The sequence below is a fragment of the Thunnus thynnus genome, chromosome 14, assembly GCF_963924715.1.
Source record: "Thunnus thynnus chromosome 14, fThuThy2.1, whole genome shotgun sequence".
NCBI lineage: Eukaryota > Metazoa > Chordata > Actinopteri > Scombriformes > Scombridae > Thunnus > Thunnus thynnus.
In genome coordinates, this window is record NC_089530.1 from 29,086,084 (window position 1) to 29,230,262 (window position 144,179).

At 38.6% G+C, this 144,179-nt stretch overlaps 4 protein-coding genes across 5 annotated transcripts in view; 3 read left to right on the plus strand and 1 right to left on the minus strand.

The window, feature by feature from the left end:
• Positions 1-7,693, plus strand: part of LOC137197567 (high-affinity choline transporter 1-like) — a 10,576-nt gene extending 2,883 nt beyond the window's left edge. Inside the window, exons 2-8 of the mRNA XM_067611062.1 lie at positions 1,056-1,172; positions 1,523-1,678; positions 1,942-2,090; positions 3,735-3,878; positions 5,041-5,194; positions 6,807-7,024; positions 7,124-7,693. Of these exons, the coding sequence (XP_067467163.1) occupies positions 1,056-1,172; positions 1,523-1,678; positions 1,942-2,090; positions 3,735-3,878; positions 5,041-5,194; positions 6,807-7,024; positions 7,124-7,693 (1,508 nt within the window). The remainder of the gene's footprint in view (positions 1-1,055; positions 1,173-1,522; positions 1,679-1,941; positions 2,091-3,734; positions 3,879-5,040; positions 5,195-6,806; positions 7,025-7,123) is intronic.
• Positions 7,694-24,826: 17,133 nt separating this feature from the next.
• On the minus strand, positions 24,827-37,327 carry LOC137197439 (high-affinity choline transporter 1-like). Its single transcript, XM_067610843.1, has 8 exons — positions 36,975-37,327; positions 31,961-32,077; positions 30,778-30,933; positions 30,503-30,651; positions 28,967-29,110; positions 28,394-28,547; positions 27,827-28,044; positions 24,827-27,590 (listed from the first exon to the last, which is right to left on the minus strand). Exons 1-8 carry the CDS (start codon positions 37,156-37,158, stop codon positions 27,033-27,035), a joined length of 1,680 nt encoding a protein of 559 aa, XP_067466944.1. The 5' UTR covers positions 37,159-37,327; the 3' UTR covers positions 24,827-27,032.
• A 1,596-nt stretch (positions 37,328-38,923) lies between these two features.
• On the plus strand, positions 38,924-64,773 carry LOC137197440 (kinesin-like protein KIF20B). Of its 2 annotated transcripts, XM_067610846.1 has the most exons (27): positions 38,924-39,032; positions 42,465-42,573; positions 44,283-44,372; positions 44,628-44,750; positions 44,965-45,103; positions 45,609-45,813; positions 46,235-46,488; positions 47,432-47,543; positions 48,402-48,473; positions 49,365-49,511; positions 50,046-50,208; positions 50,426-50,575; positions 51,191-51,316; positions 51,647-51,786; positions 52,411-52,531; positions 53,129-53,321; positions 53,718-53,851; positions 55,027-55,503; positions 55,866-57,028; positions 58,255-58,393; positions 59,712-59,834; positions 59,979-60,039; positions 60,647-60,772; positions 61,971-62,101; positions 62,598-62,753; positions 62,978-63,115; positions 64,537-64,773. In XM_067610846.1, the coding sequence occupies exons 2-27, from the start codon at positions 42,466-42,468 to the stop codon at positions 64,756-64,758; spliced, it is 5,013 nt and encodes a 1,670-aa protein (XP_067466947.1). In that variant the 5' UTR covers positions 38,924-39,032; position 42,465; the 3' UTR covers positions 64,759-64,773. The 2 variants fall into 2 exon arrangements, with proteins under 2 accessions (XP_067466947.1, XP_067466946.1); XM_067610845.1 differs by lacking the exons at positions 38,924-39,032; positions 42,465-42,573; positions 44,283-44,372; ... (1 more) ...; positions 44,965-45,103; positions 45,609-45,813 and having other exon boundaries at positions 46,361-46,488; positions 52,411-52,528.
• Positions 64,774-64,912: 139 nt separating this feature from the next.
• Positions 64,913-94,841, plus strand: LOC137197568 (kinesin-like protein KIF20B). Its single transcript, XM_067611063.1, has 8 exons — positions 64,913-64,939; positions 64,996-65,046; positions 65,601-65,663; positions 65,820-66,029; positions 87,530-87,604; positions 89,112-89,229; positions 91,315-91,472; positions 92,900-94,841. The coding sequence occupies exons 1-8, from the start codon at positions 64,913-64,915 to the stop codon at positions 92,978-92,980; spliced, it is 783 nt and encodes a 260-aa protein (XP_067467164.1). The 3' UTR covers positions 92,981-94,841.
• The last annotated feature ends 49,338 nt before the right edge of the window (positions 94,842-144,179 follow it).

Here is a 144,179-nt window from a genome sequence, read left to right on the forward strand (position 1 = left end):
CATTTGTTCGGGGGCCAAAATTGGGGCAAAGTCTTATTTTGAGAGGCTAATTGCGGACTTCGTGTTTGATTTAGGTCAGGGCCAGTGTGTGATTTGTAGGTCTTGATGAGACGAATAATTGAGTTTTGGTTTGATCTCTCTACGACATTCCTACAGGCTATGGTGGCCATTTTAGTTACATAGGTGGTGCTAGAGAGCACATTTTGGCACTTTAGGGGTTCATTTTTACATTTCAACAAATTTTTCACCAGACCTGATGTGCGTGCCAAATTTAGTGAGTTTCTGACCATGTTTAGGGGGTCAAATTTAGGGTTGAAGTGGCGTAATAAGGAAGAAAGAAAGAAAAAAAGAAAGAAACAAACAAATAAACAAACAAACACACGAAAAACAATAGGGTCCTCTGCCTTTGGGTGTCCAATAGGGTCCTCGCCCAAAAGGCAGAGGACCACTGTAAAACAGTAGTCCTCTGCCTTTTGGGCTTGGTCCCTAATAATTGATGAAAATAGCATCTGATGTAGAAGAAATGAAATTCTCTGGCCAAGTCTCTGTTGTTTTGCAAGCAGAGTGTACACTTGAATGGAACATACAGAATACTTATCACTCACAGAGAATCCTCACACTTTAGACAGAGATACAAACAACCAACGCATTGTATAACAAGGCAATGATTCGCCTTAATCTCCCGGCCTGGAGACCCTGACCATAAACACAGATCCCTGCAAGCACACATTTTATCTTTACAGCTGGAGCCCAGTGAAATAAACCAGAAAACACAGAGACTAAAGGTGAGACAGACACAAAACAGAGACTAAACATCTCAGTACACAGCTTCAGTAATCACAGTAAATTTCAATCACAGTCAGTAGTTTTTCCTCCCAAACCATTTTAACAGAAATACTCTCCACAACTCAACAAGTCTGTGTTTGACTTCCTGCTTATTTGATGCAATTTTATAGGATTTCACTGCAGCATTATTTTCCAGGTTTGTCATCATATGTCACTGTCCAAATCAGTCTTGCTTTTCAACTTATCTAATATGTTTATTCATTCTGCAGCTACGTGTATTGGTGGAGGCTTCATTGTCGGCACAAGCGAGATGGTGTACACACCGTCTTTGGGACTAATCTGGGCCATCATCATGTTTTCTGCATATGCAGTGTCTTACATTTTTGGTAAGAGTTAAAGGAATTATAATATGACAATTTGCATTTGTTACAAAACAATTAAAAATGAGATAAACTTTTTGAGTCAATGCACCGATGCAATGCAACAATACAGCAAGAATAATCCACTTTCAACAGAATATATAGCTCATGCATCTAGGTTCAGATGAACATCGGGTGTTTAATAGTTTTTGATTAGCAAATAACATTTCATCTAATTGCATTATAAGGTCAAAATTTAGATTTTAACCATATCTTCATTGAGGGCAGTACAACCCTTGAATGTACTGTACATACTGAACCTTGTCCTGCCTGTTTTGCAAACACAGTACAAAAATGTTCATTTTTTCCTTCTCAAGGTGGCCTTGTATTCGCCAAGCCTATGAGAGACCGAAAATATGTGACCATGTTGGACCCTTTTCAGATCAAGTATGGAAACGCAGTCACAGCCGTTCAGTCCCTGGCTTCACTTATAGTCGATATTACCTGGGTTCCTTCAACACTGATGGGTTTAGGTAAACAGTGTGGCCTTTCACAAAGTTTTCAGTATACAAAACACAATGCAATACATGTATATATTACATATTGTAATGTTAATGGATATAGCATAAATCTATATTTACTTTATAGATATTTAAAGTTATTATATTTAAGTATTTCTTATCAGATTTACAGTTATTTTATATGTTCAATAAAATGAATGTATACAGGTTTGCAAAATTAACAATATTTAAACAATATTTGGTTGTAAGTTTCTCTTATATGATGTGTTTAATAGGTGCAACTATGAGTGTGATTTTGGATTTGCCCTATAATGTGTGCATCTGGATCTCTGCTGCTGTGGTCATCATCTACACACTGCTGGGGGGTCTCTACTCTGTGGCCTACACAGATATTATACAGCTCATCCTCATATTCATCAGCTTGGTGAGTTTGTTGTATTTTGTAGTTTTGTTAGTTTCGACAGCAGTTTTGTAAGAGGTATCTTTGATTTAGTTATTTCAATAACTGCTTTGAAGTAGTCTCAGCAGTAGTTTGTACACATAACATCTATCTCCTCTGTTGCTCATCCTGAGGGGTTTTTTGGATTGCATTTTTTCTTATCTGAGTCAATGGTCTTAGGATAGAAGATGTTGTATTGCTGTACAAATTGTAAAGCCCCCTGAGGCAAATTTGTGATTTGTGGTATTGGGCAATATCATTTTCTTGACTTGACTAGTTTACTTCTTTTTGTTAGTCCCTGACTCATACACATGCATGTTGTTGCACTCCTGCAAGTTGACATTTGTTGAAAAATGATTTTAACCCAGAAATCTATACATCAATATATCTATCTAATAAAGAAACATTAAATGGACAGATTGTTTTCATTGGACCCTCAGGTTTACAGACTTGAAACACAAGAACCTATGTGCAGTGGTGGAAAGTACTAAGTACATCTACTCAAGTACTGTGCTTAAGTACAACATTGAGGTACTTGTACTTTACTTGAGTATTTCCATGTGATGCTACTTTATACTTCCACTCCACTACATTTCAGAGGGAAATATTGTACTTTCTACTCCACTACATTTATTTGACAGCTTTAGTTACTTTTCAGATGAAAATTTGACACAATGGATAATATAACAAGCTTTTAAAATACAACACATTGTTAAAGATGAAACCAGTGGTTTCCAACCTTTTTGGCTTTTGACGTCTTACAAAAAGCAGTGTGTAGTCGGGGTCACATTTCACATGTCTATGAGTTGTTAACAGCTCCACCAAATAGTGATTTTTCCCTCTAAACTTCTCACATGCTTTCATTTCAATAAATGTTCAAATGATCCAATATTTCAGCAAAAATCAAAGATTAGAGAAAAAGTCCAAAAACTGAAAACAGATTTGTGTATCAGAACTTTGTTTTTTCTTCTTTCCTCTCCCATTAATCATCTCACGACCCCTCAGATTTATCTGCTGACCCTTTGGAGGGGCCCGACCCCTAGGTTGGGAACCACTGGACTAAACTAGCTAACTGTATATAAAGTAGTGTAAACTAGCTCCACCTCCAGCAGCTACAACAGTAACATGCTGCTCTAACACTGATGCTTCACTATTAATAATCTAATGATGTCATATATAATAATATATCAGTCAGAGGGACCAAACCACTACTTTTACTGCAATACTTTAACTACATCAAGCTCATAATACTTATGTACTTTTACTGCAATACTTTAACTACATCAAGATCATAATACTTATGTACTTTTACTGCAATACTTGAACTACATCAAGCTCATAATACTTATGTACTTTTACTGCAATACTTGAACTACATCAAGCTCATAATACTTATGTACTTTTACTAGGATATTTCATACAGGACTTTTACTTATAATGGAGTATTTTTACATTGCTGTATTAGTACTTTTACTTAAGTAGAGGATCTGAATACTTCTTCCATCATTGCCTGTGTGACTCTTACAGTGAATGAATTTTGTCATTTTGTTCATGGTTCCCAGAAAACAAACTTTCAACAACCAGATGATTTTTTTGTGTAAATGATTTACTTGCTTCTTGTCTCTGCAGTGGATCTGTGTCCCCTTTCTCCTGACGAACCGCTACTCATTAGACATCACTCAGACGGCCCTAAACAACACCCTACACGCTCCCTGGTTTGGTCAACTGGAAGCAAACATGGCCTGGAGGGCGATCGATTATTTCTTATTTTTGGTAAGTTTTTTTTTCCAAGTGCATTTTATTCTAGTCTGTAAATACAGAATTCACTTGTAAATTGACCCTTCCCTAACTTCTGACCCCCATAGTTGCTGTAGTTTAGTCTGTCAAGCTCTCTAATCTAGCGTGGGACATACTGTATTCAGTTTTTAATGATAACAGTAAGAGATTTACTACTCAAACAGTCATTTCTGGAACAATGACATATCCCTGGCAAAATGTCAGCATCCTTATCAGTTGATGATTTATGAAGAAGATGTGCTCTTGTATTTAATGGTATCTACTTAGCCACAGTATCACAGTACAGCAAAGTAAGAAAAAAAATGCTGAATCAGATTTGATATTTTGCACTAACATAAGCCTGTTTGGATGCTTACTATAGAAAAATGTACCTGGGAAATGAACACAGAGGTTAGATTTATGTTTTATTTTTTTGTATTATTTTCACATTCACAAGATAAAACAAACTGCGAGGACTTACGTAATGCCAACTCAGGTAATGAGCTTGGCTGTGGTTTCTGGAAAGTAAAATCCAATTAAAGTCAGGGCTGAGAACCCTCGTTCGGTTTAACTTTGTTTGGGACATGTTTTTGTCAGACAGCCAAAATAATTGTGCACGGACACTTGGTCTCCGTCTCTTTCTCTTTCATATGCATGTACGCACACACACAAAGAGACTTTTATCATGATTTTTTTTCTCTTTTTCTCTCTTTTACATTTCGTTTTACTTACCTACTTAACTATAGATTATCAGGTCGGGTATCCTCCCACATCCTGCTCTTTCACTCCTCATCATAATAGTGTACTTTTTTGCTCAAAACACACAAACCTGACATCTTGGCACTCTCTCAAGGGACAATTCAGCATCACCTTCATATTGGTAGAGACATGTCCCTATCATTCGTATCCTATGCCCAACATTATTTTGAACTGATGTAGTAGCATCCGTGATCGGCTCCCACACAGTGCTTATCTGACTCTGAACCAGACTGCCGTGCCTAGTCACAGTTGATACTGATGAAACTGATAAAAACAACTTAAATACTTTACAACAAAAAAAAACAAAGACGCATACAGGCAGTTATTCTGAACAGCTGATGTCTAAAAGTTTCAAATCCAACACAGAGCAGCTTTAAATTGAACTCACTTTATGTTGAAGGGAGGCGGGAACCTGGGATATCAGGCCTACCACCAGAGAACCTTGTCGGCTTCTTCCTCAGCCACCGCTCAGATCACATCTTTTGCAGCTGCTTTCTGTATGTTTGTATTTGGGACTCCATCTATACTGATCGGGGCAGTGGCAGCATCCACAGGTATTACACTTTCTCAGTGACTGATGTGAATATTGTAAAATACATACAAGAACAAGACTTGTAGTACAAGTGTATATGACACTTGTGATCACTAATGTATGTTCGTATCCACAAATAAATACTACCCAACATGATTAAATGTCAGTTCTACAAATAAATATGATGCAGTTTGAATAAAATTTAAATATTCACTGTTTTCTGTGCTTACTGATGTCTAAATTTTGGATCTGTCCATCAACTTGTATAATTCCTTCAAAATAATTGCAATTAATCTTTGGCAAGGAAAAAGCCACATGTAGAATTGTGATGACTAAACATGCTCTAGGTTTTATGTTGTTGCTTGATTTATACATGTTTTATGTATGTTTTATGAATAGTCTGTGTGCTTCAGTCTCTGCATGTTCTATGTTTTACAAATTTCCGCTAAATAACAATAAAGTTAAAGTTTAAGATATATTATGGCCTTCCGCAGCGAAAGGTGTTGAGAAATGTTTGACTTCACTTTAGGGCTGCAACTAAATTATTTTCATTTTCAATTATTGATTATTTTCTAGATTAATCAATTAGTTGTTTGGTCTATAAAAGGTCACAAAATGGTAAAAAAAATGTCAAATACTTTTCCAAAACCCGGGATGCAACCTAAGATGTTTTGTTTTGTCCCAACCAACAGTCCAAAGATATTCAGTTTACTGTCATAAAGTAAAGACAACAGAAAATATTCAGATTTAACAGGCTGGAACCAGAGAATTTTAGCATTTTTTCACTCAAAATAACCATTTATCAAAATAATTGGCGATGAGTTTTCTGTCGATCTACTAATCAATTAATCAACTAATCACTGCAGCTCTAGATAAACTGTTCCAAGGTCAGGGATGAATCTTGAAGCTCAGATGTGGTTTTAAATATTTTGGAACTAATTTAAAATCAATGAACCACAAAACTAATATTAGCTAAATAGAACAGCAACTCTTCTTCACAGTCACAGTGAAACATTTGTTAACTACCTTTTTATTATGCTGATATTATAATTACTTTTTATTTAATAAGAACAATAACTTTATTTATACAGCACCTTTAAAAACAGAGTTTAAGAAGTTTTGACAAACAAAATAAAAGCAGGATAGTAAAAAAGCAATAAAACAATAGAAAGTTAATGAGTAAGGTTAAAAAAAAAAAAGTGAGATAAAGTTAAAGATAAAAAGATAAAAGACATAAAAACCCAGCAGAGAGAAGATTAAAAAAAACAACAAAAGATAAAAAGACAATTAAAAAAAAACAGTATCACATAAAAGCAAGTCTATAAAAACGAGTTTTAAGAAGTGATTTAAAAGAAGTCACTGATTCTGTGAGCCTTATCTCCTCAGGCAGGTCGTTCCAAAGCTGAAGGGCCCTGATGGCAAAAGCTCAGTCACTTATAGATATAAGCCTCAACTTTAGAATGACCAGATCGTCGACCAGATTTATCAAGAAAATGATCCAGAGATTAATCAATAATGAAAATAATTGTTAGTTGCAGCCCTAGTGATAATAGTGTTTATAACTCAAACTGCCTGTGAGCATTTTTGTTTTAAAGGAACTAATTAGATTTTATGACCATCTGTCCATCCTCCAGACTGGAACCTGACTTCTTATGGTTCTCCATCTCCATATGAACGTGGAGAAGCAGCTCAAATCTTGCCCATCACCCTAGGACACCTCAGTCCGTCCTATATCTCTATCTTTGGTATCGGAGCCATCGCTGCTGCCGTTATGTCCTCAGCTGACTCTGCCTTGCTGTCTGCAGCCACTATCTTCACCTCCAACATCTACAAAAACATTCTGCGGCCACAGGTTTTGTACTAAAAAAAGACTCATCTTGAAGTATGAAAGAGAAAGTAACATAAACAGCATTAGTGACATGATTCTCCTTTCTACTCAACATTTATTCAGGCATCACAGAGAGAAATCCAGTGGGTGATACGTGGCTCTGTGGTGGTAGCCGGCTTGGTTGGTACGTCACTCACCAGCATGCAAAACAGCATCATATTGCTCTGGTTCCTTGGCACAGAGGTGGCCTACCTCTTAATCTTCCCTCAGCTCATCTGCGTCCTCTTCTTCAACATCTCCAACGGTTACGGGGTTGTTATGGGCTGGCTGATTGGGTTGGTGTTGAGACTGCTGAGTGGAGACCCATCACTGGGACTACCAGTAATCCTCCAATTCCCAGGATGCACTCTTGAGGACGGTGTTTATGTCCAGTACTCTCCAGTTAAGACCATCTCCATGCTGTCTGCCTTCACTGCCATCTTGTTTTTCTCCTACTTGGCTTCTCTGCTCTTCAACAAAGGCCTGCTTCCTGAGAAGTGGGATGTGTTCAAAGTGAAAGCCCAGTGTTCACCACAACCACCAACAGCTACACCAGCAGCAGACGGTGCCGAAAAGCACAATGAGGATGAGAATTTAAATGAAAATGAGCTTGATCGAGATGCCTCAGAGCCGATGATTAGCACCACATGTTAAGTGTTTTCTGTGCAGTGCTTATAATATTATTATCATTATTATCTGGCTGTTGTTCACCAAGAAATAGTTCCAGCACAAAACCGACAAGTTGTGTTTATATTTCAGTTTGTGTACAAATTAAATGAACTACGTACAGTTAATTTGTGATCTTTAGAGGTGTTGGTAGGTGTATTTTTTGCAGTTTCTTCCTGTTTCCAGTCTTTATACTATGCTAAGATAATCACCTTTGGCTTCATTTCCATAGTTAGCACACAAATATGAGATTGATATCAATGTCCTCATCTAGCTCTTGACAAGAAAGGGAATAAGCAAATTTCCCCAAAATATCAAATTATTCCTTGAGCTACTTCTTGCATAACAAAAGTAGTTCATGCTAAAGGTAAACACATTCACACATAAGTACACATAATATGACTCTGATAACATAAATGATTGTTTATTTGAATTGAAATCATATAATTTCTTGAATGCTTTATATATTAAGCAAGTTGCTTGAAACAATGTTTAGGTTACAACATTCAAAAAACAAATTGTACTTGCAAATGGAAGATCAGATGGAGAATGTATGATGTTGTCATGAGTCATTAAAGAATGAAATGTGGACAAATAAAGGTGTTTCTTTCTTTATTTTTGTATCTGAGTGGAAAGAGTATCAAAAGATGTTACTACAAAACCTGTCCCTGGAAAAGTGAGGTTTTTTTCTCTGATTTATTCATTTATTTATTTTTTATTAACTCACAAAAATACAAACAGAAAAACTGAAAATACAGAATTCTGGCAATTGATTAACAAACAAGTGAGTCCTACTGCCTCTACCAGCAGTTCAGACCAAACAGCAGCATGTTGTTAACAATAAAATACTAAAGTGAAGTTGACAGATATACTATCTCATTTACACGTTAAACACCTTATACACAGTCAAAAGCTTACTTTAATCGGAACTTGCACCTCGTTTTGGGGCATTTTAGGCCCATTCACATTAAAACCACGATACTATCAACTGTTGTAAATAACAAAAATATATGTATATTTATATAATAACCTTTGCAAAGTTTACATTGCACATAAACTGCTGCATGAACTTAAATAATGTTAGAACATATACAGCATTTGATAACAACATAAACAGTTTACTAAATACCGATATGTGCCAAAGTGTCTCGTACAGGAAGCCCTACTGTATCTTGCTCAGGTTAATATTTTTATTTTTCACCACTAGATGGACACCTAAGACTGCTAATTTCACACTGATGCTTCTTCAACACAGGTAAGTAATAAGATGTTACACTGTTAAATACATTGTATAATACGTTGCCGTTTAATGCCTGCTATCTGTTTGGTTTCAATCAATGTTACTGATATCACATTAAGTTAATGCTGATTAACCTACAGCCATTGTGATTTTACATTCAACATAATTGAATCCCAATAAGCATACCAGTAACTCCATCATGGTTTTATGTTACAAGAAACAACCCTAAGATGAAATGTTAGATAAGCATACAAGCCTTAGTTCAATCTATATCTACTTTACAAGAGAGGATGTAGGATGTAATGACAATCGTCTTCCCAGAGGTGGTGCAAGCTGCATGCTGGTGAATAAAGCCACACGTGTCTCAAGATCTGTGTGTTTATACACACGGCAGTCTGACACACAGGATTAAACTGCAGGGTGGAGCCGTTGACTAACCAGTTACCAGAACTTGGATTTCAATAAAGCTCAACCTGTCAAATTTCTGCAGAGAGAATGTCTAGACTTAACAGTAGGCTATTTTAATTAACTCAGTGACATGAGTTGTAGTGTCACTACATGACATTACGATTGCCTGGCAGTACTTTGATCAACCATCTATTGCCCAAATGTTATTCATATGTTATTAAATGTTATTACGGACACAACAACTGTTGCAACATATTTTTTTTTTTTGTCAGTGCCAACCTAAAGGTTTAGTCTGTCGCAAGGCTTAATCAGCCTCTCACTCCACAAGTAGTCATGGCCCTGCTCCTCTTGGCATGGTGTGCTATCAGTTTCTGTGGAAAGGTATGTGTAGTGTCTCAGTGATACCGTGATGTCTTTGGAGCTCCACTCCCATCCACAGTCAGTGATGGCCTGGTCTGTTACGCCATGCCGTGCAACTTGAGCCTTGCACCTCAGGACTGCGGTTTCTGCTGTGAGGTCAGGGACCAGATCAACCTCCTGCATGGTTGAATAGGTTCATGCTCGCTATCAGCCAGGGATGTGTGGGAAGCAGGTGAGACATCATAGTCTCCTTCTGTTGTTCATACTCGTTGCACACAGAGCATTGCTGCACAAAGTCTATGATTTCTCCTTGTTGGCATGTTGGGCCAAAAGTGGGTAGTAAGCCTGTAGCAAGCCCATCCTCCTACTTGGCTGTGGTGAATCTGTCTCAGCATTTCCAGTCGCAAAGGTTAAGGATTGATAACACACTGGCTTCTGAGGGACACAGTCTTGCGCACTTATTTTGTCTCTGGTGGTCCAGTACTCTCTGATGGCGATGGGGAGCTCCTCTATGCAGTCTGATCATCCCCCAAACATGACAGTCTTGAGGTCTGAAGGCACACATCCTCCTCTGTGTTTCTGTTTAACTTGCACAAGGTGTTGGCTGGTGAAGTTCAGGTAGTCTGTCTGCTGAAGCGTTGCAGCATCACATTGCTCCTGCTGCAGGCTGCAGACCATTTCATGTCTGTAAGGCGTGTCTTTTCTCTTGTATACCAGTGTAAGGGCCTCCTCTGGAGGCGCTTTGGTGCCCGGAGGAGGGGCTTTATGAAGATGGACACCAATGGGCGGTGATCTGTCTCTGCTGTTACGTCTCCCCTCCTGTACAGTAGTGCAGTAGTGGAATCACTAACAAGCAAATATGATGCTCATGCACTCCTTTTCAATCTGTGCATAGTTTTGTTCTGTGTGGGATAATGCAAGGGAAGCAAATGCGACCGGCTGCCCTTCCTGTAGCAAGCAGCAGCCGTCTGACTGGAGTCACTCTGTATGGTGACTGGCCTGATCATAATACCTTAAGACAGGCACCGCTGTGACCAGCATCTCGGTCTCCTTCATGGCCTTCATGCTTGGGCAGCCAGTGCCACTGCACATCTTTATCCAGCAGTTTTTTCAATGACCAGATTACTTATGCAGTCTGTGGATTGTATGACTGTGGTTAAGTGTCCATCTCTCTCGTACTGATTCAACGGTGCTTTGACGGCTGCCTTGAGGACCAGTGGCATGTTTCTGAGAGCGTGCTGAGCAGGGGCCACAGTGCTGTCCAGTTTGAAGTGACCATGCTCTATACTATGCAGCTCCTCGGGAATGGTGAAGCATATCAGGCCAAGTCTCTTGCATTCGAAACCTGAAAGCAAGGGCTCGGATTTTATAATTTCAAAACCAAGTTTGTGTGTCTTGCCTTTAATAACGCACTGTGTGCTGAACAGGTATCCCCGCACTGGAGTAAAGTTTCAGTTTGGTGAAACTTGGCTGGGCTGGTAACCCGGGTGCTAGCCTCATTTTGTCTTTGTTGCTCATCACGTTGCAGGTTGCTCCACAGTCGAGCTGGCATCTCTGGCGCCCCTTTTGCAGCTGCAGGTTGACAAACATCTTTTTCCCCTGTGTTTTCACTGTTCCTATGCTCATTGCTGTGTAAATCTGGCCATGATTGCAGTCATCATCATCTTGGTCCTCCAGAGATACATGGGGCATCCATGGCATTTAGCTGACGTGCATTTAGGCCTCTTTTCACTTTAGCGAAGTGATTGGCGGTGTCACGAGTGACAAAATTTTTCAAAAGCAGGGCACTGGTCTCACCCACATCTGTGTTGAACGCCACAGCACTTGCATTCGCCTCTGCCTCACGGTCGGTTTGCTAGTTGACTCAAATGGCCTGCTGGTGGGCCATGGTCACTGGCCACTTTCCCCACACCTAGGGCTGTCCAGCACCCTAGCTTTTGTTTCCCCTTCTTATTGTTTAAGATTTCTAAAGACATACCTTTCGAAGGTATTGTTCAAGCTCCTCCAGTATGGCCACCATGTCTTCCTGTTGGGCTTGAGTGAGAGCTAGGTTGTGCTAAATGTGACAACCTTAGTTTCCCATCAGGTTCCTGTGCTTTACTGCCTGCACATCTACTGCTTTCTCATGGAGTCCAGTCACCAACAAGTAATCCTCAAACTCTGCTTGAAAACTTGCCCAGTTGCTACTCAAGTCACCAGACATCTTCATCCGCTCCAAAAGCGGAATGGACGACGCCACCTCCTATTAGCCTCAATTTTTGTATCAATACAAATAAACATGCATCGTGTTAGCGACAGGCTACACTAAGCTCACTTTCGGGTCCTAGTCTATCTGACACGATGTTGCAGGTTGGTGAATAAAGGTGCTGGCCAGATTGTGTCTCAAGATCCACATATTCATTCATGCAGCACACTGATTCAGGCAGGAAAAACACACAGCTTGGACTCAATGACCAGTAACTGACAAACAGGATTTTACCGCAGGGGTGAACAGTTGACTAACCAGTTACAACAAGACAGTCTGTGACAGAAGCACTCACCTGAAGCCTTGGATTCAAATAGTGTTCTTGTTGCCTTAAGCAAGTATGAGCAAGCTAGCTTTAAAATCTGTGACAAGTTCTAATTCCAGCTTTATGTCAGTTTAGGGTGTGTTTTAATTACTTGGCAATCTACCTCAATGCATTGGAGAGAGAGAGAGAGAGAGAGAGAGAGAGCGCGAGGCCAGCAAACATTTCAACATTGAAAAAATAGTTGGGATAACAGGGTTTAAATATATAGCCAGAATGACAGTTGAACTGACGTCAGTCATAACGTCAGTGTTATCTCAACGTGCAGTCTTCAACTTTAAAAATCATTAAATTTCTATGTCCTGACATGTTAAATGAATAACTGCCTTGCAAGATTTCCACCAATGTTTATATTGACATCATGGCTAAGCACATTAGCACTCAATATTCAAGAATTCCTGCACACATCATCTGTTCAGATTAACTTTTTACTGTAAAATAATTACAATATAGTAATTATTATATATATATATATATATATATATATATATATATATTACATAGGTGACTATATATATGAAATACTTAAAAAGACCATCTCATAGAAAGTCCAACCGTCTGCACTCCTGGTGTGCTGGACTACTTCAATCTTGAATGCTGCATTATTCCTGCTCTTGTTGGCACCCTGGACTACTAACACACTACACAAAATAACTTACATTCTCTATTTTTTTACTGTTGAAATTGTAGTAGGCAGATTAACTTGTGTAACTTGTGTATCTCTTTTTCAACCACAACAACAAAAATATAATCAAGACATTTATGTTATTTGATAGCAGATAAAGGAAAGGAATGTTTATGACATGCCCTCAATGACTGCATTTTCACACATACAATGCATTGAGAGGAACTGGTTTTGGTAAAAATGGTACGTTTGACACACATGACACAAGTACAAACAGTTTAGTTAATTTTATTTGTGCAAAAACATCCATAGATTCTAACTCTCCATTCAGAAGGGCATCGGCCCCTCAACATACTGAGATTTGGCTGTGCTCAGAGAGGGTGCTCTAAAACAGTTATAACAAATAAATTAACAAATGAAATTATACATCTGAAGTTGAAACTATGACTCTCCTGACATTAACATTCCATAATAAATTTTTTATGACTGCATTAATATAATTGTACTGGGTTTTTAAGTTTGACGCATATAACACAATCCACTAAACTAATCGAAAAGAATCTGGACTGCCTGGAGCTACCACTACCTCCCTCTCCCTCCACCGCCTGCTCTTCCTGAAACATTCTTTAAGTGATCAGACATGGGACCGCTCTATGTCATAGGTTATGCTGTTAACTCTCCATCTTTTCACGGCACCTGTGGAGAGGCAAAACAAACAGTTCCTTGAGATCTGTTCATTCTTTCAACATTGGCCCTTTGCGCAGCAGCAATTTGACTTCTTAAACCCAGCCATCAGAAACATTAATACCACACCAAATGATATTACTTTAGAGTCATGGGTTACTGTGTTTGGTGCACCCTCTATATGAAAGTGGAAAGGTAAATAGTTGACTGGAATGCACTTTATGTTCTTCAAGAAACTAGACAGTTAATTGTGGTTTTAAACTTCCTCTTTAAACTATTTTTTATGGTCAAAACATGACAAACACTTGCCAAACATATAACATTCAAAAAAATTATAATGTTAAATCATTTTTCAACATCAAAATATGCAGAGTAAAATTAAGTGAAATCCTTTTTCCTAAACAAAATAAATATCCTAATAGTAAAATTAAGTGCTACAGTGTGATACAACACATGTAAGATGGCTCAGACTGCAAAGTTAGTTACATGTCCAGTAACACACGATACCGTAAGTGTAACCCATCATCTTGAATTGAGTCTTAACATGAGAGGAAGTAAGACCATTTCCACACTAAGCTGGCTAAATTCATTAACGTATCTTTTTCTCTCCATTTTGGCCCTCCGTCCAGACTAAAATAACATTTTCGAAAACAGAGCTTTGTAGAAATGGCCTCCAGAGTGTGTAAATGTGAAAACACAGGCTGGTTTCTACAAAGCTCTGTTTTCCCCGTATACACCACAACACCAAGCCAAGTGTTTTCACATTTACACACTCTGGAAAAGCTCCATTTTCAGGGGAGAAAATCAGTGTTTTAGTCTGGATGGAGGGCCAAAACAGACAGAAAAAGATGTGTTTATGAATTTAGCCAACATAGTGTGGACATGGTCTAAGAAACATCTCAGTATAGGGGCAAGACAAGCATCATCATGTGTTGTCTGATATTAATAACAATCTTAATACTTTGGTGGAATTGTGGGAAGTTTGATGGCTGATGGACAGGGTTTTAAATAAGTTAGATAGTAGGAAGGAGAAACTATGTGTTCTGTGTTTTCAGGAATCATGGCTGAAACCCAACTTGGATTTTTTTATGCATGGATATGTGGCAATTAGGCGAGACAGGAGACATATTAGACAAGGTAATCCCTGAAGGGTACTGGGTGTTGGAAATGGACTGGAGTTCATTTGGTGGTGGAAATGTGGGATGAATATAGAATTGAACTATTAGAATTTAAATGGCTTTTAGTCAATCAGCCTGTCAATCATTCAATTTCATTTAGACTTTAGTAGATTGAACAATTCGTTAAAATGAATGCAATACTTTATGTTTTCACAATAAAGATATACTAAAAAGCTATTAAAAAGGCACATAACTTACAAGCAAACATAAACAGAGTAAAATCTCAAAAAATATATCGACATAACAGAGAAAGGCGAGACAACAAAGATACAGGTGCCACATAAAGTTGCAAATTAAACAGCATGAGAAGTATTAGAAGTATATATATGTCCTGTTGAAGGCTGTTTCAGAGCTAAGGTTAGTCTTTAAGGGAGATTCCTCTGAGTAATTAGAATGGTAGTGTGTTTTTTTCCAGACAAACCAGAGTTTCAAAAGCACTGATTTCATTTTTTAAGGCTTTGGCAGAATATTAATGAGCAGCATGCTGTCAATTATTTTGACAGGATACTCCACTGATACTACATAGAGCTTTCTGGCTGGAAGAAACTAAGTAGTATATATTATATAATTAAGACTAATTAAAGCATGTATTTTTAATAATAGAATAGAACACATAATAGAATTTAACAATTGAATGGGCACAAAGCCTGTTCTGTAGGAATGAGTTGGATGCTTTGATCATAGTTTATAGATGAAGATCTCAAGCCTGCATGTTTAATGAAGCTACCCGTCACTGGTGGTCTTTGAATTAAACAGACATAATTACATCATTTCCAAATGGCAAGGCCCCTGGTCCAGATGGTTTTGTTATTGAACTGTATAGAAAATATTCTGGGAAGGTGGCTCCCTTTCCTTTGAGGATGTTCACCCATTCATTATTACTGAAAGACAGTAGGGGTGAGACTGAGTGTTTGTCTTTTTGTCCTATTGCATCACTGAACTCAGACACATTTTTACAAAGTTTTGCAAACAGGTAAATAAATATATTTCATCGAACAGCCATGCTGATTAAACTGGCCCCAATAGGTTTTCATTTTTAATGGCAGAAGACTAGAGAGCATAATGTACCATGGGTAAAGGAAGGGTTCTAAGGTGGCTGCCCTTTGCCTAGAAGCAGAGAGGGCATTTGATCAGGTGGAATGGGCCTATATGGCGAAGGTATTGAAGGACTTTGGGATTGGTAGCCAATTTTTCTCATGGATTACAACATTGTATGATCACCCATCTTCCTACATCCTCACAAACCAAGAAAGATCAGCACTGGTTTCATTACATCGCAGGACATGCCAGGGCTGTCCCATCAGCACGTTCCTCTTTGCAGTCATTATTGAGCCCCTCAACTTTAGTATTAGGGATCACCCTTCTATTGAACCCGTCCAATTGGGGAATGTGGATCATCCCATTATATCACATCTACCCATAGACTGTATAAAAAACCAAAACCGTTTTTTGTACCAGGCTGTAAAAATGTTTATTTCTGCTGTAAAGTTGGGCATTTTAACATAGGGGTTTATGGGGATTGACTCGCTTTTGGAGCCTCAAGTGGCCATTCAAGGAACTGCAGTTTTTGGCACTTCCGCATTGGCTTCATTTTTCAGCCCCTGAGGTTGCCACTTGCATCTGCCTTTCGAAATGACAGATAAACTGAAGTATCTTGGAGTAGTTCTGCCAAAAGACCTGAAACTATTTTTTAAGATGAACATCCTTGAAAAAGTGGAAAAACTGAGGGGGGGCTCTTTCTATGGTGGGCCATATAAATGCCATCAAAATGGTCTCTCTGCTGAGATTCTTGTTCCTCTTTCAAAATCTACACATTTTTTGACAGGGTCTTTTTTCAAATCATTAGACTAAATAGTTATGCCTTTTATCTGGGGCTTTAAAGCTCACAGGATATCAAAAACTCATTTACGTAAACAGAGAGAGATAGGTGGAAGGGGACGACTGTACTTCCTGCATTATTACCAGGCAGCGAATGCAAGGGCCCTTGTTTATTGGCAGGAATGCTACAGAATGGAGGTATCCACCGAGGCTGCCCCCTGGGTTGCCATTGAAAAGAGTGATGTTAAAAACAGCACTCCCCCAGCAATCCTTTTCTCAGAACCCAGATCCCCTGCAAATACTAAGGTGGATAACTTAATCATTTTGAATTGTTTGAAAATATGGCAGCAAATTAAGTCATTTAGCATTTACATATTGTTTCTATCAGTGGCCCTCTACCACCAGTCAGAAAAGGAGTTGAAAGATTCAGCAGATTGTTGGCACTGAACACATGGCTCTCAACTGCATGTACTGTCCATTCACTGCACTTAATTGAAAATTTCAACTTTTTCTGGCACCACAGACATCTTTTTAAGGCAGATGGACTTTTCCTTAACAAGTCAACTTATTTTACTTCCTGCATCACCCATCTGTTCCCTCTGCCAAGGACAAGAGACAAGAGGAATTAAAACAAGAAGAAGACATAACAAAACACAGCAGAAACCTTGAAAGAGAGCCACCTCAGCCTCCGTCTGAAGAGAGCTTTCAACATGACATCAGAGTCGAGAGGAGGAGTCTCCACCCCCCTCACCAACTTCCACCTTTGAGGATTCACCCCTTTCACCCCCCAAAACCCCATCCAGGTCACTCTCCTCTCCAATCACCCTTTCCCCATCTTCCCCCTTCTTGGAGTTCACTGAGCAGATGAAAGAGCTGGTCACTGCAGGGACCAAACTTACACCCCACCTTACTTCCATTTCCTCTTCCCTAAACCCCCCTCGGCGTCCACTTCTACCGATGGCTTTAAGTCCTCGACCAGTCTCAGTCACAGTTATGCCCCCCTCCCTACGATGGCTATCATCCTCTCTTTCCCCAGCCTGAGAAAAGCACAGCACATCCAGTTATTTGTGTACAAAATACAGCAAGTTATAACTGATATGTGCTGGGTCCAGGCTGCAAGGCTATTGGCACTCATGTCTCTTCCCAGGAAAAGCCAGGGTCCAGTGTGCTGGTAGCTTGCCCAATTCCTGTCTTGATACGTAACAAGAAAAGAATGGTGGATCTGCTAAGAAACAGGAAGCACTCAACCAGTTCTGCAAATTTATCAAATATAGCATCCATTCCTCATCAGCTACAGCTTGTCCCTAAAAACTGGTTAGATAATATTTTTAACACATTAAATTTAGCTTTATTAAATGTCAGGTCTTTGTCAGGAAAAACATTTTTAATCAATGAGTTTATCATCAAGCACAACCCTGATATTATGTTGTATGAAACCTGGTTAGACCAAGATAACAGTGCAGCTGTTCTTATCAAGTCAACCCCTCCCAACTTCAGTTTTATGAATGAAGCTAGAGTGCATTTGTTTAATGATTCCTTCCAATGCAAGCAGATGTCTTATGGAAACTTTGATGTGGCTCTTCAGTTGAATTCCTCCTCTACAGCTGTATTTCTAAATATCTACAGGCCACCTAAATACTGTGCTACCTTTTTTGATGACTTTGCTGAACTGCTGTCTTTTATCTGTATTGACTTTGACTGTGTAGTTATTGTTGGTGAGTTTAACATCGATGTTGACACCCCCCAGGACAGAGGGACTAAAGAACTGTGTTATGTTCTTGATAACTATGGACTGACTCAGCATGTGACAGAGCCCACACACAACAAGGGGCACACTCTGGACTTAATCATCTCTAAGGGTCTGAACATTTCTATGGTTGTGGTGACTGATGTTGCTCTCTCTGATCATTCATGTGTTTTCTTTGAGAGTGCTATCTCCATACATGTTCAAACAGAGGTAATCACAAAACAGTATATCACTGACAACACCAGTGAAATATTTATTCAGGCTTTCTCTTCCACACCCGCCCTTTCTTGGGTCTCAGCCAATGAGCTTGTAGATAATGTCAGTTCTAAAATTACAAATGTTATTGATGCCATTGCACCCACTAAAGTGAAGGTTGTCTCTGGTAAGAAAAGATCTCCATAGACAAATGCCACGATGGTCAGAATGGAAAAAAGAGAGTGTTGAAAAGCTGAATGCAGTTGGTGAAAAATAAATCTCCAGGTTCATTATGACAACTATAAAAAGAGACTTCACATTTATAATTTGGAACTGAGAAATGCGAGGCGGTCCTTCTTCTCTGAGATCATTGCCAAAAACAATAATAATGCACGTGCCTTTTTTGCTACTGTTGACAGGCTAACAAACCCTCCTGTGTCAGTAGCCCCTGAATTTCTATCCACTAAGGCCTGCAATGAATTTGCCTCCTTCTTCACTGACAAAATTCAGAATATTAGACAAGCAGTTTGAGTAGTATGACACAATTCCATCCGTTCAACCACAAAAACCTGGAGGACATTATACCTTTATTATATAACCTTTATTATAACCTTTATTATATGTTATATAATACCATTATATGACATCTGAAATCCTCTTGCTGCCTTGATATTCTGCCTACAGGCTTTTTCAAAATTGTTTCAAACTACATGTCCTCAGCTCTTCACACATCTCTTCTCTCAGGTGTCTTCCCACAGGCCACTCTTAAAAAAGAGCAACTATAGGCCCATATCAAACCTCCCATTTTTAAGTAAGGTCATTGAAAAAGCTGTTTTTCAACAGCTGAACAACTTTGTGGCACTAAACAACCGTTTGATGTCTTCCAGTCGACCACACCACAGCACTGAGACTGCTCTTGTTCAGGTCTTCAATGACATACACTTAAATGCTGACAGTGGCAGAATTACAGTATTAGTATTATTGGATCTCAGTGCCGCATTTGATGGTTGACCACAAAACATTACTAGACAGACTAGAAAACTGGGTGGGACTTTCTGGCACAGTACTAAACTGGTTTGAATCCTACTAAAAGGACAGGGACCACTTTGTGTCTATAAGAGATTACACATCTGAGCGGACAAAAATGACATGTGGAGTTCCCCAAGGCTCCATTTTGGGGCCTCTTCTGTTCCACATCTACATGCTCCCACTAGCTCAGATTATGGAAAACAACAAAATATGTTACCACAGCTATGCAGATGACACACAAATTTACATAACCGTATCACCAGGGGACTAAGTCCAATACAAGCATTGAGTAAGTGCATTGAACAAATCAACAATTGGATGTGCCAGATTTTTCTTCAATTAAACAAAGACAAAACTGAAGTAATTGTTTTTGGAGCCAAGGAAGATCGATTAAAAGTCAGGGCCCAGCTTTAATCAATACTGTTAAAAACCACAAACCAAGCCAGAAATCTCAATGTAGTCATGGACTCAGACCTGAATTTCAACAGCCACATTAAGACGATTACAAAGTCAGCCTTCTATCACCTGAAGAATATATCAAGAATGAGAGGACTTATGTCTCAGCAGGATTTGGATAAACTTGTCCATGCATTTATCTTCAGTAGATTTGACTACTGTAACGCTGTCTTCACAGGTCTCCCTAAAAAATTGATTAGACAGCTGCAGCTGATTCAGAACGCTGCTGCTTGAGTCCTCACTAAGACCATGAGGGTGGATCATATAACTCCAGTTGTCAGATCTTTACACTGGCTTCTTGTCTGTCAAAGAATTGATTTTAAAATACTGCTGTTGGTTTATAAAGCACTGAATGGTTTAGGGCCAAAAAACATTTCTGATCTGCTGCTACGTTATGAACCATCTAGACCTCTCAGGTCATCTGGGACAGGTCTGCTTTCTGTCCCCAGAGTATAAACTAAACATGGAAAAGCAGCGTTCAGTTTTTATGCTCCACATATCTGGAACAAACTCCCAGAAAACCGCAGGTCTCCTGCAACTCTCAGTTCTTTTAAATCACAGCTGAAGACTTTTCTGTTTGCCGCTGCCTTTTATTAAACCAAATTTGAGGGTTAATATTTTTACACTGCACTGTAACTTTTATTCTCCTGTTTTATCTGTCTTATTCCTTTTTAACTTCTTTTTATTTCCAAATTCAACACTTTTTATTGTATTTAAATGTCTTTTTACTTGTGTTGCCTTTTTATTTCTTTCTTGATGCCTTTTAAACTCTATGACAAGCACTTTGAATTGCCTTCTTGTTGAAATGTGCTGTACAAATAAACTTGCCTTGCCTTACCTTGCCTAGCCTAAACAAAGAATGTGCTTTTGATATGGTTAAAGTCTCTCTGACCCAGAGCATAACATGTAGCTTCTTCAAATCCCATAGGAGAGACAGAGTTCAAAAGTAGTGCAAGAAGACAACCACACAGCTAGAAAGTCTTATCTTAAAAGAAACCGCACAAGGTAGGCGTAAGCAGCACATGGCCGCCATTTCATAATTTTAATTTAGATCTTTGTTTCTCTAAAAGTAAGAAAAGATCTATATTTAACAGCTCCAATTCAAGGTGATGTGCTGTCTTCATTATTCAAACACTAAATTGCACAGAATCTGTCCTACTATTTTCTCTCTATGTGATCAATGTAAATTTCTGGACATGCCCAAAACTGTTTCATTTTTGATGTGACATATTCAAGTGGTTCTCTGACAATTACGGCTGTGTGTTTGAACCTGATCCAGAGATTGCATAATTTGCCATTTTCTCTTTCCCTTCTAAACCACAGTGTCTTCGTGCAAAGCACTATTATGTGGGGAATGATAATCGTAAAGAAAGTAATTTTAAGGCTTTGGAAGTCAGATACTGTGCTTCAGTTTAAGACCTGGTTAACTGAGCTCACTGGTATATTTCTGGATCACCTTGCTCAGTACATTGCTGAATTTGACCAGCAATAAAATCCATAGTGTGCCATTCACCTCTCATTGAGTGCTCGTGCTAAGATGTGTTGTGCTAGTGATGCAGCAGTGTAATTCATTATTTTCTTTGAATACACCCTCTTTCTTTTTTGTCCTTTGTTTTAATTTGTTTTTTTGTTTTCTGACATGTGTCTCTGTTTCCTGTACTGAACTATGGAAAATCCAAATAAAAATATTATTCAAGAAAAAAATTACAAAATTACAAAACACTAGAATCATCTCTTCATGGCCGATATGGAAAAGAGACACAATTACAGCAACAAAAAACTGTTTCAATGTAGATGTCTTAAGACACACTTGAAAAAATAGCAAACTATCCTTTAATGTACGAGTGCACGGCACCAACCAGGGAGACATAAAAACCTGTTAGGCATCTTTCAGTGGTATGAACACACACTCAAAAAAATAACTCATTGGACAGAATTTCCATCCAATAAATATATGTAGCCCCAACTCAAACCAAGAACATCTATGCATTATAATGTATTTGAGTTTGTCCAACTTGCTTTTCTCCTGTTGGTCCAACTGGAACTAAAAACATCTATGTAATATACTTTAATCGAGTTAGTTCTACTCATTTGTGTCAAATAGAGTTTGAATAAAATAACTACATTAAAAGTAGTTAAAATGATTTGGATACAATATAATTAATTGGAAATAAAATTAGTGAAATTAACCCCTCACCCCTTAGGAAACACATGAGACTATACCTGTTGAGGTGCTTTTATTTAAAAGCAATAAAAACTGAACAGGATCATCAAAACACCATGGGGGGGGGGGGGGGGGCAATTACAGAATACTCCACTCCCACTAGCTCACTGTCCAACCAATACCACATCTCCAAATTTAGTGTGACACTGAAAGAGGGTGTGTTCTTTTAAGACTTAAGAAATGCTCAAAGTTGTTAATCCAAACAAAAAATTTACAATGCCACTGAATCATCTGAAAAAATATCATTGCCACAAAGCTGGCTGTGTAAACTTTCAAAGATAGGTGGTTTTTACTTGACAATGACAATTATCAACCATTCAGACCAGGTTTGGTTCAGTGCAGACTCTTGTTCAGTACAAACTTAGTTCAGTGCAGACTTGGTTCTGTGCAGATTCAGTTCAGTACAAACTCTTGGTTTTGGTTTTGTTTTCTGATTCAGCTGTCAGTAAAGAAAAGGTCTGTGTGTTTAGGGATATCACTGTGTTTCTCTGTGTCACAGCATGCAGGAGGCTGAAAATCCTACCACTCCCATTATGTTTGACCAATCAGACCTCTGCTCAGAAAATGCCGGTTTACTGAGGTCATGCATGTGCACAGGATTGTTTGTGTGGGGGGGTGTGGATCTGTGAGACTCTCTCGTAGATCACAGTATAGCAGCATTTTCTGAGAAGAGCTCAAACGTCTCTGATTGGTCAAACATAATGGGAGCGGTAGGATTTTCAGGTTGCTGCATACTGTGACACAGAGAAACACAATGATCTCCTCATACACACAGACCTTTTCCTTACTGAGAGCTGAATTGGAAAACAAAAGTTGCCTTCCCCAGCTTTAAGTTTGAGTAAAAGTACAAACTTGAAAATTTATAAAGGGATGGACCCAAAACATTATTTAATTGCAGTAATTTGAGTAGTAATTTGTTTCACCCCTGCATACACACCTACATGTGTACTTACTCCACTTTCCTGGAAGAGGGCAGGCCATCTGTCTTTGAAGTCTCCTATCACTGGCCTCTGCTCCACAATCTCCAAGCATCTGTGGGAGTAGGTCTTCTCCATTTTTGCTTTTATCACCACTTCATTGTCACACTTTTTCAGTTCTGACAATAAAGCGATTCTCTCAGTCTCCAAGCTTTCTGCAGTTTCACCTTTTGGGTGCAGAGGAATGTAATTAACTTCAGCTTTTCTTGTTTTTTTTTATGTTGACTGCAGCTTTGCCTTGGCCTTCTCGTTTGTGCTTCAAGGAGTTTACACGGATTTCAGGATGTCGAAGTCGTCCGAGTTTTGTTTGATAGTTTTGCACTTTATACTTAAGTGACTGCTGCCAATCCCAAAAGCATGTCTTGGTTCCCAGCTGTGCCAAAAAAGGATGGGCACTCCTCAAAGCTTCCGCAACCTCTTCACATTGATAGTCTTTTGGGTATTTTGTGTACTTCATAATTTCTTGAGCTAGGCTATCAAGGATGACTTCTTTCAGCTTTGGGCCAGGGGTGAAGTATGTTCCATTTCTCTCAAACTCTGCATTTTTTTTTTTTGCTGTAGTTCAAATTCAGCCTCGTAAGTGAACTTTGGGATGACAAAAACTCAAGGCCAGGAGGACAATCCCAAGAGCTGGACTTCTGGAGATGAATGTGGGGTTGATGTGCACAGGGTGTCATCACTGCAGGATGAGACTATGGATGAATTTTGGGTTTTGGGGCATTTGAGTTTTTACTGTATAGTCTGACTGATCTAACTGAGTGTTTGTACTGAGGACATGAGCTTTAAAATCTTTTAATGAATGCTGGTTTTGTTTCCTGTTTTTGTGTGTGTGTTGAATGTACTATAAACATTTGTTTCAAATGTATATCCTAGAAACACACATGGAACTAGTTCTCTACACGAGCACACATGACATTGGAATGTAGAGGCTCCTACTTCCTTTGGAGACTGCCGATTAGAATGATTTTTATAAAATGTGATTTAGTAGCTTACTCCATGTATGAAATGTACATGGACAATCTGTGTATGGACAAAGATATCTACAACTACCCCGCAGATTCCCATGGGCCTGCCTAAAATGTTGCAACAACAAGTACCTGGTAGCTAAGTCCAAACTGCACTCTTTACACGTCCACATACATTATCCTGTAAATTAAAAAGACAACTAGTCACATCACATTAAACAAATAATAATAGAAATAAGATGGTGTCATTAAGTACCATGTAGCCAAGTACTTACTATCACTAAGAGGTTGCCAAGAAGAGCTTTGTAACTGCAAAAAACTGCACAGCATGAGATAACTGCAAAAGATGAGATAGATATTTTAGAAATATGCATATGACCAATACTTGAAAGGTTTTGCCCTGCAGCAGCTACTCCCACATTTCACAACACCACAGCGGCCCATTTCAAAATCTAGAAACCTTCAGTTGCCCAACCAAAACTTTAATCACAACTCTGATTAATACAAGTGACTAATCATACAAATGATGACATATGAGATGTGGTTGAGTGTTACATTTCAACAATTGTGCTGTAACATCTATCGCCAGGTCAGATAAATGTTGGTTGGTAAATGTTTTATGGTCATTTCAAACTTGTAAAACTGGAACGTAAAAATGTTTTATCTGCATATTGACCTTTCAAAGCCCACCTGCAGGGCTTCACTTCAACGATCACTGCGCTACAGGATTATTTCATGTTTCACGTTTCAATTGCATTTAAACACTGGCTAATGTACACATAAAAACAGTAACATTATGAGTAACTATCACTTGTAAAGCAACTCTGAAGCTACATCTAAGATCAAATCATGAAAGCATGTCAGCCGAATTTTACTCTTTTATTCTGTTTATTTTTTAGGTAAATGTTAAATCATGTACATGAGGAATATTATTAACAATAATCATGGGGTTTGTCAATATTGAAATCAAAATTATTTAGATGAGTATGTTTTGACTTTGCAAACATGATGCATTTATTGAACATTTCTTGAAAATAAACTAAAAGTATTGAGGTCTCTTAAAATGAAGCACAGTTAACCGCTAAGCCTGCCTTAGCTTGCTTGCTAGCTAACAGGTGCTCGGATTAGCCGTTAGCTTTTAGCCAGACGTGGTCTGGTTCTAATTTAAAAATCCGACTTTCTTTACCGCTTACCTTTTCAAAACTCAACAAACAAGATAACGGCTGTATGGGACGAATTCAGAAGCATCTGTTAACTAGAGTTTGTATAACTGGTGTTGCAACACCGGCAAACCAGACACTGGGCTGATCACTACTGTGCCTCTCAGTGTCTGTCTCGTCTTCTGAACCCCGACACTGTGTGTGTGCGCTCACAACATTCACAACATTCAATCTGGTACACAATAGGAGCACATGAAAGCAATGTTATGTCTGTGCTTGCCCACCACTATAGTTAGTAACGTTAGCTGAAAACTCAAATGAGGCTTCTATAGCTACCACCGGCCAACTCTGACCTAAAAATAAACAAAGTGAAATTATTTCTCTACTGTATCACGAAAAGTGCACACATGTCCATCTATGTCATGCACATTATTTCACAGGAATCTATAAGGCCCACTGAATAAACAAAAAAGACTGAACACTTACCCAGAAATAAAACTTGCACCCGACATGCCACTCTTGCTGTATTAAGCAGAGGCCGGAAATGGTGGACGCTTACTGCTTGGCAAGGTCAGGGAGTGTGAACTCCCACGCATGTTTACGTAGTTCAACTTGTTCATTTTGGGTTGAAGAGTGGCACAGGGGACTCAATTAACTGATTTTACGTTACATTTGTTAAACATATTTGGGTTTTGTTGGATTTAATATATTTTGATTAGGCAAATAATATAGTAATGTGTCACCTCTAAGAGGAGCTTGAATCATTTTTTTGAGTGCAGTATCCACCTCTAATAATAGGCTACATTTATGTTTTAAATGAAGACATCTCCAAAGTGATGTACTTTGAGTTCTTTACTAGTACTTACTAGTCTATTATAATAAAAAACTTTATTTATATAGCAGTTGTCAAAACAGTTACAACACACTTTACAATAAAAACAGAATACCTCGACATCTACTAAAGGAGGGAATCTCTATGTATGTTTTGGAGGTGTTCAGAGTCCAATATACAATGACTGTAGTTACACATATAAACGGAGCAAATACTTCCACGGGCAGTTCAAAACCAGTTCAAAACCAGTTTGTCTCATATGTCTCGAGACTGTGGCGATAGTGAAGCAAACTACAGACAAAGCACAATTCTTTGGAGCAAACATAGCGTGTGTACTGCTGAGGACCCAAGGAAGTTTGATATAAACACTGTCACATCACAGCAGGACGGGGCTTCTGGGCTCTGACTTGATGAGTGGGACAAAGGCATGCACCTCGCTCAGTTGAACTGCCCAAGAGAGAAGAACGAGCATACACAGGAGCAAAAAACAGAGGCAGAGGCAGTAAAACTAGCCAATAGGAGTGCACACGTTTGATTGGCAGCAGAATCAACCAGTGGAAGGCTGTAAACTGCCTCTATGGTTCAACCTCACTTTAGTCTCACTGGTGAACTTTCTGTCTGGATTTAAACCATTTAATTTATTAATTACTATTGATACGTTTGTCAATTGATACATACATATGTGGTTCTCGAGATATAATAAGCAATTGGCCCGTTCCAAACAGGCACATTTTGAATGGGCACTGCACTAGTTATAAAAACACAAAGAGATTAAAGCTAAATAAAGTTCCATAAAATAATAAATGAATTAACCAAAAAGTGGATTTTTAAAAGTGATTTAAAAGAGGAAACAGAGTTTGTTTCAGAGACTACTAATCATTGGCTCCGAGGCCTCAGTCTGACTGTCGTTTTTATTCAAATATTCATTCTTGTTGTGTTCTGCGACGCCACCTATTGGTGTCGCTGGTTGTGATGAGCACTGGGCTTTCACTTTGAACACGTCCCACTTCTCAGGAAGCAGGCCTTTGTTGAAGAGCAGAGAAGCCAGGTAGGAGAAGAACAAGATGGCCGTGACGGCAGACAGCATGGAGATGGTCTTAACTGGAGAGTATTGGACATAAACACCGTCCTCAAGAGTGCATCCTGGGAATTGGAGGATTACTGGTAGTCCCAGTGATCTGTCTCCACTCAGCAGTCTCATCACCAAGCCAATCAGCCAGCCCATAACAGCCCCGTAACCATTGGAGATGTTGAAGAAGAGGACGCAGATGAGTTGGGGGAAGATTACGACGTAGGCCACTTCAGCACCAAGAAACCAGAACAATATGATGCTGTTGCTCATGTTGGTGAGTGACGTACCAACCAAGCCTGCGATGATCACAGCAGCGCGGATCACCCACTGAATCTCTCTGTCTGATGCCTGAAGAAGAAAATAGAGGAAGAAGAACAGGTAAACAACAAGTGACTGAGACTGTCTTGCCTCCAAATACATCTCTTACTGTCTTCTTTTCTTATTCGCTCATCTTCCTTCTTTGTTTCTCTGTCACTTTACTCAGTTTATACTCTCCTGTTTATACTCTCCTTTTCTGGAGTTAATGAACCGCAACGAGGCAGTGAAATCCTTCACAATAGCAAATAACAAGCACATCATTTCACCTGAGGTCTCAGTATTTTCTTGTATATGCCGGAGGAGAAGACAGAAGCTGCAGAAAGCAAAGCAGAGTCAGCTGACGACATTGCGGCGGCGGCCACACATCCGATACCAATAATGGAGATGTAGGGTGGAGTGAGGTGTTGCAGGGCGATGGGCAGGACTTGAGCTGCTTGTCCACGTTCATATGGAGATGGGGAACCATAGGAGGTCAGGTTCCAGTCTAAGGTAGGGATACATAAAGAGGGAAGGCTTAAAAATGGTCACATTATGTGTTGGAGGGATTTTAATGAGCAGAGGTGCCTTCTGTATATACTAAGGAGTGAATTAAACACAATATAAGAAGCAAAACAGGCCTAGTTGATCTTTTCACAAAAACCATCCATTGTTTATGTATTTTTGAGAGGAATATTTTCCTGAGGAGGTTGAAATATTAATTGATGTTTTAAAAGGCAGGTTCACAATTTTTAAGTCTATCTTAAAAAAAATAGTCAGGTGCCCAAATGAACATAGAGATGGGTTTTCTTGCCATAATCATTCCTCCTCCCATTTACCTTTGAAGTTGTCATTACCTGTGGATGAAACAGCGGCCCCAAGCAGTATAGGAGGTATCCCAAATACAAGTAAGACGAAAGCAGCAACCAAGCATGAGAGCTTGGCTGTGCCCAAGGAAGAAGCCGACAAGGTTCTCTGGTGAACGCATTGATATCCCAGACTTCCCAGACCCTTAAAAGTAAAACAATAGTTAATTAATTTAATCATTAGTGTGGCATCCCAACAGGGTAACATTTCTGCTTGCTATCATTGCTGATGCAACCATTCGGCAGAAAGGAGAAATGCCTTGAATTTACAACAAGAGGTGGATAGTTAAGTTCACCTTGAAATTTACATATTTTATTTATATATTTTATTTTTTATTTTATTTTATTTGCACACACATACGACTGCATAAAATCCAGATAATAAAAATTAAAAAGATGTGACAGGAGAGGTCAAGAAGCCACAGGCTACATACTGTTTCAGATAATAGCCTCTTCCTATAACATGTAAGCTAATATTTATGGTGTTTATCTTAATTCTGAGAACATTTATCAAGACTAAAGTTAAATGCATTTGACAAAGGCCATAGAGTTGTTTCACCTTACCAAGAATAAGAAATCATCAACCATTATCCAGGCCTTTTTAAGCTCTGGTGCACCAATCCAGGGAGCATGTAAAGTGTTGTTCATCACTGTCTGGCTGATGTCCATTGAGTAAGGGCTCATCAGGACAAAGGGTACACAAATCCACTGCAGGGACAAATAAAAATGACTTTTAAAGCTATCCAGTTTTAGACACCTTGTGTAAGAGCCAACACTCTATAAAACAGTTGCAGGCAATTCTGTAAAAATGTTAGGTTTTGAGTTAAATGAACCTCCCTAAAAGTGAAATTTTAATGTATGAATTGTAACTAACAAGTCCTCCAAAATAAACAACCAAATTTGTTTTTTGTCCCTGTGACTCCAGAATCTGGCACCTCTATCGGCAGTAATTAGCAGGACAACATCATTTGTTTGTGTTGGTGTGACAACGCTGTGGTTAAGGTCTGGTTAGGTTTAGGGAAAGATCATGCAGTCCCTTTACACCTTGCATAGAAATGCGCCTTGTATCCAGATTTTATCAAGATATGATTTAACCTGATTACATTTACACCTGGGATTAACATGTCTCCAGTGTCCAAACTGAGATCCAATTGAGATCCAATCGTTCTGTTCAACTCAACCAACCCAACGTCACATCCTCCTCTCGTTTGCATGGGTCCAAAAAAAAGAAAGGTAGCCTTAGCAATTATGTATTTCCGCACACGTAGTTGTATGTGGAGTGACAACGCAATTACATTTACGCTTGTGTTCAATATGGTCATAATGCGTCCCTGATCACCTCCGGAGGTGGTTTGGCCGATTGGATCACAATATGTCCTCAGTGTGTCTTGGGTGCATTTACACCTGTACTTTCATGTGGTTAAGCACTATCTGATCACCCAAAACACATTTTAATGCAAGGTGTAAAGGGGGCCATGGTTTGGGTTAAAATGATCAGCTTGTTAAGGTTAGAGAAACATGTGGTGTGGATTAAAGTTACTACTTCCTTAAAGTTAGGCCACCTTCATCATCATGGCAACAATAATAACCATGGGATTAAGGTTTAGGGGGTGATTGTAGTTACATTTTTTTTAAAAACTGCCCTGGATCGCGGTTGGAATTGGGAAACAAACAGCGGTCTCCTGTGGCAAAGTCCACTGTTTACTCTTTGCAAGTTTGGGTTAATCCATCCACCAAACCCGCCACCTGCGAATGAGGAAATTTGTAAGCTTATATAGACGTAATCTGAACTGCGCCACTTCTCTGGGTCATAATTACTACGGCCACTAGATGGCATGAAATAATCCATGAAGTCTTGTCTACAAATGCAACACAGGACATTTTTAGCCTGATAAAAATACACAATACACAAATAAGCTGTAACTTCGTTAGCTCTCACACATTCTTAAACAGTGTTATAAATCAATTCTACTCTTAAATAAATTAAAAGAAACCAGTTAACACCCCTACACCAATGAAAAATCATGAAAAAAACAGATAATGGTTAAAACTAATTGCTGACTCCTGCTATAAAAAAAACATAAAGTGCAACAAATTCACCAAGCTGATGAATATGAGGATGAGCTGTATAACATCTGTGTAGGCCACAGAATAGAGACCTCCCAGCAGTGTGTAGATGATGACCACAGCAGCAGAGATCCAGATGCACACTGTGTAGGGCAAATCCAGGACCACACTCATGGTTGCACCTGTCACAGACATTGTATTCATGAAATTTAATACAACCAATCTTTGTGTAAAAAGAAATATCGAGAGCACAAATTAGTTTTTTTTTTCTAATAGAATAAAAAATAGTGATCCAGTATCTGCTGTACCTAAACCAATTAGTATCGTAGGTATCCAGACCAGATCCATAATAAGTGAAAAAAGGCACAGTCCTGCTGCTAGTACTTTTCCATACTTCATATGGATAGGGTCCAACATCGTCACACAGTTTCTTTCTCTCAGCGGTTTAGCAAACACAAAGCCACCTAAAAAAAAAAAAAACACAGAGCACATCACAAATAGAAATAAATCAGCTGTGAGTGTGTGAGTGGCAAAATGAATAACTTAAAATTGAGGTATGCCTACAAGTTGAAACAAGGAAAAATTTCACAACACTCTGAGCTCTCATGAGTAATTTGTAAATCCAAAACAAAGTATGGAGACTAATGTACACAAGATTTTTGTTCTACTGTCATCCAGATGTATTAATGCTAAACCACTTACAAATGCTGCAATGGATTAATTAATCTACATTAAGGTTATCAATTCAATACCAATATAGAGTTGGTATCAGTAATTGCTATTTGTAACAAGTGGACAAATTGTCATTAAATGTGCAGATTAATAATTATATTTCATTTCTTTAAATATATATATTGTATTTTTCACTGAGCTCACAAAAAGATTTTTAGTAATCATATATTTTTTACTTTTTGCTATTCCACACACTAACATGTCTGTCTGGTGTAATAATTTATTACACCAATCATTTATTTGTCTCCTGCTTTACCTTTTACAGTTGATTGACATGTAAACTTTAAAAAGCATCTGTTGAATTTGAACTCAAAATACATATTGATTTTAACTGAATAAAAAGTTCCATAATTAATCTGGTGGCACACTTTAACCTCCATACAAACTTTTACTTTTTACTTTTTTCCTCCTACATCTGGGTTATATGCTAATATTTGTGTGGGTCAGATTATGTAGGGATAACAATTTGTAACTGTTTTCAAGAAACAAGGAAAAAAAAAAAGAAAGACAGAAATTAGTATTTCTCTTAAAACAAAATTGCTAATTGTATCAGGTAAATATGCAGCTTGGCCATCTCAAGGGAAGTGAATAGACTGGACATGTCATGTTAGTCATGTTATGAGATAACCTACCTAATCACAACTGCTGCTTAATATACATATATACACAATATATATTCTGACTTTCCAGGTCAGAGCTGTATTTCTTTTATTACTCATGCAGACATACAGTAGCCAAGATGTAATTTTAAACTCTTACAAAGGATAAAAGATGAGCTATATGACAATAACATCTGGAGCGTCCAGGTTAGTCCCATAGATGGCGTGTACATCATCTCAGTTATGCCGACAATGAAGCCTCCTCCGACCCACGTGGCTACAGGATAGAATAACAAACACACAAAGTAATTTAGTGAAGAAACAGAGTGCAACAGGTCGTACTCTGAAAACCACGCCCACCGGAGGGGAAAACAACCTCCGCCATAATATGCAACCAAGGGCTGAAATGCAAATAAAATGCATGTGGCTGGCTAAAAACATTAGATTTCAGCATGTCAAAGGATTATTTTTGCACCCTATGTCTACCAGAGAGGAAAAAATAGTTTAGCCCTGTAAGGCCAACTTTTAGCTATCCTAAAAAAAAAAATCTTTAAATGTTTTTTTTAAAGACCACATTTACATTGTCAATGGATCCCATTGTTTGTCCTTGCTATGCTATTGAATAGTAAATGTGTTTATAGGTCCGGCCATCTGGCAAACTTTCCGTCAAGCTCATCTTCTTGTTTTATTGGACCAGATTTGTCAAGAAAGAAGTAAGTAACATGCCTTAAATATTTTTTTTGTGATGATTACAATGTCTACAACATGTAGATACTACGTTATTGTGGAATACATTCATCAAACTTGATTTTGAGCTTGTTTTGTCTATGTTGTAATTCTACAACGCTGGGTTAGAGTGGTAGTCAAAATAGAATGTGCACCTCACACATTACATGGGTACACTGCACTTCTCACATGTTCATATACGGAAAAAAATACTAATAGAAATATAATGTCTTTCATGATTCACTACAACTAGGTTCTAAATGTGTTTTCTCTGTTAAAATTAAAAGTTTAGACAAAGATTGAACAAATGAATAAACTGCTTCTGGTTGCAGTATTTGAAACTCTATCTGTAGCAGAAACTGTATCTGTATTTTATCAGTTAAAAAACTAGATTTAACTGCTCCAGGGCTTTTTTCTGGGCTTTTTGTTTGCTTGCCCAAATAGTTGCCTGTTACATTCATTAGAAACGGGTTCTGACTGTTCTGAATGTTTTGGGGGATGTTTGTTGCATTGTTCAGGGACAGGTGTGAATAGTCCTGATGTGGGCATGTAAATGTTCCGGGGGGATGGAAGTACTCCTTTAGGTATAATTAGTAGAGAGCATAATAGGCTAGTCAGATAGTATTGTGTGAATTTAGTGTGTGTAAATGAATTAGAATTAATTTGCATTGATATTATTTAGCCTGGAAACACTTGGTCCACCACCCTATCTATTCCCTCAGGTTATCTCATACAATATAATACTTATATGTATCATTAATACATATATTTATTATTATTTGTTTTTACTTTTTCCATTTCTGAATGCAACCAGCAAAGACAGGTCTTCTATACAGTGTGCAGGATGTGATTGTTGCCATCCAAAATGGAGAGAGTGATTTTGAAATGGAATCAGATGACACTGATGCGAGTGGCGAAGAGGCAGATGAAGATGCCAGGGAAGTGGATGAAAAAAACCAACAACCCACTGACTTCCCAGCCAGTGATTATCATCGAGCCCCAACCAAACAAACACACCATGACAAAGAGAGGACGCTGCAGACACTGCAATAAAGGATAAACCAACACGCTATGTAGCAAGTGTGATGATCATCTTTACTTTTCAGAGGAAAAGAAGAGTCTTTGGGACTTTCATTGCAAATGAACATGGCTGAACAATGGGACAGGATGTAATTCAGTTTTGTAAATACAATTCTATTCTGTTTTTTAATTAATAAATCACTATTCATAAAAAATATTACTTTGTGTGATTATTATTCATGGTATATACTGTTATGGAGCTAAATAAGAAGTCAACCGTACAAATTAACCCTTAGTTGTTCTGTATATTTGTTCAGAGAATGTGAGTAAGAATACAGAAATTCTGCTCCCAGCTAGGCCCCACGTTGCAATATTACAATATTTCCCTTGAAAACACTTTAATTTCTGCATCAGAGGCCTCCTACAACAACATCTGAAAGGTGAAAAAAATTTTTGCTCATTTTTTTCTATATTTGGGCTTTACAGGGTTAGCAGCAAAACTCCAACATGATAAAACCTGACAGTCTGACTGACAGTGCGACTCTTCATATGTGATGTGAATGTAACAAACAAAGCAGTAGGATTAGATAGGAGTTTTTATGAACTGTTGAGTGTTGAGTGAATTGGGATAAGTAACGCAATGATGCATCAGTTAACCAGGCTGAGAAAACTATAACTGTTGTCCCAAAAAGAAGTAAAACTGCAACTGTAGTCCCAAAAAGAAGTAAAATTACAACTGTGGACCCAAAAAGAAGTAAAACTACAACTGTGGTCCCAAAAAGAAATAAAACTACAACTGTGGTCCCAAAAAGAAGTAAAACTACAACTGTGGTCCCAAAAAGAAATAAAACTACAACTGTAGTCCCAAAAAGAAGTAAAACTACAACTGTAGTCCCAAAAAGAAGTAAAATTACAACTGTGGACCCAAAAAGAAGTGAAACTACAACTGTGGATCCAAAAAGAATTAAAACTACAACTGTGGTCCCAAAAAGAAGGAAAATTACAACTGTGGATCCATGTAATGCTTATCAGTTCAATTTTACATATAAATGAAAGCTGCAAGCAGCGTTGAACAGGCCTTCGCACCCTTGCGCACGTCAGGGCGCGGTGCAGTCCGAGGGCTTCTGTCACAGGCATGTACATGTCTCCAGACCTGGGCTGACAGGTCTGACTTTACAGACATGTGAAGTTTGGTGCAGACTGGAGCATGTACAATAAAGGTATAATTTTTTTTTTTTTTTTTTATAATTTTTTATTTTTGGGAGGGTGAGACATGTCTGTCTTGCTCACACCTGTGGCATCAAAATTATGCAAGTTTTGGGCCCTTTCACAGTAATTTCAATAAATAAATTGAAAACTTGTGATGAGTTTGTATGTCCTTTTTTTTTTTAAAAAAGGAAAGACTTTTAACCCACATGACCTGGTCAAAGTTTGATTGAAATGTGTATTGTCAGGTGTGTAGAGACAATAAGTAACTGCAGCTGGACACAGAAAAATACTCATATATTTGAATGGAGAGTGTGAGCGAACCACTAGGTGTTTGGGCCCTAATAAAGGAAAAACTGCAGTACAGAGCTACAAATTTTAGTTTTGATTTTATTTTTCTGCAGCACTTTATCACTAAACTGTCACTCTCACTCAATGAGCTCCATTCAATGCCCACACCCATCCCACCCTCCTATTCTCTCTCTCTCCCTCTCAGTTGGAGAGGAGAATGTCACTCTTCTTGTGAAATATCCTCATAAATCCCATGACTTTGGCCAAATCCTACATTAAAAATCTAATTTTTTGTAGGAAATTTTGTCGCAAATCCATTGATACAAGTTTCAAACTGGTCAGACTTATAGTTTAGACATCTGAACCATTTGTTTGACACAAAGTCCACGCCTAGAGATGGCCTCCCCATTGGTTTACATTGTAAGGTGTGATGTGGCACTACAACTTTCAGGGCTAACAATATCTAAACTGTTCGAGTTATTACAAAGTTTTTAACATCTTTTGTTCAGCACAGTGTGATAAGTCATATATTCAAGTTTGAAGCCGATACCATTAACGCCCAAGGAGGAGATAGCGTTTCTTGGGGGTCCAAAATTGGCGCAAAGTCATACTTTGATGGGCATATTGCGGACTTCCTGTTGGATTTAGGTCAGGGTTGTCAGTGTATCATTTGTAGGTCTTGATGAGACGAATAATTGAGTTTTGGTTCGATCTCTACGACATTCCTCCAGGCCATGGCAGCCATATTAGATACATAGGTGCCGCTATAGAGCACATTTTGGCACTTTGGGGGATAATTTTTACATTTTATCAAATTTTTCACCAGACCTGATGTGCTTGCCAAATTTGATGAGTTTTTGACCATGTTTATGGGGTCAAATTAAGGGTTAAGTGGCGTAATAATAAAGAAAGAAGAAGGAGAAGAAAGAAAAAAAACACACAAAATACAATAGGGTCTTCGCCCCTTTGGGGGTCAGGCCCTAAAAATGAAGTTCAAGCAACCATCACGCTATTCTCACACAGACTTTACTTGGCAGCTCCACACCCTGAGTGTGACGTCACAGAAGTGACAAGGAGGCATCTGCACTCTATACAAAGTCAATAGAGAGTAATGAAATGTTTACCCCTCTGGGTTGGGCAGGACTTGATTACGTTTTGTCTGCAGTGGTTTGGATAACTGCAGGGTTGGATATTTCAATATCATCAGTTATTAACCTTCAGTTTGATCGCATCTTGACGATATGATCATACCATATTATCATTTTAGAAAGTTGTAAGTACAGTTGGTTATTGCAGGTTTTGTTTTACACATTCAAAGAGTATAGTATATAGTATATATAGTATATAGTGTCAGTCAAGCAATACTGTATGTATACTGTATGTTTAAGTAGTTCTTTTGACCAAAAAAAAAACAAAGTAAGTAGACATATATGAACAATTTAACCTACCTTGAACACTTTGAACTCTAATTACACATGCAGTGCAGATCATTAAAACCCTAACATTTTTTTTTCTGTTTTCAGCCCTTCATCTCAAAAAATGTAATTTTCAGAAATATTACAATAATAATATTATAGTTACAGATATATTTGACTATAAGTGTTCTATGTAATCAGAATTAGTGACACTGCTTTTAGAGTTGTTTACATCTCCTCCAGATGAACACAAATAATTATCAGGATTTTATCTTAATTGTGCAAGTAAACGTCTTGTCTTTGTTGGGTAGTTTCTTAACTTGTTTTCACATTTCTCATTCTTATTAACCATTAATTAATTTTGCATAGCCTCGTCACACACATTTATTCTTACATTTACAGACATTTCAGGATTCCACTGTGAAGAACCTCATTCTTTTAAAAAATTCTTTAAGATTTATTTCATTGCCTTAATAATCATGACTTAGTAATTCATAGTCAAACAGTTCTCCTCACCTGTCATCGTGAAAATCCCCACCACCCAGCTGATTTGCCGGTTTCCCAGCAAAGCCATCTCCATTTCAGTGGCAGCACTTTTCCTCTGTTCTCTTTTGGACTTGAAAGAAGCCCAGATGCCAGTTCCAAGAACCAGCAAGTAAAAAAGCACCATCACTATCACTCCTGGGATATTGACAGCCATTATGTACTGGTTGTTGTTCTGGCTTCCCCACTAGCTGATATCCAGTCGACCACTTGAATGACTGGCTGTGTATGGATATAAGAACAGCATCACAGAGGAAAAACTGGATGAACCAAATACCTCCTTCACTGTTAAAGATATTCTGTTGCCCTCTGGTGAAAGTTTTGTATTTCAGGTTTTAACCATGCCAAAAATTCCAGCAGTCATCTCGAAAGATGTTACACTACTTTTTTTTTTTGTTTTTATACTCCTGATTTGGTTAAGGAGCTTTTATCTACAGTACTTTGCTCCTGTTGTCTGTCGTCATAACTGCGTCTGCATTCAGAATAAACTGAAACCTTTTCAGTTTCTCCGATTAATTATTGAGTGTGTGTGTGTGACTGTGTTTTGTATCTGTTGGATGGTTGTGTGGTTTGTCAGTGCTTTTGGAGGGTGGATGGCTATCAATGTTGTTTGTTCTTGTGTTTTATCGTATTCTCATGTCACTTGTTGCTGAGTGCACTTTAATGTAAAGAACATTTAGTTTAACTGTAATGAATTTGCAATGTAAATAAAATCATCAGGGAAAGAATATATAATTTCAACTTATTTTTCATGCTTGGAATGACAAATTAACTTGACATTAAACTTAAGACCAATTAAAAATAACTTTTGATTTAACCTTGTGTACTATTTCAGTAAATTTTACCTGCTAGCTTCTATATATTTTGAATAGTTTTAAGTTATGTTAACTACACCAAAAGCTGAATGTTTCTGTGGTCATATTACGTAACTTATTAACTAACTAGCCTTATTAGCTTGTTAGCTTAGCCTGGAAGTTTCACCTGACTAGCAGCCGCACCTATCCAATCATCCACTAATTGTTACGTAGTTTAACAAATATCCATTTACTTTTTCTTTTTTTTATTTAATCAACTTCAGTTTCACATACAGATAACATAAATGGAGTAACATAACAGAAATATAGAACAAACAAATACACAACGCCAGGGATTACAGATTAATATGAAATGAAAATGGTGCAGTAAAAATAAAGATATAAAAATTAAATTTACACATTACAATTATATTAGTATATTAAATTTGGAGCACAAATTTATAGTTTTCACAGCTTTTCTATTGCATGAGGTAGACACTGTTTTAATGTAGTATTCTGTTTTTTTTTTAAATGTACAAAAAGAGGGTTTAACTTTTAACACCTTACATTTATGTATATAAAATGTGGCCAGCAATATGATAAGATTACAGAGAAAAAATTTGTTGTCCAATTCTCTCCCATAATTTGTAAAACCAAACAAAACATCCTTAAAACAAAGAGAAAAAAATTCTTTAACTTTGTTAACCAGTAAATATCTATTAGGAAGAGACCATATTTTTCCCCAACATAAATCCTGAACAAACGCATTCCAGGTCGTAATTACATATGGAACATTACATACTTCAACACAAATGCTTATCTGACAGTTATACTATGTATGTATGTATGTATGTATGTATGTATGTACGTATATATTTTGGTCGACTTTCATTTCATATCAAACTTCTTGTTTTGTCTCGCTGGTTTGGTTTAAATTTACACTGTGTCAATTTTTTGACGTCATGTTAGTTCTGTTCCACCCTCACGCTAAACTAAATCAGTTACCGTAAACACACCATTATCATCGAAACTATGGTGAATCATCGGATTTACCGACCATAAATTGGAACCAATGAATGCAGCACAGAAACGACGCGTGCGCAGAAGCTGCTTGAATCCGATTGGTCCGTTTCAAACTCAGACCGCGGCTGTGTTGTTGTGTTTAGCTTAACGTTAGTTAGTACACAAAAGAGTATTCTTCTGTTCCCGTAGCTAATGTCCCAAGTATAACTGTCAGGTAAGTATGTTTGTTCAGTACTGTCGCAGTTAGAGTGTCATCATTGGGTTATTTTCAGACAAGTAAACAGACATTTGTTAAACTATGTAACAATTATGAGTGGATAGGTGCGGCTGCTTGTCAGGTAAAACTTTCAGGCTAAGCTAACCAGCTAATAAGGCTACTTAGTAAGTTACGTAGTTTGACCACGAAACGTTCCGCTTTTGGTGCAGTGAACATAACTTCAGACTATTCAAAATATATAGAAGCTAGCGGGTAAAACAGTTTTTAGCGTTAGTAAAATGAGCAATGCCGAATTCACGGTGAGCCCCAACGGCTTCTAAGTGTTTGCTTTCACAATTTTTCAAGTCTGTCTTAAAACAGTAACGTTAGTCAGGACAGGTGCCCAAATCAACACTGAAACATGTTTTTCTTGCTGTAATCATTCCTCCTGTGACCAACAGGAGATCACTTTCATAATGCACCTGTAAGTGCCAAAATCCAGCCCCCCTTAAAATATATTTAAAAGCTAATATGAAGCTTCAGCCGTCCAAATGAAGAGATGTCAAATGAAGAGATATGTTTCAAGGTTACAGTCTTTTAGTGCCAAAGTCCCTCTTTTTATTACTGTACTTCAACCGCAGCTCAACATCTACTTGATATGACTGACTCAGACTGCTGAAGCCTCATATAAGCTTCACATCAACTTTTAAATGCATTTTTGCACAAAATAACTATGTGGAGTCAAGGAACAGAGGATGTATCAGGCCTATTGTACAGACTGTAAAGCCCCTTTAGGGGGTTTACATACTGGGCTATATAAATAAAATTAACTTGACTAGACTTGGCCACATTGTGGATATTGGGATCTTTTAATATCCAGTATGAACAGGGGGGATGATTACAATGAGGAGTGTGAGGAGTTACTTTGAGTGTTCATTTGGACACCTGACTGTCCATAAAAGTCTGTTGATACCCAGTGCAACACATAGTGCCAGATTTTTGGAGGAAGTTACAAAGACTGAGGACCTGTCCAGGGAGCTAAACCATATTGCAACATAGCTACACTAACCTTCTTAATTTTGCCTTTGGTGGAAGACACCCCAACTCAACTCAAATTTATTTATACAACATTTCACACACAACACAGTTAAACCAAAGTGCTTTACAGCACACATAAAAGAAGGAAACAAACACATCAGACGAGAAGAAAAAGAAACAAAATCAGAATGACGATCAATAAAAATGATGATAATGATAATAATAGTAAAGGCACATGCTCACACAGAGGCCATAGTGGCAACACAGACCTACAGAGACTTCAGGAGAAATACCTCAGCTGGTTAAGTTAGGCATCAGGGTGCAAAATTAACTTTTTTGTCCACCGGCCAAATGGCTAGTGAATGTTAAAATTTTACCACTCACTCAATAGAATACAATAGTTTTTTTGGCAGGTGAGTGAAGCAAATCTACCAGCTGCTTGCGTATATGACCAGCATTTGGCTGGTGTTAATTCTGTGCCTCAGGATTTTAAAATAAGTCCTGTAGCCAACAGGCAGCCAATGAAGGGAGGCAAGAAGATGAGTAATACGCCCCCTCTTGTTTGACCTTGTCTTGCTGCTGTATTTTGAACCAGTTGGAGATGGGACAAACAAGACTGAGTGATACCAAAATATAATGAGTTACAAAAATCAAGGCGGGAGGATATGAAGGCATGGAAGACTTTCTCCAGGTCAGACGTACGGAGGATTGATCTGAGTTTGGAGATGATGTGGAACTACACGAAGCTTAATTTTACTACCTGATTGATTTGTTTGTCAAACTTCTTTAATTCTGAATTGAATATGACTGCAGGATTTTTTTGCGTGTGATTTAAAAGATGGAGTTAAAGGGCCAAGATGAGGAGAAGTAATGTTGGTCAAATGCTGCGGTCTCATTGAGCTGGAGAAAGTTTGCAGCCATCCAGGATTTGATGTCTTCTAGGGGGAGGTAGATCTGTGTATCTATGTGAAAAGTGCCCTGAGATTACTTCTGTGGTGATTTGGCGCTCTACAAATAAATTGACTTGACTTGAAATGTTGTGTTTTTTAATAACGTGACCTAGTGGAAGCAAATAGATGGAGAAGAGGACTGGACCAAGTATGGAACCTTGAGGGGACATCACAGGAAGTGAGGGCAGAGGAACAAGATGAATTACTAATAGAGACACTGAAATATCTGGTTGACAAATGAGAAGTTTACCAATTTAAGGCAGAACCAGAGACCCCCACCCATTTATTTAACCTGTGAATGAGAATAGAATACTCTGCTTCTGCTGGTAGAGGACGGAGCAGTTACCTGAGTCAGCAGCTAGATGACCTCCTGGTCATTGGTTATTCTCAGTAATGCAGACTCATTACTGTGAAGAGCTCTGAAACCTGATTGAAATTTTTCAGAAATGAAGTTTTGAGCCAGATGGGACTGCAGTTGGTTTAAAAACTACTACTTTTAAAGGATTTTAGAGAGAAAGTGAAGTTTGGAGATTGGTCTGTAATTACTGAGGACTGAAGGATCTCCATTCTGTTTTTGTTTTTATTCATTTATTTATATAGTGTGGGATGGGACCAATGGTGCCAATAACTTCTTTGAAGAGTTTAGTTGCAATAATGTCAAGAGAGCAGGTGGAGGTCTTTATAGAAGACATAATATGATGAAGTTCTGGTAAAGTGACCTGCAGTGTTCTCAGAGGAGATGGAAAGACTATTTACAGGTGGACTAAAAATTAGCACCAGCCACCAGCCAAATGCTGGTAAAATATTTAAGTGTCTGGTAGATTTGCTTCACTCAGCAGCCAAAAAAAACAACCGTAATCTATTGAGTGGCTGGTAAAATTTGAACTTTCACTAGTCATTTGGCTGGTGGACAAAAAAAAGTTAATTTTGCACCCTGATGTGAAATACTTACTGTCTCTAAAGAAGTTTAGATGATTCTCACATTTAGATACAGAAGCTTTAAGCAGGGATTTAAAGTGGAGGAGGTGACAGAGTTTAACACATTAAAAACTACCCTGGGATTATGACTGGGATGATAAGATTTTGTCAGAATTTGAAATGAGATCTGCAATTTATCCCCCTTCCACCTCCGCTCTGCCCTTCTGCATACATGCTCTCCTGATATCTCTGGTATTACTGTCATAAAACCACAGTGAGTATCATTTTCAGTTGTGGAAAACAAGTTTAAAACCATTAAAAACAAAATGTACTTACCAGACCTTTTCCTAGGCGACCAAAATGTTACAGTTAACTTTATGGCTGCAGCAGCCGTAGTAAGAAATGACTGCCCTGTGATCAGATAGGTGAAAATCTTCTATCACAGGGTTGGAGATACGGAGACCTGAGGAGAGGCCTCACTTGGACAAAGTTGGTCCACTTGACCTTTGCTCACTTTGAAGCCGTCCTTACTTATATGTTGCAGGATGATGGAATCATGCCTGAACAGCGAAGCTGACAGACGGGAACAAGTAGAGGTCAACGATTTGAAGAGAGAGCTCTCGTCCGATTGCAGCACCCTACCAGACCCACAGGTAGGCCGAGTAATGACAGGGTGAATTATACAGTAGATACCACTATAATGACTGAATATCTAACAGAGAGAACGCTTTATTTAATCATTTATTGTGAAGTCATTTCACTTTTACCAAAGTTCACAGACAGCTGAGTTGAAGTGCAGCGCCTGTTCAAAATGTGTCTCTCTGGTGAGGTGTGAATGAGTTCATACACCGACAATATGACAGAAACTAACATTCTACTGTACACAGATGTTAGAAATATTAAGTACTCTAATAGTACATGAATGTTCTTTTCTCACCTCAAGTAGTGTAAAATAAGGGATTCATTAAAAAATAAAATAAAGTGGATGAATCATTTTGGGTCATATTAGGCTCCTAGATGGTTCTTATTTTCTCTTCCTTCAGTGTGGCTTTGAGTAGGTATGTTGAATGTCGACAGTTCAACCGCTGCTCACGCTGTGTTTGCTCAAAAGATTTGTGCTTAAACTGTAGTGGCGCCACAGTCTTGGAGCATATGAGACAAATTGGTTTTGAATTGCCCGTGGCAGTTTTTCTCTTCATTTTATGTGTGTACAGTCTACAGACATTGTTAGTTGGGCTCTGGGTGCTTCCAAAACATGGGTGACCTGCGATCAAAAATGTAGCTGAAAGTCTCCTGCGTAGTCACTTGATGCTGCTGCTGCTGCTGATCTGCTACACGTGCTGCAAACGCTACGCTTTCTGTCTTGACACTGAGTAAGAGCTGTCTACTTTTCTCTTTTTTGAGCATTTTTCCTCTGACTCGTGTCACGCCTCATCTCTGGTCTCTCTCTGTCATGCTGGAGCCCCTGCACAGAGCAGAGCGGCATGCTGATCGCTGGTTTATTCAAAGTTTATTAATATTAAACGCATCATGTGTCCAAATTGCACTAAATTCGACAAGGCACTCCTGTTGTTCCCCAGCAATGCTCCCGCCAAATGTGGAGTTGATCGGATGAACAGTTGATGAGATACGTGAAGGACATACAGACAGTTTCCTTCCTTTAGTAGACAGATATATGCAGCTGTGGCATCAATTATTAAATAATAATTTAAAGACATAACTGTCAAAAAGGAGACTGAATCATGATATATTTTAACATATTACCGAAGCCAGTTGTTCAAACATTGATGGTTTTTACCTCTCTAGCTTGTTTCAACAACCAGGAAACTACATATATTATAAGACCTGAGATACACAGCCTACCTCTACCTGAGCAGCGCTGTGCATCACTGAACAGCTGCGGCTCGCACACGTTTAATCATTAATATCATATAAAATATAATTTCATTGATATTTAGTTTAGAAAGATACAGATACAGGAAGTGTAAAAATATATATATTTTTTAATGTTTATGACGTTCTACAGATATAGACATTGGAACTATAGTGACAGGTGTAATGTTGCTGGTATGATGTCAGTATGACTATCAACAGATCATCTACACTGTCTAGTTTTACTGAGAACCACTCGCGTCGTGTGGAAAAACTAGGCGAGATGCTGAATGTCTAGATGACGCGGCTCACGCTGGCGGTGTGTCCCAGTTGTAAGCTTTTGATAGGAAAACTAGATAAAACCAGTGAAATCAGTTTGCGTGACAGACATGTCTATATGGTCGTATTTCTGAGTCATTACCGTGTTTTTGAGGTCACGAAAAGTCTTAAAAGTTGTAAAGTTGTGATTTAACCTTGATGTGTTGTGCAGCACTCCAGCACCGAGGAGAGAGAACACCTGCAGGTCTACCTCCGCATCCGACCTTTCACCTCAGCAGAGAGCGATAATGGCGAGTCACAGGTAAAGACAAGAGACGCAGAGAAGTATTTGGTTGAATTTTGACTGTGGCTGTATATTAATACACAGTAAAAATGACTCTGCTTCATCTACAGGGAGTAGATTAGAGAGTTGAATAATGTTTCAAAGTACTGACTAACTGGAATCTCTTGATAACTGCACTTCATTAAATTACATGTTAACAGAAACAGAATAATTCTACACTTTTTGTCTTGACCGTCTCTCTCTCTCTCTTTTTTTTTTTAATGTTTTTAACAGGACTGTGTTACCATCGAGCCTCCTGACACAGTTCTGCTGAAGCCTCCCAGTTTGTCCCTCTCAGCCAGGCTCAGCACCGATAAACCACTTCTACAGACTGGACAGCGCTTCCAGTTCTCTCGGGTCGGTGTTTCCTGGCAGATCAAACTGTATTAACTACAACTTACTGTAGTTTAATGAAGAACTACTTGCACAGGTTTTATTGTCACTTGTATATGATCCATTTCAGTCTCCTTCCATTTATTTTTGGTCCCAAAAAACAAGGTGACTGGTCAGAAAAGGTTAAGAAATAAGTCGTAGTGTTTAAGTTTCTACTCTTTGTTTTTTTTTCCAATAGGTGTACGGTCCCGACACAGCACAGAGAGAGCTGTTTGAAGGCACGGTAAAGGATTTGGTGAAAGATGTTCTGGAAGGAGGAAACTCTCTGGTTTTCACTTACGGAATCACCAACGCCGGGAAAACCTTCACATTCTTGGGTCTGTTTCACATTCTTGGGTCTGTTTCACATTCTTGGGTCTGTTTCACCGGGGGGTGACAGATCAGTGTAAACAGCCACACCTTGCAAGATTTTCAGATAATCAAGTTATGCAACCTTTGTGTTGCAGAGTTCAATTTGTTGATCATGAATGGTTAAAGTAAATATTGCATCATGCACCTTAGACGCAGCTGAGTTTCTGCCCTGTGTGTGTTCTCTACTTACATGAAGCATCTAGTAGGAATAATCCATACTTGTAGTTTTTTATTTTTTTAATTCTTGCAGAGGAATGATCACAATAGCCTGCTACACATATGACATTTTGCAACTGTTCTGTGCAACTGTAAACCTTATCAGGAGGAAAAACAGTCTCATATCAGTGCGATTACATGCACCAGTTTATAGACACACGCCTGAGGAACAAATAACCGTTTATATATATTTCTGTCTGAAAATGTAACGGTTATAGAAGAACCGTCCAACAAATATGTCTCTTGTCACTCCAGGTCCGGATGCTGATGCCGGTATCCTGCCCAGGTCTCTGGACGTAATCTTCAGCAGTATCGATGAAAAGGTTTTCACTGGGATGAGCATCAAACCTCACCGCTGCCAAGAGTTCACAAGACTCACCAGGGAGCAGCAGGCGGAGGAAGCTGCGTTCAAGAGAAACCTCTTCAGACAACTTAAAGAGGTACCGTTTTGTCACCAGAAGTTCAGACGAATGAGACTTAAAAAATAACAACATCAGCGTTTATTGATACATTTCAGAATTTTATTTTTCATATTAAGACTCTTAGAATAACAGCAGAGCAGCAACTGTACTGTAGACTATATATTTTTAAAGAATATGTGTGTCTTTGATGTATTTTTAATGTTTTTTCTTTGCATTATAGAGTGAGAGGAGCAATGCCAGCCTGTTGAACTCGACCAATAAGACGATCCTTGAAGGCAAGATATTGATTTATCTTTTTATCTGTTCTGGTTATTAGTTATTAATGCAGCTGCAAATCTTACAAAGAACCCAATTAGATAACATAATTCTGAATATACTATTTAATGTCATGGCATGAAGGGTATTTGAAGAATAAAGTTTCTACTGTTACTGCTTCTACTACAGCGAGTGCTACTACAGGGCGATGACTTTGGATGTTTTTGTCTCTGCTGCAGGCTCCTCTGTGCTCGGGACGACTGTAGCAGCAGCAGCAGCAGAAGAAGAAGGAATTAGCCTGGAGGTAGAAACAGACACTAAATTCTCTGTTTGGGTTTCTTTCTGTGAAATCTACAATGAGAACGTTCACGACCTCCTGGAGGTGGTGCCCAGCCGAGCCCTGAGGCGGACTCCTCTCCGCCTGTCACAGGACGTCAAAGGCAACACATTCGTCAAAGGTTTGTGGACACGTGAGAGAAGACTTGAGCTGGATTTATTTTAGTTTTAAGAAAATATTTGAATAGTGGCAAAATATTATAGGTACTGCAATGAATCTATTTCTATCAACTTTTACTTCTTTTTCTTTTTATCGATACCTCGGCCAATTACAGAAGCTGGGATGCAGAATTTCTTTTTTTTTTTAATAAGCAAATTTAAAATGTGCATGAACAAAGGTGGATGGATACGTACACACACAATGTATTTGGCCTTTTGCATAAATTGTCATGTGGGTCACATTTTTGTAAATGTTTTGAAATCAAACTGTTTCTGTTTTTATATTTCAGCGTATGTTCAATGTGAGAATTTATTGATCAGCTGTGTGCATTATAAATATTACAATACAAGTAGTGAAAATAAATACTGTACATGTGCAGAAGTGAAGAGTTTAGTTGTGCAACTTTGCAGCCTTCAATGCAGTAGAATCATGACTCATCAAGAGTTATACTGAAGTAATTTATTTCTTATACATGATTCATTTATGGTTAAAAGTTACATTTCTGTTCTATCTGTGACAAAAAGTTAAAGTTTAGCCTTTTGTTTCCATCCTGAAGTGTTTTTTTTTTTTTTTGTTCTGAAAGTCTGAATGTTTCCTGCTGGGGGAGCGAAGGTGGTTTAACATTATTGTAATTTCTCCAAGGATTTTATTTATAGATGCACGTCGCTAAACCTGCTTTTTTTTATCCTAATGAACCTTCTACATTTTCTGAAAAGCAATTCATTTGAGACATTTCCTGTGCAGCGTTGACCAATGAGCAGTCATGACTTAAGTTTACCTTCTGTAACAGCAGAAGAAGAACACGCCAAACATGATGGCAAAAAACAACAACAACATATAAAATAAAGAGTGCTTTATTCAGTCAGTTTACTTGAACATCCTGTTTATGTCTCATTTGTACTCAGATCTGCGTTGGGTTCAGGTGAACTGTGCTGAAGAAGCTTACAAGGTGATGAAGTTTGGCAAGAACAACCAGAGCTTTTCCTCCACCAGACTCAACCAGCTGTCCAGCAGGAGGTGAGGACGACAGCGACCTTTACAGTTTCAAACAGCAACTTAACATTGACAGTAAACATTAAATAAGTATAAATCCCCAGAGCACCGACCGGTCAGCCGATATCGTCCTATCAGAGTTATAATGTTATCATGTATATGTTAAAGTTATAGAGGCTACGTTTGATCCTTTTTCTTAATTCAAGTTAAATATATACATATATTATGTATAGTTATTTATAGTTATTAAATTCCCAGTGAAGTTTACTGTTTTATACATTTATACAACATTAAAGTTTACTGTTTGTCACAAGTGTTTGATAACCACATTTGAGGAATCACTGCAAAAAAAATGTGTGTTCATGTATATATGAGATTATCAGCCGATATATTGATATCAAAACTTTTTTTTCTCCCTAATATTGGCATCAGCACAGGCTCCAAAAATCCAGTATCTGTCAGGCTCTGGTATGGAGTAAAACTGTCAACCTTTTGTGCTCCGATAATCAGACTAATATGCCGTTTTGACTAATTTTACTTTGTATTTGAATTGTTTAACGTATTATAGTCTTTCTCTTTTTGGCCCCTTTTTCAAGCCTCTTCTACCCTCCCTAACGACATAATCTGTCCTCCCCCTTTTATTTTATTTTCTGGCACTTGCTTAAACATGCCGCGGGGCATTTTGTGTGGGAACAAAGGTTTCATTTACTCCTGGTTGCACACATTACTCACAAGTAGCCTAACATGTGAGTAACGCCTGAAAGAATAGTGCGAAACATATTGTAAACAGTGGTTGTCGTCGTTAAACACATCTGGTTTTTTCCACTCACACAATCTTAACATGTATCTTCCGTTTTCCTCCTTCTCTCTCTCTCTCTGCAGTCACAGTGTTTTCTCCATTCGCATTTTGAGGATTGAAGATGTGGGAACTCCGAGAGTCCACACAGTCAGCGAGTAGGTGAAAATCTGATTTGAATGAAACTTGAAATATGCTCGTGTAACGGGGGACTATATTAGCCTCACAGTTTATAATAAGACCTCCTGTTAAGTTTCTTTTATATTGCTGATAATAGTGACAGCCTACAGTCTCTACGCTGTGTTGGGATGATGATGATGATGGTGGACTAACAGCGAAGACACCCAGACGCTCCGATTCAATGATGTCTGTTTATTGCTTACAAGCACTTTGGGATCTGGGGGATACAAGCCCGGTCTGAATAAAACTATTTAATATAAATAAAATCAAAGGAAACTTACAACACTAATAAATGATTTCTGTGATGAAGCTTAATAACCGTTAAATAACAAGTTACAGGGCCGATGGAGAAACCTTGACCAGGATCAAAAACTCACTATATTACAGATTATTGATACAGATGAATCAGTTCACATAGATAATCACTCTGAATGTCAATATAATTATAATTAGTAATAAAGTCTCAGGTCAGTTATACTGGGGGATACAAGCCCGGTCTGACTTGTTTCCATGGTGATGGGCTTTATAGCTGCATCGTTACCGTGGATACTATGTAGCCAAGTATTAAATATAAGATAACAGCATAAAATAATGAAAATAACACAAATATGTACACCTTACAACTATTAAATAAAGATAAATTAATGACAAAATTATATTCTATATTAAAAAATGTTGCTATTAGACATAGTGACCATTTAAAGCACAACTAATGTATTAAATGTAACATGCAAGAGGCAGATGTTACACAGGAAATAGAACGTGGTTGTGAGTTTGTCTGGACAGTATGGTTGTGAAAGTGAACGTTACAGCATGTTTTAGAGTTTTTTTTATTCTGTATGTGGATAAAATGTGGTGTTTGTCTCCAGGCTGTGTCTGTGTGACCTGGCCGGCTCCGAGCGATGCGCCAAGACGCAGAATAAAGGAGAACGTCTAAAAGAAGCGGGAAACATCAACACCTCGCTGCTCATCCTGGGGAAATGCATCAACGCGCTACGACACAATCAGCAGGCCAAGTGAGATCATAACTTGTCTTCACGATCGATAGAAGTATAGAGAACGATGAATCAAAGGACAACATGAAAGAGTTGCTCAGTTTACATCAGACTCAGCAACTCTTTAGAACCTTTTCAGCCTTTTTTTTAGCGCTAGTTTTGGTTTACTTTATGGTTGTCTTACTGCTGTTTTCAGCAAAAAACATTAATAAACCCACTGTACACAACCTTCCCAGCTGGAAACACCAGACAGACAACATTTAGGGACTAGCTGGTGAAGAAAGTGGACCATCTAGCAGCTAAAGAGCCAGATATTTTTTCTCAGGAGTTGGTGGAGACCAAACCAGAGCTAAAAGCTTTTTGCTAACTCCAGAACAACTTTATATGTTAGTGACATGTGGTGACTTTCTGTTTGTCATCTTGTTTTTGCTGTCCTTCCTCCCCCTAGTGGCCAAAAATGGATTAATAATGCACCTTTAATCTTTTTAAAATAACTTCCACAGCACATATATCATAAAGTAAGCTAAGCCGTTTGTATGTCTGCTCCTTCCTCAGGCTGCTTCAGCACGTCCCCTTCAGGGAAAGCAAGCTGACCCACTACCTGCAGGGCTTCTTCTGTGGTCGAGGTAAAGCCTGTATGATCGTCAACGTCAACCAGTGTGCCTCCATGTACGACGAGACTCTCAACGTCCTCAAATTCTCTGCTGTGGCACAGAAGGTGCTTATCTTATATCAGCATGTGTTTCCTCTTTTTTTTATAATAAAGCTGCAGATCATGCCGACACACACACACACATTATGTGAATAACCAAACTGTCACATACACATCAGATTCAGGAACTAGCTAAAATTCGTCAATATGCTGACATCTTTTAGGAGGAAGCTGTGTTAATGGATATATTAGTAATTTTCTTGCTTCTCTTATCTGTTTCCAGGTCGTGGTTCTGCCCACCAGGACCCTTCCCATCATAGCCCAGAGGTCTGCCAGCGAGGTCTCCTTCATCAACGGCGGTGAGACGAAGACTCTTCGCGGCAGCAGGAGGAGCTCCCTGATTGGCTGGGAGAGTAGCCTGGAGGATGTACAGGTGGGATCGCTTTATGAGGTTATCTCTTAAAGTTTAATTGAAAAATCATTTAAATATTGAAACTAAGGGTGTAAAAATTCAATAAGATGCAGCGATATATCTTTTTGAGGAGGTTGGATGAATGAGTCTAATGAAAAACTGCTTCAATAAGCACATCGTCTTTCCATCCACTCCCTGTTTTTTTGCCTTGGGTTGATTTTTTTTTTTTTTTTTTTTTTTTGTGAGAAGGAATGACAGGCAGCAGTAATTAGCCAGATGCAATATGTTCCTCATTAGCTCCCACTGTGGTAATAATTCACATTAGTTTTTTCAGTGGGAACGTCTGTAATTATTCTGCAGAACAGAGCAGGAGAGTCTTATCTTTGAGTCCTGATCTGACGCAAGAGAAACTCTGCTGTGATAAGAACTTTATGACCCTCGTAGAAAAATGTGAGGATTTATGTGTATCAGATAATTTATATATATTTTATTATCACCACACACGACCGAGAGAGTAAAGTTAACAGTGCAGATTTTATATCTACTAAATATCTGTTATACAACTTTTTATTACAAAGTTGATATTTTTGATACTTTTACATGACAAATATACTTTTTTTTTTTTTTTTTGTCCAGGAGGATGAGGATGATGAGTATGAGGAAGGAAAGAGCGTGATGGAAGACACTATGGATCAAAGCGGTGGTGAAGAAGACGGCGATGAAAATGATGATAAAATTCTCATCAGTAAAAAGACGCACCAGGTCGGTTCCTTTAAGTGTTTTTAACAAACAAGTTGCCATTAATTGATCAACATATCAATAAGATCATCTTATTGTAATGTCAGAATAGAAAATGGAAAACAGAAATGATCAATAATAAAAATACGTGTAAGGACATTAGTGGAAATTAAAAATGCTCAAGTGGAAAAATAAACAACTTTCTGGAGAAAACTCTGTTTTTACCTAAGTTTATTTCAGTCTTTCTGACTTACTTTCATCAGACAGGAAGTCTGGAAGTAAGAAAGGTGTAAATGTATAAATTTGGAGGCCTTTTATTTATTTATGGTTCGATCGTGTGTTCACGTTCTGCAGAAGCAGACCACGCTGCTGAAACAGCTGCAGGTCCAGCTGAAGAAGGAGCGAGCGGAGAGCCTCCTCATGGAGGTGCGAGTCAGAGACGAAATCAGCAGAGAGTTCTCCGAGCTCTTCTCTGAAATGCAGAATGACTACAAGTGAGACTTTTGATGTGTTTTTTTTCCTTTTTTTTTTATACACGTATCCAGGAAACTATATCAAAGCCTGCATGTGGTTTTCACTACAGTTCGCTGCCTGGGGCCTAAGATTAGCTGTTGGGTTCTTGTTGTGGGAGCTTGTTTTTATTCGGGTGTCATTAAAGTCAATCTGATATAAATTTGTTTTCATCAGCACCATTTTTTGCCACTTAAATAATGTAATGAAATATTTTTACCCTTTCAGACTGTGTGAGTCAGTGTAAGAATGATACTCTCACAGGCCGTAGTTAATTATATATAATAACTTTTAGACTTTGAAAAGAAAGAAATGGACTTTAAGGAACAACAGATATCATCCATTTGTGATTGATCTTCGACTTTTTTTTTCTTACATGTCTTCAAAACAAAACATCTCCCAGACGGAGCTTTTAGAGAGTTGTCTTGCTGTGAAAAGAATATTTGCTGGTGTTAGATTGATGTAAATATGATGTAAATATTATAGTCAAACAAGCTGTGTGTGTGTGTGTGTGTGTGTGTGTGTGTGTGTGTGTGTGTGTGTGTCTGTGTGTCTGTGTGTCTGTGTGTCTGTGTGTGTGTGTGTGTGTCTGTGTGTGTTTGGTTTAGTGACCGCCTGGCGAGGGAGAGAGAGATCCTGGAGGAACAAGCTGAAAGGAGGCTGGAGATCTTCAAGAACCTTATTGACAAAATGGTCACCGATGGATCCAGTCCGGACGCACAAGCCGTGGTAATACAGCCTCTTTTACTGGGATCACACTAAATGTATTAAACCCCCAGTCTACCCAGTTACTTATTGTGTCGTTATATGTTAAAGGAATAGTTTGACATTTTGAGAAATACGTTTATTCGGTCCTAAATGTTAAATATTCATTGATGAGACTATGCTGAGGCTTTGACAGGAATCTTACTGCATGTTGTATATTTCAAACAACATTCTGGTTCTTCTGTTACACTCATAGTTCAAACAAACGCATCCTTTTTCTCAGTATCAGAGTTTCCTTAATTACTGAGTGTGACCTGGTTCTGACCTTCTCCCGCCTGCAGCTTTCCATTGAAATAATAATGATGCCTGTTGGAACGGCTTTATTTGCCGTGAGAGCAAAGGGACTGACAGTTGTTTGATATCTATATTCTCTATTAATTACCCAAGTAGAGATTTGTATGTCGCTACTGAAGCAGGTATGGGTTAAGTATCATGTTTCAAGATGCTCTTGACAGATGTGGTCTCAGAGCTCCGGGGCAACAGACTCGGATGTTCTGAATGCGGGGATGTGCTCGCTAATCTCCCAGACTAATTTCTCTGATGTTTTCTTCCTCGTGCAAGGGCAACTCTCTGGACTCCTACTCGTCTGACTTGGCCGGCATGAAGAAGGTCCCCGAGGCTGCTCGTAGCTGTCCGGGTTCAGGCCGAGCAGGACCTCAGGGAGACGGATGCGACGCCGTAGAGGAGCCGGAGGTTTCGGAACTGAATGAGCACCGGCGGAAAGTTCAAGAGCAACTGGCTCACAAATCCGCAGGTAAGAACACAGTGTTGTATCTTTGCAGATGTACCATCAGGGACTTTTAAAGGACAGGGTCACAATTTTTCAAGTCTGTCGTAAAACAACAGTCAGGTGCCCATATTTTTTTTCGTTTTGTGGGTTTCTTCTTCTTTTTTCTTTTTAGATATTGTGTATTTATTTATTTATTTAATACATGTTTGCACAGAAGGAGGACTGTGGATTGTGCATTATGAAGGGATCTTCTAATGGTCAGTATGAACAGGAGGAATGATTACAGCAAGAGAAACAGGTTTCACTGATCATCTGGGCTCCTGACTGTTGTTTTAAGACTGACTTGAGAAATTTAGAACGTGTCCTTTTTGCCTAGTGTCCACATCCTGTTGTATCTCTTAAATCTGGGCTATTTCGTAGGTAAATCCAGCGGAGTAGAGGATGAGGAGAAAAGGAGTCTTCTCTCTCAGCTCCAGGAGAAAACATCAGAGGTGGCCCAGCTGGAGAAACAAGTGGCTGAACTCGGGAGTTCACGTGAGGGAGAACGGCTGCAGGTAAGCAGCACATAACCTGGAGGAGCTGCTCAATACTTTGAAGGAGGAGAAGTGATGTCATGAGTTTATCACTGAGGGGCGTGTTGAGTTTAATTATCGTTATCTCCTCTTGCAACATTTGGTGTTGAGGTTTGTTTTATCTGGAGAATTAAGTATTAATTTCCACCAGTTCCTCTTATTATTGTTATAAAACTCTATTGATTCATCTACAGGCATCTAATGTCGACCAGTAAGCAGGTCCACAGGATCAGTTAGAGGTTAATGTCTTTCCATTTCACTTTGTTTACTCACATCTCAGTGACACTCTGTACATCCAGGAGAGTAAATAACTCAATGACCTGTTCATGAGCTCATCTTTCTAACATCTGGACTGTTGCTGCCCTACTTAATATTAGCCTGATGTTCGTTGTAGGGCTTTTTATTGAGAGAGAGTATAATTTAGACTATTATTAACCCAATATGAATGTTTTGATTTTACTAGGACATGACTGCAGTTCTCAGGGTGGGCAATGTTCTATATTTTAATTACATTCAGAATAGAGATACCATTTCTATATATACCGCAGTGAAACATCTGATGGTATCGATATCGCCAACCAATTCCATTACAGTGATTAGCGTTGTTTATAGACGACACCGTGAACACAGAGCAGTGCTCCCGCCTTCATCAGCAGTTTTATTTGTGGCCAGTAAGAGTCCAGTATAGCTGTTATTATGATCTGAATTTCTCTGTCTTTAAAAAAATAATGTAACTGTTAACACCCAGCAGATAACACTCAGTATAAAGTTCTTGCACTCCAGAAATCAGTCGATCAGTTTCATCAGGAAAAATTTATGAATTTCCAAAATATGAATGGATGCGTAAAATCTAAGAGACGACGACACTCAGCTGCATTTCCTGTCAACTGTCTTAAAGTTTGAACAACCTGCTATTGTTGACAGAGTTTAAACTGTTCCTCATATTTATTTTGCAGTCCAACAAAGCTGCAGTACACAGCGAATAAAATACATTTACCAAATTCACATCATACCTGGAAGGTATGACATCCTAACACTGATATACTTTAGGAAATGGGCAACAGTAATGTATATATCGGCTCCTTCAATCTAGACTTTCTATGACAGTTGTTGTTGTTTAAACACTGAAACAGCAACTCATCAATACTTGTATCCAGGAGTTGTCAGCTGCCCTTGAGAGGGAGAAGAAAGCCAGAGAAGACGCCCTGGCTGCGTTGGAGTACCAAACCATGGGGAAAGAGGAGGCAGTTGCATCCTTAGAGGAGGAGAGAAAAGCAAGAGAGGAGACCCTCATCACCCTCAGAGATCTGAAGCAAAGCAAAGAGGAAGTGATGGCGTCCCTCGAAGAAGAGAGGAAAGGCAGAGAGGAAGTTGTGGCGGCTCTCGAAGCTGAGAGGAGAGCCAAAGAGGACGCGGTCACAGCTCTTGCAGAAGAGAAGCAAAGCAGAGAAGGAGTACTCGCTGCTCTCGGTGAAGAGAAGATGGGCAAAGAAGAGGCTCAGTCTGTCCTGGCGATGGAGAGGAAGGAGATCACCAAGCTGGTTGAGGAGAGAGAGAAAATGCAACAGGAGGGTGACGCGCTTCGGCAGGAAGTCAGAGAGCTGACTGACAGGTTGAACGCCACAGAGCGCCAGGTAAACCCGACACCCTGAAACTAACTAAACTAACAATGAATATTGCTAAAGCTTGAGAGGGCATGTTTCTTCTAGTGAGGAATCACATTTTAGTGCTGAGATGACAATGTTATAGGAGAAAGTTTATATTTTAGCTCTTTTTTTCAGTGCCTTACATGGTCTTTTGAGTTTTGTGTTAAAGGACGGGTTCACAATTTTTCAAGTCTGTCTTAAATCAATAGTCAGGAGCCCAAATGAACAGCTTTACCAGTCCACATTATTCAAATAAAGAAAATATACCAGAATAATGGTCACTTATGTTTCATTAAATCGACTTACTGCTGCAAGACTAAAAGAAATGATATTTGTGGAAATCACTACAGGTGACCAGCGAGACGGAGAGAGCTGAACAAGCCTTAGTCCAACTACAAGCTGCCCAAACACAACTGGATGAACACGGCAAAGAGATCCAGGAGAAGACTTCCCAGATCCACACCCTGACTCAGGAGGTTCAGGGCCTGAAAGAGGAGCTGGGGACCACAGCGGCATCGTCTGCTGGTGTCGATGAACAGCTGAGAGAGGAAGTGTCTGACCTTAAGAAGAATCTGGCCGAGGAAAAGGACAAAAACGACAGCAAGCAGAAACAGATAGTGGAGCTGCAGGATGAGCTAGCACAAGCAAAAGAACAGCTCGCTAACAAACAGCTGATGTCAGACCAGCGACTGGAACAGCTCACCGAGAAGCTGAACCACCAGGAAGCAGCTTCCAAACAACAACTCGAGGAGCTGAGAAAGAAGCTTCAAGAGCAAGAAGAGACGTCGCGGCTCGAGTGTGAGGAACACGCCTCCAAAGAAGAAGTGAAACAGCTGAGAGCAAAGCTCGAAGAACAAACACAGGCCTCTGAGAAGCAGGTGGAGGAGCTCAACGAGAAGCTGCAAGAACAAGAAGTGATGTCACGAAAGCAGCTGGAGGAGTTAAAAGACAAACTGAGTGAAGAAAAAGCAACATCTGACCAACTTCTCAACGATCTGAAGCAGCAGCTCAGTGAGCAGGAGCAGACTGCAGAGCTGCTGAAGACCAGACTAGAGGAAGCTAAGTGCAGAAGATCAAACGGTGCCTCTAGCTCTGCCGCCGAAGAGGATCTCAAGAGGTTGAACTCTGACCTCCAGACTGAAGTCGCAACCTTGAGGGAAAAAGTCGCCAACATGGAAGAAAAGAAACCAAGTCCTGGTGATGACAGTGAAGCCTCTTCAGAGACGGAGAAAACACTAAAAGAAAAAGAAAATGAGCTGGCAGAGTCTAAGAAAGCGTCAGCGGAGAGAGAAGCGGAGCTGCAGAAGAAGCTGCTGGAAAAGGAGGCGCAGGTAACATCCCTGCAGAAGAGCCTGAAGGAGGCGCAGGAGCGGCGGGAGGAGGAGGAGAGCCAGGCGGTACAGGAGGCCCGGCGCAGGGAGGCGGAAAGACGCAGGGAGTTGCTGGCCGTGGCGCACGAGGCCATCGCTCAGAAGGATGAAGAGCTGGAGAAGAGAGCCGAAGAGATCAGCAGGTAACCGTTCATTTCCTTTTTTCTGTATAACAAACACTCGTCAACAAAATAAGTCTGTTTTAACACAACAGCCAAAAAGAAGTCTTGCTTCTTCTGCATGCTATTTTGCTGCTTGCATGCTATTTCAAGTCTGTCTTAAAACAACAGTGAAGCCTGTTTTTCTTGCTGTAATCATTCCTCCTGTTCATACTGACCATTAGAAGATCCCTTCATAATGACCTTACAATGGAAGTGATGGAGGACAAAATCCACAGTCCTCCTTCTGTGTAAAAAATGTATTTAAAGTTTATCTGAAGCTAATATGAAGCTTCAGTGTCCAAATGAGTCAAATCAAGTAGATATCTTTCAACGTTACAGTCTTTTTAGTGCCAAAGTTCCTCTTTTTGTTACTAAACTTCCACCTGCAGCTCAACAGGGAAACACTGTCCGAGGAAACACAAAGAGGGAATTTGATGCTAAAAAGACTGTAAATGTGTCAGATATCCACTTGATATGAGTAACTCAGACTGCTGAAGCTGAAGAGAAGCTTCACAGAGACTTTTAAATGCATTAAAAGCACATTTGAAGGATCTTTTAATATTCAGTATGAACAGGAGGAATGATTACAGCGAGGAAAACCTCTTTCACTGTTCATATGGACACCTGACTGCTGGTTTAAGACACACTTGAAAAACTGAACTTACTACTACTTATTGTAATTATAGGATTCCCAATAATTGAATTCTATTTGACATCAAAACCATTTCTATAAAGTATAGTATAGTTGCAAAATGGCCATAAAAGATGAAAAAAGGCCTTAAATAACATTGTTGCTTAGATCAACACTGAATAAATATATAATATATATAATAAAGTTATTATTATTATTATGTGCCCCTTTAATTTAACTGTCAGAAAGCAGTCTGTCTAAATTGGAATATGTTGTTCTGTTATACTGGAGTTGTTTGTTATCGTCTCCTCTCTGAGATGATCAAAACAAACAGTGCAGACTCTGAATTATCTTGTCTTGTTCTATATTCGACTATATTATTCTGTCATTGTGAAATACATCTTTTCTTCCCTTTCATCTCTCCGTGAGCGCCCCGGTTTCCGGGGGAAGGTTGTATTAATCCATCCATCCTCCCGCTGTATTAAAGAGTCTGAGGAGCAGTGATGTTGTTTGTACTGTGATGTACTATCCTGTCTTTTTAAAACACCGGTAGCAGTTCATTGTTATTTTGTCCCAGACTAAAGGTAAATGCCAAGCAGGACTCGGAGAAAGTCAAGAGCCTCGGCCTCGACCTTCAGAGGAAAGAAGACGACACCTCAGACCTCCGAGAGAAACTAGCCGACTACAAGAAGCAGATCCAGCAGGTCCAGAAAGAGGTACACGCACCTCATCATAGAGTAAACAGCTGTCTGTATGCAGCAGTAATATCTATTCATCTTCTTCAAATCGCAGTATGGTTTCTGAAACAATGTTAACGCTCAGGTGGTCACATTTATAATGCAGCTTCTGTATGTTTTTGGCCTTTCAGCCACAACACGCTGCCATTCATCAGAGCGGATATATATGAAAACAAGCCAGTCGCACAATATTCTGTAGTTTTATTGATGTTAGATGAGTTTTCACACACAATTTTCTCCACAATATAAAACTGAAATACTTTATTTTTAGTGCCAAAGTAGAACTTTCCATGACACTGAAGAGGGCTGCAAGAAGAAACATTTTGTTCTAACAATAAAGTTCTTTAAGTTTTGCACAAGTTTTGACCTTTTTAGACTTTTTTCCTTCTTCACCCACCTTTTTAAAGTAGGTGAAGTTGTGTCAGAAGTCTCTGCTCCAGTGTTGCTCTGTTCATTTTACAACATCATCACTGAGTGGAATTTAATCTGGGGCAACGTATTTAAACGATACTCTAATTATATAATCATTTTTTTAAGAATAAAATGTCCAAATTCTTTGATTCCTGCTTCTCAAATGTGAATATTTTCTGGTTTGTTTAGTCTTCTGTGACAGTAAACTGAGTATATTTGGTTTGTGGACAAAACAAGACATTTGAGGACGTCACCTTGGACTTTAGAAAACAGTGATTGACATGTTTCACCTTTTTCAGGCCCAAATAACTAATAGAGTAATCAAGAAATTAATTGACAGATTATAGATAATGGAAATATAGAATACACGTATCCCAGTTAGATGTGGTATCAGATCCTTTCTGTCTGTCTCTTCTGTGTCCGAATTAAAGCAAAGCCAGTTAGAAATGAAATGCATCATTAAATATTCATTTTAAGTCGATTGCTAGTAAATATAAGCAATTAAATACATTCACCAGTAAGTTTCAGGCCAGTTTCTCTGGCAAAAATAGATCTGAGGTGTAAAATGTGCTCACATAGTAGATTATTTAAAAAAAAAACTTAGAGGGATTAAACTGTCCTCAGATTGCACTCTGCTTTAGATTTTTTACATTTTCATGCTTGTTTGGAGATCTTTTATAGTCCAGAGAAGGAGCAGTTCTCTATATTTAGCTGAAAGTGTAGTTTATTTGCAAGTTGGAGAAATTAAATGAAGGGAAATACAGAACAGCTGCAGTACTGGAAACGTATTAGACACTAACAGCACACAGCTTGAATTCCTTTTATCTGTAATGTTGTGAAAACCTTTTATTTACAGTAGATTGTGTTTTTCTTTTCCCCCCTAAAGATCTCAGCCATGAGAGAAGAGGAGAAAGCTTTGAGGCAAAAGTTGACTGATGCAGAAAAAACGAAGAAGCAGCTTCAGTCCGACCTGGCCAACAGAGACAGAACCATCCAGCAACTCAAAGTGGTGAGATGATCTTTCTCTTTCACTGCAGAGTTTTTACAAAAATAAATAAAGTTCTGAAGGCTTCGGCTCAGTTTGCTCTGGAAGAACAGCATCCTGTTCAGCACGCACCTCCCTCTGACTGCTCTCCTCCTTTCCTCCCTCCAGGAACAATCATCCGACACCAAGTCTGATCAGACGCTGCAGCTCTACCAGAAAGCCTGTAAAGGTAAAAATAAGCCTGTATGCTTCACTAGAGAAAAGTTCTGCTCTTAAAATCGGCCTGATCACATCACTCTTCTGTAGGACTGTGCCTAATAATTATATTCATTAATCAATATTATTTTCCCATTATACCATCATAAATTCCCAGATCTTGTAAATGTACAATGATATAAAACATAAAAGCAGCAAATCCTCACATTTGAGAAGCTGAAATCAGTGAATGTTTGGTATTTTGGTTTGATAAATGATAAACTATCGACGCCTGGCTACAAATAGAGCAGCAGGTCATAAAGCAGAGTAAATATGAGACATAAAAACATTTCTTTATCAGCTGAAATTTCATTTAAGACTTTTGTGTTGTCAGTAGAGGTCATTCAGGGTTGCTGCATGATGGGAAAAACCCAAAAATGAAACTCTCAACCCTCAAGTGTTTTCTAATGAAAGCCTTCCAGTAAAACACTGAACCTGCCCTGCAGCTGATCTCTGACCTGTCTGCAGCGAAAAGATAAATACCTGATTAATTAAATGTATTAGTATGAGAGCCAGGGTGGTGTTCTGCTTGTAAATATGTACCTGTGTGTGTGTGTGTGTGTGTTTCTGTTGATTTGCAGATCTGGAGGCGAAGGAGAGCATCATGGAGGGAATGCGTTTGGCTCTGACGGAACAGGAGGAGACGCAGGACGAGATGGAGCAGGTCCTGGAGGAGAAACTAAACCTCATCCAGGAGCTCACCGGTGGTAAGAAACACACAGGAGCTGAATACAAATCAAAGAGAGAAGATAAGCAAACATGGACGCTGTGAAAGCATGTAGATTTCATTGTTTTGCATTTAAAAAAGCGGTCTGGCCTGCAGAGAGTTTAGACTAATCCTCTTATTCTTGTAAACTGCAGAGAAATAAAAATGTTCATGACATTAAATTGATAAATGAGACTAGAATAAACCTGTATTCTCTCACCGCTACAAGACATTTGGAAGCTAAAGTCAGATCAGTAAGTCAACCAGCGTTACAGGAAACAAACACACAGGATGTAGAGTGTAAAGTACGGAACATCAGAAGAAGATGTGCACATGAGAGGAGATACGATAAAACACCAAACGAAGCTTTGTTTGGTCCTTATTGCATTCTGATTATTACTACAAAAGAAAAAAAAGAAACAGGAAGGAAAAAGAAACACACGCTTGGCAGGAAGTGAGCTCACAAGCTTGCCACACAGATAATATCTGCGTGTGTGGCGTTTAGGGAGCATCAGTAAATTGTAGCGTCTACTGATAGTCTGCATGAGAGGCGTTTAGGCAAGTTTATTTGTGTAGCGCATTTCAACAGCGAGGCAATTCAAAGTGCTTTATATAGAGTATAAAAGGCATCAAAACAGAATATAAAAGCAACACAAGTAAAAAGACATCAAAACAATTAAAAAGTGTTAAATTTGGAAATAAAAAGAAGCTAAAAGGGAATAAGACAGATAAAACAAGAGAATAAAAGCTTAGGGGATGGGGATTGTTCTCTCTAGGTATTCTGCGTGTGAGGCGTTTAGGGAGCATCTGTAAATTGTAGCGTCTACTGATAGTCTTCATGAGAGGCGTTTAGGGGACGGGCAGTTGTTCTCTCCAGGTATTGAGTTATGAACGGGAGCTGCACTAGTCTTCTCTAATTTGGAAAATTGATTATTTTGAGAAATTCTTTTAAAAGCAAAACCTCCCAAAGCACCAGTTTTCATTTAGGTAATTAGTCAGTTACAACGTTTTTATATAAATCGATGTAGTTGGTCACTTGGGCAAAGACATTAGATTTATATTTATAAAAACAAAAAGAAAGAAAAAAAACTTGAAGACTTGATTAACGAAGAGAAAATTACACTAAAAATTCTTCTTGGAATGTAAATATTAATCTTGTTGAAACTAGTGTCTTGTTCTTTTGGTTTTGATTATTTCAGAGGTTGAGAAGCTGAGAGGAGTGTTTCTGCAGCAAGACCGTGGAAACAATCCGCTCTGTCAAACAGACAACCCATCAGATGACCTCAAAGCGGCCAAACGCGAAGCTGCTCAGGCTCAGGAAAGCTTAAAGGTAAACGAAGGGGATTTATTTACAAAAGTTGTCTTAGATGGTAGGACCAGAAATGTGTCTTCTCTAATGAAGTTTGAGCGGAGGAAACATTAAAAAGATGACATTGCAACAGGAATATTGCGATAATTTAATACATTTACTAACTGTTTTTGAAGATTCGCAGCTACAAAACTGGTGCAAGCAACTGTACATCCTTCTTTTGCATTCCTCCCTTGCAGTATTTAAGGCAGATCCCCAAACAAAAAGCCCTGAAAAATGTCAGTGTTTAGACCAGTTTTTGTTTTTTTTTTTTTTAAACAAGGAATTATAATTCATGAACAACTCCCCCCTGATCACTTGGATGTGTTCTTGCCCTTGAATAAAAACTAGTTAGACTGAAATCTGTTGTCAGATTTAATAGCCTTTCTTATGATTTTGTTACAGACAACTGCAGATTAGTTTTATCAGGTGTTCCAGCTCAAACAATTTTCCTCTTTAAAAATCAACTTGTGTGCAGCTGTGTACAGAGAAACACCAGACCGAACGTAAAAAGTGGCTGGAGGAGAAGCTGTTCCTGATTGGCCAAGCTAAAGAAGCAGAGGACAAGAGGAACCATGAGATGAGGAAGTTTGCAGAAGACAGAGAACGCTACACTCGGCAGCAGAGCCAGCTGGTAAGAAGTGGTTGCGAAACATGAACGTGCCAACAGCTGAGCCAAAATACAGCTAAAATTAGCAAACATATTTTTAATTTAGCCAACATATTTGCTACATTGGTGCACTGATATTCCTGTTTAACAGTTTCACTTTGTCTCTTTTTCTTATTCACACACATACAGTGCACCACCAGTAATTTCCACCATACAGTGTTTTGAAAGTACATTTCCCTCTTTGTCAGGAGTCCCTGACGTCCCAGCTAGCAGAGAAGGAGCAGACCATGGAGCATTGGAGGAAGGAGAGAGACACTCTGGTTGCAGCTCTGGAGGTCCAGCTCCAGAAACTTCTCTCCAGCCAGGCGGAGAAAGACAAACAAGAGGTCGGTATAACATAAAGATGATGAGACTCGTACTGGATGCCTTTTCCATCAACTAGACTCATCGTTCAGTTATAACAGATTGATCTGAGGTTGAGGAGGAAGATTAAGGAGGTGTTGTAATATAAGATGAAGATAATCCATAGGAGGTGTCTTTAGGCTTTAATGGACTATTCAACTCTGAGTATCAAAAGCTAAAAAAAAAATCTGCTCTGTCTGCTCTCTTGTGATTGAAATGTACGTTTCACCTCCGTACCCACTCAATCAGTCATGTCAAAGCAGTTGTTTCCCATCATCAGTCAAGGCAAAACACCTGCTGTGATGTTATTGATTTAGGTTTAGCCGGAGGGGGAAACACGACTGCAAGTTTGAACCTGTAGAGAACAAAACATCAACAGTTTGCTGCCCTCATTTCACACAGTGTTGATTTACCCTTCAGGTAGGATTATTTGGAGAGCAGAACCCTGATGTGGTGTAGAGAAAGGAGGTGAAAAAAATCTCTCAACCATCACTTTACTGAAACTTAAAAAAAAAAAAAGAAAACCTTAAAGGACCAGTGTTTAGGATTTAGCCGTGAGGTTGCAGATTGTAACCAACTGAATACTCCTTTTCCTCACCCGCCCCTTCAAGGCCAGTAGATCCCACTAAATATCACACACTGGCCCCTTCAAGGAATGTAGAAGAACTACGGTGGCCGTGAAACTTGCAAAAAACACGAAAGGCCCTCTCTAGAGCCAGGGTTTGGTTTGTCCATTCTGGGCTACTGTAGAAACATGGCCGTGCATAAAGGGCTCATTCTAAGCTAACGAAAACACAACGGTTCTTATTTTCATGGGATTATACACTAATTAAAACATACTTATTAATATTATATTCAATTTCTGCTGATATTTTTGCAAGTAGATCCCACTAAATATCACACACTGGTCATTTAAGGAATAGGGCAGCGTGTAATGTGCGTAGTTGAGCAAGCGGCAGAAAAGTGAGCGGAGCAGAGGAAAAGCTTAGCAATAAGTTATCAATCAGTCAGTTAATCTACAGTACAGGATCCAGTGTGTCAGTTAATCAATGCTGCAGCTTCTCAAGACCAACAAAAGTCTCGTCTGTTGCTTCCTCAACTGCTGGAAAAGTAAAGGTTAGCCCCGAAGTTAGCGACAACAAGTTAGCCTATCCTGACCAGGCTCACTGACCTTTTAAGGTGGACTGACCTTTAAGGTGGACCAGCTACACCAGCATTCAAACTTACTAACCCTAACCCTTTGAGAATCCTCACTACTGCTTGTAAAGTTAGAATGATGGTGTTTTAGTGTCTTCTTGTATTGCAGTAATGGTTCAAAACTCTGGATAACATTTTTGGTGAAAAGCATAAAATCAAAAAAGAGGGTGGAGAGAAAGTGTCACAGATTGAACACTTCCTCTTCCAGAGCGTTGACGGTGGCGGCGTCAGTGTGACAGAACTTCAAGCTGCTCTGTCAGAGAGAGAGACGGAGATCTTGAGACTGAAGGAAGAGCTGAAGGCTGCGACGACCAAACAGGAAACAACCGTACAGGTTAGTCTAAAAAAAAAAAAAGAATACGCCACCCCAAATCTGAATGCTCTTATAATTCAATTAATTAAAGCAGGAATCTCATCTCCTGCATCATAATCTATTTCTCTGGTGGTCCGAACAGCGTCAAAGAGAGCCACATACCAAAAATGTTAATGTTTATTTTATATTAATAAAGTTGCACATTACAACTTTACATAAAGTTAGAGAACATTCACAGCTTTGTGGCTATTTTTTGTACTTGAATCCAGATATGAGTGAAGGGCAGCGATGCAGTTTTGCTCTTTTTATATTTAAATGTTTTATTACTGATGTTTGTTTTTCATCTGTGCTCAGGTCAGGAGTGAACAGGTCAGAGCACACCACAGAGATAACAGCCTGGCGGAGGTAAATGTTTGTTTTTGATTGTTTGCTCTGTTTTTCCTTTACTTTTTTAAACCTCTTCCAAAAACTATTTGTGAAGTGTGAACATAATAAAGGAGAAGGACATAGATCAAGGAGATATAAATCACAGTTTTATGTCAGTGATAAGGTGAATGTCTTTGCTTTCTGGGCATTCAGCCTTTTACTTTATTTATCCATAAATCTCCGTCTTTAAAGTGAACCTGCAGACTACAGACAGATATAACTTTCATCTTTTTTAATTTCTTGTTTTAAACTTCAGTACATCATGTCAACAAGGTTAAACGAGGACTGTACGTCATTTACAGGATGCTGACATTGCTAATCTTAAACTTTTGTTGCACATCTTCTCGTCTGTATGTGAGGAGGCTTCAGCTCCAGAAACACTTAAAAATGTATAATTTCTGTAAAGCTGTTTCAATCATTCATCATAGAGGCTGTGGTTGCACCTGGCAGATAAATCTAGGATGAAAGATTAAATAATACATTTATCAACATCTTTTGCATAAAAAAAATTGTTATTTTCAAATTCTTGGCAGAGTGAAACCATTAACAGGAAGTCAGGAGGAAGGAGAGACATCAGAGCGTCAGTCAGCAGTCAGGTAAGCTCATGAAAAGTCAAAATGTTTATATTCTGGGTTTGCAGACTGTCACTGTTGTGGTGTCCTCACCTTGTAGTTACCAACAGATCAGATATTACCTCAACCCTTCACACAACCAAGTGACCCCTGACCTTAAAACCACGTGTCGTTCCACAGGGCTCCGCTGGTTATCCGTCCGTGTTGGACTCCTCTGAGATTTCCACAGAAAACGGCCGGACGAGTCGTTTCCCGCGGCCCGAGCTGGAGATCTCCTTCAGTCCTCTGCAGCCGAACCGCATGGCGCTGCGACGCCAGGGAGAGGAGAACGCCGTCACCGTCAAAATCACGCGCTCGGCACGCAAGAGGAAGAGCGGAGAGATGGAGAAGGTAGGAGCCAAAACAAAGACTCGTCCGCACATTAGTCAGTCGTTCAAACATTGTTTCATATTCACAAGTATAAATGCGCAGCGTGCGGCGGTTTAAATGATGCATTTCTGAGTTTCTTGGAAATAAATCCTCCCTAGATAACTAAAAGTACAACAGATGTGCAGTTTGGACCTCAGAGATGGCCTTTTTCCCATTATTTTCAGAGATGATTTTTCACTTGTACATGCTGTGTGTCATACATGTTGTGTGGAGAAAATGTCACAGTGAAACCTTTTCCCCTCAGCCGCCATCAATCCAGCACTTGTAGTGTAGAATTGTCTTACACTCCTGGGAAATAGAGAGCAACAGCAGCTGAAATGGCAGTTGTAAATTTGGCATTTCTACATCTGTACATAGCAGATTCAAACAGTGGTGATGTGGTAATTAGTTTGGCATTTCAAGTAATTATGTTTTTATCTTTCTGGTAGCAGGGCGCCGTTACAAAACATGTGACATGTCTGTGTATATCTTCAGTATGCTTGGTGTTTTTACAGGGTTTCTGCAGGTCTTGAAAAGTTTTTTTAAAAAAACTTAGTTTCTTGGAGAAAAGGCCTCACTGGTATTAAAAAATTCCATCTATCCATCCATTAGTGATACCACTGCGGAGAGAGGCGAGGGTACACCCGGGACGGGTTGTCAGTCAATCAGAGAGCTCAGACATCCAGACAGAACACCGTTCACACTCACATTCACCAACAGGCAATCTAGAGCTGCCAATTTACCTGAACTGCTTCTTACAAAAGTCTTATTTTACTTTATTTTCTCTTACCCGCTGTCGGCTGTAATGATAGTTATAAAATGTTTTTGTATCTGATTATGGCTCATCAGGAGACACTTATAAACTAAAAGTGTGATGTTATTGCAGTGGATTATGCTGCAGGAAGCTGTTTGATTCTTTTTTTGTGGAGTTTCAGCTATCAAATCCATATCAAAAACAGTAATTACTGCTAACGACAATAAGTAGGAAGCTCATCCAATCATAATGCACAAGTGTCAAATTTAGCAAAAACTTAAATGAATAAATAATTTCTTATTGGTTAATCAATCTATCCATTTTATGCTGCCTATCATGGTTCAGGCAGCATGTATTTAATGAACATTAATAAATGAGATATAATATAATAATAAAGAATTTTAGACCATATCATCCTTACTGGTTTTCCATTGTACTTTCATACTTTGGCCAGTAGGATGGTGAAATAAGTATTAAATTGCATCCTGTGTGGTATTAAACAGTTGCAGAAACCCTACTTTAATACATTCAGATAGTAATGATCAGTGCATTCAGACTGTTTACAAACATATCAAACAGTAATATCTGTATTTTGTATCATCTGGTTAAAATCTGCTGCATTAGATGAAAAAATAAGAGTTTTAAGATGGTTCAGACTCATCATTACTGAGCTAGAATACGTAATTTAAAAGTAAAAGTAAAAATAAAAGGAAGTAGTGACAGTAGCACTTGTCACAGCAGCTATTCTCACTTTAAAGAGTGTTACGCAATCGCTTGGAAGATCTACAAATGTAGTTTGTATACTGAGTAGCAATGTGTGAGTAGTACAAGTAGCAAGGTCAACAAAGCAATCCCATCTGTGCCATCTGGAAATGGACGGCAGAGTTTTTCATCCTGTGAACTGGTTGATACTACGGATGTTCAGTGAAACCAATCGCAAGTCACAGATTGTCTGGGAAACTAATCCCAGAACAGACCACAGAGGCTCCTCGGAAACAAGGCCAGACTAGTGAGGCTTGCATAGAAAAGTGAAAAGCTGCACTCGGAGGGGTGAAGATGGTAAAGGTGGTTTTCAGGACACAGTTTCGCTGGGATTTCATTAAAGGCAGCAATGGAGACACACTTATGTTAATTTGTTTGTTTCGACTAATTAAAGGGAAGTAGGCTAATGCCTCTGTTACATTTGACTCCCAAAGGCATGTGACACACGCTGATGCTGTTATCTACACATACACAGCCTGCTTTTTATCATACTGATCATTTGATATAGATTAAAAAAAACAACCTATGTGGAGCACAAACTCCAGTATATTTACATGAATCTGAAGTCATTAAACATCACATATATGATGAAGTTATTTATTGTGGTGTCATGGATACAATTCCCAGCTGGCATGAGTTTCCAAATAGAAGCACACACAGATCTTGACATCTATAACAGAATTAGTAAATTATTGATAACACATTTCTCTCAAGCTTTTGAGAGAAAGTTTTTTTAACATTAAAACAACAAGATTTAACAGCAATTCCCATCTTTGATCATTTGTACAGCGGAAATTTGAGTCACTAAGTGAAAAATTGATGCTCTTAAATTATGATAGATAGAAAAAAACCTTCAACTTTTCTCCAAATCATACAGCTCACTTTTCCCTCCTTAATATTTTTGAATCTGCTAACTTCAAACAGTAGTTTAAACCAACTTAAACTCCATCTTTAGGTCTAGATAAGCAAGATGTAATGTGTGATTCAAGGCCATATTTGTGTTAAATATCCATATATGTCCTTAATTATGTATATTTTCATACCATTATTGTTTCCTGTAGATATAAAGCATGTAGTCGGGATAGTAAAAAAACACTGTCAGGCATGAACCCACCACTTATAGGTCAGAGAAAACAATCTCATTCATCATGAATAACACTTACAAGGAGAAACTCACACTTTACTGATAACACATGCACACACACACACACACACACACACACACATACTGTACACCCCCCCCCCCTCAGGGAACACATTAAACAAGCATCCCGCTCAGAGAAACACAAGGTCAGGCACAGTTCACTCGTCACATCACTGTTCCTCTGTTACTGTCTGCAGCTTGTACAACTCCTCTGTTTCGGATCTCATTCACAAAGAACTGCTTTCTTTTTCTCTTTGTCTCTTTGGCAAACACATTTTGGAAAAAAAGCATCATATCTCCATCTGGAGAAAAGAAAAAAATGTGTTGACAGAAGTATAAAATAGGAGACAGGCAACAGAAATGATACATTACATTTTCTTCTCATTGCCTTTTTTTAACCCAAAATGCAAAATTTAGATGAGTCACCTGCACCAGGGAATGTTTTTTCTTTCATCCTTCCCTCTAGATTGCAGATATCATAAATGATCAGTAATTTTTGTCACTCTGTGGCTCTAAACATAACTACAGTAAAGCATTCTCGCTTGCACAGTAATATTATATATCGTTATTATTGTAATTTTACAATCTTGGCTGCTTGTTGCTCATCTTATAAACACTGAATTTCTCTTTGTTTACGCACAATCCCAAGTGGCAGTGTGTTTGAGAGGAGGAGGAGTGCTGCTGGTAATTTATACTTCAGCACGTGCTCGCTGTCTTAAGGTTTCTGCTCATTAAGTAACTGTTGTAGCAACGACAATATGAGCCATCACTGAAGTGACCAATTTTGTGCATGGCGAACCAGAATGATGAACTAATGATATGAGGATAATATCAAAAGGACAAATAAAGGAAACTGTGTTTTGCTTGATAGTCATGATCGCTTGATGATCGTCGCCGCTCTGAAGTGGTGACTTTATAAATGCTGCAATCTACAGGAAAGAGGAACTGATTTCATGAGGTGTAAATCAGAGGTCCTTAACCTTTTTTGTACCACGGACCGGTTTAATGTCAGACAGTATTTTCACGGACCGGCCTTTAAGGTGCGGCGGATAAATACAACAAACTAAAATGATACGACTGGTGTAAAAACTGTGGTATTTTCTAAATATAATAGTAAACCTGAATCCACCGTGTACTGTGCAGACCGGTACCAAATGACCTACGGACCGGTCCGTGGCCCGGGGGTTGGAGACCACTGGTGTAAATGATTAACTTGCAAACAAGTTGTGATTTCAAGAAGCGCTCAGAAAGACATCAGCAGTTTGTCTTCAGTAACATTGCTACATGAACTTTGTCACTGCGACATCTTTGATACCTGACAATGAGTTTCTTATATTATCCAACAAAACCTACAATAGAGACGGAGCGCGATTAAGTCCCGCCCACCTCAGAGGGGAAAACAATTCATTGCTCTCCATTGATTTTGTATTGCGTGACGGAGCCTCCTTATTGCTTCTGTCTACTAGCAAACAACAGAATAATGCCTAAAAGTCACTGTGTGTCGAGATGCAATAACAACAGTGTAAAGAACCCAGAATGAAGTTTTTATAAGCTGCTGAAGAGAAAAACTGAGCCTTTAAGAAGGCAAAAGTGGGGCTGTGTGCTGTGTGATGGGAGAGACAGACTCAAACTGTGCTGCACAGACAGCCTGCAGCTCTAAAGCCTCCGTAAAATCGACACATATACCTGGACACAGAGAAACACAAAGGTTGAAAGTAAATCACAGAATAGCTAACCTGCATTTGGTTAAAATGCGAACTGTTAAAAGAGCCTGAAAGGGAAATGATTGCACGTCAGTGTGTAATTTCCTGGCCTATTTTTACAAACCGCGCTCACCATATCAGCTGTTAAGTGTCATGCCAGCCTGTTATGTGGTGGAGTTTGCTATACAGTTGTGCTATTTCTACTGCAGACGTGATGTCAGCCCTTGCATTCATGTATTGCATCTTAATGTAACAGGTTTAAACATATGCTATAAACTACTTTTTCCTCTCTGGTAGACAGGTTGCTAAAATAATCCTTTGACATGCTGAAATCATGTTTTTAGCTCTGTCTCTATAGGATTTGTTTTTGTTAGTGTTATTATGTTACTTTTACTTAATATATTTTGAAATTAAACGTTTTTATAGATGTTTAAAATATTCTATATGCCACAATCAACAATAACATCTTCACTCTTCATTCTAAGACAGCCCTATTCTGGAGTTGTCATAACTGTTGCTTATAACCCCACAGTGATACATGATAATCCCATAATATACAAGCATAACCCTGTTGTCAATGACAGTATGTACATGTCATGTAAACCAGTTTTACTCCTGCTGTACAAGAGTGTTTAGCTCCTCTTTTTTTTTTTAAGGGTCGATCGTGTTTACGGTGTCGTCTCATCTTAGGGGTTGGCACATATACATCAGTTTGACACCTTTGCTCAGGGACTATTTTGACAGCAATTTTCACACCTTGAATCACAACCACAAGCCTCCCTGAATAACTTTTTTGTCACCAAGGGCAAGGGTATGAAATGGAAGTAAGCTCTGAACATGTTGAAAATAATGAGACTGACAAAAGCTTTACTCGAGTAAACAAAGCTTTGCAATGATATAGCAAACAAACATGAAACAGACCAATGGATGTCATCGCATCATAGAGAAAAATCTGTCCATGGCACAATTTTCCAAAACAAAATCTCACTAAACAAAAGCTATTTTTACAGAGAGTTAAGTCACATACTTTGTCAATTTAGGGTTAAATAATGCTACATTTTGTTAAAATGAATAAGACTATTTTAAAGTGTACGAATATTGGAAGGGAGGCATTTTGATTGCAGCAGTCAGCTGATGTTTGCTGTAACTGAAAGTAACCGAAATTGCAATTAGTGTTCATATAAATGTTCTTGAGACTTGAGTTCTCCCAGATGTATCTTTCCGCCGCAGTCATCTTCATCTCACAGAAAGTGAACCTCGCTGAATAAAAGATGAAGATCGTTTTGAGATGGCACCGAGAGGAAAGCTGTTTTAGAAATGGGATTAGTCAACTTTGTGAAGCAGCAACTTAAAAGCATGTTGCTCACTTAGGTGTTTTTGAATGTTTGGAAATCAAAGGTGAAAAGAAAGAAGTCTTCATTATAAGTAAGGCTGGGTATCATTTTTACAATTATACTGTCAGTATGATACCAGAGTTTTTCATACTAAAACAGTCAACATGTTTTTCTACAAAACACTTTAACAAAAGAAGCCAAAGTTGTCTGAACACAAGCAGCCTTGACAGTATTCAGTACTCTGTGTAATGGACACATATATCCATGTACATATATCCAGCCCTCCGTATAAAAAATCACTAAAAAGTCACTTTTACAGGACCATAGAAAAATTACAGAAAGTACAGATATTTAAACAATTTTGTGAATGTGCCAATCATATAATTGGTTTCATTAGTTTGCTGCTCTACTCATAAGACTTGCAGCAGCAGGAAGGACTCCCTGTTAATGTTCATCTTTCCTCTTTAATATTTTAAAACTGTCAGCAGTAAGAACTGTGTGAAAATGTGTTAGCGATGTGCCTACATGCTCTGACAAAAGCTCATTAACTGGAGCATATTAGGCCACGTTCATGTAACAAGCCCTCCTCCAATGTAACTAGGCTCTTTTGACTCCTTGTGCTCTCGTGGTATTACCATATTTTCTCTTTTGATACCAGCAGTGGGAGTATTTATGCTGGAGTGAAAGCTCTGCGATGAAACTCCAAAGTAATTTCACTAATGACTGCCGTTCTGCTGACTGGGCTGGGTTCAAGAGAGAGAACTGGAAATGAAACGGAGTGGAAGTGTAATGAAAAGCCCACAAAAAGATGTAATAGGCTTTTTCTATACACACATGCTGGTGTGGCTTGACTCGGTTTGACTCGGCATCCCAGTGCAGCAGGGATTTGCATTTCCATTACAACAGTGAAGGTGCGTCTTTAACTGATGATGCGCTTGTCTTGAGTCGAAAAACAGCGGGCGGTATACATCATGGCTGTGACTAGTGGTCAATGGTGCAGCTGTAAAACAGCGGATAAACACATTTAATTTCCTATAAATTCTTCACAATAAAAGTTCCCCCGTCATTTTGTTATTTAAAAGCTTTTAATATGAAGCAGCAGGAAATGTGTTTTCATCAGCAGTAACTTAACACGGCTCCATTATGGCTGAAAGCAACCAGGAAACGATAAAATAAAAGGAAATATCTGAAAGTACAAACGAGGACGCAGGAGAGAAACTAAACTTCAAACCACAGAGATTCAGTTAGAAGCTACAAAAGTACTGAGAGCTGAACTCACAGAGGAACAGCTTTCTCTCTGGTCTCTTGCACAGACATCAGTCTCACAACACACACTTGTTTGAGGGGAGAAGCAGGAGAAGGGGGGGTCGTCACGGGTTGGTTGCGGTTGGAGGTGGGTCAAGCGTGCTTTGGCCCAACTCCGGAGATGGTCCATCTCGGGCACAACTCCACACAGTAAAACCAGTAACGGAAACAAAAATCAACTCGGCGCAGCCAAAAGTGCAAATGGCAAAACACTATAGGTGTTTGTGTTGAGGAGGGGTTCTATAGCACATCCAAACTGATGTGATATAACATAAGATTGTGTTCTGGGGTTCTGGGGCAGCTCAGTCAACATTTATGAACATGAACACGTCCCTCTTTAAAAAGGAAAAAAAAAAAGACTGAATCAAGAAGATGGGAGACCCAGACAGATTCTTGATGGTTATAAAGATATTTCTGTTATCCTGAACAGAGGCTTACGTAAAAAAATGCTTTGTACTTAATAGCCCAAATGTGTCAAGAGTCCTCCAAATGAGTCTCCAAGCAGTGGAATGAAAGGAACACCTGAAATTTGGATTGCCATTGATGCACAGTTCTTTTTCAACATGAAAAAACCCATTTCAGCATCATAGAGATGGTCTGACTTTTTTTTTTTTTTTTCTTTTTTTACACTTTGTTCTCTAACCAATACCTCTATTCATGCTGCTGCAATGACCCAGTTTCCACTTAAAAAGCAGTGAAATGAACTGAACATATGAGGAAAAATGATACAGAGGGAGTTTCAAGTGTCAAGAGCCTTAGGGTCACGAGAGCGTCAACACATCAATGACCCCGTCAGCCTTCATACAGTATGAGGCCAAAAAAGGAGAGCGTAGAAACATTTTTTACCCAAGAACAGAAAAAAGAGAGAGAATAAGGTGTTGAGAAAACAAAAGGGGAAAAGTGAGTTTTAAACCAAAATAGAAATGAGCCAAAATAATTCGAGAGGAGAGTGCTGAGGGAGGTGGAGGCAGCACAGAAAGAAACAATTGACAGAGATTGGTTAAGGGTTAGAGGGAGGAAGAAAGCAAAATGAAACAAGACAGGAAGGAAGGACAGATGGATAAAGAGCGGAGGGAATACAGCAACAGAGTAGAGAGGAGGAAAGATGAAGAAAAGAGGAGAAACCAGGGTGGCAAGGGGAGAAAAGGAAGATAAAAGTGGCTAGCAAGCCAAGTCAAGACAGAGATAAGGGGGGTTGGTGGAGGGGAGTTAAGATGGCAAGATGAAAGAGGAGGGATTGTGGGTAGGGTGGCTGGATAGGAGCAGAGAGAATTAAAAGCAATGGAGGAGGGTAAAAACATAGCAGAAGAAAACTGACACATCAGTGACGGTTACTGAGAAAGTTTAGATCTGAGCGGAGCCCAACTGTGCAGCCTGTACTTAATATACACATCCATTAACTCAACATCTCCTTCATGTTCTTTATCACACGCAGACACATTTAGAAATGAAGATGTGTGTACTTACTGTACCACTGGAAACCCACTGACTTGTCTTAATGTCAGCGGAGAATATAGGCTATAATTATTAGCTGTAAGACACGTGGTGCAATGTTGCCTTAATGTTAAAATAAAAACACAGGATATGCTAACTTTGATATACTTGAATGGAAACCCCCAAACATGACGGTGTCTTGACTTATTGCTCAGTCACATTCATGCAAGTAAAGTGTACAGATATGCTGGCTGTTTGCGTCACTGCATGTACACGCAAAACCACGCGGTATGAAGTGACACAGCCTATACTTACCGAAATGTACTGTCCCCTTTCACACAGCCTGTAATGGATCACCGCGAGCCCTCACTGTCCCTCCTTCAGTTACACAGCCTGTAATAGAGGCTTTCCAGTTCCATCACAAAACTACCAACGCCGTCATTTGTCATCATGGGGACCCACTGGAGAAAAAGCATGGAAATAACTGCTAAATATATACTGTAACAGCCAAGCAAGACAAAAGTACTATTTTGATGGGTTACGTTTTACCCAAGGAGGTCCTGCATTTGGAAATTTTACTTGCGTCACCAGTTGTGGTGGAGTATTTTGACAGGATAAGATTCCTCCTAAACCCGTGCTCAGAAGACTCAAGTTACGTAAGAGTGCACTGTTAATAATAGAACAATTATTAGTTACAAACTTGACATTTAACTGATTTTGGAAAAGAACATTCATGATAATTGCATGTGGTCCCAGAATATTCTGTTATGTGATGTTTTTTATATTAGCAACTGACTTAGCATAATGTTTAAGGGTCACTCGTACTGCAGAAACCCTTATGAATAACTCTTAAAGTAGCTAAAGTGTACACTACTTGCCCAGCACCAAACAGCAGGCAGATGAAGTTAGCAACAGCTAAATAATCAGATATTTGTCTCAGCAGTCAGTGGGGACCATAACAGAGCTGAAATGAGGGTTCATGTTTGTCTCTGATAATATGGACACGAACATGACTCCAATGATTAATTGCGGCTACGTGTCTGCTAACAACCTGAAGTAAAAAATAGCTTAACACAGGTGCAAGATTCAAATGTCACAGAATTTACTACTGTTAATATGCTGGTGGTGGTGGAGGACCTTTAAAGTTTGCTGAAATACAGATATCCCCCACCAGGTGACCAGAATAGCATTGATTGATATCACAGGAATGATTCCCAGCCGCGGGAAAAAAAAAAATAAATCCAATCCAGGCTAGTCAGTCAGTGTTGCTGTAGGCTTTAGGGGAGAAGATGTGCAGTATGCTCACCAGAGGGCGTTTTATATCGTCTGCAATTGACCCATAGAGCCATATCTCTGTCTCATCCCTTCAATCAGTGTCTCTCTCTGCGGGTCATGTCTGCCATCAGGATCTTAGCCTATCCTTGATCCAGCAGGGAGTCAGCAGGAGCACAGGCAGAGAGCACGTTCACCGCTGATTAATGGCGCAACACTTAAGAGAGCTTCACAGAGGTCAGAGAGAGAGTAGTGAGAGTCGGAGAATGAGACAGTGAGGTCTTTCAGCTAGAATTGCAGATTTGCATTTATTGTGCTCATTCGAGTGAAAACAACAACCCATCCAGCTCCTTTGGTTTCACTTTTTAGCTCTTCATTAATTGGATAGAGTATTTATAGTATTTATTTGTTTGGCTTTGGTTGTGATGCATTAAGACAAACGTGGAAGAAAGTGACTGAGGAGAATATCCTGCATTAAATAAAGTTATGCTGTCATCAGTGATTCTTAATAGATTAATAATTCTAATATGAGACCATATTAGGTGGGCAGCTGGGCATCACATGACAACAATTAGGGACAAATTAAATAGTTGTTTGTGCATGTAATGTCTGCTTTTACATGCAAACAGTTTATTTTCGATGGTCTCATTTAGGAAAGCAAATTTGTAGAGGAGCTCTTTTCAATTAAAACCAGGTTAGTGTGGAGGTTTGAATAGAGAGAACATCCTTCAACTGAAGTACCTGGTTTCAAGCATCTCTCCTCTTCTCTGCCCTATTACAGTAAATCTGTAGGGGTTTAGCAGTTCACAAAGTTCATGGTTCATTAAGTCCTGTAGTTTGGGGGTCACGGTTAAGTGGGTTTTCAGTTAAGTCGAGAATAGAGGGAAATGAAAAAGATAACATTCACTCACCATTTTATTTGAAGCCTTTTGTTTTCTTTGTGGCTTAGTTACACATGATTAAATGAACAGTTGGAAAGTAAACATGCGAGATGTTAAAGGGACGGTTCACACACAAATAACAGTGTTTCCCCAATATTCATTCAGCAGCGGCGCACCACTGCTACAAAATTGTGAGCGCCGCTGCTACAATTTCACACGATCGTTAATATCAGTGGGCTACTAATGATTTTCACTCGCACACTGTGTGAGCACAATAACACCCTATGTTACTGTGGAATTGTTTTGAGTCATCCTCTCTCACTTCATTCGTCAAAGGAAATCTACGTGAAAGGTACAGTGGAAACCGCTTATAGTGATCACGTCCGTCCAGGTCAAATTGATCAGTATAAGTGGATGATTATTATAACCGATTTTTTTTTTTCTTTTTCTTTATTTGTCATGCAGATTACCATCTAATGGACGTTTGTATATTTATTACATGAATATAAAGTAACAGGCAGCTTCGCTATTCACTGAATTTTATTGACTGTTTCAAAATACAGTACAGCTGTTTCAAATGCTTGTTGTTTTGCTGCTGCATCTTGTCGGCTTGTTTTTGGCAGTTTGTCATAAGCTTCAAAGAGACTACATTTTTTTTTATTTTAATCTTTTTCCCATCATGATTTCAATGTGCATACAGCACCAGCCTCCCAGTCCCAAGCAGACGGGTTGTGCGTTTAGGCTGCGGGGGTGGGTGTCGCAGGGGCACCACAGCAAGAAAGTTCAACCAGATTCAACTGTTGGAGAAACGCAACCTGTAACGCTTATACAGCCCTGCCATGAGGGAAAACAAAAACATTACTAAGAAGAGGGGAGGACATTTCTCTTCATTTGATAACATTAAAAGTAAAGTTCGGCTTTGCTGACTGCTTCCCAACTCATTTCCGGTGAATGAGAGGAATAAAATATTATTTTCTGATTATTTCATGGTGGTTACAAATAATCATGCCCACACCACACACCTCCACACAAACCTGCAGAGGTGTGCAATCGCCTGATAATGGTGCCTCAGCCACTAAATACACATCATATGTGTACTATGGGAGTAAGATAATACATAGTTTTTATGTACGAAAAGACCCAAAATGAACACTGTAAGTGGACTACTTGATTACTAAGCGAAGTAAACAACATTTGTATAGGAATGATTCTGTCCCGAGCTTTTTGATCCATATAAACGGTTGATCACTGTAACTGTGATCGCTGTAAGCGGTTTCCACTGTACTGTTATAAGAGTAGCATAGCTTCGTTAAGGTATAGGGCAGTGCGTAATGTGTGTGTAAATAAGCGTGTGTAGTTGGGCGAGTGCAGAGAGTGAGCGGCAGAAAAGTGACGGTGAATGAAGGCAGAGCAGAGGAAAAGGTCAGCAGTAAGTTGTCAATGTGGCAGTAAATGTACAGTACAGGCTGCAGTGTGTCAATTAATAAATGCTGCAGCTCCTTGAGACAAGGAAAATACTCATGAAGTTAGCAACAGCGTGTTAGCCTAACCTGACCGGGCTCACTGAAGGTGGACTGACCTTTAAGGTAGAACAGCAATTCTCATTCTCACACCAGCACTTAAATCGTTAACAATGCTTCCACTGCTTTCATTTTGGGTATAAATGTGTTTTCTTCTTTCTGTATGTTCCTCGTGACGCTTAGACTGAGTTGGGATGAGCTTGTAGATACACATGCATATACACATAAAACACATACTGTAGACATATACAGTACATATTGATGTCCTCCCTCTGTGACTTCAAAATGTACCCTGTGTGAACAACACAGAATTTACACCCATAATATGCATCTCCAAGAGAGCCTATTGGTTTTGAAAATTATACATGTTCAAAGAGCAAGGAGTAGTGAGACACTTTTGGTCCGGCAGAGCTTGATGAAGAGACTCTGAAGCCCATGGTGGCACCAGTGGCACTTTACATCTAATCCCGTCAGGAGCCTGAAGTATAAACTTTTAATGCCTTCTTTTAACATGACATGAAACATTGAACAATGTCAGAGCTTCTATCATGTTAGTGGCCTGAAGAAAGACGTGTTGTTATTTATGTATATATTTTTTGTGTACCACTTCTCCAGACAACGTTAGTGCTGTGCAGTGAGTGCTGTGGACAAAGAAACTACATATATTAACAAGCAGACAGCCATAATACACAGATAACTTGTTCTGTTCAGTGGAAGTACAGAAGACTTTGTACAGGGAATAGCCTTTAAAGCAATAGTTTCTCTGTTGCCAAGAGTTACTTGAGAAGATTGATACCACGCTCATATCTGCCCAGTAAATATATATGGTAGCCGATCACAAGAAGACAGCTCTAAGTACAGGTTGAGGATGCACTGAGATAAAAGCTAGCCTGACCCTATCCAAAGGTAAAATTAAAACCTGTCAGCAACTCTAAAATTCTCTAATTAACGCATCAAATGCCATTTGTTTCATAAAAAGCAACAAGATGTGGGGGTTCTATGCAGGACTATTTCTTGGAATGGAACAATAACTTCCTGGCGTCTTCACTGGTTGCCGCATTGTGCTGCCTACTGCACATGCACATCAGTGTTTTTGGTGCTGGCCCTGCCTGCGCGTTCCTGATTGGCTACATTAGGATGATGTTATATGAACAATGAGTAATTGTTGCAGTACCATGAATGGCCACTGGGGCAAATTGGCAGCTGAGTGGCAGTAGCATATCCAGCTCTTTTAATACATTCATCAGGCTGCCTTATCTGAAATAAAGATCACCTTTATGAGCCCCAAATAATCTATATATGCTTGAAGGTGCTCTCAGCAATTACTACAAACTACATCATGGGTGCAAGAGGTCCATCTACATACGGATTTCTGTCAAAAGTGAATTATGTGTTCCGTCATAGTCCATTTATTTTTACAGCTAACGCGAAAAAGATTTTTCTCTGCCACCACTTTTCGCTTTGCATACTGTTTAACAGCAAGGGAAAGAGACACTCATTGTTCCAGACATCAACCCTTGTTCCAGCTTCCAGCAGTTGTATATGCATTGATCTATACGTAGGAAGGAAAAGGCATACGACTTGAAGATACAATTTTTTATCTTATACTTTTCATGCATAAATTGGTGTCTTTGCCAGGGATAAAAATCATGGCCAGAATGCCATGAAAAAAACCCGGGGGGCACCCATGAACTACTTACAGATACCAAGAAACAAATAGTCCCTTGCCTCTTGTGAGCCTTTAGCTTTCAGGCGCGTTCAGTATTCAGCATGTAATTGAATTTGATCAGCTATGACTGGGTGGTTATTTTCTGACATCACCACTATATTGGTGCACAAGGACGTAGCTCATTTTTTGAGTGATGTGTTTCTGTGCATTGTTTTTCTTACTCAAGTTCTGGTAGTTTATTAATGCCCTGTCATAGAGAATTGGGAAGCCATCGACTGCAATGATAAACCTTTCTTCCATTTAGTTTGAAGGTCCTTTACTCAGTGGAGGAGAGTGAAAAAAATATTTTCTGAGGGAATTGAAACAAGTATGACTGGTTTTCACACCCAAGCATCGGAGACATTTGTTGTTGAACTTTTCTTAACTTCCACACATTGTGTCGCCAGACACCTTTTTGTGTCTGTGAATCTCAGCGTTTTCGAGGTCTTTAAGTCCATATGTGTAAACGAGCTCCAGCAATACATCATTTTAACACTGCAATAAGACACTTTAAACATGATTCCAGACAACAGCTTGATCAACATTTTAAATCTGTGCTCAGCTTATATTAGACTGCTAGTAAACAGTACAAATTACACCAGTCAGTCAGTTTTCCAGTTTTGTTTTTAGTTTGTTATTTTGAATATTAGGACTTACAATGCATAAAATGTTCTGATATGGAGTAAATAGTTAATTATTCAATTACTGATAACACATTACAGACTTGTTTTAACCAAGTTGTTTGTTTTCTGAAGTCTCACATTTTCAGGAGGAGTAAACGGCGCACGACACGTGAGGTACTTTGGTTTTTTTTATTTTACTAAACAGCATCATGTTTTCATTCTTCAAAAACTCAGTCACACGATCAACGATCTTCATCACAGTCATCACATTCTTCATTATCATTCACCACATTAACATAGTTTTCACTTCACAGCCAAATAATGCAGCAGTATGAAACGGCTTATTCATCATGAACATGTTGAACATGTTGCACCATTTGGAAAGTAATTTTATGCAGAAAGCTCCAGTATGGCGGCAGTAGAAGTGTAAATATGAACAGAACGCCTCTGACTGGAAAGCTGCTGGTCTGAATCCCCAACTTTTGTCAAGGTCGAACCTTTCTCTCAAGAGATACTGAGTTGTTATCCTTTAATGGTCTTTTTCACCTTCAGTTTCTTCATTGGCTCTTAGCCAACAGTAAATGTAAGTATGAGTTAGTAAGAGGATGTGATGCAGAAAACAACATGTGTTCATCCAACCATCTCTGCATCAGTAAAGATTTGAAAACAGATGGTATCACTGCCTTGCTCTCCCCTCTGAGCTGTACAGCGGGGAGAATGAGGCAACTTTCACATGTATATAATCTGATTGTAGTCAGTAAAACGAGTGAGGCAGCACACCAATAAAAATGTTTACATGGACTGCCTGCTGGACTGTTCCATGAATTTACTTGTTTCCATGCTACAGAGCAGAGTCTGACTAATAGCTGAAGACTCCCCCTTCACATTATATTACAATGTCACAGATTCCCTCTAGTATTCACCCTCAAAAGCACATTTTCTGCATGATATGGTATTAATGTGGTATAACCTTATAGTACAAAATAGGGCTACAGCATGTTCCTGTGGGACTTGACACAAATGTTAATGGTGTGGTACATATTTAATGTAATTTGTATGAGCAGTATGGAATGAGATTCGATATATGACAGCAGGGCGTTTCCACCGTGGGACCAAGAACAGTACCTGTAGAGAGCAAAAGAGGCAGAACGCGTTGGCCAAAATGTGATCTCGGAACCCATCGGCTATCATCTGACGGCGATTTAGCTTTTTATTATTATTATTATCTACATTCATATGCATATATCTGTTTATAGAGATTAGCTGAAATGTCGTCTGGACCATCTCAAGTTGCTAATTGGACTGTAAACAAAGACCAGAACAAGGAAGAGGAAGTCTTGGCCTGGATATTGTTTTACAGATATCCGCTTGCTACACCGGTAGCCCTGAAATATTGGCCAATGCCTCCAGAGGTTAAATTGTCATCAGACAAATAGCTGATTGGTTCCAAGATTCTCTTTTCATTCATTTATCCATTAAATACAACTCAAACATCAGTCATACAACAGTTAAGACATAGAACAACAGAAACACTGTGTTGTTTCCTGTTTATAAACTTGCATCTCAAATGCTGCCGTCATGTTTAATCGTTACCCGACTAGTTTGCTTAATCTACACGGTTCTTCAGATGTGGTGAAAAGCAAACAAAAATGAGCAAAAGTGACTTTTAGTAACTGAGTTTAGTTTCTCTGGTCTCATAGTCTCTGGGACTTTTCAATCGTAGGGCTGCAACTAACAATTATTTTCATTATCGATTAATCTGCAGATTATTTTCTCGATTAATCATTTTGTCTATAAAATGTCAGAAAATAGTGAAAACTACCTTTTGTGGGTTTTTTTTAACTAAATAGTGACATCCTCAAATGTCTTGTTTTGTCTGATCAACAGTTAGAAATCCAAAGACATTCAATTTACTATCATGTATGACACAGAAAAGCTTTAAATCTCATATCTGAGAAGCTGAAACCAGCAAGTCTTTAGCATTTTTGCATTAAAAAAACGTCCCCAAGCGATACTCGTTTGTTATTTTTGTGGGATAGAAGAAGAATCATTTTTATTAGAAAGTAGCTGAACATTTTGAACATGCACTGATGAGCAGCTTGATTGCAATGTGCTAAAAACTGCTACTGTTCATAGTTGGATGTGATGTTTATAGGTTTAAATGCCCCTCAGTCATTCAGCTAAATTAGGAATAAACTACACATTTTGCTCTAATTTTGCAACTACAAGCCTAATGTCTTAAAATCTAATCATAGTGTAGTCTTTTGGGTTTTTTTTAACTGCTCCACCTTGCTTGTATCTCGGCCTTGATTGCATTTTCATTTGATTGTCAGAGCAGAGTAAGTAATTTAACTCTTCCATTGATTTCCTCTTCTAACAGCCTCTCTGTCTCATATTTTCACCTTGTTGACTAGAAAGTATTTGGGAAAATGTCTGTAGAGCCTTGATGTGCTTTGCCACAGGCTCATGGTGTCATTGGAGGGGAGTACAATCGAGCTTTAGCTTGTTCCTCCCTCCTGCAGGGAGGTCAGAGGTGAAGTTGAGCCGCAGAGCAGCGCTCTAGGAAATTGTTGGGAGTCAGTTCCTTGTTCAAGGACACTTGAGCGGATAACTTGAGGTCGAAAGGTAAAATTATTATTACAGGGTTGCCTGTGTGTACACAGGTCCACACTGCTCCCAAGTGAGTCACTACTGGAGTTACTTCTTCCTGTACAACTAGACATTTAAAAAGTATCCTCACCAGTGGAAAAATGTAATTCTTCATAAATTGTTTGTTCCATGTCCTAAACATCATTTTATACGTCTGATGAAAAATTAATTTCATGAAAGATTTGGCTGTTAGCGTCTCACTTTTCATCTTAAACAGTAGGTTTTCAAAAGCAGATGATGATCATGCTCTTTCTCTATCAGGAGGTTTTCTGTGAAAGCTTTTATCTTGGAAATGCTCAGACTGGCAGCTTTCATGTTTTAAATTATTCAAGGAAACCTTCTAGCCTTCTGCTCCATAACATCATCGGTCTTTGCATAATTACTTTCATCAGATACTGGAAGCGAGCGTTAGTTCGTCCAATCAGCACAAATCTTTGTATCATAGATGTATCGGCATTTATGCTAACAAAAGGAAAAAGGATACGTTACATTTTCTTCTTTAAGATTCATGCAACATGTTGTGTTGTTGGTTTTATTTAATAGATACAGTTTACAGTTTTTCTACTACTGCTGATTAGTAGTGAGTAGAGTAGATCCTCACCAATTACCTTGTTTTTCAAAGTAATTATATTGTTAAAATCAATGGAATAATTTAAATTCAATTGATCCCTATCAAACAGAGTGCTCGTATTTCATCCATGTGACACTCGGGCAGGGAGTAGCATGGTAAAGTGGATTCTTATCTGATGGGTTTGACATCTGTAGGCAGTGACCCGGCAGTGATAACGCAGCCGGTTTCATAAGCCTTCCAGTCTCCTGCACCATTCACTTATTATCAGAGATGAACACATGAGCGAATAAACCGCTTCACCTCTTACTCTTTGCACACAGTCTTCCTCCGTGTTGCTCCGTTTTCTGTTTCTCTTCTTGTCTTATTTTGTCGTTTAACCTCTTTCATTCAACTCCTCCATCCTCCTCTCTCCGTCTCTCATGATGCCGTGTTCCTCCCTGACAGCCACGTCCGTCTGTTCAGCAGATGAGCTTTTAATAATTTCTTGATAATGGTGTGGCTTCTTCTTCTTCTCTTTGCTGCTGTCCCAGATAAAAAGCTTTTATGATTTTTGATGTCAGAGTTTTGTGGCCCTGTCAACAGAAATGCAGAGTTGATCTTTCCTTCACACTGATATACTATTATACAACTGTCATTTTCCTACATCTTACCCCTTTTTTATCTGTTCTCACAGACATTATAGTTTTATTAGCCTGTACTCTAGTCGTTGAAATCACAGGTTGTGCGTTTAGATGAGTCAGTCAGTGATGGTGGCTGTCAAAAAAACCTTCTGCTCTAAGTTTTATCAATTTATTCTAAAATGTTGTGTTTTGTTTTTGACGTTTTTGTCACTTATTTTAGCCTAATAAATAGTCCAGGCTGATGTACCGGCCAATATCAGCTAATTGCAGAGATTTCTGTATCAATGTGCAACGATTAGTCAGTTAATTGATTAGCTGTCAGCTATTAAAGTAATTACCAACTATTTTATCGTTTTGAGTTCCAACTTGTCAGATGTGAATATTTACTGGTTTGTTTAATACATTAAACTGAAAAGCTCTGAACAACTTGGGCTTTGGGAAAGAATGATCAATATTTTTCACCATTTTCTGACATTTTATGGACCAAACAACTAATCGATTAATGGAGAAAATATTTGATAGACTAATGTCGGCCAATAAAGTAACAAGACGCTGCAGGACAGAAATGCCAAGGATTTATTTTAGGTCATTTTTCACTTTAAAATGTCTCGCCAAGTAAAACTCTTTACTAAACATTTGCAAGGGATCCTTATCAAAAATGTACATATTTTGAGTTAATATAAAACAAGAAATTTAAAAAGTATCCTTGTTGGATTTTTAAAACTCTGAAATGCCAATTAAACTTAAAACATCCAGTATGAGTCATGCTGCTACTGATACCAACATGGCAACTTTTTTGACACCTTACTTGAAAAAATGCAAATATGTTTTTCTTGAAAACACTTTTAATTAACAAAAAATGCTCAAATGGTATAAAGGCAAACAGCTTGGATGACCTACCTGATTAATAAGGGTATGAAACCATGAATTGGCAGCTTTGGGTTACCAACAGTTTACAACACATCTGCAATGGATAAAATATGAGGATATGAAATGTATATTATCTTAAAAATGTAACACCACTTTGTCTTTGCTTCGGGGATTAGTTTAAATTAAACACTATAAAAATTTGAATCTATTAAGAAACAATCTTCCTGCAGCACATCTTTGCCTCTAACCATCTTCTCTGTGTCTTTCTTTGTTTCCGGTCTTGACTCACATTATCTCGTGTCTCATTTACTTTCTCCACACGCTCCCTTTATCATCTCATCTCTCACACACACTCACACACACTCACACACACACACACACACACACACACACACACACACACACACACACAATGTTTCGTCTTGTTTACTTCCTCCACACACTCCAATTACGGTTTATCACTTTCACTTATAGCTACTCTATCTGTATGTTTCCACTTCTTTCTTCCTCTGTGTCACACACTCAGAGTCCACCTCCCCTCTGAACTTTTGTATCTCTACTTCCACACTTTGCTCTTTCAGTTCCTTCCTTCCTTCCTTCCTTCCTTCCTTCCTTCCTCAGGTTATTTTTAAAAACATCCACTGAGTCACCGACTCCACATGTTTTGACCGTTTTCCCTCCTGCTTTTTTAAAGTGGAGCCTGCTTATGTCTTCCACCACGCCCACTCCTTCTGCCCAGCTGGTGAGCCTCCCTCGCAGGTCAGGCTCATCCCCAACGGCTCCTTGTGAGTCAGAACCGCTTCGATTGTTAGAATACCAAAATACGTCCAGGGATTTGTTGCACTGAAATTGATGCAGGAATATACTGAAAAATACATCCGACTCTGTTTTTTGTTGGCACTTTTTCTTCCAATTTGGCATAAACAGTCCACCTGTGGGTTTAGGGCACTGGGCCTGGGTTAGGTGTAGACAGTGGACCATGTCGGCGCCTCGTGACACCCAGGAACGGGTCCACAATTGGAACACAAGACCGCCAGCAGCTTCTGTAGCCATGATTGACAATATTCTTGACCCTCCTCCCCGACGACCTATGAACTCGCCCAAGGTCATGAACAATGATTGGTCAGGATCATACTTGTAGTGCTGCCAGTCTTCTGACCAAGACACAGTAGGAATTTTAACAGACAGAGCTGGCGGGAATGTGACCCGGGTCTTTATGTTGCTGGAGGGCTGTTTTTGACCTTCCACCAACAAATATTACAAAAGTCAAATGACGAATGATGAATCCCAAAAAGTACTGGTGTTTCCTGATTCTGAGTATTCTGTCTATGCACAGTGATTCAAAACTCGGTAGAAAAGCAGACAAACTAACTGGAAACAGATACTAAAGAGTTTTGTTGATTGTCTGTTGGTTGTGATTGTAGCAAAATAATCTTTACATTGTGATAATATTTTCTGCAAAGTAAAAGGAGAAAAACTAAATTAATTCAGTTTTATTATATTATAGAACATAATTAAAATGTCTTTAACAGACCCTCTTAGAGCTGGAAAAACACACAAATCAGCAACATCTGTGAATTTTAACTTGTGAACTGAAGGTTTCACGTTTCAAAACTTGAAAAAACATTTCATTCAATCATTGCAATCATTCACCGTTTCTTCACACGCCATCGCCATCACGTCATTCAACTCATCACCTCTCTGACAGCAGCCCAAGGAGAAAAACGTCAGACGCTCGACTTGATGAAAAAACACCTGCAGGCGACGTCCTCGGCTTGCTCGGGTACAAAAAAACATTTTAAACCGTTACTTTCTTCCTGAAAGCCAAAGGCCTCCTTCCAAAATTGTATTGACAAGGAACTGAAGAAAAAAAAAACCCCTCAGACACCTATATTTTTCTTTGTTTAGCCTTAATGAAAGGTTTTCTACACATGCTTGACAGTAGCGCTCGTCACTGACATCAGAATCTCATTCGAAAGAGAAAACGAAGATTAATTGGGTGTTTCGGAGACACCCAGACAATATATTTTGACTGGTAGCAGTTGAGCGTGTCAACTTTTCAAAACCCCCTCTGGCAGGTAAATAACACTAAATTGAAGCTTGTTTTCTCTCCTTTTGAAATGATTCTGGCTGGTGAAATGGTAAAAGTGGAGCTGACCACACACTGAGGCTGGTGTTTTTCTCTTTGATGTCTACCTTGTATTAATGATCGGCTCCATCTCGTCCAAACCTCTCTGCTCATCAGCTTCTTACCAATCCTCTGCTACAGATGACTCAGTACACACTGTTAACAGCTTGGTTTGTGTGTGTGTGTGTGTGTGTGTGTCGACAGGAAGAGGTGGAGGCAGAGAACAGAAGGAACACGAGGACCAAACCGATGCCAAAGATGACCCCACACCAAGAGGAGGTGACAACCAGACACAAACACGTGCATAACCATGAACATGTGCTCTGATATATTTATGTATTAACATAAATGTGACACACGTCAAACATATTTTGGATGATGGAGAAGATCAGTACGAACCAGAAGTCGTCAGAGTCTTGTGTTAGAAGATTATTTCTATTGATTTGCCGTCGTTCCAGTTCAAACTATGATAATATTTAATATTATTTAAGTTTAAGGTTGCTGAAGTCAGCTTTACTATAATTAACATATGACAAGTTTTCACTGCTTGATCTTAGTTTTCATTTTATGATCAACGATGTAGAGAATCAGGTGAAAATGTTTTATTCTGTGATATATTGTGAATCTTGCGGTAAGTGAACACGCTCTCTGTCTCAAGTTGTAATACTGAGTCCATCTTTCCCTCTCCGTCTTTTTCATTTATTTTTTTTTTCATTTGCCTTTTTTGTTGCAAGTGTCCTTGTGTTATGTTAAAAAAAGTGTATTGATTTGAATTATTATTATTATTATTATTATTAAAGCTGAGCAATCATCCAAATAATTAGACTAGTGAATAAAATATTAGCAAATCCAGTAGGAATTCTGGTTAAAACTATAAAAAATAGGCCCCAGCTGTAAAAGAAAACTATGAGGAGCAGGATTATGACTCACTATGATCTGTTGTTTTTTCATAGATATTAGAGTATTATATTGCTGTACTGTAATAGTCTTCATTTAGCAGTAAACTAGCGAGTTTAATATGTATTTTTCAAAAGCATCTTTATGTTGTCTGAAACTCTACATATTTACAGCTGAGTTGTTTGTAACTTGAGGTGTCACCGCTTCAGTAGTTACTGCTGAAAATCCCCTTCGATACATTCAGAAATACATTTTAGCTAGGGATGCACGATATTATCGGCACGTCATCGATATCGGCCGATAAAAGCTCTAAAATGACATATCGGCATCGGCCATTTCTGACGATTATGAGAAGCCAATTTGTCGCCTTCTCCTCCGCCGCCTGACTGCGCTTCCCTCCACAGACTGTTTCACCCTGACGGTCCCGGTGTTTCCTCCGCAGGCTCCACTTCACTCAGCTGCCCGTCAGACCAGCTGCTTCTTCCCACTTTAAGCTGGGAGGCTAGCTGGCTGTGCTTCCCTCCGGTGATGCTGCGGCTAACGCTCGGCTAGCCTCTAAGCTAACATTAGCCCCGGCTCTCCGGGAAACGTCAGTGGGAAACAAGAGAGGAGCTGCTAAATTCAGCTATGCTTGCATGCATAGTCGTCTCCTCAGCCAGCTGGAAAAACATATGTGCATATATCGGTATCGGTATCGGTATCGACCACAATGAGTTGGAAATATCGGCTATCGGCAAAAAATCCAATATCGTGCATCCCTAATTTTAGCAAAATGATGTCATCCAGTTGCTTGTTCATGCTCGTACTGTAAACCACACAGTGTTTTTTCTTCAGATATAAACTCTACATGCTGAGAGGCTAACTGCGGTTCACTGTCGTCTGTGATCAGGTCTCTTCCCCGGCGAATCGCCATGACTCCCAGAGCAGCATCCGCAGCAGAAAGGAGGGAACGCTGCAGAAGATCGGAGACTTCCTGCAGAGCTCCCCCACGCTGCTCGGCACTAAAGGTCAGTGTGTCAGCAGCGTGTGCTTTTTCCTCTGTGGATACTGTGGAAGATGTCTAACTTTGACTTTATTCTCTGTAGAAGTGAATGATGAGAGTGAAGAACACAAGAGGCTAAAGCTATTAAGTTTAAATATGATGAAACAGTAAAAGAAATAAGTGCACATATCATTCAGTTTATTTAAATGTTGTGATATTTGTGCATGATTGCAGTACAAAGTGTCCCGTATGAAGAAGACAATAGTAAGAAGATTAAATCAGAACAAATCAAATTTAATAAAATATGATGATAGTCTTTATTAGCAGAATGTTACAAGACACCAAACTAAAAGGCAACAATAATAAAATGTAATTGCAAAAACTTACAGCTAAATAAGACAATAACTTTGCCAGATGAGAATATATAATATGGTAAACCCTGTAAATAAAATGAAATAAAAAGCTGTATATGATACTAAAAACAATCTAAAACCTTGATACACAGCAAAACGACATTCATACAACAACTCTTCACAAAAACTCAATTGCAAAACATTGTTTTTCTCTTCTCTGGACTTGCGATGCATGCGATCCTCTCTTGTGACTCAACAGATTTTTTTTTTTTTAAACATCTCTAAGTGTTCGGTGCGACACACACCTGTCAGTGTCAGTCTGGGGTCAGACAACCTGAGGCTATCTGAGATGTTTGGCCTGACGCAGCCTTACAGGTGTTTTTTTTTAATGCAGTGAAGGTGTTGATTTGTCTTCAGAACAACTAAAGGTCAGCGTCTGGATCTGGAGGGGACATATAATACAATCCTTAAGTCTATTTTAAAACCAAAAGACAAGCAGCAAATCTATGCTGCCCTTCTGTTCTCAGAGAGCACATGAACTGCTGCGTTTTAAATGATCTGCAGCTCATCTAAAAGGTGGAATAAAGAAGAGAGCTGCAGTCATCAAGTGTCTTAATAATGAAAGTCTAATCTGCCCTTTACTGATGTAGTATGTCTGAGCTGATTGAGCTTCAATAATCAAATGATGATCAAGAGGAACACCAAGGTCACTTACCTTGAGGCTTTTCATAGCCAGTCTACCCACAAATAAACGCATAAACACGTCAAAGCTTGCTTACACACACACACACACACACACACACACACACAGACACACACACACAGGGGTTTAAAGTTTTCAGGCTCACTAATCTCTTCTTGCTTTAATCCCTGTATAGAATATATTCCATCTATTATATTTATTCACCTCCAGTTGTTTACTGATACAATCCAGGAGGCAATCAAATGGCCCAGATGGGTTTTTTTAAATTTCCCACCTGAAAACCAGTGTGCAGGAACGAAGCTCAGGACACACAAGGACAAAACCTCCGAGTCCCCGTCGGAGTATCACAGGACGAAGGATAACGCAGGGCAGCGAGCTCGGGACACTAATGATGGCTTAGGGGAGAGAGTCGAGAACAGGGAACATATTGGAATCAACTCTATGTTTTATCCTCGGGCGCAGGCCAATTAATCGTCTCCTCGGGGTTCTGACACGAGGGTGCTGTCGTCTGCCCTCCATCTCTCCCCCTCTCTCCTCCAGTCCTCATCTCCATCTCTCACCTTCACTCATCTTTTGTCTGTTATTTTACTTCCTCCAGCACCTCTCTCTATCTGTCTCTCTCTCTCATACCTTCCTCTCCTTCCTGTCCCATCACTTTCTCTCCCTCCTGTCCTGATTCTCCTCCCTCTCTTCCTTTGCTTTAACCTGCAGTCTCCTCCTCTCATTGTTCTCTGTTTTCTTATACCTGGACAGTGTTGACTCTACATATGCGACAGCTAGACATTTTCAAGATTAATGTCATTGATTAGAGGGTAAAACTGACGTTAGTTTATCGTTTTTAGCAGCAGCAGTTACCCTGAAAAGACCAAAACCAAGTATTATCTGAGAGAGTAGAGGCAGACAGTCTTCATCAGTAATTATACTAATGCTCCAGAATGATTTGTTCACTGTAAAAAAGCACCTTTACCTACGTCACATAAAGCAAAATGCATCAATTAAAAAGATGCATCTATTCAGCATGTTTCTCCTGTTTTTTAAAATTTCTTCTCCTCAGCCAAGAAGATGATGAGTCTGGTTAGCGGTCGGAGTGATGCAGACTTGGCAGCCCCATCGTCCTCCTCCTCCTCTTCATCCCTCAGTCTGAGAGCCAAGAAGAAAAAAAAACTGTACCGTCCTGAAATCTCCTCCCCCATGGACATGCCCTCACACCCAGTAAGTCTCACACAGCTTCAGTACATCCTGTACATTGATTCTACAAGTCTCTGAACTCTACTGGAGGGATGAACACTGTTCTTCTAAATTATATTTGATGTTGTGATGATGATGATGGTGGAGAGCGCTGTCTAACACATCAGCTCCCCTAGGTGTTCAATCAGATCTGGTGACTGTGAAGGTCATAACAGATGATTCACATCATTTTCATACTCATCAAACCATTCAGTGACGCCTGTGATAGAAATGTTTCATCATAGGATAAACTTTGTATTGATTCACAGTGATCCTTCCCTCTAAAGGGACAAGTGGACCCAAACCCATGCCAGCAAAATGCCCCGTACAGCATAACAGAACCAGTGCCGTTCTCTTTGTGAACGTCACTCGCCCACGTGTTGAGAATATAGTGAAGGATGACTCATCTCACCACTTCTCTGTAGACCAGCGCCGATGGTTTTTGCACCACTGAACTCTCAAATGTGCGTTCGTCTTTGTAATGAGAGGTTTATGCACTGCAGCCCTGCTATAATATCTCTCTATGTAACTGTCAACAGACTGTTCTCACTCACAGTCTGATCATATCTCACCTGAGGAAGAGCTGCTCTTCGGTTTTTCTTCACATATCACACTAAACATCACGGTCATCAAATGCGGGTCGTCGACCACACTTTCCTTTACTGGTGTCTTTCCCACAGATCTAAATGCACATGTCGGTTTAGTCACTGTTCCTATCAACCCTCTTTCAAAGTCACTCAGATCTTTTCCTCTTGCCTTGTAACTTATTAAAAAAATGTAAAAAAAAACTGAAAGCTGTGACTATTATCACATCAAATTCCTTTCATCTCTTAGTTTTAAAAGGTAGAAATCTGAGTAAAAAGTGCAAAATTTTAAAAATTGTACTTCAACGAGCCAAAAACTGCAGACTGACTGTTGTCGCGTTTATTTCTGCTGATAGTGCTGATAGTAGGCTTTGATAGTTGTATCCTCACTGGTAAAACAGTACAGTATGTTGTAAAATACTGTGTAGATTAAGAATAACAAGTGTAATATTCATCTACACAGACATTTCGCCACAGCTGGTGAAGACTAAACCTCTCAACCTACCGCTGATTTACATTTTCTTTGCCAGTTTTTTTGACATATCGCCACAGAGCTTTGGCAAATGTCATCTTCATTTACATAAGGTCACTACGTTGAGTGGATGTTACCCATTAAGATAATACATCTATGTCACTAACCTGTGAGAATAACAGAGTTGATGTAATTAATTGATTTTAATGGCATAAACGAGTGACTTAATGAGGACTGGCCCCTTCTGATGGGCTGTTAAACGTTTGTACCTGTGACCCTCTAATTACAGCCCTGAAGTTCTACACATATATACACACATGTTTAACATTTTATTCTCTTTTATTTTATTGTTTCAGATCATCACCAGAGAGCCGGAGGAGAAAGACAGCGACCATCAGATCATTAAAAGGCGTCTTCGCTCCAGGCTGGTTAAATAATTAACCTTCATACACATCTGGACACCTTTTTTATTATTTTGTTATTATCATTATTATTGTTAACACTATCTTAAATGAAGGAAGCATTTAGCTGCTAAGCCCAGCACATTGATATATATCTTCTAAGTAATCTTATTTAATCTTAACTTCTAAATATTTAACAGTTGAAGTAGATTTTTTTTATAGTATGTACAGCTGGTTATGTGGCTGTTAAAGGAATAGTTCTTGTAATGTGTATACACTTATTCACTTTCTTGCCAAGAGGTCGATGAAAAGATTGATATCAGTCATGTGTTTGTGAAGTACGGAGCTAAAGTCCTGTCAAAAGTTAAAAAACAAAATCTGCCCAACAACACTCCAAACATTTGGTTTGTTTAATCTGTGGTTCTAGAGAAACTTAAAATACACATGTTAAGCTAAACTTCTTATTTATGTTTACTGTTATTGCTGCTCTGCATGTATCAAAGTGTAGTTGTAGTCAGTGTTTGCTTGGTTATATGTGCCAAAACGGTCTGTTGTTGTATTATTGTACGAATGTTTTGCTGTTTCCTGTTGCTCGACATGACTTGTGTTCTGTCTTGAGAATTGTTTTGTTGTTGTTGTCTTTATGGCGTCTTGTTGTCTTCGTTCTGTAAATTTCATTACTTTAGGTTTCAAAACATCTCGCCGAAAGACTGCAGTTAAAAATTAGCCGGCCGGCTGACACATTGAACACTGGCACATTTACAGAAATGTTGATTTCTCTTCATGAACAACAGTTTCTCCATCTGAGCAGCATTTCTCCTCATGCAGTTTGCAAAGAAATAGTTCCAAACAGAATTTTAAAACCATAACTTGTATTTTTTACATTTTTGTTTGTATACGGATTTAACAAAATAGCTGTGTGTTAATTATTGTGAGTAGTTGACATATTTTTGAATATTGGGCAGAAGCTGTTTCCACCTGCTTCAGTCTTAATGCTAAGCTAAGCTAAGCTAATAGCGTCCTCGCTCTAGCTCCATATTTAATGCAGAAGCTTGAGTGGTATCAATGTCTTCATGTAACTTTCAGTAAGATGAAGTATCTCAAAACTATTCCTTTACAGTACTGCTCTATAACTCTATAACTGAACAGCTGCTGAATAGTTTCTTTAAGTGATGTTGCGTCCAGATCTTTTCTGTAAATCTTATAGACGAAAAATGATTAATTTTTTTTTTTACTCTTAAAGTGCAATTTTGTATTGAAAGTTATGGGCTGTGTTTTTCATTGTTTATTTTTACTTCATGTAAGTAAACTACGACAGTTAAAACGTTGTTGGTTTTCAAATGTTTCCTGTTTGTTAAAGGCAGATGCAACAGAACCTTTTTTTATTGTAACGTAAACCACTAACCAGACTATTTCCTGAAAGTAATAGTAACACTTTGTTTTAAGCAATTTTTTATTTCTTTTTCATAACAGTTCAGATAAAATATCGCTGTGTTCACCTCATATTCAGCTGTGAAAACACACTAAACTCGCTAAACTCCTACTGCACTTTATCTCTCTCCTCGAACAAATGTAAGAAAAAGAAAAACATATGATTGCACACTTAAGCTACATAAATGTATCGATGATTCTGTCGTAGACTTTTTACTTAAACATCTTCGTGCAGTTTCCTAGTAATAGTTCAGATTTGGTGTCTAGTTGTAAAGAAACTGACATATTGAGCTCATTGAGTTGAAGCTTCATATTTGTCTTTTGTACATTAAAGTTTTGTCAGGCTGCCTGGTTTAAAAAAAAAAGTTTCATTCCTGATTTGTTGACTGTTTTCTGAAATCATGCACTTTTCTATATTTTCACCTCTTTTTTTGAAAAACCTAATACATACTCTGCTGCCTCACCATCATGTTGTTTATTCTCCTTTGTCATACTGTACGTTCTATATATTAAGTCTTTAATTTAGCATTTACAAAGTAAAAATAAGAAACTGTTGCTATTTAAATATGAAGATTTGCTGCATTTCTATTTAAACCAAATAATATCTTTGGGGTTTTTTTATTGCTACTCAGAGAAAACAAGCATTTTAAAGACATGTATTACCAAACCTGACCTTTTATATCATAAATAATAATATTAAAATTGATAATGAAAATAGTTATTTGTGGTATGTGTATTGTTATTTAGCTTCTAAATGCTCTTCTACACACATAGAAAAGCATTTAGTTGGTTGATATTAGAGCTGCGACCATCAGTCCATAAAGTAATCAACTATTTTGATAATTCAGTACTTATTTCAAGTCATTTCTTAAGAATAAATGCTAAAATGTTCTTGCTCCAGCTTCTTAAGTCCTCTGTGACAGTAAACTAAATATCTCTGGGTTTTAGGTTGCATCTCGGGCTTTAGAGAAACACTGATCAACACTGTTGTCTGACATTTTATAGATCAAATGACTTACTGGTCAATTCAGTAAATATTTGACAGATTAACCAATAATGACAATAATTGTTAGTTGCAGGCATAACTGATATACTGGTTGAACATCCTCTAGTCTCCAGAGGACTCATCAAACTGAAGGCAGTGAATCAATCACCTGCAACACCTCCACAATCACACACAAGGACACACAATCACACACAATCACACACATTTACATTCAAACACTTCAAGAACCAGTTTGGATGTTTGCAATTAATGACATCTTTTCACACAGGACTTTTACTTGTAATGGAGTATTTTTACAGTACTGTATTGGTACTTTGACTAAAGTAAAAGGATCTGAATACTTCTTCCACCACTGTTGATATCTTGTGTGCAAAGTTAACATTTTGCCTCAAGTTGGTGCTAAAGGAACGCTGAGGGTCCAAAAAAGTACGTTCATTTGATACATCATTTGGATATTTGTGCAAAAATTGGAAATTTTTAGCTGAGGGTTGAATTAGAGGAAAGGTAATATCATGGTCAGTGAGGCGTCACCGCTGGCAGAGCTAAACAATCAAATATTCATTGTTTTATTAACCACCGGTGGTTCAGACACAAACGCATCACTTGAAGCCTGACGAGATGGATTCTCTGGTGATGTCGTGCAAATCCAGCTGCATGGCAAGATAATTACTTCACAGTAAGCAAATGATCTTTATTACAGACTGAACTGTTATTCTCTTTACTTTCCAGCAACACTATGTGAGTCCTTAGATACAGTATACAGTCCAGACATCATGACTTTAACTGGAGTCTGATGATACATCAACAGACAAATTACATCAGCTGATTTTAGCTTTTTGCAGATAATTCAGTGTCTGTATTTATGTCAGCTGATGAGTGAGAGAAAACTGAAGAAGTGAAAGGCCAAAGATAAGTGCTTGAACATCAACTGGAGAGCACTGCGACTCCATATGAGTTCACTGTGAGACAACTCTGGTGAGTCAGTTTGTGTTTGATCAGAACTTGTTTTCATAGCAGTTCAGAAAGGCCGCGATCAAAAGGAGGAATGAAACGTTGGCTGTCACAGAGAAACAGAAGACATAATATCCTTTAAATACGGGGATGACTGTCTCAACTGGAGGACATTCATAATGTTGCACTCGGTTGTTCATGTGAAGAGAAACAAACTGTCAAAAAAGTCAAGAATGAGAAAGAGCTGAGAGAGAAGTTCAAACCCTTCCTCCTTTCTTGCCTCCACAAAGCTGACCAATCACAGCGTGAGGTGGGCGTGAATGTCGGACAGAAATTGTCGGACGCAGGCCTCCTAATCTGACATCAGAAAGGTGTCGGGGGGGCATGAAGCTAGCTACTGTGATGACTCAGTCAAGAGGAAGATATGATCGTCGTGTTCATTCTGCCTAACTGACATATTTGTGACTCATATTTCAGTGGAAATACGTCTGATTTTCCTCAGAGAAATTACAGCCTACCGACACCGAGGCGAAGCACCTTTACTGAATTACTGACGTCTGATCATCACAAACCAAAACAGCGAGCTAGAAATAAATACGGTATGTGCACATTCGCTTCCTGTCGTTTGTTTTATTTCTGCATCATTACAGACGGCAGGTTTTAAACAGTGTTTTCAGTCTATTGAGATAAATAAAGGTTGAAAAATGCTCCTCTGTGGCTGATTGGTGGACTGGAAACAACTATTAACAAATAGTTAATGGTGACTATTGTAATTATCAAAAATTAATTTAGCACAATATCTTTCATATAATTAGATTTTTTTTGTCTATAAAAGAAAACTCTTGCTTACTAGCCAATTATAATTTACATGAATCGCAAATTAAAAGACATGTAACTATTAATATTATTAATTAATTAATCTCATTTAGGAAGAACAATGAATGAATTAAATATACTCAGTTGTCTGGGGTCGGGGAAGGAAAGGTTTCTCTGTTAATTATCAACTTATTAGCCACATTATTTTCTATAAGACAGGTTGACTTGGTTTTGTTTATTTGGAAAGTAGAAGATCTGTAGATTCATGCTGATTGTTGCCTCGTTGAGCTTCTGAGTTTCTGTTAGAGAGGAAAAGAAAAGACATTTAGCTGCATAATGTCTCACTCAGTAGTCAGTAGTGAAGTGGATCCTTATCAAAAATGTTTTTTTTTTTTTTATGTCTCCGTGCAGTTCTCACTAGAACAGTCGTCTGTTTCCCCTCAATTTTTTGAAAAACCTCTCACACTCACTGATGATTTTTGCAAGTTTATTTGCTTTGGATAACTGTCAGCTGGATGTCAGACATGTAAATATATTCAGCAACAGGGGGTTGGGGGGGAGTAATGGGAGGTGTTGCTCATACACATACACACACACACACACACAGAGACAGTCTCAGAGTGTTTGGGTGTCTTCTTCATGGCTGCTGTTGCTGACGTCGGACATTTTCAGGCCATTTTTCCACAACACAGACAGCGTCACTAACTCTCCCTGTTCCAGCCAGCGGTGAAGTGACAGGCGGGCAGATTAGCTGTGGGTGTGTTTTTGTGTGTGTTTGGAAAGGTTCTGAGACCACAGGCTTTTATTTAGTGCAGTATTTTCCAAAAAAAAAAGCGTGCAAAGCGAGGTTGAAGTAGCAGGCTGACGGTCAAGTGAGGGTCCAACAATCAAGCCTGATTTCATTTTCTTTCTCAGTCTACAATCGTTTTATTCCTCAATTTTTTATTTGTTTTTTTGAGTCCTTCAACTTCACAGCGATGGAGACGCTGAGGTCTGTGTGTCCCAGGACAACAAACATGGAGGAAGTTATGGAAGACAGAGATCAAAAGGTTGTTATAATACGTTAATAATAAAACTAAAAGATCTAGAAACAATGTGCACTGTTGGGCTTTTTCTCATGATTAAAAAAAAAAAAAAAAAAAGTCAGCACTTTTCCAAACAATAAAAAATTCTGTGTGAACGCAGCATTAATAGAGTTCAGAATATTATTTAAAGAAGAAACCTTTAATCTCTCTAAACATGCTGAGTGTGTGCAGACACAAGCAGAACAGAATAAAAGGTACCTGTGTTAGCTGCAATGTGCAACCGTTTTAGACTGAAGTCAATACATTTGATACTATAAATTCTGTCTGAACACCTGAATCCACGTTTAACTAAAGCTGGAAATACCAGTAACGCTGGGAACAGGCAGGAAGTGTTGGTGATATCACGTTGGGTTTCTGAAAGGGCAGTTTTGAAGTCTGGCATTTATGATGATTGATTTATGGTTTCAGTTATTTTTAAAACAAAAATGACAAACTCTGCTTCCAGCTTCTCATATGTGATGATTTGCTGTTGTTCTTCGTCATACGACAGTAAATTGAGGATCTTAAGTCGGACAAAGCAAGCAAATTGAAAACCTTGAATGTCGTTTTTCACCATTTCTTAAACATTTCATTGACTAAACAAGAATATAATCAGCAGATTTATTGATAAGGAAAATAGTCGTTGACCATCTTGACCCACAAAGTCCACACTGACGCCGACAGGAGGACGTCTGGGTGGAGCTGAGGCGGGACAAGCGAGTGGCGACCAAGCGGCTGAAAAATGAAGCCAATGTGGAAGTGCCAAAAACTGCAGTTCCTTGAACGACCACCTAACCATGTTAAAATGTCCAACTTTACAGCAGAAATAAACATGTTTACAGTCTGGTACAAACAACGGTTTTAGTCTCTTTAACTAATTTCCTCTTTCATGACAACTGGACGGGGGGTGAATTTTTTTATAACTCACACATTTAAATTTTATTAAGCTGTAAAGTTCTGCATAATGAAGGACATGGCTGCTTTGAGTGACAGGTCCGCCAGCCGCTAGGTGTCTTGTTTCAGCCATTTTGGATTGGCCGGGAGTTAGACTCGCTTTGAGCTTCAAAACCGCTCTTCAGAAACCAACGAGTGACGTCACGGTAACTACGTCCATATTTTTATACAGTCTATGGGAGGAACTCAAACTATGAAAACCTCATCACACAGCACATATATCAATATATATATATTTAGTCAATAGATTACTAATTTTTCATCATGGACACATAAAACTAACTTTATTTTCATTGAGAACCTCCAGTAGCTCCAGAGCTATTATGAGTTTTTTTGTTGATAACTTTTATCGTAGAAACATCAGACCAATTTTATTTCTTCAATAAAATTGGAGATACAGATACACAGTTTTTATTTAGTCTCAGTTTAGACCCTTTTTTCTTTTTTTTTTTGAAGGGATTCAAATACAAATTCTGTTTATTTGACTGATTCAGGTACATATGTAAAAAAAAATGTATTGTTGTCGTCAAGTGTCGGCAGCTGAACATATAGATATACAGTATTTATCAGGATCTCTGGGTGTGTTTAATCAGTTTTATCAGTCCAACAAAAACATGAGAGTCAGATTAATACAAGTTTCCTGCATTTTGTAACTGTCCTTCATCTGCAGCTCAGCTGTTTTTCAAGCTGCATACAACCTGAGCGATCACGTAAATGCTCCTCCTGCCCTCGATGATTAAAGGACACTTAAATCATCATAACTGAGATCTGGGAATATAATAATTATAGTAATTTGGAAGAGAAAACTAACATTAATAGTAAAATTACTACCCAAACTGTCTCGACGAGCTGATCCCACAGAGCTCATTAGACAGCTCATCGAGAGGAGTGACGAGTGCTGAAGCGTGAAATTATCTGACTGAGCAGCTTTAACATTAAACAGTAAAAGTCATGAAAAGCAGATTTAACTGTAAGTGAGACATCAAGTGCAGAGCTGATTATAGAGACTGTAAGGGGGCCTGAGGGTTAAAAACTGTGATTATTAAGGAATGAATGTGCGGTTTTGAAATGGTTGCAGTTTGCGTTTCTTTGCCTCTTTGTCACATTAATGCTTCCAGAACGTCTCCATGCAGCGGAAAGCAAACGCTGAGCTTCAGATAACACTTTAAGCCAAAGACATCATAATCAGCACACAGTAGAGAGACAACCACTGTAGGTAAATGGAGAGAAAATAGAAGAAATCAATGGAAGAGGATGATAGAGAGCTTACAGAACAAAGAATAAATGAAACAAGAGGATGAGGGTGAGCAAGCGGAGGTGAGAATTCAAATAAAGGACACATCCATCCTCAACTACGGCTTTGGGTTTTTATTTTTTCTTGCAGCTCAGGAACTCAGAGAGAGAAAGGAGAAGCAGTCATGTGTTCTGTGAATGATGGAGAGGCTGCCATGATGCAATTTTAGCAATCACTTCCCACACAGCTGGGCTCTTTGTGCTGTCTGAACAGCCTTCCTGTTCTTACATCTACACACACACACAGGAACATGAATATGTGTGTGTGGAGTTCAGTAAACGTTTTATTGAGATATGAGCCACAGTACAGTATGTTAATGTTGTGTCTTTCTTTTTCAGGTTCAGTTTGAGAGTTTTAGACTGAGATCATTGTCAGTAAATTCAAACCAGGTTAATGACACAACTATACGTGATCTATAACTGTGGTGAAGTGTGAGTTTCTGTTGCTTCCAGAAGTGTTTTTTACCCATTTTGTATTCAAATTTCAAAGATATCCTAAATATTACTTTACAAAGACACACAGGACTATGATTATGCAACGATCCTGTAAGTTAATATTATGACCACCAGTTTCAAAATTTGTTTCTGAGATATTATTACTGTTTTTCGTGATGGCTAAAAGTGCTAAAAAAAACCCAGGAGCCTTGGTTACCGTTGCTATAGAGGTGGAACAATTGAAAACTTTCTGTTGTTGAAGTTGTAAAGAAACAACACCATAGTTGCCACATTCACCCAAAAGTGACCCAGAAATAAAATGAATCGATTTACACTGTAGATTGTAAAACCTGTTAGCCGTTAGCGTCGCCAGTGACAGAATTTTAAACTCGGGGATTGAATGTTTCTTGACAAAATGCACCTTGTGCTTAACTTCTCCTTCAATATTTTTTATTGTACCTTCAACTTTTTATCAAAGAGAAAGATATTTAGTTGTTCATCTTTTTTGGAATAGTGTACTTAGTGTAATTCCTAAGTACAATTCCTAGTGTAATTCCACTAAAGAGTTTATTTATAGGCCACAAAAAAAAAAAAAAAGCTGGCAGAGAATGTGTCATAGTCGGCCATTTAGCCGGCAGCCCGCACTTGTGGACACTGACAAATACCTTGATGGATTTTGGAGACAAAACATAATTTTTCGTCTGCTGAGATGCTGTTCATGGTGTTGAAAAGTGAAAGTGATCCTGGTTTGGGGCTTTGAGAATACGTTCACCCTGCTGGGTAGTTAATGTGAGCAGCAGGACAACAACACTGTGGCTTAAAAGAGACAGAAAATCCAAGAAAAGGACGTCACATCGTCCCACACAAATGACAAAGCAACAAATTTCTGAGGATTGGAGGTAATTATTCGCAGAGTGATGGTTACCACTGTTAGATTTTATTTAGGCCCCAGGTCTTCTCGTCCTGACTAGTTAAACTCTTATTTTACGTCTCTTTGAAACATTAGGTGGGATTTTCTTTTTTAAAAACTCACTGAATCACAATCTCCTGGTGTTTTAATAAAACTTACAATAAAACTCATGTTCAATTTATTTGTCAGCTGGTTTTTAAAGCCGACCTGTGTGTGTCGTTATAACATGTGGAGAGGAAGCAGGGAGGCAAATCATCAACAGACAAGGAAGTGACACCAAAGAGTCATTTTAAAAAAGGTACATCTGACAGACTGAACGCCTGAGTCAAAGCAGATTTATAGCTTAACTTCAGACTGCTGACACAGAGACTAACACATGTATTTATTTCATCCAGATTTCATTACTGTAATGTTCTGTTTTCAGGTCTGCTACATGCTAGAAAAGCCACATTCTAGCCTCCCTTCATTGGCTTCATATCCGTGTTAGATCAGACTTTAAAAGGTGCTTCTGCTGACTTATAAAATCCTAAATGGGTCCCATCATACTGTCTGATCTCTTTAAACTTTATATTCCATCTCAAGCTCTTTGCTCTCAGACTGCAGGGCTCCTGTGTGTCTCCAGAGTCAGAGAGAAGTCAGCAGGCAGCAGCAGCACCTTTTCCCATCAGGCCTTGTTCTTATGGAATAACCTCCCTGCTGACGTCAGACGATCCGAGTCTGTTGAATATTTTAAATCTAAACTTAAAACTCATCTTTTTGCCTTTAACTGAGTGCTTCATGACCTTGTACTGCGCGGCGGGTCGGTTTCTGTCTCAATGAATTTACTAAGCGCCGTCCCGCCGTCGAGATTATCGATCACAACTGTTCTGATAACTGCTGCATCTCTCTAACCTTCTGTTTGTTTGTTCCACAAGCCCCTGAGCGTCCGAGCTGCGTGCCCCTCTCTCTTCTCTCCCACTTTCTCCCTATTTTCTCCTCTATTGTCTCTCAGGCATCTCTTGCTGGACCGGCGCCCCATCCTGGAACCTTTCCTGAGGTTTTGGATCTGGTTCCCCATCCTGCAGGAGTTCAGCCTCACCTCGTGTCTCTCTCTCTCTCTCTCCTGTGTGAATTATGGCTTTTATTGTTTCTGGTGTGATGTGAGTCCTCCTTGTGTGCATGTGTCCTCCTGCCAGGTCTCCATGGTGATGGAGGTTGCGTGACTCAGGTCCTATTCTGTTCTGGTGGCACCTGGTAGCTGCTTGGCATCCTCTTCATCACATTCTTCATATACATTATAAATCCATCCTTTTTTAAATACTTTATTTATTATGTTTCCTTCATCATCTTCCAGAGAATTGTTGACTTCATCACTACTTTTATAAAAGTTAGAGTAAGAAATACAGAAAATGGACGAGATATGAACAAAAATGAACCAAAAAGAAAAAAAAGGAGGCATACAGTGAGGTAGAAGAGGGGGCGTTGGGATTAAATGGGGGAGGGGTATCTGTTTATTCTTATAAATCTTGAGCTAGCTAATATGTTATTTTACAGAGTCTATTTTTGGGGTAAATCTAATTCCATTTCTTTGTGTGATCTCTGATTGTAAAGGTTGATCTTTCCACGTCCTTGACACCTGCTTCATGGCCGTTGCATGCTATGAGATACATGTCAGCCGATTTTATCTTTTTCCTATTAAATTAATACCCAAAATAGTTTCTAGTGTCAGAGGTTCTTTTGAGTCAAAAATATAATTTAAGTTTCTCTCTTCCCAAAAGGGTATTAATATATGACACGGAAAGAATGTTTTATATAATTTGCTACTTGTTCTGCACATCCTCTCCTGCAGCTGGTCCCTGCTGAGGGGAAACATTTCCCATACTTAATAAAATATCTCATGCTCACTTTCCAAGTAAAGTCCCACCACAGTATTTTGATTGTGATGTCTCAAAGCTTCCACCGAGGGAGTCTTTCCAATCTTCTGCTGATATATTAACTTCTAATTTAATTTTCCCCATTTCTCTCTTACTTACTATCTACAATGGTGAGCAGCTTTTGCAATATTTTATAGATATTTGAAAGATTTTCTTTAGCTTTATTTCTATTTTGGGTCGGCTTTTTGTATTAAATGACAAATCCTTTTTTTGATTTGTCCTCTTCTTAAATGTTTCATGATATAACTTCTCACCAGTAAATACTTAAAGAAATGTTTTTGTTCTAACTCATATTTGGAAGCTATAATTTCAAATGAATTTATTGTGTATTTTGTCAGTAACTGAATATGTTACTAACCTCTTACTAGACCAGCAACCTGAGATATCATTAGATCTGTTTGGAAGTCAGGGTCTTGTGCCATTTCTCCGAGATAAACACATTCACTATTTATTTTTAGGGTTTTTATTACAGTATTTGAAATACATTTGCTTTGCCCTCTATTTTTTTTTTTTGTGCTGCTTTTCCTATAAATGGTAATACCCCAGTTGATATTGTTGCCATTCCTTTTTCTATATTGATCCATTTGGCCTGTTTTCTTTTTCATCCAGTTCACTATTTTGAGAATTTGTGTTGCATGAAAATAATTCTGTAAATTTGGAGTACCTAACCCTCCTTCTTTCTGTTATAGTAATGCTTTAAATCTGGTCGTCTGACAAATAAAAATTGTGGGAGGACCATCATGTTTATTATTTCTACCCTGCTTAGTATTCCATCTGGTATTAATCTATTGACAGAAAACTCCAGTGGACCAGCCATCTGTCTAACATGCAGGACAGCGTCTCGGAGCGTTGCGGAAGTTGGCCAGCAAGCTTGATCCTAGAGGTTGAGTCAATGTCTACAAAACCCAGGAGCATCATGGAGTTCTCCTGCCTTGCCTGAATGAATGCCCCATAAACCGCTCTTAGGCAGCCAGATATCATCCAAGAAAAGGCAATAAAGATCATTGGTGTGGATGAGGACTACGTCCTAAAGGATTATGCCATCATCAAGCTGAGCCATCTGAGAACAGTTGCTGCAGCATCTGTTCTTTTCAACATGCACAATCCCAACTGTCCAGCGGACCTGAAAGCACTGCTATATCCTCAGCTCATGTCTCAGGTCGAACCACCTGGAGGTTACCGCCAAGTCATGCCTTGTCACTCCCCGGAGCTAACACCACATGCCTTGACAGGAGCTTCCTCTACTCTGCTGTAACAACATGGAACAGCCTTCCCCCCTGCTGTCGTCGGAGACATCACGACAAGTAGTGTTCCTGCCTTCAAGAAGAGACTCAACAAACACCTCTTCAGCATGAGACTGCAATCCTAAAGCTCAAGGACTTTCAAAATATATACAGATCAGTCTCATATATATTCCTGGGTAGAGGCAGATCAGTGATAGGCTCTCTAAATGGTATCCATAAAGCATAATAATAAAAAAAACCTCCATCTGTTCAAATCTTATTTTACTTTCCAAAACACAGTGATTATTCTCATAAAGTTCATCTGAATTCTTACTAATATTTATACCCAAGTATCATTTAAATTTATAACCATCTTTCAAAGCTTGGCTAATTTGTTTTTCTATTGTTAATGAACAGTTGTTCTCCTTCAATTTATATCCTGAGACTTTACTTCTTCAATTGTTTTCATTAATTTATGCATCAATTCCACTGGTGATGTAAGATAAACTATTATATCATCTGCATAAAGTGCTAATTTATGTGTTTTTTTTTTCCTGACTGTATTCCTTTTATGTTTTCATTTTGTCTAGCTGCTTCCTGCTAGTACTTTAATTATATATAGCAAATAAAAGGGGGAGAGAGGGTCTCCCTGCCTGGTTCCTCTTTGTATTGTGAATCTTCTTGACAGCGTACCATTCGTTTTTACTCTGAAAATTGGATCACTGTAAATTGCCTGTAACCATAAGCTAAATGCCTAAAGGCCTTGTCTGCATCTAAAGTTATTAGCAGAAAGTCTTCATTTTGCTTTTGAACATAATCAATTAAATTTATTGTGCACCTAATGATGTCTGCCAAGAGCCTTCCTGGAATAAAGCCACACTGATCTTTGTCAATTATATCTGTAATAATGGCTGTTAATTTATTGCCAATAATATTTTATAGTCTGTGTTGAGCAGTGAACAGGCCTGTATGAAGAACACTTTGTGGCTTCCTTCCCCTCTTTATAAGCAAGAGTTATTATAGAGGATCGCCATGTTTGTGCCCATTTTCCTGTATCTAATGCATAATTGTCTGCTTTTCATAGTAAAGGAGTTATTTGGCTTCAAAATGTTTTATAAGATTCATGTAATCTCCTGTATTTGTTGTTTGAGTTCCTCTGCAGTTATTGCTTTTATTAATTTGACGTTTTTTCATGCTTTTTATTTGGGACAGAGCAGCAAACAGCAGTGCAGGCATCTAAACAGAACAAATGATCAAACGAAGATTCGACAGAAAACCAGAACTTAAAAACTAACTGAACTAACGAGGAGATGAGGTGCAGGTGGGGAGATGGGTGGAGAACTCAGGAGAGGGGAGTGAGGTGATGAAACAGGGGAAACAGAAGGAGCAGGGCAGGGCTGACGAGTCTAGATGTAGGGCAGGTGTGGAGAGACAAACAGGCCGGGGAGGAGCACAGCAGGGAAACAGAGCAAACTGAAAACCGAAACTCAGAAAACACAAACTCTCAATACAACCTACACGAAACCGTCTAAGAATAACCATGATCACAAACCCAAGTACACAACACCCTAAGCTAACCAACAAAGGCAGTCCTCTAAACCCATCAACCATATCATATCAACAAGCAAAACCATAACAACACAGGAAACCCCAAAGAACACAAAAACACAAAGAGTCCAAAAAAACAAACAGAAAGTCCAGACAGGATGTGACTTTTGGTAGTTTAAGGTTACTCAGAAATGTCTTAATTTGATTTCTATCCACTCTTACTTCATTTCTTTATAAAGTTTTGTTTTATAAACTCTTCTGCAATATTTTCTTCATCAGTTATTGTTTTTGACTGATCTGTTTTTAATTTAGTGATACAGGCTTTCTTCATTTGTCCTCTAAGTTCATAGGCCAAAATTTCAAACTGTCGTAACTTTCCTGTTGTGTGAACCTCATTAGTCTATCGATCTCCAATGTATGTATTCTATCTAATTCATTTTTGTTTCCTTTTAATTTAATTTAACATCTATCTTCCATTAGGTTTATTTGCTCTAATAACTGTTTTTGTTGAGTTTCTCTGGCCTTTTTTTGCAGATGAATATGAAGTTATGTTACCTTCCATGACTGCTTTATTATTTCTACATATTCAATCAGTATCTTTTGAATTTTTTCTACAAGTGTCAGACTATTGTAGCATCTCAAAATGTAATTGTATTTCTCATATAGTCTATGACATGTTCTGTAACACTCTGGATATTTCTAACCCTATCACCTGTCTCTGCTCCTTCACCATCACTGCATGCAACGAATGGTTGGGATTCAACACGTAGACTGACGTATCTCTCGGCCACGTCATGGCAGGATTTTAAGGTAATACGATCAAGTAATCTGGCAGAGTTACTATGTGAAAAGACAGATGTGATGTAGTCTGATCAGTCTGATTCTGATCTGTTCTGTTAACCTCTGGATATTTTGTGAACCTTAAGCCAGATTCAAGGATTAGATTGGAATCAACAAAGTGATTCATAATAAGTTAACTCCAATGATAGGTCATTGGATGGAGAGGACAGCTGAAGAAGCACTTGATTTGAAGGCTGCATTATTCCTGAAGAGGCTTTTTTTCATAGATGACATTTTGCATGTGACAGTTGCAGAAGCACAGGTGTAACTACTTGAATTAATTTAGCTGCTCCAGTTTCAGGCTCTTGATATTCTGCAAGCTGGTAGCCAAGTTCCCATTCAAATGTAATTTTGAATTTTAAATGAATTCACAGAAAATTGGCAAAAAGAAATGTTTCCATCCACTATAGTTTAATGAATATTAAGAGATAAACATTTGGTGGCGCAAATTCTCCAGTCGATGTCATTACACCATTGCAGAAGAAGAGGACACGACGAGATGATGTCATCAAAAGAGCGACAGTCAAAGCTCAAATGATGGAAACCATGTGGAAAATGTGTTCATTTCATGTATTCATTTAAGTGTCATCGCTCCGCACAGATCTGGTGCTTTCGTCTCTTCAGTGATGTTTAAGTCACACGCTTCATCTGTGTTATCATTTATTCATTAAGTCTGCTTACATTGCACTTTGTTATATTTTTCTTTTATCAATACACAAACTTTTCCAGCTCAGCCAAGCTTAAAAACCTTTTGGCCCTATTTCCAGTGTTTTTTTTAATGCTCAAATTGAAAATATGCATCTAATGTGATAACTTACTACTACTCTGTTAATGTTATAAGTTACACCTGTGCTTTTCCTACTGTAACAAGTCAAAAATGTCTGCAGTGAAAAAGGCCTATTGACTCGAGACTATTTTCGTGCCTCAGTGCTGTTCTTTGTTGCCACAGTACATATACACAAAACACTGTGGAGTGTGAATGCACCGTCTGTGTTGATCTGAGTGATATTGAACAGCCTCCTTCAGCGGTGCTGTCTAAAGGGCTGAAAGACTGCGCTGATGGAGGGAGAGGTGTTTGAGGATCCCATTAGAATCCAATTATATTTGACACTTTTCAAAAAACAATGTTGGCGGTTTGACTCAAATGTTTCCCTCACTGGAGAGATATCAGCTGTCATTCAAGTAGTCATCTCCAAAACCATGGATCTCTCTCCCTGCTAGAAAACAAATTGTACTATCAATCACACAGAAGTTCATGTCCCTACTTTCCTTTTTTTTAATATCTTGAATATATTGTGTTGGAAAGAAGCTCCTATGAAGGGAATAAAAGTTTGATGGACCCGATTCTCTTACTTTTCAGTAATAATTTTTGTCAGAAAAATGTTTCAAACTGTTTCAGTTCTGCATTATTTATGTTCTCAGATGGTAAAATTGGAGGTTAAGAGCTGAACGTAGGACAGCAGTGAATCCAAGTCCAGATGGTCATGTCTCTTCCACTATCCAGACCTGGATTTTGGCTGCACTGAATGGGCTGGCAGTGTATGTGTGTGTGTGTGTGTATGTATTATCATTATTATTCCGCCTCTCAAATCTTTGAATACAGACAAAGCATTAAAATCACATTAAATTGGTTTATTGATGACATATCTGTGTGTGTCCACATGCATGTTTTGGTGTGTGTGTGTGTGAGAACAATTATTAGCATATTTAAAATCCTTTAGAGCTGACCATTCAGACTACATTAAATGGTCTATTTAGTAAGTATCAGCATGTATGCATGTATTATGATTAATCTGTCATATCCTTAACTGTAGACAACCACATTAAATCGGTTTATTGATGAAATGTGTTTGTGTTTTGACTCCATCTTTCGAATCCTTGGCTCACCCGGCATTAACATGCATCTTGGGTGATTCGATCACAAGAGGACAGCTATAAGTACATCAGTTCACACCTGGCATTAGAATGCGTCTCCACATGCGTACGACTACATCATTTCCGTTTGCAAGGACAAAATGCGTTGTTTTTTGTAACTGACAGCAATGCACTTCTTGTGCCTACTCTGCTAAGATTGAAAAGATGTTTGTAAAGAGGTATACAAAACAGCATGTTTTGTATGTACTGCATCCACAAGTATCCATATTGCCTGTTGTTGTGGCTTCTATTTATTTCGCACCTTAATGATGCCGTTGACGCGTGAATGAGTACGTACTTCTGCAGACGAAGAGCACATCAGTTGCAGACTGATCCCTCAGTGTGGCCTGAATGATCGGATCTTAATGCGTCCTTGATGCATTTTGGGTGCATTCACATCTGTACTTAGAGCTGTCCACTTGTGATTGAATGCATCATCCAAGATGCATTTTAATGCCCGGTGTGAACAGGCTCCTCGATTATAAATGCTGCTTGTATGATCACATGGACGGTTATAGTCTCAAGTTTTCTTGTGAGAAATCTTTGCTTTCCACACAGAGAGGTACAGTTAGAAATCTAAAATGATACATAAGTATATGATATACATACAGTGTATCAGGTCTTCACAAAATAAGGCAGAAAGGCCCACCAGCACAAAACACAAGTAGCTCAAAATACTTGTACAGTATAGCTACATACACGGGTGATAAAATATGAATATTGTACACAGGATAATATTGAATATAATTTTATCTTTTTATCTTAGAAGATGTTTTTGTGCCCATCTGAGATCTGTTATATTACCACTGTTGAATATGGAGAGCGCAACAACCATAACCATTTTCCTGGGAACCATCCAACATATTATTTAATAAGATTTAAAAAAGAGAAATTGATTTTTAAACGTGGATGGTACACAAAAACTGAGTTGGGTGTTCACATACTGTACAGTATGAAACATTTAAAAAGGGGCCTTGTGGAGTTTCTGACCTCAAGTAGCGCTATGGAACATTTTTTTTCTTTTTTTTGACAGAGAAGAAGAATGCAATCCAGTAAACATTGATATAAACAATGCTAGCTTTAAAATACTTTTTAAAAAATGTTTTTTTGAGGAAGGGAATGCTTTCCGCACATATGTTAGACCTCATGAATACACACAATGTAAATATTTTTCTTTGTTTACAACAAAACTTTACAGGGCAGCTTTAAGTTAGCTAGTTGCAGCATTTCTTTTCTTTCTTCTGCTGCTAAATGCACACATTTTCATACAGAAAATAATAACGTTATTTTGGTGAATCATTCAGGACACCTCATTGTGTGTAATCACTAACATGAACCAGCCAACTACCAGCACATGCCGCTATAGCTTTCATATAATAATAAACTATCTGTCCTACCTATTAGTCCATATCACGATTAGCTTCACCATTTCCAAATACTGGTCAGATAGATGTGGCTGGTAAACTGTGACTGCATCAACCATGCACAGGTGCAGTTAGGGGTCACCTGAGGTCACAATGTTCCCACAGTAAAGAAGCCCAAATTCAACCTGAGACCCAAGAAAGGAAACCTAAGTCTATGTTGGGATTTGCCGGGCTTAGGCTACATACCAAAACTGTAAACCTGTTCACACTTTGACCTCGGGACCACATGTGATTTCACGCCGTACATCACACAGGTTAAATGAAATCTGTGTTTTATTTAAATTTTCTCATCAATGAATCATTTCCACCACAGCTTCCTTTGTTCTTGGCTTGAAAGATGAAGAAAACATTTAATAAAATGAAGAACTCCTCGTGAAAAAAAGAGATCCCATTACTGAGATGCCACCAGGAGCTGAATTAACCTACTGAACCAGGGGCCCCTACTGACACCCCCACATCTCCCACTCTGTGCATTGTGTAGATACTTGTGAGTAAATTGTTTGTGTTGATTTTATTAAGCTCAATATTATTTAGTAAAATGCACCATGTAAGCACAAGATAACCTGAAGTAATCATGGTCTTAAAACCTAAAAAACATTTTACGTCAGGACTCGTCTACATAAGGAATCGAACTTGGAGACTTCAGACCCCCTAAGCGTCTGGGGCCACTTCAGGTTCATACTGGTGATGTTTTATAGGTTTATTAAAGTCTGCACGTCATTCATTCATGATTATCTATATTCAAACAATGACCTCCATGTATGTGGCACCTTCAATTACTTTCATTTCTGCTTAAGTTCTGTCTGTGTTACTCAGGTAATTGAGGGGTATTGCAGAGTCCATTTGAAGATCTGTCAGTCTGAACCTCATTTGAACTGTGGGTAGTTTTTGATTTAAGGACTTAAAAGGCAGAAGACAAAAAGAGAGCCTCCATCACTTTCCATTTTCCCCCTGGCTTCATCCATCTCTCCCCCTTTATCTCTGTCTCTCTCAGAGCGCTTCCCCAAAAAGTCTCCACACCACTCCATCCAATATTCACCACAAGTGCTCCAATGTCGAGAGGAAGGTGTGAGTGTGTGCGTGTGCAGTGGGTACAATGCACGGTGTGTTCAGGGCTCGTTCCTGCAGCTTTTACCAGTCTACCTGAAATCAAACGCAGCCACTCCAGGTCAGAAAAACGCCAGTAAAAAAAGTCAGCAGATTGTCCTGAAATTGTACTGTAAGTCCCCGAAGGTTTAAAGATTAGAAGTGAAAAGGGTCAATCTGAAATCTTTGAACACTGACATTATCCTGGTGGAATTATAAAAAGGGTCACCTGTATCTGGAATCTGACTCTCTGCAGGGTTGCATGTACATGCAGACGACACTGAGCTCATGAGACACTCACAGAAATGCAGTTTCAGTTCATTTAAAATAAACTGTCTTTGGCATGAATGGTGTAGGAATTTGTGCGCTCATATAGTATTATTATCTTAGGAGGGAATAATGAATTATTACACGTTGGTGCATGACTCATATATGAAATTATTCATCCAGCGACTCATACTAGAGTATGTATAATAATAGGGAAATAGTCCCTCTCGTTGGCCACAAAAGAGAGGTCAATTAGAATTATGATTGTTATCAATCTTAATTATGATTTTGTGAGGGTATAGGTCTTTTAAAGCTAAGTGACTGAGACGCAAGCACAAGACGACACCAACAAGTTCACTTTTAGTTACATACACATTTATTGTTAATACTACAGCTACAAGCACTAAACACTACAATTACAACATATTATAAACAAGACACAAGAGGGAAAGGGAACCTGGCACATGAGGCTATGGCTAGTGAATGATTTGCATAAATGATGAAGAGTTATCTATTGTGTAGTTGGTTTGAGCATTCCACCAGTACTTTCATTCATTCAATCCAGGCATATATTTATTTAATTATTTGTAAAAATCGTCTCTTATGAATTTGGGCCCCTGCCCCTCTAACATCCTCTGCACGTCCCTGCTTATAACAAATGCATGATTTCTAATTTAGCATTTCTGATAGTAGCTTTAGCATTTTGAGAGTGAAACAAGCAGAGTTGTTCTGAATATGACAGTGTTATCAAAGATGATGGACTTATGTTAGAAGTGCACTTCTTAGCTTAAAGGCAGTAGTATAAAAGTCTAATTAAAGCAAACAACTATTGTTCTATACATACACATACTAATACACTATATTAATCGTTTTAGAGTCCATGCTTTTATGCTGGTTTGCCCAGTGATCAGTTCTTCAGTTGGTTGTTCAAGTGCTGAAAATCAGAGTTCCCAGTGGGATTAAAGTGGGTGCCAGCTCGTCTCTGTGGGTGACTGGCTCTTAGAGGTGAGTTATGATAGCCGATGGTGGGCATTGTTTATCCACGTTGTGCTAACAGCTCACACTGGGGTGAGAATTTGTCTTTCCATCTTGCTGGCTCTTGGAGATCTTGGAGGGTCAAAGGTGGTTTGGGTCAGTGATCTTGTTTATTGGCCATGTTGGAGAAAAAGGGTCTTCTTATCTCGATCGCTGCTGTTTGCAAGATGTTGTAAATCCCACTGACTGTCTGTTTGGGGGATGAAGAAAGAGCTGGTCCTGTTGTTTGAGGGTTGTGCTGAGACTTTCCCCTATAATGACTAAGTATCAATATTGCAAAAACATGTCAGTTGATCTCAAGGTAATTATAGTTAATTAGACATGAAAAAAGTTATTAATCCATAGAAAAAAGGAGATTAAAAACAAAAACTGAATAGACGATTTGAGGCGGCACATATTAAAGACATCAAACTGCATTACTTTTTGGAAATTACCTTTGATGTGTTTCTATTATCTTAGGATTCAGTTGAAGAATTCAAATCAAAAAAGGAGCTGAAATAAATTAATATTTTTTTTTGGGTTTGTCACATGCTGAGGAAAACATTCTTGCAAAAACACACAAGGTTATTTTCCTCTTCACCATCTGCAAGCGTGAGAAGAGAAAAAAAAAACAGAACAAAACAGAGTATTTGTTTCAAATTCTCATATTGGATGATAAGATTGGAAATGTTAATCTATCTATGACTCATTCAGTTCACAGTGTTGAAGACAGTTAATGTGTTACACCGATAATCAGGGTGCTATCAGCTCTTACACCCAGACTATTTGTGAAGTTTGAGTTTTTCTGACTCATTCTGGAGATGAAACTGTCTGTAAATGTTCATAATTTGGGTAAATTAGAATATCACTGACCTTAGACTTTTAAAAAAACTATCTACATGCTGTGTTTTAACTCATTTACCACACTACACACCAGATTTTTCTTTCTCTCAGGCAGTCTTTTGTTCTAGTTATTCTTGTTACGGTACAAAAAAAATCAAACTGCAGACACCTGAAATGTGTCTGAGTAAATTCATCCATCACAGTAAACATCAAGCCTAAATTAATTTTTGTCACGGGTACCTCACCGCTGCGTGAGCTGATTTGAAAACATCGCAGGTCTTCAGGTGTGTGTGTGTGTGTGTGTGTGTGTGTGTGTGTGAGTGCTGCTGGGAAGCTCAGACATCTGGGACTGACGATTTTAAAAAGCTGTAAAGCGTTAAATTTGTGTGCTGCTGCTGATACAAAAACAAATCCAGAGGAGACGAATGATAAGAGGTGATAAGCAAACATTGATGTTGTGAGATGGATGATATGAATAATGATATGAAAGTTGTTTTTGTTTTGGTGGCTATGATGTACAAAGTTAATTTTTCCAACTTGGACGCCCTACATATGGAAACTCTGCTCTCGTTAAAGCGTGACTGATGACGGCTGCCTTGCTTTGTTTGAATTTCTACAGGCGTTACCCTCTGCTGCCATGACAGACTGGAGTCCATGAGTCACCCTGGAAACCATAATGTTGCAGTTAAAGTGAGAAACACATGACGTATTGATCCTTTGAGATGCTATGGAAAAAAAACTGCTGTGAAGGTCATCATCAGTGTCTGCTTCAAAACCAGCTCCACTTTTTTTCAGTCAATACTGACACACAGTGAGCTGAATTCTATTTTTTAACCCGTGCTGAACTGTGCTGTTGGAAAATGAAAAAATACCTGAAATGAGATGTTGGAATTTTCACAATAAAGGAAAAATACCTGCATGAACCCAGAATTTTTAGTATTTATTTACCTGCATGATCATGTACTAAGAAATATTGTATATATTGAAACAAAGATATCTTCTCCAAACCTCATTAACACTACTATGCAGTACTGTACTTGAGTACAATTTTGAGGTACTTGTATTTTACTTGAGTATTTCCATGTGATGCTACTTTCTACATTTCAGAGGGAAATATTGTACTTTCTACTCCACCACATTTATTTGACAGCTTTAGTTACTTTTCAGATGAAGATTTGACACAATGGATAATATAACAAGCTTTTAAAATACAACACATTGTTAAAGATGAAACCAGTGGTTTCCAACCTTTTTGGCTTTTGACGTCTTACAAAAAGCAGTGTGTAGTCGGGGTCACATTTCACATGTCTATGAGTTGTTAACAGCTCCACCAAATAGTGATTTTTCCCTCTAAACTTCTCACATGCTTTCATTTCAATAAATGTTCAAATGATCCAATATTTCAGCAAAAATCAAAGATTAGAGAAAAAGTCCAAAAACTGAAAACAGATTTGTGTATCAGAATTTTGTTTTTTCTTCTTTCCTCTCCCATTAATCATCTCACGACCCCTCAGATTTATCTGCTGACCCTTTGGAGGGGCCCGACCCCTAGGTTGGGAACCACTGGACTAAACTAGCTAACTGTATATAAAGTAGTGTAAACTAGCTCCACCTCCAGCAGCTACAACAGTAACATGCTGCTCTAACACTGATGCTTCACTATTAATAATCTAATGATGTCATATATAATAATATATCAGTCAGAGGGACCAAACCACTACTTTTACTGCAATACTTTAACTACATCAAGCTCATAATACTTATGTACTTTTACTGCAATACTTTAACAACATCAAGCTCATAATACTTATGTACTTTTACTGCAATACTTTAACTACATCAAGCTCATAATACTCGTAATTTTACGTAATTACAAAACTTGTAATGGAGTATTTTTACATTGTTGTATTGGTAGTTTTACTTAAGTAAAGGATCTGAATACTTCTTCCGCCACTGCTGCTGCTATGTTGCAGATATAGTTCAACCTTGAAATGCTGTTATTACAGTAATATAACTGGGTCAACTTCTCAGCTGCAGCTGTTTCTTTCACTTGTTTTTCATTGCAGTTTACAGTCCAACGGCAAACAAGACGTGTTATACGCCAGAAAGAAAGTCTCTCTCTGATCAGCTCTCTGTACTTTTTTTTAGCTTCTAACTGAATCTGTGGTTTGGAGTTTAGTTTCACTGTCACATTTCTGTTTGTGCTTTCAGACATCTGCTTTATTTTGCTGCTTACTGATCGCTTTCAACCACATCAGAACTGTGTTAAGTCACCGCTGATGCAAACCAAACATTTCCTGCTTTTTCTACTAAACAAAAAAAAATGTTCCCACCAACAGATCTTTTTCATGTTTGTCAATCCATGGAAGAGGGATCCCTCCTCTGAAGTTTCTTCCATTTTTTTACCCATTAAAGGGAGTTTTTCCTTATCTGAATCAATGGATAGACGGTGTTGTATTGCTGTACAGATTGTAAAGCTCCCTGAGGTAAATTTGTGATTCGTGATATTGAACTATAGAGATAAAAACTGACATGACTTGAGATCAGTGGGAGGCTTTTATTGTTAAGCAGCTATAGGGAATGTCACAGAGTTAGTGGAACTCCGTTAGCGGCGCTATTTTTCAATAAAAACCGATTTAAACAACAAGATATGAATATGTTTGGTGCTATTTGGTCAGCGGATCAGTTTTGCATCGAGGAATATTACAAGAAGAAACAGCCACACTGAGGTGTTAGATGCAGAGCTGCAGGACACAGGCTCTTTATTGTGATCTGTGCCGACCATCACACCTCAATGTGCATCATTAACACCTTTTACCTAAAAAACACTCACATTGTGCCAACATGGCTTGGCTAGTCGTGGTTACTCATGGCTTAGCGTTGGTGTGAGTATTATTATAAGTGTACACATAAATTAAAATATAAAGTTCCCGCCTGTGTTAAAATGCCAGGACGTACTTTGAGGATGAGCTCCGGGTTTGGTCCAGAATTTTTCTTTTACAAATGCTTTTGCTACTTGATGGCTTCCATCCAAACGATCATCTACATCCAAAATGCCACCTGTGTCTTTGTCTTACAGCAATCACTGGACATGTCTGTACCTTGACCTGCTGACAGCCACAACGCTCTGGGGCAACTGTGCTGTTGTTTTACTCTCCATGATCTTCATTCCCATCAGCTTCCATCCATAAAGAGCCTCCATCATACTCCAGGGGAGGAGAAGCGTACGATATGTGGATGACCGGGGGAACATCACACACTCATACATGTCTGATGTTGTTAGTGAAACTGTCAGCTTAGATATAAGTTATCTGACTTGATCCTATTTCATGATTTAACCCTTTGTTTTTTTTAGATAATCTGATGATTCATAACCAGATACCTGACCATTTGTGGTAATTTACCACCATCAAGGATCAAATCGTGACATGAGTCACTCTTCTGTTGATGCTTTTTCTGCCGTCTGGCTTCATATTGTGTTTCATTTCACAGCATCTTATTTAAGTAATTAAATGTGATGAATTAAATAATGTGATTGATTTCACAAGATAAAAATGTATTATTAATAATGTAAATTAAATTATTTTTATGTTTTCCTGACAAGTGATCTTTTTGTGGTCCTGTCTAGAGCTGCAACGATTAGTTGATTGACAGAAAATGAATCTGTTACAATTCTGATAATAGAATTTCATTCATTCATTCATTTATTCATTCATCATTTTAGTCTTTTTTTAAGCAAAAATACCAAACATTTCATTGCTCTACCTTCTCAATGTGAGAATTTGATGCTTTTCTTTGTCATACCTGATGGTAAACTGAATATTTATGTTTTGGACTTGACAGACAAAACACAATATTTGAAGACATCATTGCAGACGACATTTAATAGACAAAAAGATTAATCAAGAAAATAATCGGCATATTAATTGATAATGTAATAATAATAATAATATAACTGTTGTCTCAGAGAAGAAAAATTGGAAGTATTGCAGCAAAAGCTCTTACAGAAGAGGTCGCGATGGGTCAACAGAGCCTGTAACTTTGAAGGTGCAGACTTCTGTTCACACTGTCTCCAGCCAATGGTCAACATAGTTTCCTTTAATCATGATGGCAACCCTTCTCTAACTTTGAGCAAGTAGCTTTAGTTGCCCAAATAGTTTATTTCCACATCCAGCAGTTATGGAGCAACATCATTATTCATCTGGAGTCGTGTTTCTGTCCACCTGGTGAATGTAAGTCCAATATTCACTCTCTTTTAGCTCTGTTTTTGCTCTCTACCAACTCCTGAGGGAAATATCTGGCTCTTTAGCTGCTAAATGCTCCACTATGTTCACCAGCTAGTCTACAGCTAACTGTCTGTTGGTGCTGAGCAGGTAGTGTACAGAGGCTTTTTACAGCTTTTTATCTGAAAACAGCTGCCTGCTGCATCTGAAAATGACACTATGAGAGCGCTGAGAGTGAACTAAAATAGTAAAGTTAAACAATGAGCCAAGCCCCAACATATTACACACTGTAATTTGATACACTGTTAGTATAATAATGTAGATTATAGATGCTTTAAAGCAGCTATAATCAATAATGATAGTAGTGATGAACCTAAAGAGAATTATCACCCAACACTTGTAACTATACTGATCTTGACATAAAAATGGCCTCTATAGAAAAGCCATATTCACGTTTGCCTGCTGTTAATTGTAAAATATTGCTTTTTATTACATTAAAAATCACCAAACCTGCTGAAAAATTCAGTTCTCATTTCATTGTGATTGTGCAGGAATATCTCAAAAGTGTGTGTGATTTATTCTGAAGGATGACCTTGCCCTGACCCCTGACACTTGACTCCTTTAGTAACGGTTGCTTTTATTGTTCGTGTTGTGGCAACCGTCCATTTAAAACTCACGTCCGGTCAGATTTCGTCAGCAGAGTCAGTGAACATAAAATGTGTGTGTGTGAATGCTTTTTTTCCCCTCTTTCCTCTTGACAATGTAATGAGGCGTAAAATATCTGTAAGTGTGACTTCTCTATACGTTAGGTCAAGCTCTCTTTTCTTTTTTTTTTTTGCAGCTTTACTTTCCTCGGGGATGTTGACTGCTTTCACACAACAGCCAGATTCACAGTTTAATAAATAATTCTCCCTCTGAGCTGAAGAGGAAGTACAGCCTCTTCCCATCGACTGCTGCTGTTGCACTCTGAGAAGCTCCACTTAATTTGGGGCTGTGGACACGCTTGACAAAACTCTCCCTTTGGAAAAATAAACGTTAATGTAATTCAATGCACTAAATCACTGCAATTGCATCTGATTTCTGCCCCTGACCTGTTTTCTTCTTTTTTTTCCCCTGCCTCTGACCTTGAAAAATGCAGGCTGCTGGTGCGAATTAGAAAGTGTCAAATGCAGGTTCAAGTGCATTAGCAAGCGGAAAAGCGTCTTTTTCCACTTAGAGTACATCACATTGCGAAGGTGTCAGATCCATCTGGAATAAATCTGTTTTATTTCTTGCCTATAGCAGAGATTGGCCATGTGTTCGGTGGTGTAAGAGACATTCAAGGTGCCAGGTCGCCTTACATCTTCATGATGAGTGTGGAGTCGGTGGGAAATAGAAACAAGGGTGAGCTGCACCGTACAATCGTGACCAGATAGAGAAATGGAGATTAAGAGATAAACATGCGGGGATATACATACATTAGACAGGTCTCTCTTGAATTATTTACCATATAAACCAGTCTACAGCTCCGCTCGTAAGCTGCAATGTTCATTACACCCACTACTGAATTGTCCTTCTTGGATAAATAAAGTCGTCTGAGTGAGGATTTATCTTATGCGGGTACAACATTTGTCTAAGAAAAAAAACCCCAACACAATCAGTCATTTCAGCAAAGGCCACAAAACAACATAGTGACAGAGGTCTTATAGTGGTAACCATGACGAGAGCAAAGGAGGAAATCAGTTATAACGTTATTATAGAGTGACAAAGTCCTCATAGGGAAGACGTTGGGGTGGATGGATGGATGGATCAGACTTTTTCTGTTTTCAAACATGAGACAACATCACCACAACCATCCTCTAACCTTAACCACGTGGTTATTATTGTAACTATGGCACGTTTTCAGGTCTATATTTTCTTTTTTTTTTAATTCTTGGGCTCTACTGGAATATCTTTGCATGACATACATTTCAAAAAACTCCTTATTTATCTTATACTGGTCCTTTATGCAGCCCCTCAGTTCAGCCTCTGTCTGAAACAGGCCGTTTCAGCTCCTGTCTCTTTAAGGCTTTTTCTCCTTGAAATATAAACCTGAAATGCGAGAGTAGGCAACATCAACATCAAGATACGTTCACTTCAACTTTTGGAAGTTTGACCATGTTTAACATGGACGTTATAACAGTATATTAATATCACAAAAAGAATAATATGTTCCCTTTAACCCATAAGAACCCATGGTGACACAGGTGTCACCAACCCTTTCAATGTTCTGGAAAATTCCTTATACAGCTTTTATCCTTGATTTTAACTCATGAAGCCCTAAAGTGACATCTACTGAACATCCTGGTGCAGCCATGTGACAATGTGTGAATCTGTGACATCACTTCCAAAATGGCGGTGTGCCCAGTCAGCAAATGTGACAGAACTAGCTAATTTTAAAAAAAGCTTGTTTTTTTGTTACTTAAGGTAGGTTTCAACCCATTTAACAATTCTGATGCTTGTTTGATGTCCTGTATTACATTTAACCTGTTCTGACCACATTTCTTGAACAAATTGATATAAAACAAGTTAGGGAAATATCGTTATGACATATATGTGACATTACAGATCTTTGACACGAAAGGTAGAATTTCAAAATAAAGTTCAGAAATGTGTTCCTTGTGGTCCATTTGGTCTGTTTTATATTCCCCATAATTTTCCTTTAAGGAGAAATGGGTTCTTATGGGTTAAGGAAGCAGTAGTTTTAACCCAAACCATGATGCTTCTCTAACAAAGTACCTCTTTTAAGGATATATCAGGTGCTCACCATAACATTAGGAACGATCTTGTGGGCATTATGACATTCCACAGGAAAGGACACTGCTGCACTCACAGTAGGAATATGAGTACTAATTATTCAATTATCCATTGATTCTTTTTGACCTGATCAATTAATCATTTAGCCTTTAAAAAGTCCAATATCTGAGAACCCAAGGTGACATTTTCAAGTATTGTTTTGTCCAAACAAAGATTGGCTTTTCCTTTCAGCATTAACTCAGTTTATTAAGTATTATTTTAGGACTGAGTTTTATGGAGGAACTATTAAGTATTTTGTGCTCCCTGAGTTTTGAGAAAAGTTGTAGTCAGTAATAATAATTGGTTAGGACATTTATAATGCTAGAAACTGAAGCTTGATAAAAAAAAATATATATTCATGTATTTATTATTCATTTCATTCATGCTTCATTTATCCAGGTTAGCTCCACTGAGCTGAGCGCAAATGTCTTTTCCAATAGAGGATATTCTGAAACAGCATCAGCAGCATATTAAATTAGAGAGCGAGCAATGACAAATAATTCTCATTTAAAGTCACTCTCTAGAGGAAAGAAATAAGTGAGAGAAGTGGAGAAGTGCTGGAACAATCGACTTAGTCAATCATCATTATCATCATCATACATTAACTGTCTTATGGAGAGAATTAATGTCACCCTTTCTGTACATAAAATTCTTTTATTTAATAATACACATATTCAAACCAGTATGTCAAAGTAAAATGTATATGCTTTATTTGAAAATAAAAAAACAGCTTTGATGTTGACTGTCACTGACATAAATAACAATAAAGAGATATAATTTTTCAGGCAGTTTAAGCTTGGATGATCACTGGTTGATAGAAAAGCTCAGTGAATTCATCAGGTAATAACTAAGAGGTGCTGGAGCAGCATTTGCTACAAAATCCCATTATGTGCTCATACAAAAATGATCACAGTTGTACTTAAACCTGTTTTAAAGACTGATTTGAGATTCAGGTAAGGCTTGTGTGCATGTAGTGGTGATGATTAATGTAGGGTTAGGAGCCAGGTTTCCATCCAGATGTAGCACAAATTTCCAGAAAATTGTCAAAAGAATAATGAGAATCAATGCATGTTTCCATCTACTGTTATGTGAATATTAGGGAATAGGTGCCATCATCACCATCAGTGCCATTAAACCATTGCAGAAGAGGAGAACACAACAAGACGACGTCATTGAAAGAGCGACAGTCAAAGCTCAAACAAGGGAAAACCATGATGGAAAACATGATGGAAATATGACATTTCTGTTTGTTTCATGTCTTAATTTGAGGAACGTTACAGTCTCCTCATCGCTCCACACAGATGCTTCATGTACGTCATGATTTATTCGCTGAGAATGTTTCCATTGTACTTTATAGCATTTTGTTTTTATCGATACACCAACTTTTCCATCTCAGCCAAGTGCAAAAACACTTTTTCCTGATTTCCAGCATTTCCACATTTTTATATACAGATTAAAAATGTGCATAGAAACAAGTGGATGGAAACACACTTTATGTCAATGAGGGTCCTTCCAATGATGAGAGTACCAGCAGTGGGGTTAGGTGTGTTTATTTGTGTTAACTACTCTGTGAAGACTCTGGTCTTCTAGTCCTCACAAGGTTAAATATTGAGGTTCATAAATTATTTGAGGGTTAACAGTAGAATTAGAACTACATTAAAATTAAAGTAAGGTTTGGGGTTACATATAAAGTGACAAACATGTGTTGAACAACTTAAAGCGTAGAACTTCTTATCGGTCACAAATCATTACACACAGTTACCAGTGAGCTACATTAGTGTGTAAACATGTGTCCGTGTTTCAACATTTTAATGACAGCTGTGTGTACTGAATCATTAAAAAGTAGGCTGAAACAACTGTTTAATCGATTGTTGACAATTTTCGACTAATCTGAATAATAAATTGTCCAAATTATTTATTAAACAAAACATATAGGTGTTATCTTGGGATCTGTGAACTTGTGACAATTTTCACTATTTTCTGACATTTTATAGACTAAACAATTGATCAATAAATTGTAACAAGTGAACACATGATACAGATTCATTATGCAAATTATGTGTAGTTGCAGCCCTATTAAGAGGTTAACATTTTATTTTGTGTTTTTTAAAAGTTGAGATTATGAACTGTACATGCTGTGAAAATGAGTCATTTAGGACAGTAATATTATGTTGACACCTCCATAAAGACCTATTTCATACCACAGATATTTCTCATTTCCTTTCTGCTCTGCTGCTACCGATATGACTGTTTGCCAATACAGCATATATTTCTGCTCCATATCGGAGTACAAAAGTGCTCCTTTGTGTATGTTTATAAACCCATATTTGCCATTTACTTATTTATCTCCTTATTCCTGTTTGATTTATCCCATTACTACCTGCTGTGGCTACAGCCCAATTTCCCCCTTGGAGATGATCACAACTAATCTAGTCTATTGATATTTCCCAGTAGCTTTACGTTGTATAATCCTAACAAACTGCTCTGAGCTCACTCCAGCTCTTTATACGGTTTTCAGTTTGTCAATCCCCAAGGCCTCAGGATTTACAGATAGAGTGTGTGTTTGTGTGCACATGTGTGCTGTCTTTGTATAAATCAACTCGCACTCGTGGTGTGTGCCCTTGAAGGAAAGGCCGTGCTCCAGATCCGTTATTAAGATGATTTCTAATAAGAGTTTAAGAGTTTTATTAACAGTGTCCCCAGTCAGAGTAATTTTTGGAAAATTTGTACCAACAATGATTAGTGGAAGAGTTGGCCTGCTGGTTAGAAAGACCCTCAGAGACTTAATCATAGCTGGATCCTACAATGTGTCCTTGAGCACTACATCAACTCCCCTGGCATGATGTATGAAGATTACAGCCACAATGTCAATTTGGAAGATAAAAAAAAAAAAAAAATACAGTTCATCCTCATGATATAACAAGAGTTCTGTCTGCTGCTGGATTTACAGTTTAAAACCATTGGGAAACATAATGCATCAAGAATATGTCATATACTTGACAATAGGCCTTCAGTCTTTGAGTTAAAACTCTGTTTCCCCCTATTGTCTTACGTATTGTCAGTCTTTTAAGGTCAGCCTCAAATAGACGGATAGAAAGTGAAGTGAACAAGTAATTTAAGGCTTTCATTTTCAAGTTTTTCATTTTTTTCATTCCTGAGCAGGTAGACTTTATTTCACTGCAGGTGATTGGAAATTGCAGTATCATATTCTGCATTTTGTACAGCGTCTGACACTTCCAGTGTTACAAAGTTCCATTACCAGTGGAATTACACAGTAGCATGAATGCTAAAAATGCTTTCACGGTATTGGATGGAGACACCTGGGATCAAAGTGGCCACCAAATGGCGGATTTTATGTTAATTTACATTCACAGGACAACATAGCTAACCTTGAAAGTGCTCTAAGATGGTGAGAGAGGTGAAGGTGGGGGCGTAGAGCTCACAATTTGTACAGGCTGCAGGGAGGAAGCCGTAATGAAATTCCACTCAAGACAGTACTGGACTCCAGACAAAGGTAAAGCCCATTTATTTGTGCAGCAACAAATTTTAAGATCTTTTAAGACATCTTTTTAATAAGATGTAGCAAACATCTCCCAGTCTTCAATATGACAGAAAAGTTCCTCATATTTAATCATACCTATATCATGTTGTTGATTTGATTAGTGTTACTCATCCTGTGAAAATGAGACTGTTCTTTCAAGAAAAACAACAAAATTAGCTGTCCCAAACAGTTGTGTTTATGTTCAAGTGATAGAAGCGCTCTAGTGGTAATTATGATGGGAGAAAGGAGGACATGAGGTGATGTTATTATAGAGTGACAAAGTTGGTGTAGGGAGGAGGTTGAGGTGGATGGATGGATCAACAAAATATCAGACTTTAACAAGGGAGATCTGTCGGGTTGGGGAAGCAGGAGTGGATCCAAACGCAGAGGCCAGAATGCAGATTTGATGAAAAAAAATCTCCTTTAATCATGGATGTTCAAGAACAGGCAAAGAGAGCTGAACAGAACTAGCAGACGAGACAAAACGAATGATCCAACAAAGACTCAACTCAAAACCAGACCTTAAATACAGACTAAACTAATCAGGGAATGGGGAACAGGTGACGAGACACAAGGGCAGGCTGGGAGTGATTGGCTGAGGGAAACACAGGAAGCAGGGCAGGGCTGACGAGACTGATACAGGGCAGGTGTGGGGAAGACACAGAGCAGAGCTGGGCTAACGAGGGTGAAGCAGGGCAGGTGAGGAGGAGTACATGAACACACAAGAGAAACACAGTAACAAAACCAAAACCCAGAAAACACAATACTCTGAATACAACCCACACCAACCTGTCCAAGAACCACCATGAACCTAAACTTAAGTATACAACACACCAGGCTAAACAATAAAAGGCAGTCCAAACCCACCGCCCATATATAACAAGAAAACCCATACGACTAGAAGGACTAAACAGAACTGCAAACCAGGAGACCCCAAAGAACACAAGAACATAAAAAGACCAAAAAACACACAAAGTCCAGGCAGGGTGTGACAAGATCGCTGATCATGTCAGATTACCAACTGTGACTCAGCATTGTTTTTTGACACAATCATCCTCTAACCTCAACTATGTGGTTGTTATAGTAAAGCTGCATTCAGAGAAACTTGAGCTCTACATGAAAAAATGCAGCCCTGTCATTCATTTGAATGGAGGAAGTGCGCTGACGCAATGGGGATGCCAAAGCAGAAAACTCTGACAAAACAAATCAGGGTTGTCCGGCTAAAATGCTTAACCAGGCTCAACTTTTGCTGCAACGCAATATGACGTCATCCGGCAAGGCCTGTGTTAGCCAGTCACTTAAATGCAAGCACACATTCCTGGTGGATTACTCTCTAACATGAACATTGTATTTGACGGTTCTGTCTGTGAGTATTACAAACCACTGTGCAGTGTTCTGGCATCTGATAAGACTTTGAACACATTAACCTGTTGCTCCAACTGGACTTCCTGGATCATATTTCATTGTCTCACCTCTACCTTAAACAACACGCTGTCACCAAAGCAGCCCCTTGTATTGTTGGCTGTTTTACCATTAACCATGACAACCAAGGTTCCCTAACCTTAACAAAGTGTTTATTTTAACCTAAATCATGAGCTTTCCCTAAACCTAACCACGTCATTTTTGTGCCTAAACCTATTCAGACCTTAACAACATCATTGTCACATCATAAAACGTAGTTATTTTTCAACAGTGACTCATAACGGTTTTGGAAGGCTGATAGAAGTGTTTTCTGATCTGACGCCTCTATGTCTCGATCTGGAGTTAATGTACCAACAATGTATTTTGTCATATAATTGGAAGGATTTGTTGGTGAAACAGTTGTATAAAGTCTTCTGTGGCTCTGTTGGTCTGAGAAAATAACCATAACATGTTGCAGAGATGTCTGTAGGGTCTGTTTCAGCTTGTCAACTTCAGCATTTTAATGGACCTTCTCTGTTACAAACTAGGGGGTGTGGTGTTTGAAAGATGTGGGTGCCATCAGTTTTCATCAGCAAAAAAAGTAGGTCTAATTTTTATTTGATGTCCATGACCACAAGTTTAAAAAAGACACTGTATAAAATACAGTAAAATAACATGTCTTATGAAGTTAAAATGCTCAACATACTTCATAAGACTAAACAGTACACAACAACAGTACTGGCGGTGGTAAAGTGAGTTGGATTGGTGACTCATAATTGGCAAATGTCAGTAGGAGCGTCTCTGTAGTTTTGTCATTTATTCTCGGTAAAGGCTGTATAATTATTGAAATTGTTCTGTATTATGCATCTCACAATAATAATCTTAATTTTAGTTTGAATTACGATGAGTCAGATGTGACCGAGGCTGAGGACAAAGCACACAAAAGTTCCTCTGAATGATTAACTCCCGTCCTCCTTTATTACCTCATCTAAAACTATTAATGATAGAATAAAACAGCCCAGAGCGCTGCAGGAGAGTGGATCTCATCAGTCCAGTACTCAGATGTGGTGGCTGCAGCTCAGGAGGTAGAGTGGGTCATCCACTAATCAGAAGGTCAGTGGTTCAATCCCTGACACCTGTATCAAAGTGTCCTTGGGAAAGATACTGAACCCCAAATTGCCATCGGTGTGTGAGTGTGTGTTGTGAATGGCTGAGTGAGCAGCAGAGACATTGCAAAGCGCTTTATAAATGCAGCCATTTTAACATTTATCTTTACACTGGCTTCCTGTCTGTCAAAGAATTGATTTTAAAATACAACTGTTGGTTTATAAAGCACTGTATTGTTTAAGTTTCTGATCTGTTGCTACGTTATGAACCATCCAGACTTCTCAGATTGTCTGAGACAGGTTTGCTTTCTGTCTCTAATGTCAAAACTAAACACAGAGAAGCAGCTTTCGGTTTTTATGCACCACATATCTGAACAAATTACCAGAAAACTTGAGGTCTGCTGTAACTCTCAGTTCTTTCAACTCAAGGTTGAAGACTTTTCTGTTTGCGACTGCCTTTTATTAAAAAAAATATGGGACTATTTGTTCATATTTTGTGCTGTATTCTCTTCTTCTTACCTTATTTTATTTTACTCCTTTTCAATCCTATTTTTATGTGTAATTTTATATTGCATTGTGTTTCTTTTCTTAAAGCCTTTGTTGCTTTACGTAAAACACTTTTACTTGCCTTGTTGTTGGCTACAGAAATGCCCAATTATTCCACCTAAACCTCCATCCTCCTGCTATGCTGCGACCACATGCACATATTCTGCATAAGTGTGCTGCTTCATGTCAATTACACCAAGTGTCCTCGTTAAGTTTATCAGCTATAAAGGTGCAAAACTGAAGGAGAAAGCACTCTGATCATTTTAACAACTCCTTTCGCAGTCCTTCACTAAATACTCTGAGATAGAATTTCTTCCAGTAATTCATTTAGAAATCAGTCCTTTTCTTGTTATCGCCCCTCTGCACAATGCATACTATTTTTTCTGGTGATGATGAATGAATTGCAGCCTGTTCCTCATTAAAAGACTTGACCCATACAACTGATTAGTTGCTAACTGGCTAAATGGGGGCAGCTCTACACTCCTTCCTTCCATCTTACACTATTTATTGAAGCAAAAACTACTGATTTCACCCTGGATTGCACACAGTATACAATACCTTGTAGCGTACTATTTTCTGTGCTCGCCCGGCTGCTGCTTTGTTCATCTGTTTGAAAGGTGGAACACAATCAGACTGAATGTTTCATCCGCTATTACTCTGCAGGGTTTCAGAGGATGAGATAAGAGTCATTCTGTTTTACTTTTCTTGGCTGAAAACAAAAACTTTTGAGTTGGACTCACAGAGCTGCCGGAGTCAAGCCATCCTCACATTGTCCAAACGTCTGGCAACTCTTCTTGTCCGACCCTCGGGGTGTTTTCAGAAGGCAGGTGGCCTCTACAGCAGGGATGTCACTGTCATTCTCGCTTTCAGATACTGAGGGCAGAGGAGACAACATATCTGTCGCATGCTGCATGATGACATCAACGCTACTAAAAGTTGATTTATTCTCTAGCATTAGTATTATTTCTTTTTTTCCAGAGTTGTTTTGGCCCGCTTGTTACTCTGCATTCTTGTAAAAGAGGGATCTCATTCCTCAGAATCCTCTGTCCATGTGTAAATAAAGGCTGAATGAATTAAAACTCTCAACCTAAAACGTATTTGTAACCACAATACAGAAACCAAAACAGAGACCAAAAATCTAAATGTATTAAGTTTTGGTTACTCTGTGGGAAGCGCTTGAAGCGCTCCTGCTGTAAAAGCTATTATGTCAGTGACAAGGAGCTACAACTATAATTAAAACAACTGTGGTCTATCTTACTACAGATACAGAATCATTGTGCCTCTGGGCTGTGATTGTCTTTTGTTGTGCTTTAGAACATGAATAACAGACGTTTCATTTGCAGCTGCAACAAAAATCTCCAAGGAGCCACATCTGGTGTCTGTATAGAAGTACAAAAGGGAAGTAGGACTTGCTTGCAAACATGCAAAAGAGATCTAAAAAACTAGAGTACCCCTGGTTGGATGTTTGGATGGATTGTTTGATGTTTGGGCCGTATTGACCGCCCACTGCTCTGTCAGCATTATGTATGTATTCTGGTAAATCCAAGTTCCCATTAAGCACAACACACTCGAGAAGACTATACTTCACATGCCTAGAGATGCAGAAACTAGCCAGTATTTTTATGCTTTGAGTAATACTATCTATCCCCCAAGTTCTAGATGTTGATACAAGGCCTGTCTACAAGATGGATCACAAGATTAGTTTAGTAACAGTAGAAACCAACTGCGGTGAACCAAGAGATCAAAGCAAGCGGGAACAACCACAGCTTGAGGCTAAAGCCAATAAGAAAGCAAGTGCCATCGCTGGCTGCTAGATGCTCCAACTGGCTCCCATTCAAAAAGCCTCAACTTCTCTCTAGAAAAACTAAGTAAATCATTGTTTTCAATGAGTCATTATAGTCTCAATATCTAGAGATGACTCTCCTCAGTGTCAGGAGAGGGGACTCTGATAGTGAAGACAGACTGTTCACCTGGGCTTCGAACAAGCTCCAATGAAACCAACGGGTGACGTCACCCCTCGCTACATCCACCTTGATACAGTCTGTAGATTAGAAGCCCTAGGGCAGTTGGCCACTTTGCCCAGTGGGTAGTCAAGCCTTCTTAATACCTGAAACAACTGTGAAGCTGTATTGGGTAAAAATATAAGTAAGAGAAAGTGTCCTGATGTAAATTACTGTGAACATCTACTCCAAACAAACACTTGAATTAAAGGTGACAAGAATCAGATCAGTTAAAGGAAAAATTAAATGAATCCACTCACCACATATTATTATATATTATCAGTCATATTAATACCTACATATCTCGAGACACTGGCCGAGGAGGTGGAGCTGCAGCCATTTTCAGCTCAAGCCTATTAATCAATGCTAGACCTAAACTTAATTATAACTCATTTGAAAGCCTTGTTCTTAGTCTTTCACACACAACTCAGAAAACATTACAGCCAGTCCTGTCTGTTATAGTGTATCACCCTCCTGGCCCATACTCTGAATTTTTATCTGAATTATCAGAGTTTTTATCAAATTTAGTCCTTGGTACAGATAAAGTAATTATAGTAGGTGACTTAAATATTCATGTGGACATTGATAATGATAGTCTTAGCACTGCATTTATCTCATTATTCGACTGAATTGGCTTCTTTCAGAGTTTAAATAAACCAACTGATTCTTTTAACCACACCCTTGAGCTTGTTCAGACATATGGAAAATCGAACATTTAATACTCTTTCCACAAAATCCTATTTTATCAGAACATTATTAAATTCCTTTTGAATTCCTACTACTGGACTACACGCTATTGGACTACAATGTCTTCATTAGATGTCTATCTGATAGTGCTGTAGCTATTCCATCAGCATTGGATGAAATGCCATGTCTTAATACAACAGAGGACTCATGCTAGTTTTAGTCCCTCTCAAATTGATCATCTTGTTGATAATGCCTCAGGTTCACTGTGAATGACACTCGACTCCATTACCCCTTTAAAGAAGAAGATGATAAAACATAGGTTAGCTCCGTGGTGTAACTCTCAAACCTGTAACTTAAAGCAAACCCTGTAAAAACTTTAAAGGATATGGTGTTCCACCAAACTGGAAGAGCTGGCTTAGTCTGTCATGATAGTCTTAAAACATACAGGAATACCCTCTATAATGCCAGAGTCGCTTATTATTCATCATTAATAGAGGAGAATAAAAACAGTCATAGGTTCCTTTTTAGTACTTTGGCCAGGCTGACAGAGTCATAACTCTATTAATCCATGTATTCCTATAATTCTCAGCAGTAACAACTTCATGAGCTTCTTTAATGATAAAACTTTAACTATTAGAGACAAAATCTATCACCTCCTGCCCTCAACAGGCACCGATTTATCCCCAAACACAGGGAGCTTAGAAACTAAGTAATAAATCTGAACCATCAACCTATCTCTTAGACCCCATTCCAAATAGGCTGCTTAAGGAAGTTTTACCCTTAGTTAGCACTTCTTTACTAGATATGATCAAGCTGTCTTTATGAACAGGTTATGTACCACAGTCCTTTAGGGTATCTGTAAATAAACCTCTTCTTAAGAATCCTACTCTTGATTCAGGCTTTTTAGCCAACTATAGACCTATATCTAACCTTCCCTTTCTCTCTAAGATCCTTGAGAAAGCAGTAACCAATCAGTTGTATGACTTCATACATAACAATAGTTTATTTGAGGATTTTCAGTCAGGATTTAGAGTGCATTTATTCAGAGACAGCACTGGTGAAAGTTACAAATAACCTCCTAATTGTACATATAAACAATGAATCCTTCATACATGCAAAAGTTAGACATGGAGTTCCACAAGGTTCTGTGCTTGGATCAATAGTAGTCACCTTGTATATGTTTCCTTTAGGTAATATTATTAGGAAACACTCCCCATTATATTTATCAATGAAGCCAGATGAAACCAATCAGTTAACTTAACTCCCAGCATGCCTTAAGGCCATGAAGACCTGGATGACCTACAATTTTCAACTAGGACAAAATTGTAGTTATTGTGCTTGGCCCTAAACACCTTAGAAACACATTATCTAATGATTTGGCTACTCTAGATGGCATTGCCCTAGCCTCCAGCACCACCGTAAGGAATCTGGGAGTTATTTATGATCAGCATATGTCCCTCAACTCGTACATAAAACAAATTTCAAGGACACCCTCTCTACGTTTAAGAGTTGGCTTAAAACCTTCCTTTGTGATAAAGCTTATAGTTAGGGCTGACCAGGCTCACCTTGGACCAGCCCCTAGTTATGCTGCTATAGGCCTAGACTGCCGGGGGGCTTGATGCACTGAGCTCCTCTTCCTCTCCATCTGTAAGCATTCATGTACCATTAATGCATGTTACTAACTTTGCTTCTTCCCCGGGGTTTTTGTGTTTTCTCGTCTTGCAGGAGACCTTCGGCTGTGGACCAACTGCTCTCTAGCTTGATGCCCACCACTAGTGCTATTCTTGTTGGTCATTTTTCTACTATTATTGTTGCTATTTTTATTATTGTTGTTGCTGTGCTTCTCTGTGTCTCTCTCTCCACCCTCCCCCTCCATCTTTCTCTCTCAACCCAGCTCTGCTCGAGGTTTCTTCCCGTTAAAGGGAAGTTTTTCCTTGCCGATGTCGCAAAGTGCTTGCTCATGGGGGAATGTTGGGTCTCTATAAATGAAAGAGTACAGTCTAGACCTGCTCCATGTGAAATGTGCCCTGAGATAACTTCTGTTGTGATTTAGTGCTATATAAATAAAATTAACTTGACTTGACTCCTCTTCTCACTACCACAACAATGCAATAGCCATTTTACTGGCTGAAAATGAGGTTTTAAACCAACATGGAAACAAGTCAACAAAAACAGACATTTCCTCTGTCCTGTTAAAAAATATGATATTGGTTTGTTCATATAGTATGCTCATGTATGTGTGTGTGTTTGAGTGCTGCTGCTGCCTGGATTAATAAAGTTTATTTTGGCCAGACAGCTGAATCTAATGAAAAGGTATAAAGCGCTCCCATATATCCAGCTTAATGTTCACAGTATTCCACTTTGTACTGTAAATCTGGGCCATTGCCACCAATGGCTGTTAATGCTGAGATGACTTTTCAAACCCTATGAACTTCTTCAGCTAAATCACAGTAAAATAGCACTTCTGTTAGGAAACAAGGCACCTTAGAAAAAGTTTTAAATAAAGAAATCACATTTTTCCCTTTTCAACACCCTGTAAATTTTGAAATAATAGTATTGGGGTTGAACAGTTTCCAGGAGAGGAAAGATGAGGGTATAGAAATACATTTGAACATATTTCACTTTAAGCAGGAAGGAGAAGTCATTGAAAATGTTTTGGGCACTCTAACAACAGCAGCAATTATCTATATCAAATACAATATTTATCATAGAGTAAGTCCAAGGGCCATTATTTAACAACTTTAACCAAACCAGTGAGCCATTACAGTATATCAAAAGGACAGACAATAACACAACACACATCACATGAAAAGTGTGATGAGTGAGGTGGCGGAGAGGCCTACAGTAAAGATTAGAGACCCTGCCTTCATCCAGAAAGAGTATGAGGTAATTTAAAGGATAGGTTTGGAAAATCCAGAGCCCTTGTTCTATACACAAATGCATCTAAAGTTCAGGCGAAGTTAAAATGAAGCTTCAGCTGTCTCAGTTAGCTAAATCGAGTCAGTATCTTCCAGAGTTACAGTCTGTTTAGAATCAAATTCACTTTAAGTTCTTCACTGAGCTTTGGTGGAAGGACAAACTCTGGTAGTACATGTAAGTTTTGTTGACATTACCAGCTTTTACCACTCAGGACATGCTCAGAGAAAACTTCAAAGTAACTTTTTCTCTTTGCAGATTTGATAGTGGGAGTATTGTTGCACTCTGTGTTTTAAGACACAAATTGATTGATTTTATTAATGGATTAAACAGACACATAAAAAACAAAAATCCAAAGTTATAGCATGTTAAAGTGAAAACACTTATTTCCAACATTGTCCCAAGATGTTAAAAGACAAAGAAAACATAAAGAAACACAAGACATTCAACATAAAAACTAAACAATATAATCATGAATCCAAAAACACATCACCACAATTTAAGAAATAAAAAATAACACCCACATCAAAATACAAGGACAGCTAAAGTAACATTGTCATCGCAGATTTTATTATAAATCTGTTACCCTGTTCCATAAAATAGCCCTAACCTGACTTCTATCAATCCCTCTCATATTTAAAAACATGACATGTAGCAGAAGGCTGTTCCACAACATGGCACCAGTGTAAAAAAAGGAATTGGCAACATTATTCACTCGAGGCACTTCACATGAACGCACACTGGCCCCGGTATTATATTTATGCTGAGTATGGACTATTGTTATCTGAATCTGAGTTATCTGTAAATATTGTGAGTGTTTTTGTGTGTGTGTGTGACACCTCAGATTCGACTTCCAGCTTTTCTTGTCTTCCAGACGTTCTGGATTTGCGTCTGCCTCTGTGCCCAATAAGACGTGGAATATGGTTCAGGAAAAACCTTGAACGTTGGAAGCTTGCCTGGAAGGAGAAATGAAAGGAAGCAGGCTTAGCTTCATCATCAGAGCCATCTACGATGTTCTTTCATTCTCAAGAACCTGAACAAGTGGCTTGATGAAGACCCATCATGTCCCCTTTGTCAAACACCAGCAACCCTGCGGCACATACTCACTGGCTGCATGACCATCCTCACCAATGGATGCTACACCTGGAGGCAAAACCAGGTCCTCTGGCAACTGACATTAGTGGTGGAAGAAAGGAGGACTAACAGCAATGCCCTGTCTCCCCCAGCCCCTGGCTTCCCACCACAATGGCCTTTGACCAGCAGGAAAGGTACCAAAGAGGTCAACTGCAAGAAAATAATCAAGCTTACTGGACAAAGCCCAAGATTGGATGATGTCTCAGTCTCAGGCCGGATCTGATCCTGTGGTCAGCCTCACAAAAGACCCTGTTCATCATAGAACTGACAGTGGCATGGGAGAATGCAGTTGGTGAAGCGTACACATGCAAAAAGCTAAAGTACTGCTATCTAGCAACTGAAGCAGAACAAAAGGTGCTCCCTGTGGAGGTCGGCTGCAGGGGTTTTGTGGCCATGTCAACCACCAGGCTGCTGAGAGGGATGGAAGTCTGAAGACAGGCACTCTGACAGGCTATCAAGTCACTGGCAGAGACTATCAAGCAAAGCAGCAACTGGCTCTGGCTGAAAAGAAAAGACAAGAACTGGGCGGCAAGATGACCATCAGCCAGCAGAAGGGGGTAAAAGTGGAAGAGGCTGAACCTGGGAGGTGTCACCGTTGAGCCCTCTGGAGGTATCGTGGGCCTATCAACAAAACACCAAGGAAGGAGGAAGCATTTACCCCTATCCCCAATCAAGGAATGATTGAAAATTACAACATGGGATTGTAAAACCAAGTCCTATGGGCTCAGCAGTCTGAGTTTATCTGGTGTGTTCTGAAAGAAACAAGCAGTAAATGCATATCAGACATTCTGTAAAGAGCGAGTTATGGCTAACAGTGTCAAAACGAACATATGAACACAATGTTTGCTCAGTAGAAGAGGGGCTGCGAGACCGGTTGAGCTGACAGCAGCTGATGAGGAGGTCAGTATAAATAAAAAACATAGTATGTAGTACTATCTTCACGCCGTAACATGTGAGTATAAAGCAACAAATCTACACTCTACATATACTAGAATGTATCCCTCTGCCGCAGCTTGGCAAGAAGAAACAAAAAGAGGGAATTTTGTTGTAATTTTGCAAGATATTGACTGGATTTAGCCAACTCAGACTGCTGAAGCCTCATATTAGCTCCAGCCAAACTTTAGAAAGAGGGCTGAGGATTTTGTCCCTCATTTCTTACAGTGTGATCTCATTCAGGGTCAGTATGGAGGAATTATTAGAGCGACCAAGACCCATTACTACATTCATACTGGCATGTCAATATTGAAGACCTGAAGAAAACTGAACCCATCCTTTAATACTGGATTACTCAAAGTTCATCAAATGAGTATGATATTCATTTAATACAAAATTGCTGAATGTGATAACAGCTGAAGCATAAAAAAATGCTGACACCATGAAAGTTTGAGTCCTGCTGCATGCACTGTCAGATGTTTTTTTTTTTTCAACAGTGGGTTTTTATGACAAGATGACAAGAGAAGAGACAGAAGCAAAGAAGAAATGCATGATGCAACAGAGGAGACAGAAATATGAAGATATAGAAGAAAGTGCAACCGATTCAAGATTAAAAGAAAAAATGAAAAAAGGGAAACAGACAAAAACAGATTCAAAAGGAGTCAGATGATGGTGAGATGTATAAATTCTGAGAGGGCAGAAAAACAAATAAGACTTGATTTTATTTTTCATCTGTAAGTCAAACTATTGACTTATGTGTTTGTGGCTTCAACACGTTCATTCTCCATCAGTTCTGTGATGTTATATTCCAAACACGAATGCATAAATAAGACCATATACTGTATCGACTGTGAGTGGAATGAGATCGTTTTTTTTCCATGTATCCATCCATCACTGTCATCACAGCCATGTTAAGAGTAGCTGAGGTAAGGTAGGGTTCACCCCACCTTTTATTTACCACTACAGCAAATGTCTTTGCTCCTTTCAAAAACTCCCAAGCAGTTCTCCAATCTAAACAATAAAACAGAATGCCTATCATCTCTTTCCAAAATTCAAAATTATTCATGTGAGACGCCACTATCGGCAGAGTAACATTCACATATGACCATTACAAAGATTATTCATATGACTGTTTTCTGACCTTCCACCTCTTCTTTAAGGTTCAGCTAGGTTTAGGTACAAGAACTTAGTTAAGGCTAAGGAAAGATCATTAAAAACAAAGAAAGACATCGACATTGACAGTTGGGAGGAAATGGGATGCAAACTGAGCTCTTCATTGTCAAGGGATTTCTGGGCCAAATCATCCCCCTCGATTTTCTGTCTAAGAGGTTTTGTGGTGCTATAGTGTCATATTTGAGTATATGCTTGTGAGAGACAACACCCACAAAAATTCCCACAGCCTCAAGAGGTAAATATATGGTCTTTTTTACAGAAAAAAAAAGAAAATCTTAGTACAAAGTCATAAACTGGAAATTTTTCTCGTGGGGTCAGTCTCGAAACTCCTTAAACCTACCTTCAAAAGTCACAGGCTCCCAGTGTTCCTCATTAAACCAGACTACAGAGATCATTGATGAATATAAGTCTTCCCAATATACCTTAACATGACTTTTCGTCTGTGGACATGCTTCCATCTCTTCACATGTAATCATTGCAGGATGTAACTGCTTTTAATACGACTGCAGTGATCGTGACTTTATGAGTCTCTTAGCGTATAAGTAATCTTAGCGTCTCCTACCTTATAGTGATGGATTATATTCATCAGTTCAGCAGTGAGTCTATTTGAACAATGACTCTTGGAAAGAATGGGACCCTGTGACTGACACTCGAATGAGAAAAGCTGCAGTGAAACAGAGAAGTGGCCTCTGACTGCGAGGTGAGCCTTTACATGAACATCAGGATAAAACAAATTAAAACATTTCACTTTACATATTTTAATTTAAAATGTATGCATGGGATTGTGTTTTGTTTAAGCTCCTTTTATTCTTCTCTCTGTGCACTTTGTGCCAGCAGTCGATTGGAGCCTGAGAACAAGCCAGAATAATGAAGTTCACAATTTTATCTGTTTTGTTTGTCCTGGGTGGAAAAAATAAATTGGGGTGAATTGGAACTTCTATTGTCTGTTGATTGGAGAAAATAATAGCGATAAAAGTGACTTTGACTAAGTAATTAACTCTCAAGTGACGTGTTTAAAGTCGAGAAAGTGGGATTTCTGTGCAACACCATGTTTGATTTTGGAGAAAGAATTTGTGCAGTGGTATAAAACGGGTGACACCTGCCTTTAAACCCAGTTCAAATCCAGGTCTATGTTTATATTCTGGGGCTACACTGGAATATCTTTGTATGATTTACAGGTCAAAAAACTCTTTATCTTATACTGGCCCTTTATGCAGTCCCTCAGTTCAGCCTCTGTCTGACACAGGCCAGTTTAGCTCCTGTCTCTTTAAGGCCCGCCTCCTGATGAGCCCACTCTGTTCTGATTGGTTAGCTTGTGGAAACTTCCCCATAGCAGACTTCCAGCAGCTCTGGAGGCTACGTAAACAAACATTAGCAGTGGGATTTCACTTCTTTGAATCAGATCTGAAAAATGTGAGTGGACAACATGAACAACTTGTGGAACAACCTCAGCAACAAAGACTTTGCGGGCATGTGCAAATAACCTGATGTCATCACGATGAGGAAGTAGAGGCGACTTTGCAAATGGAGTGTTCAGAGCACCTTGCAGACCGGGCTTCAGGAAGCATTTTTACACACCTTCACCTCAAATTCTGGACCTTTGACTACATTTAACATGGACATCATAACAGTATAAAAATAACATAATAATCACAAAATGCATGATATGTCCTCTTTAAATATAAGTATCAAGTTGGTCTGCAGCCCACCAGTAGATGGCGGTACAAAACAGCAACTCCCACTTGAGAATTTGAAATCTGAGCTAATGTGTATAGATAATAAAAATAAAGATTGAGGCTACTGAGATTTCCTCGTGATTAAGCTGGAGAGAAAAGAAAAGAAAAAACCTGTCAAGGCCATTTTCTCCTGCTGAGCAATTACTGCTATATCTCTTTGTAGTCCACAGACTCTGATCTTACCAGATGTAATTTGTTGTTTTCTAACCCGAGCTTTAAGGATGAGTTGGTTTCCAAAGCTCAGCAATCAGTCTGTTTTACTGTATCTGAGCCAGAGATCTCTAAACTAACCCGCGACTCATTAATCAGCACGTGCGAACGGGACGAATACAACAGTGGCTGTAGTCTCTCCAGGCGTGCTTATCAGCAGATGCACAGACATTGCAATGTCACACACACACACACAAACACATCTACTAACACATCAACATACTACATATGCAAAATCACATGTTCTATAATGCATGTTGCATAATTGCATTAATTCCAGACACACACACACAAAATGGAAAGAAAGTACTTGTTAATAAGCTTCTAATCTGCATTCCCTCTTTGTTTACTTAATGTAACTGTTAATTGGTCATGGCACCACTAATTAATCATTTGCCTTTGTTGAATAGACACTGCAAGACAAACTGCACATGTTTCTTAGTTTTGTAATGGAGCCATTTCTGAGCTTTGGCATGCTTTAACTTGTTTAAAGACAGCTGGATTGTTCTTGTAGAATAGAGAATGTGCTTTAATGAGCACAAAGATGAGACGGTGTGCAGTGGGGTTTGAGTTAAGACGCTCAGTTATTGGTGGAAGAAGTATAAGAGGCCGTACAGTCCTTTCATTTTGCAGAATCAGAGGTTCAAACTTCATTTGTGACCTTGGAATCAGGCGTTGTGAGAACAGTCTCACCACAGTGTCTATTTAGTAGCTGTTCTGGAGCTTTCAGTCATATCACATGATCTTCACCAGCTGTTGTCATAGAATTGTAGATTTTCATATTTCCATTTTTTGTGCACTTTTTGAATTATTACTGATACTTTAAGATAAAAGTGGCATTTTATTATTGACTAGTGTGGAGCTAATTTCGGATTTAATGTACAATACAATAATGTTTGCATTATAACACATACTACTTTATTTTTACCATATTGTATATGCTCACAACAATGTATTATATTTTATATGCTTATTATAAAAGTGTATCATCATCTATATACTAATAACACTGTCACTTGTATATACTCAATATAACAATTTATTATATTTGATATGTTTATTATAGGTTTTTAACTAATCAGTAACTATAGCTATCAAATACATGTGTTGTTGCAAAAAATAACACATGTTCCTCTGAAATGTTGTGAAGTATAAAACAAAACTTTAAGTTCCCCTGTTCAGAATTTATGGGCAAAATAAAAAATGTGAATAAATGGTTAATAACATGCTATAATGTAGTTATAAGCACTTATAATGACATTTTTTACAGTTAATTTTTATACAGTATTTGTGAAGAATGATAACTTCTATGAAAACAGTCATAGTTGCGGACAAATACATTTATACATACATTTATATAATACGTTGTATTTACAAAAAACATTCATATCTGCTTACACCTACATTAAAGTGTAAATCAGTTATTAAATGTTTGTATATTGTGTAAAAATGCTAAATAGGGGGACTTAAAATGTTAGTACCTCAAAGTACCTCAAAATTCTACATAAATACAGTACTTAATTTTATATAATTAGCTATGTTGCACCACTGGATCCAAGGTTTCTTACACTACAGAACCATTTTACAGGGGAAAGAAGCAGGTTTTTATTACCTCATACACACATTATGATTATATGACCTGCAGGAAATTCACTGAGATGCTGATCAATACCAATGACTAAACCATTAACTGCACATCTGCTGAGATTTCTGCCAGACACAAGTATAGGACAAACAAATTATATCTTGTTGCAGTTTCAGAAGGTTACACATTGATCATAGATTTTGTGAATCCACCTTTAATATGACAATTTAATCCTCAGCAATAACCTTGTTCAAAAATATCTTCCATGATATGTCTCTTTAGCACTGTTACATCATAGAAACAGTTTTTAACCCGAGTGCCAGGAGGGAAGCAAATGTTCACAAGGTCGAAATCCTTTATCCTCATTCTGGCCGATGAGCCTCCAAAATGGCTCCATATTTCTTTCTCTCTCTGTTGGAAGCAACTCTTGGCTGCAGAGCTCATATATTCTCCCCAGAAATCAATAGCCGAGGCCGGCCGGGCTCGACAACTTTCTTCTCCTCCCCATCGTCTGAGATATGAGGCCTGGCGGTCAAACGTCAGCTCTGCTCTCGCTTAGTCGGACGTCTTGAAGCATGAATTCAATAAACTTGAGTCAACTCGGATCTCTTCAGTCCTGTTTCCTTTTGTCTCTCCGTTGCTGCCCTGCTTCTCCCCTCTAATCTTCCTCTGAAGGGGACACTAAGGGAGTGAACGTCCGTGGGGACTAAAACTCAAGTTGAATCACATCCTTTTGCACTGTAGACTTTTCACAAAGGGTTTGTCTCAACATCAGGATGGACTTTTTTTTTTTTTTTTCTTACAAGGACTTTCTTTCAACCCCTGTGGCTAGTACAAGTCAGGTTATGCTCCTGTTATATCAATCACAAGTTTTCACAAGTTTCAGGACCTGGGTTGCTGTAATTTGAATGGGAACTGGAGAATGAAACTGGGCTAGCTCCATTGGGATAATGCCCAAACGTTGTAGTCCACATAAACCTTCCTATTCTGGTTTTACAGCTCTGATGAGATTCAGATTTTGGTTTGAAATATACTGTAGCTTCTGTAGTACACATAATGGACTTTGTAAAGTTTTATGTCATCAAATAAATGAATTATTAAATGAATGTGAGGACTAATTCCTCTTAACAAGAGACTTTAGTTGTCAGACAGTTCAAATGACGGGAAGCTGCTAATTGGAGGCTTTTCAGTTCAGATGCCGCGAGTGGCTGGAGGTTTAAAGAAGGGGGCCAATCACATGTCTAGCTATGATCCACTTCCTTCAGTTAGTTTAAAACTGTCTGGAACAAAAAGCATTAAAAAAAACCCACTCAAATAACATCAAACGTGTGCATTGTCTATAAAACTCTGATGCTTATAGTAGTTCCTCATTTAACTTGTCAACTTTAACAATATGACAACCTTGCTTTGAAAATTGGACTAATTTTGATTCTTTTGGCCTGAACTAAACCTCTGAGGTGGTGAGGGGACTAAACCAAGCCTCTAAGGGAGCACTTCTGTCAAGGTTTTCTACCAACCCCCTAGCAAAATACTTTCATCTAATGCTTTAATGGACGGGTTCACAGTTTTTCAGGTCTGTCTTAAAACAACAGTCAGGAGCCCAAATGAGCACTGAAACATGTTTTTCTTGCTGTAATCATTCCTCCTGTTGATACTGACCATTAGAAGATCCCTTCATAATATACTTGCAATGTAAGTGATGGAGGACCAAATCCACAGTCCTCCTTCAGAGCAGAAATGTATTTAAAAGTTTATCTGAAGCTAACATGAAGCTTCAGCGTCCAAGTGAGTCGAATCAAGTAGATATCTTTCAACTTTACAGTCTTTTTAGTGCCAAAGTCCCTCTTTTTGTTACTATACTTCCACTGCAGCCAACAGGGAAACACTATTCGAGGAAACACAAAGAGGGAATTTGATGCTAAAAAGACTGTAAATGTGTCAGATATCCACTTGATATGACTAACTCAGACTGATGGAGACTCTAAGTATATAAGCTTCACATCAACTTTTAAATGACTGTGTGGACACACTGTGGGTTTTGGCCTCCATCACTTCCATTGAAAGCACATTTGAAGGATCTTTTAATATCCAGTATGAACAGGAGGAATGATTACAGCGAGGAAAACCTCTGTCACTGTTCATATCGACACCTGACTGTTGTTTTATGACATACTTGAAAAATTGTGAACCTATTCTTTAAGGTATAGATAGATATGGATAAGGTTAGGGTTTTAAAGTTTTCCAAGTCTAGTAAAAGAAGTAGGATTTACATCCCGCAAGCTCCACAATCAAACGGTTATGTGAAAAAATCCAAACCACTGTGTTAAAAAAGATACATTTAGACGATCTTAATTTTATTTGATCTTATGTATCATAACAGAAGAACTAAGCAATAAACAACAAAATCTCCACATTAAAACCCATTAAATATGCAGTTACTGTATGCTGCAACTAATAACATGACAGATCACAGTTGCTGGATGTCAAAGTAGCACAACATGCGTTCTGGCTTGTTTTTCAGATACGCAACAGTCAGAAAAAGCGACCATCAGGGCATAAGATGAAGAGATTTATAAATGTAAAATAATATAAACTGATACATCTCAGCACTCGACACAACCTCCGACCAAAACAGCAAATACTTAAAATTACTTGGATTTCAGCTTTACAGGTTTTGGCTGCTTATGAGACACTTATGAGACACAAATATCCATCATTATCTGCCCAACATCACATCTGTGTGAGCTGGCTTTCACATCCCTGGTTTACATGAACAAGTAAAGAAAAACGTTTTTCAGTGAAATCAGACCTGCGAGTTGTGCTCTCTTCAGTATCTCCAAGCATCAAAGACTCACATGTCAAATGCATTTGGCCCAAAAATATTAGCAGATTTTAATTGAAAGAAAATGTACAAAACACAGTTATCATACTTAATTTTATTCACTGTTTGAATCAAATATTTGATTAACTTTTTTGATTCTGATTGACTGACAATAGATCAACATTATTTCACTCTGGTTTGGGGTGGGGTGGCATGACAAAAAACACCCTCTGAAGTGGTACAAAAGGTTATGAGTTATGACGGTAACAGTTCTTTCAACATTACAGTGGCTGTAATGTTGTAACTGTGACAGCAAATAAATGTGACACTAAATAGATTCACCAGCAGCCCATCATTCACTTTCACTACCAGTGATGTCTAGTAAGTAAAGTGTTTTGAGCATTAAATTTTATATATATATTTTTTTTATTTTTATTTTTACCACATCTTTCACTTTGAGGTTTTACACATTCGCCACTCGTTAAGTTAAAGCCTCTTTAGCATCAGGACGTGTGTGTGTGGAGGTATTTGACTTGATTTGATGGCTGTGAAAGTGAGCACGACAGGGAGCACGGAGTCTCTGTAGAACCACAGTGATTCAGAGTCAATCCACACCTTCCTCATCCACACTACTACAAATAGTGGGTTTTATACGAATATTTGTTTCATACAAATATTTTAAAAATTATTTGTTGGGGGTGTTCCCCAGAGATAAAGCTGAGCTACTGACACAAGCTAAGTGCTCCAAAGGGACTCTCCATAACCTGTTGTTCCCCTTCTCCTTTCCAAGTTAGATTGTAAAAAATAGGCAATAAATGAAAAATGCAAAGCAATAATTGCCTTTGAAGTTCTTCCCTACATGTTACATGGTGTGCTGTCTCTGTGTTAAATTACAAGTTTAATCAAAACAAAAACAGGATTTTTAAGCCTCTTTCCACTTTTATTCGAATACAAATACAAATAGTTTTGCTGCCTCAACAAATACAGATACAAATACAAATACTGGGATCGCTGCACATCCCTAGTTAATGACAGCAAGCACTGATTCATGATAAGCAGGGTTAGCTAATCGCCCCTGGTCACACTTTTTGAACTTTTTGTTAACATATATTTGACACACAGTATATTATGATATAGCAGAACAAATTAATGCACAGATACAGCGTGTGGTTAATTTCAGTCACACCCATTTAAAACAAAACCCACCACAGTCATCTCCAGACTGGGACTACAGTCTGCCAGAAGGAACTTGTTTGAGTAATTTATTTGAGATATTGTACATAATGAAACTCAACATAACACGTTGATGTAGTGTTTGACAATATTTAGAAGTTAAATGTGGTTCTAAATGTGAGTTTTAGGGCGGCTGAGAATATTTAACTCTCTGCATTCGTATATATCATTAAATACAATGAACATGTTTTATTTACAGTAGTATAACTTTATTTATATATCATGCAGAGACAAGCTGAAAAAA

Bases quoted from the DNA above. Each gene is read 5' to 3' on its own strand.
- LOC137197568 (XM_067611063.1), top strand. From the start codon at position 64,913: ATGAGTGAAGGGCAGCGATGCAGTTTT. The intron at 65,664-65,819 runs GTAAGCTCATGA...GTCGTTCCACAG, and splicing joins GAGCGTCAGTCAGCAGTCAG to GGCTCCGCTGGTTATCCGTC. The intron at 87,605-89,111 runs GTGACAACCAGA...GTCTGTGATCAG, and splicing joins TGACCCCACACCAAGAGGAG to GTCTCTTCCCCGGCGAATCG.
- LOC137197440 (XM_067610846.1), top strand. From the start codon at position 42,466: ATGATGGAATCATGCCTGAACAGCGAAGCTGACAGACGGGAACAAGTA. The intron at 48,474-49,364 runs GTAGGTGAAAAT...GTTTGTCTCCAG, and splicing joins AGAGTCCACACAGTCAGCGA to GCTGTGTCTGTGTGACCTGG. The intron at 57,029-58,254 runs GTAACCGTTCAT...ATTTTGTCCCAG, and splicing joins AGAGCCGAAGAGATCAGCAG to ACTAAAGGTAAATGCCAAGC.
- LOC137197439 (XM_067610843.1), bottom strand. From the start codon at position 37,158: ATGGCTGTCAATATCCCAGGAGTGATAGTGATGGTGCTTTTTTACTTG. The intron at 30,934-31,960 runs GTAAGAGTTTAA...TTTTTTTTTTAG, and splicing joins TAGCTCATCTTTTATCCTTT to GTGGCTTTGTGTTTGCTAAA. The intron at 28,045-28,393 runs GTAATGACAACT...TCCCTACCTTAG, and splicing joins GGCCGCTGTTTCATCCACAG to ACTGGAACCTGACCTCCTAT.